This window comes from Cloeon dipterum, chromosome 1, assembly GCF_949628265.1.
Source record: "Cloeon dipterum chromosome 1, ieCloDipt1.1, whole genome shotgun sequence".
Lineage (NCBI taxonomy): Eukaryota > Metazoa > Arthropoda > Insecta > Ephemeroptera > Baetidae > Cloeon > Cloeon dipterum.
In genome coordinates, this window is record NC_088786.1 from 16,841,736 (window position 1) to 16,967,898 (window position 126,163).

The 126,163-nt window shown below is 38.0% G+C and overlaps 11 protein-coding genes across 21 annotated transcripts in view; 8 read left to right on the plus strand and 3 right to left on the minus strand.

The window, feature by feature from the left end:
• Positions 1–6,017, plus strand: part of LOC135947911 (protein yellow-like) — an 11,040-nt gene extending 5,023 nt beyond the window's left edge. For both annotated transcript variants that reach the window (XM_065496894.1, XM_065496896.1), the window contains exons 2-5: positions 2,362–2,853; positions 4,245–4,525; positions 4,576–4,824; positions 5,171–6,017. In XM_065496894.1, coding sequence (XP_065352966.1) covers positions 2,368–2,853; positions 4,245–4,525; positions 4,576–4,824; positions 5,171–5,465 — 1,311 coding nt within the window. In that variant the 5' untranslated portion in view covers positions 2,362–2,367 and the 3' untranslated portion in view covers positions 5,466–6,017. The remainder of the gene's footprint in view (positions 1–2,361; positions 2,854–4,244; positions 4,526–4,575; positions 4,825–5,170) is intronic.
• Positions 6,018–12,540: 6,523 nt separating this feature from the next.
• Positions 12,541–34,906, plus strand: LOC135940368 (uncharacterized). Its single transcript, XM_065485220.1, has 6 exons — positions 12,541–12,850; positions 30,093–30,173; positions 31,488–31,575; positions 31,891–31,964; positions 32,051–32,204; positions 33,117–34,906. The coding sequence occupies exons 2-6, from the start codon at positions 30,099–30,101 to the stop codon at positions 33,209–33,211; spliced, it is 486 nt and encodes a 161-aa protein (XP_065341292.1). The 5' UTR covers positions 12,541–12,850; positions 30,093–30,098; the 3' UTR covers positions 33,212–34,906.
• A 287-nt stretch (positions 34,907–35,193) lies between these two features.
• On the minus strand, positions 35,194–46,603 carry LOC135940361 (UPF0764 protein C16orf89 homolog). Its single transcript, XM_065485208.1, has 7 exons — positions 46,522–46,603; positions 44,213–44,338; positions 41,902–42,030; positions 40,353–40,484; positions 39,041–39,291; positions 36,333–36,568; positions 35,194–35,413 (listed from the first exon to the last, which is right to left on the minus strand). Exons 1-7 carry the CDS (start codon positions 46,580–46,582, stop codon positions 35,287–35,289), a joined length of 1,062 nt encoding a protein of 353 aa, XP_065341280.1. The 5' UTR covers positions 46,583–46,603; the 3' UTR covers positions 35,194–35,286.
• Positions 46,604–54,111: 7,508 nt separating this feature from the next.
• Positions 54,112–56,410, minus strand: LOC135947930 (uncharacterized). The gene is made up of 4 exons (XM_065496970.1): positions 55,979–56,410; positions 55,597–55,604; positions 55,341–55,451; positions 54,112–54,429 (listed from the first exon to the last, which is right to left on the minus strand). Exons 1-4 carry the CDS (start codon positions 56,130–56,132, stop codon positions 54,307–54,309), a joined length of 396 nt encoding a protein of 131 aa, XP_065353042.1. The 5' UTR covers positions 56,133–56,410; the 3' UTR covers positions 54,112–54,306.
• Positions 56,411–57,581: 1,171 nt separating this feature from the next.
• LOC135948013 (kelch-like protein 18) lies at positions 57,582–68,618 on the plus strand. Its single transcript, XM_065497090.1, has 2 exons — positions 57,582–57,737; positions 68,045–68,618. Exons 1-2 carry the CDS (start codon positions 57,592–57,594, stop codon positions 68,616–68,618), a joined length of 720 nt encoding a protein of 239 aa, XP_065353162.1. The 5' UTR covers positions 57,582–57,591.
• Positions 68,619–68,925: 307 nt separating this feature from the next.
• On the plus strand, positions 68,926–71,013 carry LOC135947449 (kelch-like protein diablo). Of its 2 annotated transcripts, none has more exons than XM_065496331.1 (4): positions 68,926–69,098; positions 69,844–70,019; positions 70,080–70,452; positions 70,696–71,013. In XM_065496331.1, the coding sequence occupies exons 1-4, from the start codon at positions 69,085–69,087 to the stop codon at positions 70,961–70,963; spliced, it is 831 nt and encodes a 276-aa protein (XP_065352403.1). In that variant the 5' UTR covers positions 68,926–69,084; the 3' UTR covers positions 70,964–71,013. The 2 variants fall into 2 exon arrangements, with proteins under 2 accessions (XP_065352403.1, XP_065352412.1); XM_065496340.1 differs by having other exon boundaries at positions 70,731–70,875.
• A 541-nt stretch (positions 71,014–71,554) lies between these two features.
• Positions 71,555–75,445, plus strand: lic (dual specificity mitogen-activated protein kinase kinase lic). Its single transcript, XM_065496837.1, has 7 exons — positions 71,555–71,750; positions 71,924–71,975; positions 72,030–72,195; positions 72,862–73,098; positions 73,223–73,402; positions 74,042–74,259; positions 74,720–75,445. The coding sequence occupies exons 1-7, from the start codon at positions 71,744–71,746 to the stop codon at positions 74,847–74,849; spliced, it is 990 nt and encodes a 329-aa protein (XP_065352909.1). The 5' UTR covers positions 71,555–71,743; the 3' UTR covers positions 74,850–75,445.
• Positions 75,446–76,057: 612 nt separating this feature from the next.
• LOC135947924 (cationic amino acid transporter 4-like) lies at positions 76,058–92,083 on the minus strand. 2 transcript variants are annotated; one of them, XM_065496922.1, is made up of 9 exons: positions 91,841–92,083; positions 81,863–82,167; positions 81,475–81,609; positions 81,217–81,416; positions 80,690–81,078; positions 80,220–80,375; positions 79,361–79,623; positions 78,948–79,179; positions 76,058–78,453 (listed from the first exon to the last, which is right to left on the minus strand). In XM_065496922.1, the coding sequence occupies exons 1-9, from the start codon at positions 92,013–92,015 to the stop codon at positions 78,254–78,256; spliced, it is 2,055 nt and encodes a 684-aa protein (XP_065352994.1). In that variant the 5' UTR covers positions 92,016–92,083; the 3' UTR covers positions 76,058–78,253. The 2 variants fall into 2 exon arrangements, with proteins under 2 accessions (XP_065352994.1, XP_065352993.1); XM_065496921.1 differs by lacking the exon at positions 91,841–92,083 and adding an exon at positions 88,081–88,240.
• Positions 92,084–97,423: 5,340 nt separating this feature from the next.
• Positions 97,424–101,297, plus strand: LOC135944753 (tumor protein p63-regulated gene 1-like protein). 2 transcript variants are annotated; one of them, XM_065491927.1, is made up of 7 exons: positions 97,424–97,692; positions 98,308–98,497; positions 99,272–99,448; positions 99,532–99,690; positions 100,259–100,392; positions 100,684–100,787; positions 100,852–101,297. In XM_065491927.1, exons 1-7 carry the CDS (start codon positions 97,584–97,586, stop codon positions 100,957–100,959), a joined length of 981 nt encoding a protein of 326 aa, XP_065347999.1. In that variant the 5' UTR covers positions 97,424–97,583; the 3' UTR covers positions 100,960–101,297. The 2 variants fall into 2 exon arrangements, with proteins under 2 accessions (XP_065347999.1, XP_065348007.1); XM_065491935.1 differs by lacking the exon at positions 99,532–99,690 and having other exon boundaries at positions 97,425–97,692.
• A 648-nt stretch (positions 101,298–101,945) lies between these two features.
• On the plus strand, positions 101,946–109,750 carry Keap1. Of its 5 annotated transcripts, none has more exons than XM_065491889.1 (9): positions 101,946–102,190; positions 103,495–103,679; positions 106,404–106,682; positions 106,738–106,887; positions 107,484–107,762; positions 107,819–108,010; positions 108,403–108,820; positions 109,070–109,246; positions 109,308–109,750. In XM_065491889.1, exons 2-9 carry the CDS (start codon positions 103,518–103,520, stop codon positions 109,475–109,477), a joined length of 1,827 nt encoding a protein of 608 aa, XP_065347961.1. In that variant the 5' UTR covers positions 101,946–102,190; positions 103,495–103,517; the 3' UTR covers positions 109,478–109,750. The 5 variants fall into 5 exon arrangements, with proteins under 5 accessions (XP_065347961.1, XP_065347968.1, XP_065347977.1 ...); XM_065491896.1 differs by having other exon boundaries at positions 103,498–103,679; XM_065491905.1 differs by having other exon boundaries at positions 101,946–102,175.
• Positions 109,751–110,248: 498 nt separating this feature from the next.
• On the plus strand, positions 110,249–115,754 carry RanBP3 (ran-binding protein 3). 3 transcript variants are annotated; one of them, XM_065496768.1, is made up of 13 exons: positions 110,249–110,497; positions 110,775–110,821; positions 110,873–110,942; positions 111,001–111,084; positions 111,138–111,434; positions 112,245–112,389; positions 112,459–112,525; positions 112,580–112,621; positions 112,677–112,790; positions 112,845–113,066; positions 113,706–113,867; positions 114,556–114,828; positions 115,430–115,754. In XM_065496768.1, exons 1-12 carry the CDS (start codon positions 110,479–110,481, stop codon positions 114,814–114,816), a joined length of 1,530 nt encoding a protein of 509 aa, XP_065352840.1. In that variant the 5' UTR covers positions 110,249–110,478; the 3' UTR covers positions 114,817–114,828; positions 115,430–115,754. The 3 variants fall into 3 exon arrangements, with proteins under 3 accessions (XP_065352840.1, XP_065352838.1, XP_065352839.1); XM_065496767.1 differs by having other exon boundaries at positions 110,250–110,497; positions 111,135–111,434; XM_065496766.1 differs by having other exon boundaries at positions 111,135–111,434; positions 112,459–112,621.
• Positions 115,755–126,163: the final 10,409 nt, after the last annotated feature.

Consider the following 126,163-nt stretch of genomic DNA (forward strand, 5'->3'; position numbering starts at 1 on the left):
CTGGCTTAACTTGTTTGGAGGGTTCTTTGCGCTTCTCTGTGCGAGCAGTCTCGAATGAGAAACACGGAATGTCATGTTCATGCCGCTTGTATTAAGCAAACACGCAGCGTCTCTTGGTCCGACTCAACGGCGTGGAAACAAAGCCAAATTAATATCACTTAAGCCACCGAGCAAAAACGTTGACACAATGAGATGCAGCTAGGGGAGGACAAAAGCGAAAGATTTGCTGCTGAGAAGACATCTCGCGGCGGCAAAAAGTTGCCGAGGAAGGAAAAACGCGCAGCCGGCGGACATTCAAGTTCAGAGTTGAGTTTAACTCTCGTTATTCAGCACTGATTTTCGTCTGGCGCAGAATTTCCTCTAGCCGCGGTCGGGTCACACTTGTTTGCATTTAATCAGTTGCGCCAGTGTTTGCAGTAATAGCACTGGGAACGAACGAAATTGCTGTTTCCCTAGGTTGCTATGTTCCGTTTTAAGGAAATTTAACTCTCCCAAAAGTTCAGGAAGGTAAAATTCTAGAATGATAACAGCGCGTTCTCAAACTTTTCGTATATTAAATAATAATCATTACAACATTAAAGATTTCATGCAATTTTCCCCTAAAATCAATGTCAAATTAAAAAAAGTGCAGGTCTAAACCTGACAATAAGATATGTACAGATATTTTACCAACTTATTTTAATTGAAATTCTAAACATGAAAATGACCAATTTTGGCCATTAAAAAATTAAAGATTTTATTTTAGGGTGAGACTTTTTAAAGTAACTTCAACCTCCTTTGCTGCTAAAATTGTGGACAAAATAACTTTTTACATCTGAAAACGCCATGCCCCAATGTTGATGAATCCAGTGCAAAATATTAAAAAATAAGCATTTAGTTTCTAAATTGTTATTTTGAAATTAATGAAAATCCAAGTACCTGAAACGAGAGCTTCTTTGGTAAATATTCAAAATTAATCAGGGCACAAGTGTTTTTACCTTTACCTCGAGATTATCATTCACACTCTGTTAATCTTGCCGCTTGGATGAAAGTGCTGTCGACACGAAGGTCTGATTGTTTTGTCCGCGACGGGAAATTCGACGCACAGATGCATCTCACTCACGATGCAAGGGCGTCCCGCAGTTTTTATCGCACTCGAGAAAGTCTTAATACTTTGCATCACACCTAGAACCAACTCCATACGAAACTCGAATCAAAGAGATAAACACGTTCGTGAAAGGATGGTTGCGATCTCAGGTCACGACCTGGCGAGAGCAGAGATGAACTCACCTTTACCGGTTCACTTTCCTTCTCTCGTTAGCGGTGGTTTGTGTTAAAATCAATTCGATGCGAGCACGATCTTTGAGAGCTCGTAAAAGGCAAAGGTTGGTTTGCTCTGCGAATTTTGTAATTGAAATCGACGCTAATAGTTGCAATTCACGCAGCCATCACGTTCGTAATGATCACTTCATTTGCTGAAATTCCGACGGGAAAATTGGTTTCGAGACTACATAAATTATAGTGTGCAATAAAAGTTAAAAAAAGAGAAGCTATGAATTTTACAGGACTCGATAGTTAGAGCAAAAAATTATTCAAGTTAGGGAAATGTAAAAACTGCTGTCTGAGCAAAATTAAAAGCAAAAATGGCTGAATTTATTATAATTAAAATGTATTTGAATACATTTTCAAAGACTTTTTAGCAGATTTGTAGTATAGGATGAATTAATAATATGGGTAAATTTGTTTGTGGTAAACTCAATGGAGGAATGCGGCTTCAGTGAAGACACACTGGCAACCACATGCTCTTTCCTGTTTTTAACTTCAACTGTGTTGAACGTGTTTAATAGCTGGTTTTTCTTAATAGAACTTTTGAAGAACTCTGAGCCTATTACCATGCGGGTTAATGAACGGGATGAAACCAAGAAATCAACCAAACTATGAACAAGCAGACAATTTCTTCCTCTTTAACGAGTGTATCTCAAATTACGCCAATTTTGCAATGTGCAAATATGCAAATATGCGCCACTCTTTTTACCAGTAGAAATTTGAACCCCAAAAAGGTCATATTTTGCTCCAAACAATGAAAGAGAGTATAAAAAAACCAACTTAATTTCAATACATCAATTTTTTTGTGAAATGTACCAAAGTAACAGCATTTTTTCTGAAATTTCATCAAATGGAAATTTAAACTGTCTTAACAGGTCTAAATATTTTTTTAACCAAAGTAAGGACAGTACTCTCACATTGCGAAAAACTCTGTTGACTGAAAAACTGCGATCAAAACTATTTTTGCAATAAGGGGCTAAAAATTCCTCAAAAATGAAACCGTGAGAAAAATATCCACTTTCAATTAACTATTTAAATTCTTTTTATTTATTACAGACTAAAATGCAACAAAGGCTCTTATTACTGGTGGTGGTGACCCTGCTGCCGTGCACCCTTTCTGCCCTGACGCGGCTGAAGGAACATTACTCATGGAAGCAGGTGGACTTCACGTGGCCGACGAAGGCGCTGAAGGAGCGGGCCATCCAGTCGGGCATGTTCCAGCCTGAGAACGTCCTTCCTCTTGGCTTGGAGGCCGGCACCGACCGCCTCGTGATCACCCTGCCCAGGTGGAAGCCCGGCCTACCCGCCACCCTGGCCACCGTGCCCAGGAACAGCAATGAAAGGGCGCCACTGCTCAGGCCTTACCCCAACTGGATCTGGCACCACCCCGGCAACTGCGACGGACTCATTTCCGTCTTCAGGGTCAACCTGGACACGTGCAATCGCCTCTGGGTATTGGACTCTGGGGCCGTCGACGCCGGCATTGGCGTCAAGCAGCAGTGTCCTCCTAAACTCTTGGTCTTTGACTTCAACACCGACAATTTGCTGGTGAGATAACAAACTGTTTTTCAATTTTTGGACAGAATTCTTGAAATGATTTTAAGTTTCTAAATTAAAAACTCTCATTTTCAGTGATTGTTTGAGGTGAATGATTCATTAATTTTTTTTAAAAACATTTTTGGAGTGTTGAAAATTATTTTATAAATAAAAAAAATTATATGAAGTTTTACCACCAGCATATTGCACCCTTAAATTAAATTTTCCGGAACATCTGTAACTGTGGTATATATTTTCTCCTCTAAAATTTAGGAAACCCTTTAAGAATAATTCCCTTACCTGGTACACACAAGTCTGGAAATTAATTTTCGCTGTAGAGAACTGTCTGTTAAGTGCGTTGGTGATTTGGAGCAAGCCTTGAAAGAGCGAGTTTTCATCTGTCGTCGAAAATTCCATTACATAACCATTCACTCGATGATTTTTATCAATACAAGCCGGAGGAATATTAATATTCAATTTAATTTTAAAGCATATATTCTGCATAGCAATAAAGTTCCAATCTGTAGTTTGTTTATTTTTTATTGGTTTTCCGATGCATTAATATGTATGAAACGTGAAAAAATCTGCATTTAAAAAATATGTGAATGGTGATTCACTTATTCAGAGAAATGAATAGTTCTTCATAGAGTTTCTAATCCAGTCGTGCTGAAAACAATCTAGATCTATGGCTGTATCGCATTTAATATTCATTGTCTATGAGACTCGTGCGCTCGGGTGGATTCCGTGAAATTGTTTTCTCCCCCGAGCGTGCGTCGTAAGCTGCTCTATCTAACAAAAGTGAGCAGCCAACTTAAGCCTGCGAGATTATGCAACGCGCTAAACTCCAGTGCGAAACGAGTTGCGACTACACAGCTCGACTTCGCCAAACAAAGGTCATAATATAGAAGAAAGAAAGGAACGAGAGCTTTATTTATTTCTTGTGGAACGCGCACTCATTTACCATCTGAGAATTGTAAAGTTTAACTTTTTGGTTGTTAAAAAGTTCATATCCTTCTCAAAGAAATACATCATGGAGCAGTTTTAACAAGCTCCAAGCCGGGTTTTCTTGAGGAAAGGAACACTCGTCTTATTCACTAATGATAATAATTAATGCCTATATTTAAACTAAGACGTTTCGACAATCGATCAACCAGGGCTGAACTGGGTTCAAAATTTTCAGCGGGCGCTTAGATAGGGGCCGGCGGGCTCCTGAGGGGCGCACCTTTATAGAGAGTAGATTTTTGGGGGGAGTTTAGGAGTGTAAATATTTTGGACGGAAAAATTTAAATTTCACCTTTAACTCGTAAGAGGTTCAATTTGTGCTTCTTGATTCACTATAATTTATTTTTTATTATTTTGATGATTTCCCATCAAAAGGTGAAAATTAAATCGTGTTTCCACAGGTGAAGTACGTGCTGCCAGACGACCAGGTGAAAGATGGCTCTTTTTTCACAAACATCGTCGTCGACCTGGTCAACAACGACTGCGGCCTGGATGCCTACGCCTACATGTCGGACGTGTGGCGCTTCGGCTTGGTGATTTACGACCTGAAAACCAACACCTCGCGCAGAATCGAGCATGAGTATTTCTACCCTGACCCCATGGCCACCAAGTTCAACGTCAACGGCCTGCAGTTCCGCTGGCCCGATGGCATCTTTGGACTTGCCCTCTCTCCCGCAAGCAGGTAAAAACTTTTTTTGGTTTTAGAATTCTAAATTTAATGCCTGCCGCCAGGTTCACCAACGAAAAGACCCTTTACTTCCACCCGATGGCAAGTTTCCGCGAGTTCGCCGTCTCCACGGAGGTTCTGAGGAATTCTTCCGCCAATGGAGACGAAATCGCCGACATGTTCCACGCGTTCGACCCTCGCGGAACGGCGAACGAACACAGCTCAGCCGAGGCGATGTCCGCAAACGGGGTGTTGTTCTACAACCTGGTCAGTCGCAACGCCGTTGGCTGCTGGAACTCCCGCCTCCCATACAAGTGAGTGAAAATAACGACAAAATTGTAGTGTTTTTTATAGTTTTTGATTCAAGTCAATAATTTGTCGAAGGAAAGTTTCACTAGATCCACGAATCCGTAATTTAAAAATAAAATTTTTAATAAATTTAAGTTGCCATTTTTTCTTGAAAATGTGTATTGATTTCAACAATTTATTTTTAAAATGTACTTTGAGAAAAACGACTTGTAGTATTTGAGTTTTAATTTTTCTGAGATAATTATTATAAAATCAATCTTTTATTGTGGGAATTTAAAAATTGTTTGCGGGTTGCATAGCCTGCAAGTGAATTTTTAAATATGGATTTACCGGGAAATTGGGACATTTCAGGCCTGAGTATCAGGGTATCGTGGACAGCGACAACGAAGCGCTCGTCTTCCCCAACGACATGCGAATTGACAAGAGCCAAAACCTGTGGGTGCTTAGCAACCGATTACCTCAGTTTATATACCAAGGACTCAACACCAGCGACGTCAATTTCCGGGTGCTCACCGGCTCTGTGATGGACCTGGTCAGAGACGGCGTGTGCGATCCGCGCACCATGCCGGAGGTCAAGAAAAATAAGGTCAGCCTGCTCAGGGGACTCTTCGCCGCGCAGTTCGGTTGCAACCTCATCGGCAGCTAGAAGAAAGAATTTTTTCCGCCAGTGTATATATGTTAATAATTTAAAAAGAGTGCCAATGCACTCAGATCAACTTTTTTAAGAGCATGACTAAGGTTCTGCGTTTTAGTTTTTTTAAATAGTTTTTTTATGATTATTGAGGGAAAAAATTGTAACAATATTGCAATACAATTAATTATTAAAAGTAAAGATGTTCTTCAAAATAATTTATCTAATTTTTGTTTGTTACTTGGATAAGATCAGTAAAAAAGACAAAAAAATGTTTTACAATCAATACAGGGGTATTATGGTAATATTAATTGAAATATCCATTCAAGAAAAAAATGTTTTTTACTAAAATAGTTTATTTAGGCATGTGCTTAAATTGCTTAAAAGCCCACATTTTGTGCTCATTTAATGCTAATTACGTTGTAACGTGTAACAATAATTGTACAAAAAAATCAAACGCGCAGCCCTACTCATGATAAATTCATCTCTTCATAATCAAAAGTAGCATCCCATGTAGAGTAATTTTTGATAAAGCTGAAAAATAAAAAGTGTATTTTCGGAACAATATTATATAGTGTTCTTTTCATCAGGATGGTGGAGCACAAAATAGGTTTGTGTGCCACGTGACAGGAGAAGTTCCTATATTTTCTTTCCTTTTAGTATCATGTCATCCGGAAATTGAAATGCCAGGAAGAGACAACAGCAGAAAGTGCGAATCTTCAAAACACACACGCATCTCGGCATCGATCGGGGCCAATCTCTCCTTGCTCGTAATAACTCATTCGCTCGCACAAAAGAGAGGTAAATGCACGTCAGCAACGAGCCGATCAAGATTTATTTCGCACACGAAAACGGCCGGCAGGCAAGACGACGCAATCATCGCATTCATCATCCCTCGCGCCTGATGCTCAGGGGTTGCGTGTTCGAGCTGTCCGCCCAATAACTGCGGCCGAGTGTTTGATGAGCAGTCGCGCCGCCGACATGACAAACGACCCGAGATATCTCTTGCTGTGTCCTAGATTAGCACAAAAGTAGCCTCCGACCCTGCTCTATCTTCTTACATTAAGGCATAAATTCGATAAACCCACCCCTTGGGGGGCAAGTTGCTAGGAGAATCAATCTGGGTCAAATGTGAAATGGATACATAGCACAAACTATGATTCGCGTTGCAATAGTAAGACATAAATTTTTAAAAATATTTTATGGTTTCCGAGAATTGCGAATGAAAAATAATAAAAACAAATGACTCGTGAATTGGGATGTGCAAAAATGATAGAATTTTGCTCAAAATAGTCAATTATTTTAATCCATTTTATTGTTATTTGCATTTTAATTTGTTATTCTATCGATTTTTAGGAGAATAAATTTGTAAAAAGTTGGTTTGCAACCGTTCCGCAGATATTTATTTATGTTGTAGATTGCCTAAGTGACATAGCTGCTTGATTCCTTTCCAATTAAAACGATAAATAAACGATTCCCAAGCTGGAAAAATTACTAAACTTTGGAAAATTTAGCAATTCTTGATGTCTGAAAAGGATTCTCTATGAACAATGACCCTGGAAGAAAGTGTATAACTCGAGGGAATTTAGAAATGGGGTGTTCTTTTATGGAAAATTATGAAGAAGGCGTAGTAGGTGTAGCAAGCGAGGGAAAATCGTAAATATTCACATTTTCATGTGATAATCGGATAAAATTTTGTGCTATTGTTAATAATATAGAATTATTTCCTCTAAAATAAAACCTATTATGGCAAAGCCTATATAGATTCGGATATATGAAGAGGAGATGCTGTGCAAATAAACCAGTTTTAAGGGACCCTCTGATCCACACAAAATACATCGCCAAACACATATCCTTTTGCCTTTAATCTTGCGCTCCGTAGGGGCAAATTTAAAGGTCCTCCACTCCGCTTCCTTGGATACACAAATGTGTGGGCTTGCTCTGTGCGTTGTGAGTGCCTGCGGTCGGATTAAAATGGGGTAGCAAGCGAGCGGGATCACATATCTTTTGCCCACGCGCGGATAACGAGCAAACATGTAAGTTCCTCAAACGCAAGCAAAATTCGTATCTTATTATTTGCTCTTCATTCTGCAGAAGCAGCGGGAAGGAAACCGCAAACTTTTCTTCCCCATATAGCTCTCTTCTAAATAAAAAAAACTTGCTTTGGAAGTTGTATGGGTAATTTCTTGAAGTATAAAATGTGAAAAGCGCTAGCGGTGAAAAGATCGATTGAAAATAGAAATATTGAGAGGGCTTTGTGATGCATACAAAACCACTGCGTGCATGGCAATCTTTTCACAGAAGTGGCTAAATTAGAACTTGTATCATTCTTCATATGTTGTGGCAAATAAAAGAACAGAGTGTAAAGACGTGCTAGCATAAATTCATAATTAAAAAAATACTTTTCTGCATTTTAAGGTTGGACAAGTGGTCCATTAAATTTATTTTTTGTGGAATTGAGCAAAAATCAAGCTTAGAAATGTGCAAAAATTAAATCATGCAGGACCATGTAACAGTTTAGTATCGGAATTTGTCAAATTTATCGAAATATGGAACGGTATTATTTCAATAATTTTTTCGTTCCTCTCGGCACGATCTATCCAACTGTGTGCTGCGAATTATGAGTTAAATTACCCTTCTTGCGAAAGAAATCAAAATGGAGACTGCTCGCCGCTTGATTAGCATGTAAAATTTGCAGTCTATTTTCTCGGAAATTTAAATGGCAACCTCGGTAAATTTTAGATTATAAATTGAATGATCAGCAGGGTAATGCTACCTCACACATCCCCACATCCAAAAGATACAAAGACATATAAAAAATAGTAGCTCTTTTCCAATTTTAGAGAATCTTTTAGCAAAGATTGCAATATAATTTACAGTTCCCTGAACGTCATTTTTAATTTTAGATATAAAAATTTGTGGCAAATTTTCGACCTGGAGTTGCTAGTAATAAAATTTATTGTATGCTTATGAAAGCAACAACAATGTGCTGGAACGACGGCGTACAAAAAAAACGGCTCAAAATTCAGCCAAAAAAGTGGCCGTCCTTAACTCAAGCCAAATGTACGAACTCCATGTTGCCAGTGCTCGCTTGCAAAACACGTTTACAAGCAGCAAAAGAGAAGTTGCTTTGTTCAATCAACACAATGGTTAAAAGGATTTCCCCTATGAAGAGAAACTTTTTTAATTCGAATTTTTTCATATCTCAGCGTGTCTGGCTTGTGATGGGATGAATTCCCGAAAAAAAACCCGTGAAAGTTACAACTCGGGTCAGTTCAGAAGCGAAAAAGTCCCACACAGAGCTGCGGCAGTGGGATTATTTAATGATCCGATCAAATTTTCCCGTCTCGCCCGTCGCGCCGCAGGACATTTTTCGCTGCGTGCTCTACATACGCGTGATTAAACGTTGCGGAAAATTTGCCGGGGGCGAAATTGCCGTTGGGAGAGGCAGTGTTGATTTGGCACGGAGAGATAGGAATATTACGTACGGTGTGCTTGGATTCGATGGCGCATCGCGCTCATTGCTGAAGAATTCCGCTGGTCGACGGCATCGGCGCGGAAAATTGGCCGAATTGCTGACGACTGCGATGCTCCCGGGCGTCGTCAATTTTTACGGCGGCTATTATTACCACCACAGAGAAACAATTCATTTTCCTCGAATGCGTGCTCCTTTGTCCGATGCCAGCTCATCAGTTATTCAATTGCGTTTTAATCCCATCTTCACTCGGAAAATTCCGCAGTCGAATTAGGGCAAGGATCGTGGCAATCAGCAGTCTCATATTGAGAATGGCCTCAATAGAGGAACAGAAAACGAGAAATGCTACGCGCTGAATAAATTTAGATATCCTGGTTTTAAGCTGAAGATATTTGTTTTCATATTTAAAGCAAGATGTTTGTTAGAATGTGATCACCAGAAGTGCAGAAGTACAATTTTGTGTGGATTCAGTTAGTAATAATATATTATGTTTTAAGGTTTCCCCCTAAAATTGGTTAAAAAATAAATAATAAACTGACATAAACTATTTAAGCTTGATCAAAAATTAATTTCATGAAATTGCGAAAATTTAACTATAATAATAAAGATATTCAGTAATTTTAGCAAAGTTGCGTGGTGGAAATCGATTATTTATCGTTTTAAGTGGAAAATAAAAAAGCGGCTATTTCACTAATGGCATTTTGCAGATTACATTTATTGATGAACTTTTAGAAACCGATCAAATATAATTACCGGGGATTTTCCTCAGAATCAATTATGCAGATGCCGATTAAAAAAATCGACTATTTTGAGCAAAAAAATAAATTAATTCAAAGATTTTTATTTGTTATAGAAAAATTAACATTTCAAAATGGTCTAGTCATATTTATAGATAAAATTAAAATAATGCAAGAAACGGCAAACATAAAGCAAGCAAAATATTGAAAACACAATCAATTACATTAAATAATCTCACACCACACTGAGCCGAAATCGCAAAAATGATTAAAATATCTCTTCAAAATCTAGCAAAAATAAACATACTTTGAATAAACTGGTAAACAACATTTGAAACTTAATTGGTTCCTGGAAAATGTAATTAGTTTTGTTGATTTTTTTAACGAGCTTAAATTCCAAAAATCACACATTTTAACTTCCATTTGTTCATAGCACACATACATACCTGAAAAATGGTAGAAAAACAAACCCGACACCTTATTTTTCAAAAGCCCCATATTTATTTTGACTAAAATTAAATTAGTTTCCCGATTTATAATGTTGCTATATTTGGAAGATAAATGCAGTTTTTTAATCCTTTTCTCAACTAAATCAATGCTCACAGGCTACATAAAACTGTGCAAAATCTGCATTGAAAACCTACCCGCAGCAGCGCATTAATTTAATTAAATTCCAAACTGCTGCAAGCAAAGAGAATTCATGTAGTTTTGCCTGTGCTAAGTATCATAAAATAAACGAAGAGCGACTCAGCAGAATTAATGCGCTCGTCACTCTCAAGAGCTTGTCAGTTGAAAGGAAAAAAAGCCCGAGACCTTGGTTAAAATTCACTGTTGGAGAAAAAGTGGATGCACTCGGCAGCAAGTCGGCGTTTTTCTCTGAAATAAACATGAGCAGCTCTCAACCCACGAGCCGCCAGGTCCTGGCCAAGGTCGCTCCAAAGGTGGCTTACAATATGTGCGCGCACGGCGGCCGTGAATCGAAAGGCATTCTTATTAGTGGACGCCTTTTACGGCCGCTTTATGTGCCAGTGTGCCATTTGACGACGCGGCCTTGAACTACAAAAGACAATACCGAGCTAAGCCAGCCCGGCCGCCGGCGAAAAGGGCTGCAATTTTCCGCTCGGACGAACCCTTGAGATATTACGTGTCTTGCCGGGAAATTTTTGATCCGAAAATTGGGCCTCCTGCGTGGGCGGGGCAATTTGTTAAATCGACAGGCACAAAGGAATTTATTATTTTATTCTGTCCCGGCTCTCAATCTTTCGCCGCCCCCACAAAAAGGATCGCCGTGTAAGAGTATGAAACCTCCTCCGCCAAGCGATATAGCTTATAGCCCTCGCAGGGACGTGAGAAATGGCAAAAATCAATTTTCCTATAAAGTCTAATCGTATTTTTCGGCTCCACTCGAGCTTTTAAAGGAACTATGAGAGAAAATTAAATTGGACATATTCCGAAATTGGCTTCAAAGATGACGTGACGAGCGCTGGATTCTTTTCCTTCTTGGCGCACACCAAAACTTTATTTAATTAGCAATCTTTTCCGCAGGAGCTTTCAGCTGCGGAACTTTATTGCGCAACGTAATTAATTTTTGGCGGAGTGCGGATCTCTCATCAAACGGTGGTTGGGCGATGCGAAATTTGTTCGCTGCTTGGCCGTACTGTGCAAATAAAATCTGCTTTTTGGATCAAAGTTTCATGCATCATGCACGCGCCTTATCAAGCAAGTGAAAATTTCATTTAATGCCAAAGTAATTATTATGAGAATATAGTGGAAAAACCGAAAATTGTACGAGCTGCGGTAACGTGGAAAGAAAAAAGTGAGAGGCAAAGAGGAAGATAAAGCCTCGGCTGAGAAATTTTATATCCCTTCCCCACGCTGACGAAGCCTAAAAGGTTTATGTTTTATAGCAGGGATTTTCGAAAAGTGAGAAAATAATAGTTAAAACTGGCACAACCAGAAAAAAGCAAAAGTAAAGCCTTGTGGGACGATGTGCTCGATTTTTTTTTATCATAGTGACTCTGAACCAAATGTTTTATAATATTTAGTGTCTAAACAAACGTTCAACGTTTTGTTTATTTATCCTACTTCATCAGTGAAATTGCCACTTGCTAATTGCCCAACATAAAACGATAATTAATCGATTTTTGCACAAGTTAAATATTGGTACAGTGACTCATTTTTTACTATGAGATTTTCATATCGAAAAACATGGTCACTCTGGTTTTCTCTGTTAACATTTGCAGAGATCACTAAATTAGGAAATTTTGAAACGGGGCCCTGGAACATTAAAAAAGGCGTGGCACTTATCACAAAGCGCGGTTTTTTTTACTTAAAATTTCAACTATAAACCTTAATGAATTATCAATTTACTGTTTTTTCAGAAGTAATCGATCATAAAATTGCTTCAAAACACATGTTTCAAGCGCTGATATGATGGCCACAGAAAAAAATTAATAATCGATTTTGCACATTCATAAATTTCCCTTTGAAAGTATAGAGCAACAAATTGTTTTTAAATTTATTTGCTGTTCTTTCAAATCAGGCAAAAATATTTACACAGTATGAAGTTCAATAATTCGTGTACCGCACTGTTACTAAAAACACCAGCAAAATGATTTAACTTGACTGTAGAGACATCATAAATAAATAAAAATTTGCGTCCGGTTTGGTGCGGAACTGTTTTTCTTCATGCTCCGTTTTCGCATCTGAAATTAGAACGCGCTTCTCTAGACTTCGGTTTGCGTGTCCGCTAAAAATAGTGTTCATACGACGTGACATTGAACCTGTCCTCTGTTAGACTGTAGCAAGAGCCGCAGCCAATGAGGTGCATCTCAGTATGTTATTGTGTTTGTGATGCTGCAGCCGCGAAGGCAGGCGGCCAGCGATGACGCGATAGCGGCAGGTACGCCAGGTATGGATATGGCCGGTCCGTTTGGGCGGCAGGCGGGCGGGAGGAGCGTTACGTCAGTGACCCAGATCGGGACGCACTCTGGCGGTCCGAGCCTCTTTCGTCCGCCGCACCTCACCACCACCACCAGCACCAGCCAAGCCGAAGCGAAGCCAGTCTGTCAGTACTAAGTGCTCCTAACAGGCGGCCCCTCTACTGCCGCGGCATACCTGATTGTGAGCTACCTGGACGCAGGGCGAATCAACCAACCCCTTTTTCTCGTGGATTTCCATTACAACAGGTAGGGTTTTTTGGTGCCGTTTGCGCAGGTCTGTTGAGGTTGAATTTGATGCCCAGCGTTTTTTTTCATTTCCTGGAAAAGTTTATTAAATGTTGGCATGGCTCGAATATCAGCGAATAAAAAAGACACATGTAGAGCCTTTGGCGTATTCGAATCTAATAGGTATTCAATACCAGCCTCACTTTGTCGTTCTTCTACAACGTTCCCGAAGCAGGAATTTCGTCTCGTAAAACGCTGTCATTATTGTGCACGATGTTATTTTGAGTTGCGCAAACGCTTTTCTGCTTTGCGCGCAATTTCGCTGCCTGCGAACAAGAGCCGCCACTTGTTGTTTTGCCAGCTCTGCGCGAGTAATTGCGCGTCTCCCTCTGCTCCTGCACAAAACAAAAGCGCGCTCCGCATCCGATGATGTGACTCTGTAATTGTCGCTTTTTGCATTCGAAATGCTGAAATTGGAAAGCAGGCAAAAAGCCTGTTTGTGCGTTGCCTACGTTTCACATCAAAATCCTGGTCCTTTTGCCAGTCGGCGTACACACAACGCACACACACCGGCAAGACGCGGATAATTAATCACATATTCGCTTTGATCTTTGGTGATTGAAGTTATATCTAATCATTTCACTTCGTAAAGAAAATTTTAATAATAAATGGATATTCAGTAATTAATCAATTGAGCGGCAATGTCCAAAATTTCAGTATATTGATGATATTTGGCAGAGCAAAATAGAACAAGTATCAACACAATCTACAGTAAAAATATTGTTTGAACTTTGTAGCTTGTATAACATAACAAATTATTGGTTAGTTTACAAACATAAAATATCACATAATGTCACGATCTAGGAGAACTAAACTTGGATAAGGATAGTAGAGATAGAGACCAATTTTTGGGTTTCTTGTTGGTTTTCCTCTTGTACTTATTGCTACTCTTGGAAATGTGTAAGTCGCCCCAAATGTGGAGAGGAAAAAGGTAGAAGAAGACGAAATGTCGTTTCTCTTCTTTCTTTAAACTTGAACATACCCCGTACGCCGTTTAAAGGGGAAATTTAAATGAAATAAATAACAGTCGAATTTAAGATTTGGCCAAATTGTTTTTTGCTTATTTTCGATTCCTCAAGCAGGAGTCGAATTCAACGGTGAGTGAATTATGAAACTTAAATTTCCCTCCTAAATCCTAATTTTCAATAAGGAGACTTAGCTCGCCGCTTGATTAACAAATGAGCTTTTGAGCCGATATCATTAGAAATTTAAACAAATGGGAATTTGTTTTTAGCTCTTTCCAAATTTCTAAGAAGTTATTTTATTTTTAGAATTTAGCAGTGCTTATATCTACTTTAATTAAAACAGAGAGCCTTTGTTTATACTGTTTCCAGAATAAAATAAAATAAACCCAAAATAATTCGCAATCTTTTAATTAAATTCAGTGTTCTAAATTAAACAAAGAGCCAAGGAAGAATTTTTAATTAACTAGGCAGAAAATTAAGCAGAAGCTGTACATCTGCAAAGGGAGAGCAACTCGTCTTTATTACATGCTTTGTTTTTCTGCTCAGCTAGCTTAACAGAATTTGCCAGAAGCAGCGAGGTGGGCTGGGCGCGGTCATTTAGCCAGGATCTTTTCTGCTCTCGGCACTAATTGAATTACCTGCGTCCGCACAGCCAAGCGACGAAGAAAAAAGCGCGTCAGACGACCTGAGCGGCTGCGGTCCAGGTGCATTCGGTCAGGCACAAAGCGGAACGGCCCACAAATCAAATGCCTAATACGGACACGCTAACTGTGTTGTGTATTTGTGCGGCGGCTGGCAGGCGGAGCACAAAGGAATAATGCGTGCGTTTCCACCTTGATCCGTGCAGCAACAGCGAGAGAGCCATAAAGCCCGCGCCATTGTTGCCGCTGGAAATCTCTCTGCATGCGTCCTGGCTCAATCCGTGCACAACAATGCCCAGGTGCGGGTAAAGCAGCTTTTAAAGTGGATCTGCACTGTAAATTCAGAAATTTTTTTGTTTTACCTTTTAAATATTCTCTGAAAATACGGAAAGAGCTATTATTATTTTTCCAGGTTGCTGTCTAAATTTCTGAAAATATTGGCTTTATATATAGCTTACATACTGATCAAGTGGCAAGAACTGTGATTTATTTCGCCAGAGGGGAAATTTACCTCATAATTTGAACACCATTGGATAGATCGCGATAAGAAGAATCGAAATCAAGCAAATAATCGTTGACAAAAACCATTTAAATTATCAAGTAATCATTTGGCAAAATCTGAAATTTAACTGTTACTCGATCTTGAACTTATGTATATTGTATAAAGATGAATTGTTACTAAAATCCTCATACAATAGGCTCATGGAGCAATTAAACAACGCAAAATTAATACTTGTTGGCCTATAAACATCTACTTTAATGCATTTGCGTTGTGCACGGGAAAAACACTGATTTTTCAAAGAATCCTGTTTTAATCTCACGCGGTTGCGTTTTCCAGTTGCGGGGATTTGTTGGTTTTTATTTCTTCTCATGCATAACGCAATGCATATTTTCGCCGCCTTGTTTAAAATCAGCATGGTGGAAGTGAAAATAATAGCGTCTCTCGTTTCTCACCTGTTTGGATTTTACGCGGATTGTACGTGAAATATGAGAGGAAACAGCCTGGAAAATTGCTTGCTGGAGGCGAGAAATGCGAAAGCTCGCGCCCACCTGCTGACACCAAGCTTGGATCAATTTCCCGCTGCCTTCGCAGCCAAGAATTTTTGCTTTGTTGTGCTGCTGCATGTCGGCGGACATGATGAAATTTATGCTTTGCTGCAAGGTGAGTCGGCAGTTAAGTATACACCAGCGGCTTTCAAGAAAAGCAGATTTTGTATTATTCCCTTAATTATACTCTTTGTTGACTCTGAATTCAAACTCGCTTCTCTTCTTTGAGCCTTGTTTATTGCGATTCAAATACTGTTGGTGCCAAGTACTCAGTGAGCGAGAATATTCTTTCTTGAATCCGACTAATTATTGTTGATATCCTTTCATCCAAGGCTTATTTAAATGCAATCATCTCATCTGTAGGGTTGAGAATTTAAGACAGATTGACTATTTTCCATGTGTTCCATTTTCTTTTAGGCATTTAATAAAATAATTTAACAAATTTATTGCGGGTTGCATAACTTGCTGGTCAATTTTTCAAACGGTTTGTCCGGGAAATTTGGTAGTGGACATTTTTCTATAGTACGTACAAAATTTCAAATTTCATAAACTTCCCGAAATTGCCCAGATTTGTACTCTAGCGCTCGTAGCATCCTTTAGCTAATTCAACTTTTAATCTATCTAGGCTGGTAGTAAGAAAAAAAATAACAATTCTCGCTCTTCTTGTAAAAGACAATTTCAACACCAACAAGTCATCTTTTTCGTCTTAAAATCCCTGCCCTTCTCATCTCGCATTGAAATGTATTCCGCCACATTCAAAGGAAGCTGGTGAGATTTATCGATCATAATTCCCAGCATTTCCGCTCCACCGACACAAAAAATAATCCATTCGACCCGACAAGCTGTCAAACTGCAGAAAGCCGATATTGATATTAATGTTTTGCAGCACAACTTGTGTTCGCTTCGTCCCATTCTGCTTCGTTTGTCGGCTGCGAAAATCAATTTGTCCTCAACTTGCAAACGGCGTCGGAGATAATTTCGCTCTCATCTCTGCTGCGACCCACGAGTCGCGCACACGTCACTTGAAATTTTGGTCTGGACCGGCTCCTCCGCCGCGTACGTCGAGTGGGCGCTTTACGTGCTCATGCATATACGTGCGGCACCTACGCGTTTTGCTCTCAAGAGGCGTGCTGGATGACGCGAAAATGTACCGTTTCGCTGCTGCTCGGCGGCACAACCCAAGGGTGCGTTAGCTCTTTCCCTCCACGCGGTTTATCTCGTTTCAATATCAAAATGCTCTCCATCTGAAAACGTGCGCTCTGTAGACCGGTAAAGTTATCAAAGAAGAGAGGTCACTGACTTTCACCAAGGTAAATTCGTTTAATTTTTAAAAAACAAATGTCAACTTTGAACATTAAACGACCAACAAAAAAAGTGGTAATGAAACTACCCCAAAAATTAATGTTTTAATATTAAATATTAACTGTCGACAAATTGCCGAGGTACTAGTTTGGCTTTTCAATTCAGCGGCAATGAGTGTTAGCGCAAAAATCCTGGCAAGTTCGGAATGAAGGATGCAATTTGTAATGTTGAACTTACTTTAGTTCAATTTCTCTCCTCCCATTTCCCGGAAAATCCGTTTTAAAAACTAGCTCATATTAACCAGCAAGTTATATGCAACCCGCCAAGAATTGAATTATCCAAAATAAAGCTGGATTTCATGAAAAATGTAATCTGAAAAATTAGAACTTTATTTCAAGCCGTTAAATTTCTGCACGTGATTTTCCCAGGACACGTTTCTGTTGAAACATTTCGAAAAGGTCACGTTCCCGAAATTTTAAAAATTCAAAATCGCGCGGCAAATTAATCGATTCAAGAAATATAAACTGTATTGAAAATGTGACCACTTCCCAGTTTGAGAATTATTTTACTTTTATTGCGAAAATTAATGGACAGTAGCTGTGTCTGCCTCTCTGGACAAATCAGAAGTTCTTTAAAAGCCTGCAAAATTAAATTTTAGACCACATTCTCTGGTCTCACAGAGCCTATTAAATACAACGATTGATTAAATCCAAAGTTTTCGGAGTTCTAAGCTCACCTTGAAAATACGTTACATAAATTTTATTGCTGTAAAAATGCGGCTCCAATATATTGAATCACCAATTTAAAAATAATTTCAACACAATGAGGCGCAAATTCAAATCAATGTGCTGGCTCCTCTTTTCACTTGTAATTTAGCTGAAATTGTATTATTTATTTTTCCTCTATTGAAAATACGATAAATACGAACCGACCACTCCTGGGAGCAGATACTAATCACTTTGATTGCAACGGGAAATGCGTTAATGCCTCGCAATCGCAAAAAACACCCGAGTTTACATTCAGCGCAGAGCAAAACGAGGATAATTATCCTGTGTGCGAATGAATTTTTGATACTCGTGTTCATATACGTGCTCAAAATAAATTGAGCTTGGAATCAATGCTATGAAATTATCGAAGTGGCCGATAGCAACTGGCGGAGTGCTTGAATATATGTAGCAATTAAAATCCAAATTTTTTCATCGGTCGCTTTTATCTGTGGTAAATAAAATTTACTGTTCTAATTTGTATCTTTATCTTTCCGAAGGTTTATGTCATAAATTTTGTTCTATCTAACGATATGATGGCTATTGGATACACATTAATTTTGTAGAATAGTGTGCTAAATGTGGCACTGGAACTGGCTAACGTTCACGTTATTCTCGAAAAGATTTATTATCAGTGATATTTATTCAGTGACAAAATCACTAAATCTAAATCATTTTTCTAGAGGTTGAAAATTTAATTCTGTCTATCTTTTTTCCTGTGCTAGTGAATGAACACGAATTTACAAAAAAAAAGATTCTCGCTAGAGCTACATTTGAAAAAACTCAAGTTTTCTATACATTTTTTTTATCACAATTTGCACATTTTCAATGGAAATGAACCGTATATTTAAATGAATAAACTTATATAATATCACAATTTAGAGACTTTTCTGATTTGGGATTGGCCGATTAGTAGAAATGTACTCTCATATTCGTGAGACATAAAATATGCCTCTTGCACTGCCAAAGAGGGTACAGATCGACGAGATTAAACGTTTGTCCTATAAGCTGACATTTTATAATAATTGTAAAAATAGGCGTATTAATTATAATGTCTTAAATTAAATGTCTCAAATTAAAAACTAGCAAATAATGCTAGTTTTTAATTCGTGTCTTCGGAATGCAGTACGTAATTTTTAGAAATCACTGCAGCTGTAATTCAAGAGGGGAAAGAAATGTTTGCCACGAATGCAGCGATCCCCTTTCAGCCACTACCACAGATTCTTCCCATTTTCTGCCAGCTGTCGGCCTGCTTTAAGGCGAAACAGGTTATTGTGCTCTCTTTCTCTTGCGACGCGATTGCTGCAGCTGGAGAAATGAAAAACCAACAAAACCGTTTTTCTGTTGCGCCCAACACACCCGCCGCAATTTTTCTTCCCGTGCGGTCTCGTGTGTGCCGGCTGCGCGGGAGGCAAAAAGCCTTTTTCTTTCTGCTTGTTCTCATTACTATGCCGCGCCGCGAATCGAGTTTATCTTGCCACATCGCAGGCCGACTCAGCTCTTTGAATGTGCCGCGTGCAATTAAAAAAGAGACCCTTTGCTGAAACCCGAGAAGCTGCACTCTTCTCAACCAAAGAGGCACGCGTCGTTCAAAACTTGCTGCTCAAAAAGTTCCTCTTGTTTTCGTTCGCTCTTTCTCTTTCAAAGCAGATAAAAAATTTAGCTAGGCTGCCCTCGTCAAGTGCTCGAGCGTGCGTGAATCCGAGAAAATTGCATTCGGTCAGGAGACAAGATAAACAAAGGTTTTTGCCAAACGCCGATGGAAAAACGGCCGACACCAGGGAACCGTGCCAAATTCAACTTGTAACGCGCGGTGCAATAAACACGAGCGTAAATGATATTTTACTTTTGCGCTATGTGATCAATAAAATAACAAGAATTATTGCCAGAACACTTATAAAAGAATAAGAACTTCCGGAATTTATTTTCAATGCTGCTTAAAGTACGTTACGCTCTAACATGTAATTTTTTGCCTCAAACATGTAGACTTTCATGCGAAAATGATCAATACAAATTTGAATGATAATTATAAGGGAATTTTCATCCAATCATGATTAAGTTTGGTTTGCTCTCTCCTTGATGAGACAAATCGTTTGATACGTATTTTTAAATTATTGACTAAATCCTGATTTTTTATTTCCTTAAATCATCACGATTGAACAAAAATTGTATTTTAAATATGGTTTTAAAGTTTTTCCTAAAATATTTGTCAAGTCCCCAACTCGAAAACAATGCTAGATTGAAAACTTGTTCTGGTGGTCCATGTAAACATCACAAAAGTAAACAAATTCGAGGAAATAAATTTTCATTTAAGAGTGAAAAACTTGTTAATGTATTCAAATTCCCATTAACTTTTTTTTATCCTTAAAAAAATAATATCAATGGTATAGGAATTTTTAGATGGCTTTTAGTCTGTTTTGGAGCAAGTTTAGACGGTTTCTCACCCATCTTTCAGAAAAGTTTTTTCTCACCAAAAAAATCACGTTATTATTAATGTATATAACTATCAAGTAATGACTTTTTATAACAAATTCAGGTAGTTTTCTCAATGAAATTTGGGAAATGTTTGTAAAAAAATGCTTTCAAACGATACACTGTAAGACATAAAACTAAAAAATTCACAGTCCTCTAGAATTACATTTAATCATTTTTCTCCTTTTGTATCAGGTATCAGGGATTAATTTATGAATAAACTCTATTCCATTGCTAAAAACTGTTAGCTTGGGGGCGAAAATACGTATTCTAAAAATAAGTATCCATAACTTTTTTCATATCTGGCTCATGCCAATGCAAACATTGACTGCCCAAAGTGGAGCAATGTCGGTCGGGAGGGACAAATTTTATCCTAGGTCTGTCATAAAAGCTGGACGGTGTGGATTGGTGGGCCATAAAGCAAAGTTTTAGGATACTTCACACGCGTTTTGGATTTACGAGGCCGGCCACTCGTAAAATGAATCTGGGCCGCTGACGCGGCGGTGCACTCTCGATTTGGAAAGAGCGTTCGCCGTTCGCCAGATCCACACACTCTAGAACGAGTTGCGCAAATTGGGACGCGAGATGCACCCGCGTTGCCTCTTCTCGAGATTATTTTTAGGCCGCCCGCCGCACCACAGAAGCTCTGGAAGCTGCGAGTTGACGCGGGCGAAAAATTTCTTAAAAGGCATATTGCGCAAAGTTGAGCGAGAAATACATCCTCGCTCGCGTCTAATTTACGGCCGGCGCGCGTTAAATTTCAAATCCGTGCCTCATGTTGATGGAGATTTTATTTCCACGCGCGCGTTTGCCCGTCGGCGAAATGTGTTGCGCGAGCGATTTATGTTGGCATCCATTACACATTAAACAGAGGGTGCATGACGCATTTTTACGCTCCGTGAGCACGAGCAGAGTTTCAAAGAACTCTTTTCTTAAACAACAAAAAATTACTACGAAAAAATAGGAGATGACATGATTGTTCTAAGGGTTTCAAATAGGCTGATTTTTGTTAAAACTATATGTTCCTAAAATCAACAATTAAGTTAAATGATTGGAATTTTTGACTCACGGAAGGCATTTCTGATGATGGAGAAATAATCAGACTTGTCCTTGTTGATTGAAGTTATAAGCGATGTTTATTTTTTTCAACATGTTTCGGCTCCAGTTGGCACCCTCAGTTGAAGGTTTAAAATATGGCTTAAAGTTTAAAAATGCTTTAATCGTGTTCATTTGGTGTCTGAAAATTAATCAGACGCTAACAAATTCAACCGTCTAAAAATCCCAGCTCTTGACAAATATTTACTACTCTGAATTTTTTACTCATCCACGAGAAAAAGCATTTGTGCACAGCGAGCTCAAGTGAGTTTTCACGTTATTCCTCTTTCTTTAGCTAGAACGAATATTCTCGACAAACAGGCATGTATATAAAGCTAGATAAAAAGTGTGCGCTCACACCCTGATCAGACTCGAGCTCACAATCAGGCTGTGTGCCAGAACGCCTCACAATCAGCTGCGCACTTCTTTCTCGCGGCCACCCACACGTTTCACGCTCTGAAAACTCTCCTTGGGTGCAATGGTTTGCCAACTAAAGGTTGAGGTGTGACCTTTCATCGTTATATTGTCAGTCGCAAAAACTATTCTACTTCTAGCAAATAACAGGAAATTAGGATGAAAATTATCATTTCAACAGGAGCTTCTAATCAGAAAATTACGGCGTAAAGTATCAAAGTTTCAGCTTTTTTCCTAGATTGTTTTCATAAAATAAAGTATTATGTTTCAGCTAATTCAAAGTTTTTACAGGTTGCCTAACTTGCTGGAAAATACTAGTCATTTTTAAATAATTGGGATTTCCGGAAATAATAACTAAAACATTGAATATGAATTAACATGTTGCTGCTATTTTTTTTTGTAACTTTGGGAATTTGACAGATTTTCAAACATAAAAAAATACCTTTTGGCCATTTCCATTTTGAATTTCAATAATAACCTCTATTGACGTTCTTTTAGAGAAATAAACCGAATTGAATTGATTATCGCAGAGAGGTCTGCGGTTGATCTCTTTCTTCTCTTTTTAGAAGAATGAAATCCAATTTTCTGAGTCTCTTTTGGAATGAGGAAACAATTGGAGCGATCACAAGCAGCTTTCTTTCGCTGCAGATGCAGACCAATAATTCCCCACAAGTATGTCCTCGCACTCGCAATCCGTTAGCGATGAGATAAGAAAAAAATCGAGGGATTTTCGGGCCGTGCTGTGCGAAAAATATCTCTTCTGGCGGGGGCAGAGAGGCGCCGTTCAAAATTCTGCACGCGTAACTCGATTAGCAAGCTATTTTCGACCGACAAGCAACAAAGCTGCAGCGCTGCTAGTCCGACGAAAACGCGGACTCGTCATTTTGTCACCGATTAGTTCACGGCCGAGCGGCTAGTGTGTCATTCAAAGGACGGGGAAGTGAACATGCGGTGTCCAATAACAGACGAGATAAAAGTGCTTTAAAAGGCTGTCCAGCTGGGATTTTCACAATGATGAGTTTCGTTTGAAAATTATTCCCTGTTGAAATCAAAGCGTTGTATCGATCTTTCAAGGAACTCTTTAGGGATGCTACTACGTTTCAGTTTTTGGTGATGTTATTAAATTCGTGCAGCCTTTCATGATGTTAATTTGGTGGAATTTTGTCGATTTGACAATTTTATCGAGGTTATCGAGGAAATAACCATACATTTCAGAACCAATTTAAAAATACATTTTTGCTCAATTTGGATGAAATTAAGTTCAAAGACCAGCCACCCAAAATCAACGATTGCTCCATGACCGACTTTCCCTTCCCTCCCTTTGCAAAAAGCACTCATGGCAAATTTACAGTGATTACAGTGATTTTAATTGTTTGTGATTCCGGCTCATTGCGGCGAGAGATTATTCAATATTTTGCTTGCTATATTGCAATCTCTTGCATTATTTCCATTTAATTTTAAATTCAAGTGAAAGAATAAACAAGTAAAAATTTAAGTTGATAAAATTTCCTGTTTTTTCTTGTAGACAATAACCTTGTTGTATTTCTTAATGCTTTCGAAAAAAATCAATTATTATCATGATTTGTTAATCTTGTATGGAGCTCCTATATTAAAATTTGCATCCCTAACGTTTCATTATTAATTTTTTGATGAACTTGTTTATAAAATGATCGCATTTTTGTGTGTCACATTTGCAGTGACAGATTTTGTGTTCAACCACACAAACATCACAACTGCCGGGTGACTGGATGCAGTAAAATGAACAATTATCGTGAGTCGAACAGGGTGCTGCGGTTCGAGTTTCATTATTTACACAGTTTTGAAGCTGAAGTGGTTGAATGATTGATCGAATTGAAACGAGAAAATTGTCGAGTATATAGAGTTGGCAAATTGTATTTACGCCACTGAGTTCGGCTCAGTTTGTAGAGTGGCACTTGAGAAACTTAACTTGCCACAAAGCTCAACATTCCGACGCTGACATAATGGATTAAATTTTGATTCAAGCCACCGCCTCTTTTCATCCATGTTTAACACGGAATTTTCATTAAATCCTGTTGAGTGTTGATCTATACAATGTCCGGGTGATAATATAAAACACAAACACGGCAGGTTCAAATTATTCATTATTTACAAAAAGATTATACGTCACAGCAGAAAATCATTACATCAGCCATCCTCAAAGGAACAAATATTAAAACCACTCAGGTGAAACAAACCCTATATTAAAATGGAATGAACTTTTAATATTTTGGAAGTCGTGGGGAATGAAGGTGACTTAAATATTTCTGAAAGCCCCCCATCTGCTGTAATTGACAAGAAGGCCCAATTCATTTTTAGATTAATTTTCAATAAATTTTTGAATAAATAATATATTTAACTGGAAAGTTTATATTAAAGTAAAAACAAAAGGGCGATAACAATTTGATACCGGCGGCTTCACTGTAAGTTAAAAAATTAAATTCTATCACAATTTTATCAATGTGAAAATGCGATAGGTAAATCACGATTGATTCAAATCTGCCATTTGTCACAGTTGTTTTCTATAAATTTAAAATTGGAATCCTTGGCAGGCAAGCCCTGTAAAATACATTTCTGTTTGTGACAAAGGTCAACTTCCAGTTCCAGTTCTTCTCAACCGCTGCAGGGGAGACAAAGAAATCGAAATCTATATTGTATATTTTAAAAGGCTGCTTCTGAAAGAATTTTTCATTTATCACTGATAGTGAGCAAGAGAGAAAATTTAGTGCAAAGCACATCCAGAAAAAAGCTCGAGTCAGCTAGCTTGTATGACAGTAGCCTGTAGATGGGATTTTTTTTAACAAATTGGTATAAGTTAATAAAATACAAAGGAAACAAATATTGCAACTTGAGTAAAATGGTTTGAAAATTTCTTCCAATTCCAATTTAATGGATATTAATAAGAAGCGTTGTAAAAATGATTGTTTAAATGTGACAAAAATGTGTGAACGGTGAGATGCATTGGTCAAACTAGTATATTTTCTTGTTGGTATTTTCTTGAAAGGATAGTTGATTTTAACATGGGCTTACATAGTTTGAAAATCCATGATTTATGTTAGTTTAGTTTCAAACGTTTATTTTGTTTGTGTTCATTTCAAGTCTCGTAATAATATGAGTCCTAGAAAAATAGCTTATAAAACGTATAAAACAAACTATTAAACAAGCTGAAAGCCTTATTAATTCGTGTTCATTTGAGAGGAATTCCATGGCATTATCGACAAGGGAAACCAATAACTTTTTGCAAAGCCTGTCGGAGGTAGCAAAAATCAGTAATTTTGCGTCCATGTCAATTTTCTTTCCAAGTCGATTCAAGCAGATAATTTTTCCTGGGCGCAGAGCCGTCTGTCGCGAAATGAAAACGCAACCTGCTTTTTTTCCCTTCACCGAGAAGCTCGACGAAAATTTCTGCACTTGGCTGCCTCTGCTCAAAGTGAGACAGCAGATTGCTCAGCCAGCGAAAAATGAAATTCCGTCTGCGAGCTCCTTACACGCGAAAATCAATCAGCCCTGCAGGGCGTTGAACGTGCGGCGGAAAAAAGTCGCGCGGCATTGGCTGCAAACGAAATGGTAATCCTTAACTTTCGGCCCGCAGCGTTGTTTACCAAACAATTCTCGGGGTCGATGAGCCGATCACTCTAAGACGAGCAAATGAAAGCACGCAGGAGGAGGATTTAAAGTGGATTGATACAGGGGAAAAGTTGAAATAAATTTGAATTTTTGGCTGTAAAAAAATCACATTCGTATACAAAATTAAATAATAATAATAAAAATCCCCTGAAATCAAGACCGAGAATAATTATTGTTAAATTTTAGATTTTGTTAAATTTCCTGAAAATTGTAACTTTCCAATGATATTTTGCTTGATTTATATTCTTCTTGTCGTGATTTATCCCTCGGTGTGCGAGTTATGGGGAATATATCTCCTCTGGTGAAATAAATCATGATTTTATAGAAGACAGTGCTCGCGGTGCTTGATTATTACGCAAACTATCGATCAAATTTTCTCGGAAATTTAAACAGCAAGAACCTCGAACATCAAAAACTCTGATCCAATTTTTACGGAATATTAAAAGCATCAGAATAGGTAAAAATCATTTTTCAGTATTTGGCAGCACATATCCACTTTATAAAGCCCCAGGGCGCACGCATTAATTTGAATTTACTCGCACGATGAAAGCGTTCAGCGTGCGCCACCTTATTATTAAAATGCAGCAAGCAGTTTGTTTGTTTACATAATATGTACACAAAAAGAGCTGCGCTCCCCTTTCTTATTCTCTAGGCGCCGCATCAAAAGCAAACATAATAAAAGACCGCGTGCTCTATTTTCGTGCATAATCAAGCGAACGGGCGCACCAGCCAAGAAGCGCCGCAAAGAGCCGATCCTGTTCTCAAAGCAATTTGCTTGAACTCCACTTTGGAACCTATCACTCCTCCTCCAATCATTCCTGAATTTTTTTCCAATGTATAAACGCCAAAGGGTTTTTGGCACGTAAAAATCAGCTATTTCACCTATTATTTAGCTGAATTTTAAAAGTAACAAGATGAAGGTAAAATTTAGAACTCAAAAGATTAAATAAAAAATCCTAAAATTAAAAATCTTCAAATTTGTATTTAATTTGATAAATGGTTCCTATTTTAATCAGGTCTGAAAAATATCAAACGTTTTCGTCAAATAATACTGTTAAATTATTTTAGGACCAATTTTCCCATCCTAAATAGAAAAGGTATGTGATGCAAAAAAACTATAGTCTATAATAATGATAATAATAATGTATGTCTGCGAAAGTTAATTTATTTTGAGCAAAATAGTTTATTTTGACGTGGGCTTAAATTTCTCAATAGTCCGAGATTGCTGTAAGGAACAAATAAAACGCGCAGACCTATTCATCGCCAATGGACCCGAGCTGAAAAATTAGTTTGGCCTAAGCCTAACTAAGCGCACTCACATATTAGCTAGGAGTTTGTTTAGCGTTTATCCCTGTCTTTCGATCAGGGAAGGCGGACCACCACTAACAAACTTTGCTGACTAAGTCCCAATAACACCTTAGAGTGGATAAAATGGGTGCAGCCCAGCCAACCGAGGGGTCATTTGTATCCGCTCCGGAAATTTTTAACGAGACGACCTCCGTGGTCTCCAGCCGAGATCCCAGATAGCCTTTCTGAACTTTTATTCTCGAAGTGAATGAAAACAAGAGGATTTCATATGATGAAGACTGCGTGATGTGCTGAAAGAAGAGTCCTCAATTTTACTAGCGAAATAATCAATTTTTTAATATCCCTCATCCTGCTTACTGAAATAATTTAGTTTGTATATGGGGAGCACACCTTTCAATCTGAAAATTAAGGTGTTTTTCGCTACCATTCGAAAGTGTTTGATAAGAGATCACAGTTTGACAAAGAATATATCTAGTTCCTGAATCTATGGATGGCTACATCCACGCATCCGTTATTCAAAGAATGTCTTGAATGTTACAAATGCACTCTCATTGTCCGCAATATTGAAAATTTAAGAATCAAAACTGACTTATGACTTGAGGGTTAAATTAACTTATCAGAGTTTAATCAATAGACTGTGGATTTTTCCTAACAACGAGCTTTATTTGAGAATTTTGCCTGGTGACTTGAAATATATTGAGCCAACTCACTGATTTTAAAATTGTAAGCATTTAACAAAATAAATGTTGTCAAAATTGAACCATTAGCAAAATCCAATAAACCCAACTCAAACATGCCGCGTGATTTCGAACATTCGCTCCAAAATCCCATTATGTTTTTGCGAGCCATAAAACGGAGCTAAAACTCAAATTATAATCCATGTTATTTCGAGCCCTTCTGGTTTGCTGATGGAAATTGCGAAATCACCAAATCAGAGGCCCGGGAAGGAGCTGCGTTTTTGGCGTTTTTGCGATCAGCCAGCAATCCCAGTAGGTTGGAACTGCAAAATCTGGCAGCATCCTAGAATTCCCGTAGTGGTGGTAAAGGAGTGCCGTGCAAACAAGGCGGTGTGTGGATGTTTTGTGTGCAAATAATAGGGCAGGAAGCGGCGGCAAGGTGTGTCAGGCATCCAGCCGGCTTGTTGGCTCTCAGCGCCGCAAATTAATCCCTTCATAATGCATCAGATGCGCGTGCAAAGCGACGAGAGAGAGGCCATTATTACAGCACACATGCACAACAACCTGCTAACAATGCACCAAGGGCAATAAAGCACTCTTCACGCCCTCGACGCGGCTGTGAGAGAAGGCCGTGCATTCAGCAGGTGCTGAACAGACGCACTCTCTCCCAAACCGACGTCTCCAGCTTGCCGCAAACACACCACACGATCCGCGTGAATCTGGACCAGCCTGTCGTCGGCGTTTTGCATGTGGATATAAGCACCTCTCGGTTGGGGATTTTGCATTTCAAATGCGTCGAATGCTTTCAAGAAAGGAAAACAAATGTTACGCTACTCAGATTTATACAGGTTTTTGCACACAGTTAGAAGCACAAGGTTTTTTGTTTGAGCCCACCTTCAAAGCTCTTTTTTTATTCAAGTTTTTGTCCTCACTTTAGCAATGACGAGAGTTTCTTTTAACTGGTTTGAACGTGGATTTGTACTCGAAAATACTAAAAAAATAACTAGGTTACCATCAAAATTTCTGAGAAAATCGGCTGCAAGGGGTTATTTTAGTGGATCGAGAGTGACATTTTTAATAAATGAAATTTGTTTATTTATTTATTTAGTTTTTAACATCTTTGAGGCTTTTAAAATTGTAAAAATGTATTATTTTAATACAAAATTTCCTAAATTAAAACAAGCTAAAAAGTTTAGCGCTTAGCGATATACCCAGTTTTCGGTTTTCCACGCATTCGAATATAAAAGGTTGAGCAAAAAGATCTTGTATGTGTCAATAGCGCAAATGGATTGAGCTGAGCAGATACGCCGCGGCGGAGAAAAAAGTACTTCACTCGGTAAAACGAGACTCACGTGCGCGTCTGGCCGCATTAAATTGCGAGCAATCAGACAAAGTGCGAAACGCGACTGCTGTTGCGTTTTATTTATTTTGCATTGTTGGCCCAGCCGGCAGTTTTAAAAGCGCGCGAAATGAAATTATACGCACGTCGGTGGCAGCATGATTTGGCCATTTTCGTAATGGGCGGCACAGACGCCGGCGTCTGAGCACCTAATGAGAATTACTGCCGCCTCGCTGCCTCTCGAAAGAGCAAAGGTGGTGGAAAGAGAGCCTGCTTGAAAAGGTCGCATCACCACCTTTGCCGTGCTTTGCATCGCTGAGTGCGGAAGCTGCTTTGGTGAATAAGAGCATTGATTGCCCTCAAACTCAACGTAACGCACGTAGTGGCTTTAGACGCTCTTTTCGCGCTTGCCGCAACCCTCTTTCAGCAAAGAGCCGCTTCCAGAAAGTGCTCGTGATGGAAGTAAAGAAATTTCACCTGGTTAGGAGCACTCTCGGATCGTTGTTGGTGATGTTGACTCAGTCAAATTGACAGATAATTGTGTTTGTGAGTTGTTTGAATAATACATAGCAAATCTGTTCTGTTTCAATTGCACACAGCGGATTGGTATGACATGCAGTATATTGCTAATTGAATTTTTGATCACATTGGATATTGTGCTCCACGTTTAATTTTTTTCTGTACGTGTTGCGGAGTAATGGATATAGTTATGTGCTAAACCTATTATTTCTTCTGTGGCTGCCATGATGTTTAGGCCATCAAATTAATTTTTTTTTTTAAGTTTATGAACATTTTTTAATTTATCTCCGCAAAACCAGTAAATCGTCAGTTTAGTCACCTTTTTTTAAAAAAAAATACAGGTGAGCCACGCCTCCTTTTCAAAATTACGCGAGTTACGCCCTCTTCCAGTGGTCTCTGTTTCCAAAAATCAGGAAGATTATGTGATTTTATATTTACAATTTGCAAAGCTTTCAAAAATCCGTCATTTTACAAAATTTCCCTTGTGGAAATCGATTATTATCGTTACAAGAGGAAAATTAACAAGCGGCAATACCACCGAGGGCTCTGTTGATAAAATAAATAAATATAAATTTGAACGTTTATTCGAAACCAATTTTTTGTCAATCACTCTCTTCAAAATCGTCTAAAAAGATTCTTTAGAGTTTCAGATGCCATTTGAAATAATAAAAAAAAGGAATGGAAACTTCGCACTCTATAAAAATAATTCATATTTTTACCTCAATATACGCAGCCCTAAGAATTATTAAATGTATTAAAGTTGTTGTAACTTCATTGATAGTATGATTTTGCCTTGGCTCTTCTATATTACATTAATTCCAAGAGATCGAGGCTATTTAACTTTGGGAAAGTATACCTTCAGACATTTCCCAATTTCGTAACACGACAGTCGTTACGTATCTGGGCCAATTTAAATTCCCGGGCGAGTGAACATACTAAAATAGCTCACTTGAATGTTCTAGTTAATCTTTCTGAATGAAACCAATTAAAATATTCCTGTTTTGATTGTTGGCAGGCAAAGATGACTTGGCTGGACTCGTGCTGCTGCTGCTTCTCGCTACGCTCTGGTACCATATTGAGCGGCATCCTCGGCATGGTAAGCAGGAAAAAGGGAGGCCAATTAAGTACTATCGCCATCAATTAATTAGCCGGCGATATCTTGGTGCCGCGCGTAACCCTTTCCCGCCGCGCAGTCTGCTCCGCAAATGGACGGCTGCGGATTAAATGACAGTCGGCCGGCCACTTCACTGCAGCCAAGGGAAAAGGAATGACCACTCGTCGCTAATTAATTGATAGCTTGCAACGCTCTGTTTGCAACAACCGAGGGGCTTTGCCATTTCATCCGCCATTATTCGAGTTCGTTCCCAAGCGAAATCGGTTTTATATGCTTCAGGTTTGATGTTTATTGCAATGCAATCTGTAATTGGATACGACGTCGCACTTAACGCTCTCGATCGATAAAAAATATTTTATTTCTCATTCGCGACAGCCGTCGGAGCTTCATTTCTAATAAATGAATAAAACTTGAAATTGTTGATGAACAAAAAGATCGAGAAAATGATTTTGGAATGCTCGGCAACTGAGATTTACACTTTAATTTGACTTTGATTATCAGTATAATGCCATTTTATATTTTTATCTCATCTTCAATGCAATATGTAAGCAAAAAAATGCTTGGCATTTATAGAATATGTTTTTCACCGTATATTTTCCTTCTATCTAGCACTGGACTTTCATTTTTGAGTGTGTCAATCGATTCCTAAAGGATAGAATCAGTCTAATCTAATTTTTTAAACAGTTCGTCCAGTCAAAACTTTTAAGGAGACACATTTAATTTCTGGTTTCAAACTCTCAAGACTTGAAAGCTCCTATTCTCGTGTCGATCTCAGAACGGTCGCATGAGCGTCTCTCACCAGCAGAGACTCTTGACATTGTCGTTTTTGTGCACAAGCTGTAAATTATTGATGTTCATTGTTGGTGACCAGCCTCTCCAATTAACCTCAAGTGCATATGACGTAATTGGGTCGGCAGGTTGTTAGCATAGGCAAATGTGCTTGTGTCTCGATCGCTGCACTGCTTTGTGCACCAGCTCGCTTAACCCGACAGCTCGAGGTGCGCAGCAGCGTGCAAAGAGGAAATTAATTTCTCGCAGCTGCTCGTCAGGAAAGTTAAACTCCGCTTCAATAGCTTATGAATCTCGACATTCAGTGATAATGGCTTCTTCGTGAATTGCAGAGGCGAGCGAGAACGCCGCGTGACTCTCAAGTTTTATCGTTTTTACTTGAGAAAGTTAGATCTAGAAACAAATTTAAAAGAGCAATTGCAGCTTTGCAGATGCAATAAATTTTTATTGAAATGATAAAAAGAGAACTTCGTTTTTAAGTTAAAATTTTGTGCGGCTGTTTTGCAGATTGTTGGATTCATTTCGATGGTCATGGTGTTGCTGACCGAGGTGAAAATGCAGACCATAATCATCGATACCCTCTCTCCTGAAATTGGTGAGTAAATAAATATCTTGGATTTCTGAGTTTTAATGCTGTAAAGACATAAATAAACGTTTTGACGGCAACGGACCATCATAAAAAAGAGACTAAATAATGAACCAGTAAATGGACGAAAGGCTTTAAGTGAATATAATAAACTGAGGAAGAAACGAAGTGAACACATGAATAAATAAGCAACGGTTGAACAAACTTTCAGATCAATTATCATAGCTTTACGAAGATAATTAATTTTTTTGTTCAAATCGAAAAGCAGAAGTCAAAGAATCTTGAGAAAAATGCGACGTCTTCATAATTATTTATCTGTTCCAGTGCGCATCATTCTGGCCATAAACCTCGCAATGACGATCTTGATCTCGTTGGTGCTCATCCTCGGCGCCATCTGGGTATGCAAATTTCGTGCAAACAATACGCGCTAAATTGCCAAGGCACGCGTTAACCTCAATTTTCCCTCTCGTGTGTGTGCCTACAGCAAAACAAGTACCTGCTGCTGCCGTGGGTGGTGCTCGGCCTCATGCTGGTCATCGGCTTGGTCATCTCCATTATCTACACGGCCATCCGCTTCTACATCTGGGGCGACGCCATCACCGGCACCATTTACCTGGTGGCGGGGCTCATCGGCAACGGTAATGCTCCCGCAATTATCTGCTCGCTGCAACCCTTTCCGTTCCAACCCCCCTGTCCAGCATAGCTCGGAAGGCGGGATTATTGAGTCCCAATTGTGCCGATCGGTGGATTAATTAATGATGCCCGACGGCTGACGGACGCAAAAAGAGATTAATTGCCGCGGCAGCGTTGGTTTAGCGCGATGAGCATACACAAAATCGACCGGCTGCTTGCAAGCGGCACGCAAGAAAAAATGTTATTCCCGCAACTGGCAAAATGCCCGTCGATTCTCTCGCGTGAGATTGTCAGACCAGATTGTGTCCGTAAATTTATATACAGTCCACCCAAGTTTTTCAGGCTGCAGGCGCTGACAGTCATTTTATTACAGTTTTTTTTTCTGTGCGTGCCGGGTGGAAAGTTTGTAATTAATTTCTTCATGCTGCGACTATTCTTCAAGCTGTTAGCGTAAATTTGTTCGGTCGGTAACTAATTTTGAAACTCCAAAGTAAGAAAAATGCGGTCGGTGCGGAAGCAAGAACTTGGCAAGATTTATTAAATGGGCGTTTCCACGTGAGTTTTTACACTTTTTTAAATTTTCATTTGAGCACTATCCTTGTTTTTAAAAACACGTCTACACCATCCTAAAAACATTCCAAAAATATCAAATCATATGAACAATAATTGCAGACGATATAAAACTCTCGTGGTAACCTGGGAACGGCCAGAAATAGAAGTAGACAACCGGGCCGACTGGCTGGTCGGTCAGGTTGCATAACTTGCGACTTAAAAATTCCATCTCTCCGTGCAGCGCGTGGGCAAAAGTTTTGCGTTCAAATTAAGAGCCTTTTGAGTCGAAGGGCAAACTTGGTTAGTCGCTCGTAAATCTCTCGGTCCGAAAGTGAAAGCATTTTTGGTCCTTTGTGTGGTTGCAGGCATCTTCTTCTACTTGTGGCTCGTCGTCTTCAGTTACTACCAACTGCTGAAGGAGGAGGGTGGCCACGGATTCTACGCCAAGACGCGCTACTGATTGCGAGGCCCGCCCGAGGGGAGACTCCAGCCAGCCGCAAATCAAAATGTGCCTTTGTCGTCGGATTAATTAATATTCGCAGCAGCCATATACCGTCACTTATACTTAATTAATTACGGGATTTCGTCGCCGGGGACAAAGCGGGTGGATGAGATAAATGTATGTATGTATGCTCGGCTCTCTCTCACGCAACAATAGTGCGTGCAACTTTGCACGAGATGTAATCCATTATATGACGAGAGGGAGAGAGTCTCCTTCTGTGCGCAACTCTTTCTCACGCATTTTCACTCAAAAGACGAGTTCTGCACTTCAGACGTTATAACAAATGAGGGTCATTTATTCGCTCGAATGTTTCATTTCGCGCGCTCTCTGCGGCTTCCAGCCTGCGTCCGTACTTTCTGGCAAACGAAATGCGTGAGCCGCTCTTTGCGGTTGCCAGCGCAAAAGCACATAGTTTTGAGAGCTAGGCGCTTGCAGAAATGCGCGCACAGTGACAGCCTTTTTGTCTTCAAGTAAATGGCCCCTTTGGAATGTACCACGTTCACTTGCCAATGCCACGATTAAGTGTTTTGTATCAATTTAACATCAATGAAATTAATCATTTTCTAGAAATTTCACCCAAATTTTCTGGACAGTGCGTGAATTTTTCAAATCTAACAAAATGTAAAAATATTTCCTTAAATTCCAAAACAAATCCATTTTTTCAATAAGTTCTTTTCTTAACTCTCAGTACGAATTTTGGCGGTTTTTATATTTTTTTGTGGATTTAGTTATTTTTATCGCGGCCCTATTTATTAATTCATATCCCACTTTTTAAAAGCTGCGATTCTGCCCATCACTATCAATGCAGGTTACTGTCATTTCCGCACGAATGAACGCGCAAAAAATTCAACGCGCAGATAAATTATTTTCCTCTAAAAATCACTAAATCGATAAGAGAGAGAGAGAGCGTGATGCAGCGTTCAATTCCCCGTTGAATTATGGATATATTCATGAATATTTTCTAGCCCCGCGCGGTAATAAGCCCCGATTCCGAATATATATGTTTGCAATTAATGCATCTTTCATGTTCGGGGCGAGCGGAAAGTGACACCGTTTGGTCCACTTAATTTGCAAATCCGCCCTCGTAGCGCGTTAGTTATTCGCAGCGAAATGCCGTGGGAGCTTTAAATTATTCTCGTCTCGTCCTGTGGAGCAGAATTTGCAAAGTGGCCCCAGGGACTCGGTGACGAAATCAGGAAACAAAAGCTGCGCGCGACAAACAGGACGCAATCTTTGGAATTCAAAACCCTTCTTGCGCTGGCAAATCCCATTTCAACTTTATTAATCAAGGACGTGAATAGGTACAAACAAACACAAAATACTGTAGCACTCGCTTTATTCTCTCTTGTCTGTCTCCGCGCGTTGGCTGGAAAGTCGAAGCAGGCTGAAAAAAACAGAGCGTATACTCTCTACTCTCTCTTTCCATCACGTTGTCTTTTTACTAACCAACTCCGAGCGGGCGTTTTATTATTTTTATTGAGCTATTTTTATTATTATTTTCACTGCTCTCATGCCATGAATTATGTTTTCAAAGTATGTATTTTTAGCTTGGCGTTTACAAAGGAGAGAGAAAAGAACACAGTGTATGGATGTTTACTTATATTAAGTACGCTGCCATGACTCACAAAATAAATATTTAACTTAAACCCTCAACAGTGCGTTTGTTTTATTTACAAACTGAAATAGCCCCAAATTCAGTTTAATGAAAAAAGCAAGAATTTTACAATTAAAAACTCGTTGTTCCTTTATTGTCTGTGAAATAAATTTAGCCAAATAAAATTTTGGAGAATACAAAAATTTGGTGTAAATTTTAAGCAACAAAAAGTGCCATTCCACAAATCAAATTTCTCATTTTCCACCAGGGACGAATAAAAAAGTGCCGCTTGATGGCGCCGCTCTGGGAAATATATGCGTTTTTCAGCAGATAAATAATGGACCCGTTTTGTTGAACAGCTTTTTATTTGTTTATGTAACAAAAATACAAGATGAGAGGGGTGGTAGGGACGACGAGATGAGAGGATGAGCGAGCGGATTCAGAAGGACGAGGCGAGCAGCGCCCGCAGGCCGGTGGCCAGCGCTGCCGCGGCCACCGAGGAAAAGTGCACGAGACAACCACTGGGAACCAGCTTCTCGTTCCGCTTCACTCGACGGCTGCTGAGCCTGAAAAGTTGACATCGAAATTTCATGTTAAACAAAAAATCCAGCCTGTGCTGGACATGACTCAATAATTAATCCAATCATCCATCAATAATAATTAATCCAATCATCCACGTGGACAGGGGATTGAGTGGCCGTGACAAATAATTAATTTGAGTTAAAAATGGACGCTAATGACCGAAAATTAATTTTAAACGATGTATTATTTAAGACGAAAAGATTAAATCATTTTTTAAAATTATATATTATGCACGATATTTTGATTTAATAATTTTTTTATTGCTGAACTTTGTATTTAGTTTTTAGCTCTGATATTCACAATTTGAGAAGTCTTGCTCTCACTGTCCATTGATCACTTAAAATTAATCCAATTTCAATTTCTTTAGTTAATTTTTAAACAATATGCTACATTTTATGTGTTATCATTTTCAGGAAATCGCCCTGACATCACTGGCATTACGCTAAATTAATGCTTTTATATATCAGTGCATATAGTCATTCCGAAAATTGTTTTCCTCTTCCAGGAGAGCTGTTTTAAAAATTGACTCGTATTTATCAGTTATAAAACTGCAAAAGAAGTAAAGTCAAACATGTATAGAACATTATTTTATGAAAATAATAATTTTTTTTAATCTGCTACGTATAAGACTTTATATTTCTGCACGGAAATTTCCCAGAACCAGTTTCTAAAAAAGTTAAAAAATTTAAAAATCACACATTAATTTGAAAATCCACACTGAACAGATTCCAAAAATGTAAAACTATATTATTGACTTGTAACCATTTTTCTAGAAATTATGTCAGCCTGAAATTTGTTAAAATTTATCTTTTATTATTATTATCATCAACTATTTAAAATATTTTTATTCGAATACTCTAATAAAATTTATGATTGTTTATAAAAAAAGAATTCTGAACTCACCCGTAGCAACCAGTGATGGGTTTTTGCCACCTGAGCGCCTCCTTGAGCCAGTCATGGCGCACAAATTCGGCGCTGGAGGAGCCCTCGATCCCGCAGAGGGCCAGCTGCTCGAGGAAAAGGTCTCGGCGTGGCTCCGGAAAATCGGCTTTGGCGATCTCGGTCGCTTCGACGAGAATTTTGTCGCACGCGTCAACGATTAGTGAGTCGAGGTCGCGGCCAGCCACTTTGCACTGCAGCTGTGGGATAAGAAAATGGAGTGGAAATGATTAATGCGCCGCCGTTGCGAGTGCGTTTAGTCTATACATCGGTTATTCGCACGTGAGCGGGCGTTTGGCACCACACTAGTGCAGTGTCAATTTCCTCCTGCTCTTTTGATGGATTGGTTCGAACAGATAGAATCATTTTCCTTTGAAAAATATGCTTCTAAAGTCAGCTCGCATTAAGAAATTTTTCTCACGGTCTTCATTTGGTTAAATTTTTATTTTTGTTGCCAATTTTTTAGTCTTAAAAGTTTCACGTCATTTTTTTAGAAAATATTGTTTATTTGTGCAGACCATTAAATTAATTTGAAAGTAAGGAAAGGTGTAACTCATCATGAGAGAAAGATGCAGGAACAAAAAGTAAAAAAGAGAAAAGCGAAACATATTGCCTTGCACAAAGCAAAATGTGGCAACAACAGCGTTCCTTTTCAAAGAGATAAATAACATTAGCTCTGCGCAGAGAATGCTCTCGGTGCTGAATGCTGAATGAAATTCATTCGGCTCTGCCTCACCGGGGTCGTTTTTCAAGCCATCCTTTTAATTTTTGCCTGCACCCGCACGCGCGCCCAGCCAAACGCAAACCGCATGGGAGTAGGCGCACATGCGGAAAATTTGTTTCCGTCGCTGACAGTAGCTCTTGCGCGGCATTCTACGCAGGATATTCGCGACACTGCAACGCGAGACGGGCCAGAGAGGGCAAATTTCGCGAGGTTTTTGGTAGAAAGAAATTATAGTTTGAGCAGCGAAACGACTATTTGACTAAATAAAAAGTTGGACCTTTTGACGAGATGTGCATTGCATTCTTCTGTAGTTTGTTAATCTCGAAACCAATCTAGATTCGAGCTCTGTTAAAGAGACCGGAGGAAAAGAGCATGCATATAAATTATTGGGAAACTTTTTCCCTTTTGTTTGTCCTGTTTTGTTGTGGCGTTTTTTGATAAAGAAGAGGATCGCGTCTGCCTAAACAAACACAGCGTTCGTATTTTCCAGGGAAAATATTAATTTTGAGGAGAGGAATACTTTCCACAGGGAGGATAAAAAAGTTCAAAGCGTTCTGCTAGCAAGAGTTATTCGGACTTAAAAGTTTTCTCTTTTTGTTTGTAAAGAAAAATAAAAGTAAATAAACAAACGCAGAGAAAGGAATATTGGACACGATTCTAACATTTTCTTTTCTTAAGCCAGACTATACTAGTTTTAGGCGTACATATTACACAAACCTTAATTCTCCAAGTAAAATATTGTTTTACACTAAATAAATAAATTTGTTTATTAATAATAATATGTAAATGAAAATCGGTGAATTACACTTGTTCGTAGAGCACAAAAAACTCAAATAATCACATATATTCTAATGCTAACTAAAACTTATTTCGGTTTGTTAATGCGCAGAAAAATATGATAAATTTAATTGATTTTAAAATTTTGAGGAACCTTTCCAAACGAAAAACTGGAGCAACATTGTCTATAAATTTCAGCTCAGAATAATAATTGGAGCCTAACGAGGTATTAGCTATTGTACCGACCAAAGTCTAAAAATTGGGATTTTCCTAGAGAGGCAATATTTTACTATCAATTTATTTACTATGAGTAAAAAAATATATTCTATGATTGAACAAAAATTGGCTATAAAATTTGATGAAAAGAGCTTTCCCAATGAAAATAATAAAATGATTTTTCATATGAAGTCAAGAGCTTGCTAAAAACGTCAAATTAAAATTTCTCCCTTTTTAACAACTCAACACAAATTAAATTAAGTGCATTATTGTCAAATAGTTCATCTAGGGTGAGATAAATAGACAAACAATTGACAAACAATAATCAGAATTTTTTAACAAACCATAATTTTCTAAAATTATTGTTTTTGAGACGTCTAAAATGGGAAAATTCACAAGGTAGCAATTGTCATTATGAAGATAATTTTCTTCAGAAACTGAAATCCCGTAGAAACGTAACCATTACAATTTAATTTGAGCATCCAGTGCCCGAAAATACCAACCAAATCACGCTCTAGTATTTTCTAAACTGAGTGTTTTTTTTAATGGCGTCCTCAGGTTAAGATTGGTTTTTAGAGCTTTCCATCCTTTCATTTTTTTGTTGCACATTAAAATTAATAATTTAAAGAGTGTCTGTTAACAATTCAATCATCAAACATTTTTCAATGGACTTAACTCTATTCATTTTTCATGTCTAGAAATGATATAAACAAATCATTTTGTGGTCCCCTCTAAGCTTTAGACCTGCACTTTTATGTCACGGATTTAAAATATAATTATGCAAATAACTTCTGTCTGGAAAACCAGACATTCTTGCCGTGGTTTTTATCGGGACCAACCGGACGTAAAATTGCGCAAACCCAGAGTTCGTCGGTATATAGGTCATTTCTTTGCCGCGTATGTCACAAAGAAAAACTTTTCACCCGCATTCCAAAGTCAATTTAAGGGTTCTAACCTTTTTTGCGAGGTGGTAGAAGAAGAGGTGGTGCGTGGTGCTGTAGGAAAAATGCTCGTTTGGCTCGATGAGCTGTTTTCGCCAGCAGTCGGCGCTGATGTGGCACGGCCTCTGGCCGGACAGCAACTGTCCGAGACACTCGTCCGGCGTCTCTTGACCTGCGAGAGCGTGTTGGGCAACCTGGTCGTCGATTTTGGGCACCGGTAGCTGGAAACTCATCCACATCTCGGGCTGCAACAGAATACGCATTCCTGCGGCAATAAAAGAGCCAACTAAGAAAAGCAGCAGCCGTGAAATTTTCAGCAGGTTGTTTGGTACACTCTACATATGGGTAATAAAAGTTGCGCGGTCGGTTTTCAAGTTCTGTAAGGGGTGGAAACTTTATTTGATGTGTGCACGCACGCGGCAACTGAACCCCAGCAATAAGGCTGTTTGAATTGAAATTTGGAGGTACGACGTATTTTCCATTTGGAATATTTTATATGTCTCTTCCAGGAAATCGATACTCCCCAGGGTACTATTTATGGACAAATAAACATGATGCGCATTTTGCAGAGCACGCAAGCAGCCGGGGAATGAAATTGGCAGTTTTCCGCCAAATCATATTTCAAAATGCGAAAGAGCAGCTGGTTTGGAGGGTTTTTTTTTAATTATGCTGTCAGTTGAAATTTGATATTTTTCATCAAGAAAAACGAGCTATCTGAGAGACAAAGACTCTCGTCTTAATTGGGAAAAGCATTGACAGTCCTTAAAGGGGAATATTGTAAAAATAAAAAGATTTAATAAATTTAATCAAAAGCAGAAACTTGTATCTAAATTTCCGTTTCTTTCACTTTCGAGTTCGAAGGTTGAAAAAACTTGGATATTCGAGCAACAATATATCAATTAATTTTCAAATTTTGTTTACGCTATGGACCTGCCAAGTTCCATTCAAATCCAACTGCCGTTTTCTTAAAATTGGAATTGGCCATCTATAATTGTCTGAACTGGCTGGAAATTTTTGCAGCTGTATAATTGTCAGGGGTTTACCTGACGAGAATGATAACTTTAATTATTTATCGTGGTAATAATACTGCTGTGTTTCCTAATACATGTTACATTGTACAAAAAAGAGAGGACTGACAGTGAGTCGCTGTCTGCAGTCATGTGTATAGCAAAAAACTAACATAAAAGAAATTGAAACGCGAGTACAGAACAATCAAAGCAGTTTTCTGCGGAAAGAAAAAAGGTCGGCTGAGCTGCAAAATCGCGTCGTTCCACGAGAGGAGGCAATCATGCTGGTCTACGAGTTTATATTTATTTTTTCACTCACCCGGGCCGATTTCAGGCACGCCATGCACGTCTGGGTCGAATCCGTCGAGGATTTGGCCACTTTTGAGGATGAGCTGGTCGACCAGCGGCGCCAAATGAGCCGGCACGAGCGGCACCGCCTCCTTCAGTTGGCCTGCGTCGGGCCCGGAAAAAGTACGTAAGAAGCCTTAATCCAACGGCCAAACTCTCTGGATTACTTATTCAGACGGCAATCAAGTCCGCCGAAAAAGAGAGAGGGAAACAGTAAATAACAGCTCAAGCCGTTCGGGGGCGGGCCAACGAGCCACGGCGTCAAGCTGATGGAATTTAAATATTCAGCACCGAATTTGTTCTCGTCTGAGCCTCTGCTGAATTTTTCATACAAAAGTGTTTCTGATTTCTTCGCACGTCAGATGAATTTTTCATGTGTTTTTTCTATTTTTTTTAAGAGCGTTGTTTAAAATGGAGATTTGTTTTTACGATTAGTGCGAAAAAATATTAATTGTTCTTATACTACCCCCCCCCCCACAGAGTTTAACTTGCTTTATTTGCGGTTTTCGAGTTATGTATATCGAATTTTGAAGACTTTCCACGGCAGTAAAAGCCTGACAATGAAAAGTGCTTCCAAGTCACGTGCTACCATCTGTAGCACAATCTGTTGCCAAATCTGTGCATGAACGATAACTTGGATTCAAACAAAGAGTCTGCTAAATATATTTCGCATTATATATAATATGTTTCCAAATGAAATTATTTTAAACTTTTGACATATTAATTTTGAAATTTCCAACATTAAGTGTACAACCCGCACAAAATTTTGAACTAGCGAACTAGCAAAATTAAAGCTTGATTTTATGAAATCTAACTTCTAGATAGATCTCTGCTAAATGCCGTTAAATTTATGCACGCGATTTTCCTAAAAAAACTTTTCTGTAGGAAACCTTATATTTATTTTTTGTTAAGTTGTAAAAAAAGTAGTTTTACGTTATTCCATGCCGCTAAAAATATTGTTCGCAATAAGTGCCTGATAAATATTTTAGTCCAATCTAAAAGAAATCTTTGTAAAAATAGGAAAATCGGATATCATTCAATTCGTCTCGCATTTAACGCTTATTGAAATGAGACCATTCTTTAAGAAATTTAATGGCAAGAAACGCTTTCAAATTTTTACTTTTTGCTTATGGAGACGTTAGTAACCACAAATAACGGCAACTATCCCTATGGCAAATTGTCGTATTTTATAAAACACTGTCAAATGGAAGCGAAAAGACACAACAAGAAACATGTATTGTGTGAAATAGTTTATAACGTAAAATATTCAAATTTTAACTAAACGCAAAATGTTAAATTAAATCATTGATTCATTTATTTCTTAAAAATCGACATTGTTTTTAGTTTTTTGATCCGCATTATTGTTCCAAAAATAGAATTGGAAGTCTTTCATCGGGGGAATGTAATTAAAAATCCCCACCATTCTCTTTGTGCCACAATGCGGGCAATATCACAATTTTCAGCAAAAAAAAACTCTTTTTGTTGCGAAGCCTTTCCATTACCAATTCTCTCTGGCCTACCTTGAGCAATGGCGATGCCTACGAAGCCATCAGCAATCAAGTGCTGCAGATTTTTGTGGAAAAAGTCGAAGAGCCGGTCGAGGGCGTCTATGATTTCTGCAATCAGCAGCTCCTCCCGCACCACCGAACCTGCAAACACAAACAAACATAAAACAAAACTTTGTAGTATAATTAGAGAAGCGCCGAACGACAAAAGGCACAAAGAGACTGCGGAATGAGTCCACTTTGCCGATTGGAATGCCATCGATCGGCGCCCCGCACCGCTCTGCGCGCCGAATGCAGCTTCCAAGGAATGCAATTTAAGTGATCGAATGAATTATTCACGTGTGGAAACGCGCGCGCACAAATTTGCATATAGAGTGGGTTGCTGCTGATTTATCGCAGGCGATTTGTTGCAACTTTGTTTTGGCTGACGAGAGACAAGAGACACTTTTGATCGCAAAAGTTTCACTTTATTACTACCACGCCAACAGCTGCATGTGTGGCGTGTTCGACTTTCAACGCCAACTTCTTCACGGATGATTGAAAGTGCAAACTTCTTGGCGGAAAGTTGCACTCGGAGTTTTGTTTCCTAACTGCATAAACTGACTGATATTTATGCAACGTTGACAATAAAGTTTAATAGCCGTGGATGGAATCAAAATTGCTTATTGTCTTTAAATTAATTAACAAATGCCCAAGTTTCCCAATAGCAGTGGGAAACTTTATTAATTGAAAAATTCTCGTGTTTTCGCTATTGTTCGATAAGTGTTAGATAAAAGATGACAAAATTTGCAGAAGGAATCTGCTTAGCGAGATGAATCGAAGCAATGTTTATACCTAAGCACATTTTCGTAATGTTTTTACATTTTCTAATAAAAAAAATGCTCTAGGAAAATCGCGAGCAGATAAGGGTTTGTAATAGAGTTTTAATTTTTCCGATATAGTTTATACAATCAAGTTGTGTTCTAGATATTAAATATTATTTGCGGGCTGCATAATAATAATTACGAGTACGTAAAATGGCTTTTTCCAAAAATAGGAAGTTTTTCCTAATTCACCAAGAATTTTGCTCTTGCACTCATTGCCGCTGAATTATAAAGCCAATTTCGTTCCTCTCATGTTGGTTCGTCTATTAATATATATATTTTTTTAAATCTCATCTCATAATTTGCATATCAAATAACAGACGTGAAAAAATTATGGGGAATTACTGCAGTGGTTGGGAATGATTTCTAAAAAAGTTTCGCCGGCACACCCTTCCTCAAACGCAGCTGATACGGATTCCATCTCTGCGCATTCACGTAAATATCATGGAATGCATAATTCGCCCCACTAAAAAACAAACTTAGCGCGCGCTCTTCCAGGCTGAACAAACGCGAGTGTTCTTTTTCTTCTCTCTGCCTCATTTGATATTAAAATGAGGCACGTTTGCAGGCCAAGTAGGTGAATTATCATATTTCGAGAGGCAAGCTGTTCGAGGGTAATAAGACGCGCTGCTTTTGACGAACTGCAGCCCGACTGACACGCCCGCCGAACAGGTTGCATAGCTGATGTCCACCGCGCGTGGTGAATTATGCATGATTCTGGCCCGATGCGGTGGCTGCATAATGCTCGAGACGGGAATTAGCATCGGAAATCGCTTTGTTTTTGCCTCCAGTTGCCAATCTTGTCGAGGAAAACGGTGAACTCCTCCAAGAAACGCGGAAAAGAGCCTTGTGGAGAAAACGAATCCTCTTTAGTCTCAATCATTGCCGAATTTGTGAAAGTAATCTGGTGCAATGTATAGACTTAAGCTTTTACCAAACTGCTCGTTTCACCACATCAAAGGTTGGCCCATCGAGTGTAGAAATTCCCGAAAGAGAAGCGAAACTGCCTGAAGCCGGTTAAGTTGCCGACTTTGGTGAACAAGGAAATCTAATCTTCTCTCTCTCTCTGCCGGAATTTCTAGCAAATTAAAGGCGGATTGCAATTCCTGGTATTTTAATTAAGTGTTCAATTCTCAAATCTTAACTAACAAATTTTTCAACATGCGTTAAAATGTTTTAAAACTCATGATTTGTGCACTGGCCACCGAAGCAATCGATAACAATTTTGCGCATACCAAGTTATTTAAGTACCGCAGCCATTTCTTTTCTAAAAATAAAATTTATTGCGTGTATTGATAACGCTCGTTGAAAGCTTATAGAAAAACAGGGAGATTGACAGCCCCGGTGGAAATCTATTTGTGGCACACAATTTCCAACAGGAAGCTTTGTTATAATTAAAATTATACTTAAGCCTCCCTTGGGGCCATTATTTAGAGTTCTGATTTGGAATCAAATTGACTCACCGTCAACATCGGGAACGTGCTGTCTGTCATGGCGCTTTTTGTGAGACGCACGACTGCTCGCGAAACTGTCGTCTCCATAGTCCTGCTCGTCAGTGTCGTTGCCAATTAGCGAGGCGCCCAAGACACCTGTAAACAGAGTTCGGGCCGGTTGGGAGATTACAGTTTCAACTATGCGAATCGTACAAAGTAGCTGAGTGAGACATATTATTACGCAGCGCTCGCCTTGTGTTTGTCTCGAGTTCTCCGTGGCAACAGCTGCGCCAATTTTCCGACTCGCGGATTCCATTAACCGCAAGTTGCAGTTCCCTTTTCCCAAGACTAATTACGAGCCGAACTTCTTTATTTCGCGACACGCAGAGCCAGTTTTGATTGAGACAAAGAAGCACTTTAAACGCGACAGCGGAAGGAAATAAATAACTATATTTTTTCCTCTGAGGTGCTATATTGACAAAATGTTGCTCTGTTGAAAGGCACGCAACCAGGAAAAATAGCCTTAGAAGTTAGAATTTTCCTGCTAAACGGTTGGCTTCCTAAACAAGAAACTTTTTAAAAAGAAAAATAAGAATTTATTGGATGAAAAGCAAAGTTAAAAATCAATGCAGAGTTTAATGATTTTAACCAGATCAACAAATTTATTAATTTAACTACTATTTTTTATAATACAAGCCGAGGATTCTATTTTTTTATGAATGGCATTTAAGACTAAATAAAAAATGTCCTTTTACCATGCACATCAAATTAGAAATAAGGAAGTATGACAGTATTTTACCCATGCACTAATCTCATAACACAATTTTTGATTAAGGTCAAAACAAAGTCAAGCTAGATCTCAAAACACGATTCTTTCTTAGCTTGCGTGTTCCCGACAAAATCTGACATAGGCGTCAGTCTGTCTTGATCTGATGTAATTTTCTGATGTAAACAAAAAATTGTATTTACGCACAAGAGAATTTCAAAAGGTGGACTAATAAAGGACAATAATGGAAAATGAAAAGATTTTTTGGCTAAAAAAGGAATTTAGTGAAATATTTGGTTTTAAGCCATTTGTTCTACAACGTGCAAAAATTAAAAGTGAACCTTAATAAAATTCAAATTTTCTCCATATTAATATTTACAATGTTTGATCATATTTCCTTGGCAGATTTTGATTACCCTCGTCGAAATCTATCCAACGGCATTTGTCCCTTTTTGAGAAAACCTCCTTGTTGTGTGAAATAAAATAGGATTAAAAGTAGGGAGACTGTCCTCGCCATTTTAAAAACATGTTATCTCTTTGTAAAATATATGAATTTTTCCTCGCGGCCATTGGCAACAATGGTTCATCGAGGCTCACAGCATCAGTCATCTTTAAATAAGTTCAAAATACCTAAAATTATCCAAATATTAGCTGACTGTTAAAAAATTATTGAATTTTGATTAATATATATTCCGGTTAACACGCAATTTGGTATTTTTTCATTCAAGATTAGCATCAATTTAAATTATTTTGCACACATTCTATAAATGATTGAACCTTAAATAAGCTAGAACAAATCACTTGAACAACTAAAACAAAATAAGTTCATTTTGAAGAGAAAAATGTAGCTCACAGAATGTGCAATAATCGATTTGATTCATTAGTTCTTTCAATTCGAAATCATTTAAAAAAATTATTATACTTGCATTAGAAATAATTACAACTGGATTTTGCTCAAAGAGAATATATTGCATTAAAAGGAATAATTGGATGGTGAACTCGCATGAACAGGCTAAACGACCTAGATTCTCTGGCTGGAAAAATAATTCGCATCGCGGAATGAACTTCTCTTTCAGCGCGGCACACACACCTTTGATAAAGCCGCGTTCGCCTGCAGCTTGCAAATGTATGCAACCGGTGCGGCACGCGAACGAATAGGGCTGCCGCGCCTCTCGCATTTGCATGCACCCGTTTGAAAGAGAGAGAACGCAAACTTTTAATTAGTTCCTCTTTGCCTCTCAATGTGTATTTTGTGATAATTTTATTGCTTAATGAACGTGACCAAACGGCGCTTTGGAAACTTTCCACCGCCGCCGCGCCGTCTCTTTGCCAAAGTTCCCGTTCGCTTCTATCTAACAAGACGCGATGAGGCCGTAAAAATGAGAGAGCGCTGCTTCTGGCTCGTATCGCTCATAAATTCGGATGAAGCGAAAAAAAATAAAGGACCAGCTCTCGGAAATAATTGCTCGGCAGAGAAAGCTCGTTAAAGGCTTGTTGCGTGCGGAAAGGGCTTCATTAGAGCGAATGCTAATGAGGCGAGTGCTGGGAAGAGGATTTGAATGAGAGATTGTACCTTTGCAGAGCAGCAAGGAGACGAGCGAGGCGAGCAGGACCACTTCGGTCCGCGGCCACATCCTGACTGCCGGCCCCACGCCGCCGCCTCCTCAGTCGCCGCTCGAGGCAACGCGCGCGGTGCGCGCGCTGCTCTTTAATCCGACAAGTCGGCGGCCGAATCCAATAAAGTGAAACGCTTCGTCCGCGTTTTAACGCACGGAATTCGAACGAAAAAAGGAAAAGGGAACAAAGGAAGACGTCACTCATCGCCGAGGCAAAATTGCGACCGTTGGAACCGGTAGAAAAGTTTGCAAGCTCTTCGACTGTTTGTATTCTCCTCCCCATTTGACAAGTGGATCGGCAAGCGCTAGGCCAGCCACTTGTTTTCCAGGTCAAACAAACGGATGCTTATAGTTTTCATTAGTTTGGTGGATAAACAAAATGGTATCTGAATAATTTATAACATTTAACTTCACTTGAAGCCAATTTTCTCATAAATTAACGATAATTACCTGGGAACATTTTAGCTCTTTAACCAAATATTTAAATAACATTTAAGGTAAAAATTTCAGAGCTCTGCAGTTTGCAGTATATAATATTATACTTTTAAATACGTCATACTGTGGTTTGCTAATAGCTATCCAGTCGACCTTGTGGTGATTAGATGACCAGACACTCGGTTACATCTTAAAACCGGCCAAGAAGTTCTTGTTTAAACATCTGTCGAGCAACTTGAATCCGCTCTCTTCGCTGCACTTCGCAAAAGGAAACTAATTTCAAATTCCCGGAACTGCGGCCTGTTCTTGGTAGTTACCGGACGAGTTGTTGCCTCACTGAGAGTAGGCAACCCTCTCCATTTGTGACCCGCCCGGCACAGACTAACGCTTCAACTGGTGACGGAGATTAAATCCCATTCCCAGAAGTGTCATTAAAGTGCACCACGCGTGTGGTGTTTCAATCAAAGTACTTGTTGTACTTTGATTGATTTGAGAAGCATCCCTTTTTGTGCCTGACAGCCATATAGGTTTTTAAAGAAATATTAATCATATTTATTTGAAATTTATTGAAAAAACCGCTCAAATTCTAAACAACGTTTATGTTTTTATTCAACTCGACAAGTTTAGAAAATGGTTTGCGTAATAGGTATTGCTCAAATTCATCGTATCTAATGAATAATAATGCTCCAGGAAAATCATGTGTAAAAATCTTAAAGCTGTTTTAGAGTGTTAATTTGTTATCAGTTAAGTATTCATGAAAAGTTTTATTTTGGCTATTTCTAATTTTTTGTAGCTTGCATAAAACTTACTGGTATAATACAAGTCAATTTTTAAAGCTGCTTTTCCGGGATATTTTTTCCAAAATAAGTTAAAAATTGCCAGTTTCTTCAGCTATCCGAATTTGCAAAGATTTTTGCTCGAATTATATAACCAAACTCGTACCCCTTACGAAACTACACGATAAATTTATTTTTGAATGAGGGAAATTATTCGATTTTATTTTATTCCTATTTTTAAACTCTGTAGTAAAGAAGTAAGATTTTTTCGGATTAATAGGTGCGCTCATCTTGTAAACTCTTGTAGCCCTAAAAGCAATAAGAATTTGTGTTTTTGTCACAAATTTTACTTAATGCTATCTTTCTACTGAATAAACAAGGTTTTCTTGCGCTCAGCACGCAGTAAAATCCCTTTTAAGTTGCCTTTTTTATCGCCATACGACATAATTTTGCGCTACATCACTGCCACAAGCAGAGAAGGAGAGAAGAGATTCGAATAGTGAGTATATATCCTTTCGCTCGATCTCCACAAAACAGCAGTTTGCCTCCCACGAATAAAGCCCACTTGGATTTTGGCACAGTCTGAAAAGAAGAGGTCGTACATCACGCATGGAATTTTTTCCTCGCTTGCTAAGTAAATCAATTCTCCTGTGATGCCACGGCAGAAGGCCAAAATGGACAATGGTGGCATATATTCCTTCACACAAAACCACACAAATAAGTCACGTGCGCAGCGTGGAAATCGCAATTCTGTCGACAGACAGACTGCCAGCCAGGCCGGAGCCAATCTTTTTTGCTCCACCGTATGTATGGTGTATGTACACAAAGAGGAATATACATATTTGAGGAATTCGCCAGTGCGCCATCGTGTGTGAGTGTGTTTGTGAATCCGAAATGAGGGTTCTGTTTGCTTTTGGCACCGAGTGATAAAGATGAAAACGCGACCAGAGCTGTACGCAGGTGGAGTGCAAGATTTGCTCGCTGAGCCTCGAATTTCCAATATCTCCCCTGAGCAGCTGGAAATAAAACTAGAACCGAGAGAGCGATCGAATTTTATCCATGTATATATTATGGGTACAAGTGCGCTTTATGCAACTTGGAGCGTATAAGAGCATTCCAAGAATCCATTTAAGCTCTTAAGAGAGAGAGAGAGAGAGAGAGAGAGAGAGAGAGAGAGAGAGAGAGAGAGAGAGAGAGAGAGAGAGAGAGAGAGAGAGAGAGAGAGAGAGAGAGAGAGAGAGAGAGAGAGAGAGAGAGAGAGCAAAATTCATACCCTGTTTATTATAATTGCAATCGATTTAATGCCTTATGAGCAAGATGGAAGTTTTCTACTGCTGTCGTTATAACTAGAAGCGAATAATAGTACAGCTTTCAAGGCATGTAATTAGCTCGTTCATTTGACGTTGAGAGTTTCAACCTCTTTTTGAAGCCGTTCTCGTATATTCCTCGTGATGATGAAAATGGTTGAGAATTGTAGACAGTTTGTTTGGCAAAAAATAAACAGTTTGAAACAATTTGACAGGCTTTGTTTGAACAGTTTAAAGCAAATGTAGTCTGTTTTTTCAAGCATTTATCTTAACAATACATATTTTTTTGGATATTTTTCGGGTGCTACAAGTATTTAACATCGTTTGAGGCTTTCAAAAAGAGCTTCGAGAGAAAATTCAAATGGTTTTACTCGCATTTCTATGATTTTGGTAAATGTGAGCCAAGATTGGTCGAGCGACACTTAAAAAGTCAGCTCAAATAGGTGCTTAGTCATCTACTCTAATTTAAAACCAATCTTCATAAAATTAAAAAATATTACAAAACTGATTTCATCTTATGTTCATTAAATTATCATTATCACTTTGAAAACTTGAAATGGGTACACTATTGTTAAGGAATAAAATGGTATTGAATTTCTCACTTTCAACTACGACAAGATCCTAAAAGGGATTTTTGTTTCAAATTAATTTAAATGTTTCATTGAAATAATTTTTGCAATATAATAATTCATGACATTGTTCTTGTGCTCCTTCTTGAGCAAAACCTTTTGTGGTAGCACTCCAAGCTGCAAAAAATGTACACCATTTTCTTTCACTTTAATCTATTTTTATCAAGTTTTTCGATCGATTTCGATGGGTTAGCAAAATTAGATGTTTAAGACTCCAGAGACTGTCAGATGGTTTACGATGTGTTTTTTTCCCTCAAAATATTTAAAACTGCATGATTCATGTTCATCTTGGGTTCAAAATTAAAGTTACAGGCCAGCAATGAAGAACATTCAGTGTTGTACACTCTTTGACTTACGAAAAACGGAGGAAACGGGCCGCGCTGCTTTGGATGCGGCCAGACGGGCCATAGAGTAAGAAACCATAGAGTAAGAAAAAGAAGTGGTTCATTCAGTCTATTGTTTGTGGGATTTATAGCAATAAATCTTTAATGTGCAATAATTGAACCTGGGATTGAGTAACTGTTAAGTTTCTGATTTTTCCAAATTTCTTGATGAAATTAAACGGTTTGTCAAATATTTTTTGCTAGATTTCGATTCTTCTCGTCGCGAACAATCCAACGGCGGTGTGCAAATTACAGGGTAAAATTTCGCTCTGGCGAAATAAATCGTGATTTTGAATGAACAAACAGTGATCGCTGTTTAACATGTAAACTTTAGAGCCGACTTTCACAGGAATTTAAATGTCGACATGGAAAAATTTGATGAAAAAATTATTTTTCTCAATTTTGAGTACATCCAGTTTGAATCGGACGCAGGGAAAATACATTAAATCGATTGCCTGAACTTCCCAACCCCACCGATGACTCACTCCATAACGTAACTAAGCATTTTTCCTCGAGCTAAGGGCACTTGCGCTACTTCCTGGCAACTTCGGAGCAATTATTGCGAGGGCGTTTTCTCGCACAATCAAAGAGGGCCGCGCGAGCACAAAGCTCATTTCGCGCGCGCCGTAAATTAAAGTTCGGTGCGTGGCCCTACCGCCCGACGGGGAATTCGCACGCCGCGCTTTTGACATCGCCGAGCAATTTCCACTCCAACTCCACTCTCCGTTCTTATTTTATTGCATGAACGGGCTTTGATAAACTTTTGCCTCGCGGAAGGCGCAACTTTGCTTCTGCGTTTCGGCGCCAGCGGCGCGCGAAAGGTGAACGGAAATTTGCAAAACCACTTGTGCTTCTTCTTTTATGCAACAGCTGATTTTGTGCGCAATCCGATTCTTCGCGCTCGCAAAAGGTTCTTAAATTTCTTTCGCTCGATGATCTCAAACAACTGTCAAGCAATTTTAAGTTCCTGTAAACACATAATTTGAAGTCTTTGTAGAGAGAAGAATTTCAGATTTTGCAATAATAACTTCATAAATGATAAAAAGGAGAATTAAATAAGTTGATTATTTGTGCCGTGTGATCTTTGTGCCGTTTGGGGTGTTTAAGCTAATTTCTAACTCTCAAGCAAGCATCCTAAACAGAGGTATATAATCCATCATGCGGGCGAAGCGGCGTACAGCCGTCTCAAGACTCGACCCAGACCCAATGATTAAATCTCGGCTGGTGCCGCCTTTGACTATACAAATCTGCCCTTATCGTCCTTATTCTGCTTCGTCGGACAGCTGCTTTAAATTGGAAATGAATGGCACAAGACTCCTTTGTCCACTTTTCCCAGACAAACTAGCTTACTACCCTCCAAGGACCCCTTGCTTGCTTGCTTTATTCGCCCTCGCTGGCCCTTTATTCAATGCGAGGCGCCAATCGATTTGGGAACGCTGCTTTTTTATCCACCTCCGAAATGACAGAGAGGGCCGTCATCATTATCATAAATTCGAACGATCGCAAGCTCCTCAGATGGGTTTATGGGACATTATAGCAATATTTCATTTTTCGTATTCATAACGGAGGACAGTAGAAGTCAGAAATAATTCTTTAGGCATGAGATTTTGAGAATCTACAGTTTTTAAGAATACAGAGGTTGAAAAAAATGCATTTTTTATAATTGAAATTCTGAAAATCAGTGAGTGGTGTTGGAATTTTGGTAATCAGCCTCCACGTCAAGAGCTGGACAAAGAGAGCATTATTGTCATCAGTGTCATTGCCACTTATGCTCAGTTGCGTTGATTGTTGCTCATTACAGATTGTTTGGTTTATAAAGCATAGGCAACTAGAGAAAATCCAACAATTGATTCAAACATTGATATATCCTGCCAACCTCAAGAGCGTCACAATATCGCAGATCTCTATTTCCATCGCTAGTTTGCTTACGTGGAAGCCGATTCCAAAAGTTTCAACAACGGCACTTAGATTTCAGAATTGTCATCATCACATAAAACTCTGGAATTTTTTTCTAAAAACATCAACAAGGAATGTCTGGTTTCCCTTATGATGAGAATATTTTTTCAAACTCAAACATGCATATTACCGAAAATTTGCAAGAGTGAAGTATGGAGATAGAGGAAAGAATGTACATTTTAATTATAATTTCAGGACGATAGAGAGGGTCTCATATTTTTCTATTAATATTTTAATTTGAACTCGATAAAATTGCGGTTATTTTCAGAAATTTCAAGGAAAATGTACTATATCAGTTAGTTTGTTAACCCCTGGATTTACTAAACACAAAACAATACGCATCATCTTTTGTTTCATTTGTGAAATGAAGTTTATTCTCCTGTTTTATCTCGTGCCGAGCGTCGCATTCATAATGCAGAAGCCATCATTTTGAGTTCTCTCCCTCCATGATTGCGCACGAAAGGGTTGAAGGGAGGAACATAAAAATTGCGGCCACAGTCCACGTGATGGTGCCAAATGAAAATCCGGGCAGAGTGCAGATACGACAAAATCACTTGCCGCTCGCTCTCTGTGTGCTCGCTAAACAATAAAATGGAAATGCGCGATGCGGAAAAGTGCGCGATAATGAATGTGGCCATTTGTGGATTTTGGCGGAGAGAGCGTCAGCGGAGGTCAGAGAATGGAATGTACATATACAGTTCTGCTCGTTGCTTAATGTGAATTCTAAATACAACGTACGAGTGTTTGTAAACAAAATTTCGTAAAACCATATTCGCCGGGTCCACAGCGCAGCAGCAGATTCGTAGAAATGAAGATCGTGCTCTAAATCCGAGGTTTTGCAAGCGCGAAAGCCCAAAAGAGGATTTGAAATCGTCGCCTTAATCAGCGCCTCCCACGCAAAAACCCGAGGGCAAGAGTTAAGCGGATCCCAGAACGACGCAACACACAAACAATCCCGTTGGGAGTGTTCACCGTTCGCTCGCCCGCCGCGAGAAGCAAAAAAAATCGAAACACGGACGCAGATTTAGTTTTTCGAGGCGGAGGAATTCCTAATTAAAATTTCAGGAAAATTCAATTTAATCGCAGCAGTTTTCGCGTTGTGTCAGGAGCATTGTGCAATTCGTTTGGAGCCGCAGTGAGAATTTATTGAGAGAACAGACGATGGAAGAGCGAGGGATTCAATTAGTTGGTGCGCGCAGAATTCTATTTCATTACTTTGGTGGAAGCGGCGGACGTGAGCACGCGTGTGCCGCGTTCAAGAGCACACTGCAGCCGTAGTTCCAAATTAAAGCGATGCTGAAAGGCAATCCAATTTGAATTTCTAGACAGCCCTTCTGGTATATAAAGCGAGTGAATGCAAATGCGCCTGCCACGAGCGAGAGTTTCAGCTGGTGTTCCAGATGTATCGGAAATAAACTCGGATGAAATCAAGTAGAAAGTAAAAAGTGTTTCAAGGAAAGCTCTCTTTGTGCTCATCCAGGATAGCTGTTTGCGTAACTACTATCCTCCAAGCATTTTCCTGCGAAGTGTTTTCGCTTAAACCAATATAACCCACTTTTTTGCAAATTGACAAGCCAATCGATAATATGTGAAGTTGAGTAGTGCCAAATTCGAAATTAAAAAATATATATTCACCTAATAGCTACCTTAAATATAATCTTTACGAAAATTGAGATAAAGCTAAAATTAGCCTCGTTAAATTTTTGAGAAAATTGGCTCCAAAGTTTCCATGCTAATCAAGCGGCGAGCAATGTCTCCTTACTGACACTCATGATTTATTACGGCATGACGCAAATCAACATATAAGTCGCACACCGATGGGTTGATTGCGACAAGAGGAATAAAAATCTAGCGAAAAAATCATTGGTAAAAACAATTTAATCCATCGAGAAGTTTGGCAAAACCTGAAATTATTTTCTCTCATTCAAAGTTCAAAGATTACAAAAAATACAAAGATCGTCAGCTTCACTTTACATTATTATAATTCAGATTCCTTAGATATCCATAAGCAGCAATTTTCAAACTAACCAAACAAAGAGAAGATTTGGCGGGAAATCTCTTTCTATAATATAGTGTGATGCATATAGTAAACAGAGGAAGTGAAAGTGAACTTGATCACCATATAAAGTTAAATGTGAAAACGATGATCAATGAGAGCTCTTATGGTGAATATTGACCGATAGTCATTTTATTGTTTCCTTTAAAATGACGGAAGTACTTATAGTTTCTTTAATCCTTTAAATCAAATCAAGTTCTCTATTCTCCAGTCGTCGCCCTGGTATGCGCGATGCAATCCTGGTGAAACGGGTAGATGAAAGCTCCAGCACTGCATGCATCAGTCTTGCCAGAGTCAATGCAGATGCCGTCTATTTGATGCACCTATGAGTCAATAAGAAAAATTCGTTTGAAATTCGGCTAAGATTCACTAGCGTTGAACTTAAATTAACTGTCAACTCAGACATGGAGTTGGTGGCATGAAAAGTGCGATATTGTTGAGCTCGCAAACTTGTTAGCCAGATCGTGAGTGATCGCGTGACAGCTGACACATCAGATTTTGTCATGCGGCAAATTGCATCCATTTACAAGTGCGAACTTCGTATCAGAGCGAGTTTGATTAACTGCCTCCACACAGGCAAAATGAAAATTGAGTTTGCAATCTTGTTGTGTGCTTTTTGAGCGTGGGTTAAACAAAGTTTCTATTTATCCACAATAATTGTCAAGGTGAAACTCAATTGCATTCTATTAACCAGGAAAAATGTAATGGATAAAAAATTTGTTAAATATCAACTGGCTATTTAAAAGAACTCTTTGTCATATACAAAAATGAAGTGAAACAGAAATTTAAAAAATCTCTTCGCTCCTTAGATTAATATTTCGTTTTTAAACAATTTTTCTTTTTTGTAAGACACAAGATTATTTTTGCTATGGCCCAGTAATTTCGCTGAATGATAAACTCAAACATTTCTTTTAAATAATTTCCACGAATAATTTTTCAATAATTACTCAATATTCCTAAAATTTTCCGACTAAACAAATATTTCCCGCTGGCAAAGTTTTCCAAGTCAAAGTACTGACAAAGTCCTAACAGATCTAATTAACTGAAAAGGGTTGCTACAACATCCCCCGTTAGAGTACTGCTCCTTTACGTGCCAAACAAAGCGGTGTGATGGGAGTAGCAGGTGTATTTTCTTAATTGAGTCGAGTGAAGTGATCAAAGAAATTAGCTTCCGCGTGCGCAGCACTAACTCGGTTGGAAAATTGTTCAAATTTCGTCTTATTTTTGGTCTCACCGTTTGCATCGTGATAGTGCACCTGCGGTGGTTCACTTCATTTGCATTCCAAGTGACGGGCAAATTGACAAAGTTCCTGCTGGCATCCATCTTTGACGCGTCTTCCTGGAACTGGGAGCATGATTCGAATTTGTCAAGAAGAACAAATACAGAAACTTCGTCGTTCTACTTAGGTGCAGAACGTTTCCAATCAATTTAGCGGCAAATTTCCACGGAAAAGATTGATCGCTCAGAGACGCAGCTAATAATTTCAAACTTTCCCCACTTAAGAAAATTATATTAAATTTGCTCATGGCATTATTGATTTTACTGTGAACTAACTTACTATTCACAAGTATGGAAAAGTAGTAGGAGGGAGTAGTGCACATTCAATCCGAAACTTATGGCGATTTTTCGGTACCATTCGAAAGATTTTGATAAAACACGACAAGGTACGAGTCCATTTTTAAAATGACTTCTCCGGGATTTCGGGAAAGAAAACCTTTATTTGCAAAACAAGTTCATTAATTATTTAATTAATAATAATCCTTAAAAGAAAGCTTTACTGGAACAATATAATTGATTTTTGTCCCCTTTTCAAGCGCAAATAATTAAATTCTCCGGTTGAAAACACGCAGCATTTTAATTAAAAGTTTGGCTTACGAGGTTGAAAGGCGCTGTTGCGAAGGGAAACTTGGAGGGGCTGAACTCGGCTTGCAGGGCGGCGGATGTCGCCGCTACCAGGATCCAGAGAAACATGTTTCTGCGGCAAAAGCAGATTACCATACATACGTTCAGGGATGCGAGCCTCATTATGCTTGCTCTCGGCGCACGTCTGCCGCAGGAATGAGCAAAGGACAGTCGTAATCAGCCAGTTTTATGTGCGGAGCCGAGCAAAAATGACGCCAAAATTCTGGGGCGCACGAATCAAAACAAGCTGCCGTGCGTGCCGTCGTCCGGGGGACGCTAGACCACCGACAGCGAGCTCTTGAATTGAACGCTGATTGCGCTGGATTCATGCAGCAATGAAAAATTGCGTTTCCTTCCTCAGTTTCATTGTGGAATGTGAACCGTTTGTCAAGCGGAATTCAAAAGAAAGCAAAGAAGTATTTTTCATCAAATCCAACACAATAACAACCAAGGCTGTGAATTAAAGTTCTTTGCTTTCGCAAAATATATTGTTTAATTTGATACAAAATTTTAGCCACATCCACACGTTTCTCGGTTGAAATGGCACTGAATCGATATTTACTACAAAGGAAATAAAAACTGAGATAATAGTCTAAAACCTGAGAAAAATAATTTCGAATTTCATCGGGCTATTTGATGATTTAGAGAGTTTTAAACTATTTTAATTTGCTTTTAAACATATATTCCTGTGTGTTTTTGGTCTAAAATTGCATGATTTGTGCTGACTTGATCGTCCCTTATATGATTGAAATATAGTTTAGCAAAAATTGTCAATTTTCTAAAAGTCACAGCCATGAAAATAACCTATTTACCGGTTTTCCCTCTCTCACTTTCTCTTTTTAAACCTGTTAATAGAGCTCGAAAAGCAGCTCTGAAAACCTCTTCCTCCGCCCGTTGCTGCACGATTCGTCTACAGCAAGTCGATTAGTAAATGATGCCCAACTTGGACCGTGAACGAGTTTTCGCTTCCACTCTTGCCATCTTCCTGTTCCAAACTTTTGCCCAACCTCTAGCGATCCAATTCACATTAGCGGAGTGAACCTGAAAGCCAATATTGCATTTTCTCTTAGGCTATATTCTTTATCAAATATAATAATTATATTCATGGTATAAATTTTGTTAAAGCGCCTGCAAATATGGAGGTTAGGCATCCCGCACTACCATTATGACATTGTCGGTCGCAGACAATCATTTTTATTTTATTCACAGTAGCTGAATTGAGTCCTTTTCGTTGTTTGCAAAAGCTGGATTCACTTCAGGCGGACTAATTAATGCTGACGAACAATGAATCTGTGTTCATTTTAACCATTTGCATTCATGCTTCATGTACCTCATCCAAAGCTTTTATTAAAAAATTGTGTAGTTTTTATTTTTTTTCAACACTTCGTACCAGCTAATTAACTGGTAGAAATTAATACTTCAAACAAGGATGAGTTGTCAATTTTTATTGTAATTTATGAATCTGTCAGCGAAAATTCAAGCTCTATTTATCAACAATAGAATTATGCATTATTAAAAAAATATTTTTTAGATTTAAAAGGAAGCAACAATTTAATTATTTGATAGAGTTGTTGGAAAGAAAATGGCCAGTACTCGCGCAACCATTTTCGCATCGCTCTTTGACCTATATCTGAACGGGACCAACTGCGACCTGGTGTTGCTCTCTTCAGATGACGTCAGGTTCCAGGTGCACTCAATCGTTGCAGCAGCCAGCTTTCCTACTGTCAGGTATGCCACTGTCAGGGTTTTACCTGACGATATTACGATCGCATTAATAATTGTTCCGCACCGATATGTATTTACGTTAACTTTCGGGCACCCACAAGGGAGAGCGGAGGGAGAGACTCAGGTATCAATAAAGGCAACGCAAGAACCTCCCCCTCACGAGCACACGACCCGCTCGCACCAACGGATTCTCTCTCCTGACGGCACACGAGCAAGAGGGTAACTCTCACGCTCCCCCGCTCGTCCCTCTGGGTAGCCACGCTGTGTACTGTCGCCGCTATAACTGCAATAAACTGGTATGGTATAGTAACTGGGCATTTTCCCTTCTTGTCCACCCTGCACCCTGTAAAGTCTACTTTGGCCACAGAAGAAAAGACTCTGACCTCGTGATAGGGAGAAGGCGCGCCGGCAGGGCCGACTGCGCCCATTCGGCGGCCCTGCCCCGCGTCGCTGACATGTGGAGGCACACCGGCGAGATTACCCGTAAAAAGTATTTGTCAGCCCTCACGAGCGAAGAGTTTTTTTTTCTGTTGCCAAAGTGCCCTCCCAAACCCAGCCCTCCAAATTTTTTTGGACCCGAAACCCCCCCAACAAGCGCGTAATTTCCTCCTAAAGGACATGTAAAATCGAACTTACGTACGCGTCATGCAAATTTTGTAAATATTGTATAATTTAAAATATGTCAGGTGCATATTAGGCGATCTAATTTTTTCTTTGCACGCTGAGACATACGTAAATTTAAAATGGACGGTAAATCTTTGAAAATCGGACGCCGGTTGCTCGATGAATTTTTCGGTGAAAGTACAGAGGACGTTGAATTATTCCTACAGGACTTACACGTAATTAGGAAACTCTCTGGAATGACAGAAGATGAAACGTTTAATGTTCTTGAAAGCAAATTACAAGGACACGCGAAAAACTGGCTTTTGCAGTGGGAATGTGACCCATTAAATGTAAATAAGGGACTTGATGAACTTTTGAACGATTTGAAAAATTGGCACAATGATTTCGCACACTCGTACTACGTTAAAACCCCGAGAAAACATAGCGAACCGCGAGATTCTTCCTCTTTCTCAGATAGCGATCAATCTACCGATAATTTTGAGACAGATTACACCTTTAGAGTCAGCCGAGACCGTAAGAAAAAAATCAAAAACACAAAAGGAGGAAAAAGATGAACTAATTTTACTCCTCCTCAAACAGTTGCAACAAAAAGAAGAGCAATTGCGCACTCTTCAAGTGGCACCTTGCACCGCACAAAACACATACGCGTTAACTTCACCTCATACTAATTATGTACTCATGAAAACCCCGCTACCTATACAACAACAGTTCGTGGAAATTCTTCCTCAGCCGCAACCACAGCATGTTTTCCCAATTTACCAATACCCAGCCGAGTACCCGTCGTACCAAATGCACCCACCACCAGATTTCGCACCTGCCTACCAAACGGCACCCCAGTCAGAACAACAGCAATTTTTCTCATACCGAGTCCCCAAAATTTGTTTCAAATGCAACCGCAGTGGACACATTAGAAAACAATGCAGATCACGCGTAGGAGATGCGCATCGCGGAAATAGGAGACAAAATTACTCTTCGCGCACGCACGGCCATATAACATCTCAGCTGGCAACGACATGCGGCAATCCACCAAACGCTATTTTTCCCCAGAACGCGCACTCGGCTCAAACGCGAAAGGTACTCCGTAACGTGCCGGTTTATGCACCCAAATCAGCAGCAAACCCAGAAAAGAAGAATCAAAAAGGTGTAACGTCTATCACGCAAAATCAAAGCCTCGCCAGGGAACGTGCTCATGTAAATATTGTAAATTCCATTTCCTCCAAAGAAGCCAAATCTTCAGTTCCCTCGGAAAAGGGTAATTCGCAACAACAAAAGCACGCGATTAACCAAATACCGTTCTCATCAGTGCCAAAATCAAGTTCAAGCGAGTATTTCGATTTGTCATATTTTCAAGACGAAAACCAAAAGCCAGTAGTGAATTTGCACGAACAAAAGAGAGAAGTTTCGCACACAACCGGATTTGTAGCTCAAAGTGAATTAATATCCGAAAAAAGAGCTCCAGAACATGCATGTACATTGGCGGAAACCAAAAATGCCGGAATAACTGGACAAGTAGAGTCATTCCAATCAGGTCAGGTGAAAAATGAGATTGGAAGATCTAACGTTAAGAAAAAGAAAACTCCAAAGAAGATCAATTCACAAGGGAAAATTGTACGTACAAAATTAGAAAATGCGCAAAAGGCTGAAATTCAAATTGCAAAAGACACTGCTATAGAAAATGGCGTAGTTGTAAATAAGTTCGAATCGCAGAAAAAAGCGTTAATCAGTACAGCAGAAAATAGCATCACATTACCAGGAAAATGTGTAGTAGCTACTGTAGCAGCAGTTAAGCAAGAAACTAATAACTTGAATGAGCGCGAAAATCACGTTGAAAACTGTGATAAGACTATTCCCAGTGACAGGATTAAGGAAAAACCTGAAATTCCTTTGAAACTAAAACCCATCATCAAGAACACAGTAGATTTTTTACGAAATCTTGGTAACTTTAGTAGCAAGTGGCGCAATAAGCGAAAGCACGAAGACAACACGAAAACCTTCGAAATGGTTAAAATACCGAAAAGCGAGGTATTGCCGAACAAGCCAGAGAACGGTTGAGAGTTGAAGTTGCATATGTAAAATGATTTGTAAAGTAATCGTAGCATTTCGATTTGTGAAATTTACATTCAGTAATTTGAACGTCAAACGCTTTTCTTCGAAAAATGTGCATGATTTTCCAAATAAATAAATTAGGTACGATTTCCCTTCAACAAAGGACATGAAACAAATTTGAGAAGACGGAATACTAATATTCTTAAAAGCAGTATTGATAAATTTTCCTCTATGCGCAATAAAAATATAAAGAAAAACGGAATGATCAGTTTATGATATCCAGATTGTCGCAAAGTTATTGAATTTTTAAGGTCCCGATCGCAGTTTTTTTTAATAGTAAATTAACGTCCACAAAAGAAAAAATCATAAAAAACGACGCTATATATTATTTTTCTTCTTCCTTCATACTGATTTCTTAAGGTCAGGTCTCTAGATCTCTCTACATGAATGTGTATTATATTAATCCAGGTCAATGAACCAAGTCAATGCCAAGTAACCCCCCGTCCCTTAACTTTTCACTCGCCAGCACAAAGAGTAATATAAAGCTTTAAACGTTAGCAAACAATAGCACACAGCATGAAAACCTTTACTTCACAAATTCTCATTACAGGCGGCGCAATTTTTATTCAAAAAATATTCTAAATAAAATCCTACTCCCCTAAAGGTCACCAAAATCCACCAATGTCAATCAATTTTCCTCAAATCCATTTCCCACGAACTCTCTGTATATCATCCAAGTTACATCATTAACAAGAAAGAGGTTTAGAACCTATATCACCAGGAGTTCCAACTTCCTTCCTCATACAAAAATAACTTTTCTTTAAAAAATATCCCCAACCTAGAGTTCATAAATAAATAAACCTTTGTCATCTTTCAAATTCAAAAGCCTCTAAAAAGTTCTCACAAAGTGGCAAGACATTAAATCTTGAAGTTCATACAGGTCAAGGAACCCTATTTTAAGAGGATCAAAGCAGCACAAGAGACATTGTATCGAAGTAATCTTTTGTCGTAAAAAAAGGACAAATTTTTCCCCCCCTTTAAAGAATTAGACCGACCGCCCACTAAAGAAAACCCCCCTATTTATCTCACGCTCGCCCTCTGACAAACGAAACACATCTGTTTTAGAAGGTCAAGCGAACAATTAACCATGAATACCTTTGTGCTTGGTTCTATACAAAAAAGGTTATTGTCAAGTTCTTACAAAGCTAAAAAATTCCTATCTTTTTATGAAGCATTGATACATTCTGCTCTTTCATCTATTATTACGATTTCTTTATGTATTTAATTTTTGTCACATTCTTATTTCTCTGTTTTAATATGAACACAATACTCAATACCCATACATTAAGTTTTAAGTAATGAATTAATATGGCAGGAACACGCAATTAGGTTTAATAATAAAGTGCAGAAAGCTTTCCCGTGATAGAGAACCAAGAAGGAGATAAATCCAATTGTTAGTTTTTACTCCTAGTGCAACACAAATATTAGTCGCGGTTTTATTTAATTTTTCATTACGCGACACACACTTGGTCAAGATTTGAGGTTACCATATCCAAAACTTCCAACGTGGGCAGAAAATTCCGGCCAATCGGGCAGTTGACTCAAATTCGATTTTTTTATCTTAATTTTAAGAGCGCGCAAATTTTTTTATATTAGTTTTAAAGAGGTCAACTGTTTCATTTCTTTAATAATTAGTGGTTGCAATTGACGGTTACAGGACAGAAGCGAGATAGTATGTCACAAAATTGAATTTTTTTATATCTTGGTTACATTTCGGAAACACACGGTTTTTGGATAATGATTGAAGAGAAATGACAAGTAAAGAATGAGTTATCACTGCGTTAAACCCTGCATAGGAAATTAAGAGTTATGGAAATTTCACAGAATTTCGTGAAAATAAAAAGAAAATAATGAGTATGTATGTTGCGATAAAAGCAGCGGCTTATTTGCACCATCAAGGTGAACATAATATGTGTTTCGAAACTCTAATTTTTTGGTATACTTTTCCAATATACCTCAACGGTACGTGTGAGCATGGTAGACACAAAACGAGACGAACTTCTAGATATTCACGATATTAAAGGAAAAAGGTTCAAAACAAAGTGGCGATAATTTATAAAAGTTATGAATATGATACTCAATGAGTAAAGATATTTCTCGAGTCTAGTTTTCTCAAAGCGATCAAAGGGACACTTTTGTAGAATGTAAAGTCAAAGTATTAAGCGCGACAAGGAGGAAAAAGAGAAATTGAGCGTAAAATATCCACCTCGAACCACCAGGAAACTCACCAATATAACAAGGCGTATACATACGTGACTAAACCTTAAGGTCTGAAGCAAAGAACTGTTTATTTTGTTGGAATAGAAAGAATACATGAAGCCAAAAAAAAAGGAGGCAATTCTAAAAGTATTTATCCCTCTGATAAATGGCGAATCCCATTAAATCGCTTCTCTGATGAGTTCTATTGATTTAGCATTAAAGACAAGGTACTTCAATTAAACATGGAATGTGTATATATATATTTTAGTTATTAATAGAGTATTGACATGACACCCTTCTCACTGCTCAAATCAAGAAATTATAATGAATATGCAATCAGATATTCATTTAATAGCAAAAAGAGAGTTAAACAAAAAACTAACCCCCCCCCCATTCCCGCGCGCCAGCCAGCCATAAGAAAATTTAATTTATTTTATTAAAATTCTCAACGAAACCCCAATGCTAACGTAACTTTTAATTCAAATCAATTCCGTGATTGGAAGCCTTTTAGCATAATTTAATAGAATCACTTCGATTTCAATAAACCATATCACTCAAATCAATTTTAAAATTCGAACAACTCACGATCCTTTATCTTTTTTTTCATTTAATAAATTAAAAGATATTAAATTTTCATAAAAAAAATATTAATTATTCAATCATTTTGCAATTTTCATAGTTTGATAAATTTTGGGAGACTGGACTTTATTAACGTTTGGAAGTCACTTGGCAAATCTAGTCCTGTGTTTTCGCATGGCCAGCAAAACACAGATCTTAGCCTGATGATTTCTGACTGCTAATATAGGCAGAAGGCAAACAAATATTACTAAAATCTCATGAGTATTTCAACTTACTGCAACGCGTGAGCAGCCAAGTTGGTAATAATTATGACTGATTGTTGGTCTTATTATTTAGCCGAGTTGAATAATAGTCCAGTGAACCCGCAGTTAAAGAAAAAAAAAGTTAATTTCATTGGAAACATAATTAGAGAAAAAGATAGTTATTAGCAAACCAGATTTTGTAATCTTGAGAGATTTTTGAGCATAGCATGACATAAGTGACAGAGACAGAGAAATAGAAACAGACACGTGGCGGCGGCGGCGGTAGCGTTGGTTTAACATAATAGATAATTACTCCCGGTTAGGCATGCAACAGCAATAATGTACGCAGAGGCAGAGTGTAGCAAACATAAAACATTTTTGTGACATTATACAAAAAATTCACCACACATTTCTAATACAATTTACGGTTACAATTTTTTTTTCAAAAAATAAAGGGTATCAACATTGTCAATGTCAATACTTGTAAATATAAACAATTAGTCTCGACGATTACTACAAAAAAAGGCGTGCATCTCCCCTCCGCCCTGTTCAGTTCTAATTATTTTTCTTTTCAGTTTAATTTCGTATTCTTTTCAGATTTTTGAAATGCTCATGTTAAAGCAATCAGGTAGAGAATTAATTTTGAATAGACTTGAGTTTAAAGAGTTTTGAGAGTTGAATTGATTTAAGAAATAAATTAAAAAGCTAGATTATTGTAAATAAGATAACAAGTTGAATTAATAATTTCGAAATACTGAGCATTTCCAACGATAATTTAAATTTTACCTAAGAGTATAACAATGGCACAGATATTAAAGTTATTTATCTTTTGAAAAAAAAATAGATGTTTAATATTTAAAATATAATATCAAATTGATTAATTTCCATTAATGAGTTATTTTTATTAATTACAAAATAGAAGATTTGATTAAATTTTGAGTAAATACCAGCAATGAAATTGAACAAAACTAATATACTTTGTAAAATTTACAGCAGCCCAACGATGTTTCCAGTAATTGTATATTGACTACATTAGACTTGTTTCCCATCAAGTAAAAATAAGATCACGGTTAACGGCAGCTTGTAATTCGAATTCAACAAATTTGTGTCTCTCGAACAAAAAATGCAGCCAATTATTTTTTTTTCTCCTTTCTAAGAATGCTATTGCAAAGTATATCCAAAAACAATTTAATTCAACAATTAGATTAGCGTAAAACAAAACCAATTCAGACTGTAAAAAATGGATTCTTAATTTTTTTGGCATAATTGAATATATTATCCCATATCATACTGATCAGACACAATCAAATTAAGTTGGCAACATTAAGTTTAATTGGAATGATTTCGTTTGCATTTTCATTATACCACATTTCAAGAATAGCATCATTTTTCACATTGTGCAATAAACCTATTGAATTCAGCCATAATAGCAATCCCGCCGGAACGACAAATAATAGACTCAACATAATAGAAACACTCAAAAAGAAGACATTTCCACAAACATCATACACCACAGTTTCTGCCAGAAACGTAAATACAACACACTGACACAAAAAAAAACCAACACGTGAGAAAACCGACAAATTAATATGAAATTAAATTCACACACACTTGAGCAATAATACATAAAATCAACACTAAAATCACAAATAAATTTCGTTCTTTTTTTTTTAATTTACGGAGGACAAAGAACTAACAACACCGCACCTTCATAATTAAATAAATTGCGTATCAACAAATTCTCACTTTATATCTTCTAACAAAACCAAATATTACGGCAATTTTAAATAATCTTAGAAAAAAATATTTTTTCACGAGCCCACCAATCACATGATACACTGTTAAATTGGACGGAATGATCATTTCAAAACAAAACACACACACTTTCATGGCTTAAACTCTATGCCACATTTTTCCCCTAATTCAGCAACTCTACTCTAGAACACATTAAAACACCCTTGTTTACACAAAATGACTAATTTTGCCAAAAAGCAGCAAAACAAGAAATAACAGAAAAGAAATGGAATTGATGGATTTAGCAGTAAATTAATGTATTTTTCAACATTTTCAAGAATATTCATATATGCTATATAGCTGCTCAAATTAAGTTACAAAGTTTATGGATATAAAGAATATAAACGCTTAGAAAAAAGAGTATATCGTTGAGCTTTATAAAATAATAATTCATATTCAAGACAAATTATTTAATTTGGATACAACAGTAAAATTTGATAGACATTGATTTTGCACTATAATCATTTTATGCAAGCATTTAATTTTTTTTCCTTTTGTTTTATTTTCCGATTTGTTTATAATATAATTTTTCATCTTATTCTCACGATGGAATTGAAATTTTGAATTTTAAGGCACCAGCAGTAAGAAGTTTTTTTTTTAAGTTCACAGACAAACAAAGTAACGTACATTTAGTGCCATTTCCTGTAAATACTTTCCACTGTACCTATATATTCCACTTATGGGCACATAACCCGAAGAAGCAGTCACAGAGAGTAACTCCTAAACGAAACTCTGGAATTGACCATAAGGATGTGGCACACGAAAAAGCAGACCCCTGGAAAATCAAAGAAGCCACAACTTTAACAAGCGCGCCCGGTCCGTTTTGAAGTGGTACCTGAAACAGATGACCCCTGGAAAATCAAGGAACCTTCCAGCCAAAGACTATTGTGACTCTGCCATTCCACAACAAATGGACCCAGACAGTACGACATTTTCGAAAAGATGACAAACAAGTGTTGTGCAGTGCTATAACCAAAACAATGACATTTACTCATAGTGCAACGGACGCGAGTGTTATATTATTATGTTCGGTATATTTCTTTAATTTAACGACGAAGAATTGTATTCATTTTCATTCTATCTCAGCAAACGGTTGTCCAAATTAGATATAAGCAATTTTTTTTCACTTTCCAAGGTAACAAAACGGACAGCCTTTCACACGGGTTCAAGAAGTTTTCTTTGTTTTGTTCAGATTAGGCAATCAAGGGACACAACGCGAATATCGTTTCCTTATTAATTTTACTTAAATTTAAGATAGATATTCATTTGCCAGATCTTAGCATACTTTAATTTATTAAGTTACATTATATCACATTAAGCGTTAAATTTATTCCACATTAACATTTTGCTATCGGAGTATTTTCTTTTCTTCTTTATTTCAAATCGCGATTCATTAACAAGAAAAAAAGAAACCATCCAACCAATTCATTACTTTAAACATTTATAGTGGTAATTTGATTTGTGAAGAATTGCTCTCTATTTGACTCAGAACGAGGAAGTTTGATAAATCCTGGAAAAAACTTCGTCAACTGATTACAGCAGCGTGTGTGATTACACACATGGAACATCACACCAATCATCATTCAGTCCTCAGGGCTTGGAAGATCCGGCCGCCGTTATAATATATCACTCACGACCACAGAATCATCTAGCATCGCCCCAAGATTTGCTTGCAACCAACAACTATGCTCCTACATGCAGCTGTCTTAAACGTTCAAGACCGATAATTCCCACTTACCTCACTTGGTTGAGAGCAAATAATTTACCTGTCACTTTTCCTCTAGAATTTTTTCATCTTTTCATGCGCTCCACATTTTATTTAAATTGTTTTGTAAATTTCGAACTCTAATTTGCCAATTTTTTTCTTTGCTGGTTGGAGGTGTAGAAGGTGTTCTACCATTTAATTACAATTAACGTTTAATATAAATCTCCGAAAGTGAAAGTTAGACACCTAAGACACACACATACACACATCTACACATTGATACATACTTAGTTAAGATTTGAAAGAAAAAATTAGATTAAACTGAGGTAATTAGGGCACACAAACAACACAAACACATGAATACACAATTATGTCCGAAATTAAAATGTAAACACGGGATATAAATCAAATGTTAGAATTAAGAAAAAACAAGAAAACAAAAAACCAAACCCCAATGAGATGTCAGGGTTTTACCTGACGATATTACGATCGCATTAATAATTGTTCCGCACCGATATGTATTTACGTTAACTTTCGGGCACCCACAAGGGAGAGCGGAGGGAGAGACTCAGGTATCAATAAAGGCAACGCAAGAACCTCCCCCTCACGAGCACACGACCCGCTCGCACCAACGGATTCTCTCTCCTGACGGCACACGAGCAAGAGGGTAACTCTCACGCTCCCCCGCTCGTCCCTCTGGGTAGCCACGCTGTGTACTGTCGCCGCTATAACTGCAATAAACTGGTATGGTATAGTAACTGGGCATTTTCCCTTCTTGTCCACCCTGCACCCTGTAAAGTCTACTTTGGCCACAGAAGAAAAGACTCTGACCTCGTGATAGGGAGAAGGCGCGCCGGCAGGGCCGACTGCGCCCATTCGGCGGCCCTGCCCCGCGTCGCTGACAGCCACTCGCCCACAAATTTTCAAGAAAAAATAATTAAGCCATAATTATGAAGGATGCCATTTTTTTAAATTCGTTCAATTATTTGGTGGCGGCTTCCACAGACTTGCGGTAGAATATTTTATTCTCTTAACAATAGATGCATTTGTACATTGTACAGGCATGAGATCGAGCAAAAGAAGAGAACGGGCTTTCTTTCCTGCCTGAATGTGAAGAAGGGGCGCAAGAAGGAAACAATAGTCCTGAAGAAAATTCATTCGATTGAACTGAATCTACTGGTGCGCTTTGCCTACACAGGCGACTGTCAGCTTCACGCCATCGACAGCGAAGACCTCGTCGACTTGCTCAGGGCCTCCATCGAACTCAGGGTTGACGAATTAGCTGATCAAATTCGCAATCGTTTCCGCCAAAGATTAACCCCGAGTGCCGCCCTCAAACTGTTTCATCAAGGCAGGAAAAATGCTGGTTTTGAAGATGCGTTCCTCGTGGCCGAGGAGTACCTGTTACGACACCTGGTGCAATTTCATCCTGCGGACCTGCAGGACGTGGAAGTGGAGGACCTGATGACCTTCTTGAAGGATGACAGACTAAACGTGGAAAGCGAGGAAGATGTTTGGCGCATTGTTGAGGCTTGGGTGTCAAAGGATGAGGTCAAAAGAACGCCTGCTCAGGAACAACTGATCGCTTGCCTCAGGACTGGTCTTGTTTCAGTTCAATTAATTAATAAGGTTTAATAGTTCAGTTTTAAAATTATTTATTATAATTTTTACATGGTTGCAGGTCCTGAAAAACAATACTATCAGCAAGATTGTTCAAAATTCATTAGATAAAATTAGAGAAAAAGACAAGACAGGCGTATTTTACGAGGTGAGGGCCAGGATTCCTCATAAGGTGCTCGTCGTACTGGGAGGCATGACGCAAGAAGGAGAAGCAGGCGAGTGCGATCCTGTTTTGCCAATCGAGTTCTATAATAAAAACTCAAATTCGTGGGCGAAGGTAAAAATAATTGTAAATGTACTCTAAAATATTTTGAAAAAAAAATAGGTTGCGGAGCTTAAACTTGATTGGCCGCGGGGATACTTTGCGTATGAGAGGATCGGCAATGAGATATACTTATTTGGGGGATTTGGCAGTGATTTGGTTTCAAACAAATGCCATAAAGTGGACCTGCTGACGAACAAGTGGACAGAACTGCCACGCATGGCGCTGGACAGGTGAGAATCTTAAAATTAGCCCTGACCTATTCTCAGGGTTTGGCAGAAGCGGAAAATTTACAAAAATACTGTCCTATCTATTTTTCTGAAATAACCAGAATTTTTACAGCAGATTTTTCAATAATTAAAATCAGAAATCCCAACTCTCCCACGGTGTGAAAATCTATAGTTAATTTTATAATATTTTTTGCATTATTTATGAATTTAAATTATTTCACACGTCCGAGACACTAAAAACCAGCATTTAAAATCAAGCTGTTTGCCGTTTCTTTCATTATTTTAATTATATGTATAATATTTAATGACTTAAACTATGCAAGAATAAAAAAGTAAATAAAAAATAAATGGTGTGTCCAACTATTGTTTTTTTTATTTTTTATTCAAACAAAATTTTGCACAAGTGATTTTACATGCCTAACTACTTTTAAGTCAATTAGTGATACTTTTTAATTTCATGCTTTTTAAACTTGAAAAGCTTTTTGCTTCAATTTTTCACCTCTATACCTTTTTTATTTTGTGCTTCAAGAAATTAAAACTTATTTGATTAACTTTTGTGTTAAAAAATAATTCAATTAAAATCAATTTGTGGACCTTTTTAAAAATAACTTTAACCGTTTTTTATTTTCATATAGAATAATGAGGGTATTAATTGTAAATTCTAGAACTGTCCAATGTTTGGAAAATAGACTTTAGTTTTTATGTTGGAAAAAATCGACCATCAAATAAACGCAATCAGTGTGAGCAGGTGCTATGCCTCCGCCGTGGCAATGAATGGAAGCATTTACATCATCGGAGGACAACTCAAGCGAACGCAAGACAAAACAAGATCCGTTGAGAGATTCGACCCTGACGTTGGTGCTTGGAGTGTCGTACCTGAGTTGACGAGCGCCCGTTGCGACGCAGCCTTTGTCAACCTGAACGGTGATTTAAAAATAAAATTCAACAATGCACATACATATACAAATTAATGAAAAAAAATAGGCTGGCTTTACGTTTTGGGTGGCTTTGATGGTCTGATCGTGCACAGCAGCATCGAAAAACTGGGCCCTGATGGCAGGGTGTGGAATTTCGGGCCTAGAATGGTGCGTCAACGCAGCAGCCTTGGGGCCGTGGTGTTCGAAGGCCGAATCTTCGTGTTTGGTGGCTACGACGGTTTCCAGCAATTGGCGGACGGAGAAGCTCTGGACCCTGAGCTAGGTGCTTGGTCGCTGCTGGCACCCATGGTCACAGCCAGGAGCAACTTCGGTCTCGCCCGGTCTGAGAGACTTTTCTATGCGGTCGGAGGCTTTGGAGGGCCCAAGCCTGGTCACCCTTTGGCCGACGTGGAGGTGTATGATCCAGATCTCAATACATGGTATTTTCTATTAAGTATCATCCATTATTTTCACATGCAGGACGATATCTTCCTGAAAAATCCAGTTTTTCGGTAAAACAATAATACTAAAAAAATTGGTAAATACAAAAGATCAGGTACATTTGTTTTCTTAATTTAGTTTTTTTTTTCAAGACCAAAATCCTGGATTTTTATTAGTTATTTAAACAAATATTGTTTTCTTTATTTCGCTCCCTAAAATTCATACAATTGTTAAAAAACCAGGTATCAGATTGAAAGCATGTCTGGTCCTCGTGCAGGGTTGGCTGCCTTCATCGTTGACAGCCTGCCGCTCGCGTTAAAGGTCTGGGACAATGCAGAAGGACTGAGAGGCTGCCGCCCTTCAGAAATTGCTGCTTCAGAGAATGACGCATCATCACTCGAGGAGCCGATTTTAGAACCACTGCCGCAAGAATGGCTGCAAAAATACCAGCAGGATCAGAATGCAGCGTCTGCTCCTTCAACCCCACTTTTTGCTATTACAGAGGTGTAGTAAAAAGTGACGACCATTAAAAATAATTAAATATCAAAATTAAAATCAAATGAAAAAATTCTCAGAATTTGCCGTATTCCTCGAATAATTATAATGGATGATGGCGAAATAAACCCTGGAAAAATTTTAACTCTTTATTTTTCCGGTAAAAATGAAAAATTATATCTATTTTGATTGACTTTGACTGTGATACAATAACTTATATGCGGACCTAACTGTGCGACGATAAACAAACATATAAATTATAATAAAAGGAATATTTTGCATCATTAATCCACACCTTAAACATTATTGGAAATTATGTATTGTGCATGAGCTCAACAGTTGCCAAAATAAGTAAAGTGAGCATTGGTCGCGTCACGGATGTCGGCGTGACCTTTAAAGGCATGAATGGAATTCCGAGTGGCGTCACTCGAATGCTGGCACCTGTTCCTCCGTCATCACAATGACGTACAGGCCAGTGTGAGTCACGCACTCCTTTCTACCCGCTGCGAACAGAATGGAAAAGGGGCGTAGTCACGTGGCCGGGAGTGAGTCACCGTCGGCGGCGCTGCCGTCACTTCACTCTCTTCACGAGACACACATCCCAAGTGAGTGGAGCGAGTGAGTCGTGAGTCATTTTTTGCCGAATCAATCAGTCGGGTCGCATGTCCTGTGATTTCGTCGGCCTCTTGCACACCAATTACGGCCGCCGAACCGAATTCTAGGGGCGTTCGGGTCGAGCATGCTGAGTGGGCCAGCCCGCCAAGTTTGAAGAGTCGAGCGAAACAGCAAACAAACATGTCTGGTGAGGATTATTGCCTTTGTTTTGGTCCCCATTAAACTGATAATGAGGGTCCGATCGGCACGTTTGCGCACCTATTAATTTGAGAAGCTTATTGGGGCTAATCAGAAGCTTGCCAATTGCCCTTCCTATGAGCACTTTTGTGGTTTATCTGTGTTAAAGAACGTTTTTTCCAGGTCGCAAAGGGAAGTTAAAATTTGTCCTCACTCAGGAGCCGCTGCCCGTTGTGTAAGAGCGCTCAATTTAATTCCTGCGCTTTGTTTTAATTTATTTGAATTTTAGAACGCCACCACGGAATCTGGACCAAAAGACAAACATGATCCTCGGTGGACAGGAGTACACAGTGGACGCTGCAGACCTTGAGCGCATTTGCGAACTGGGCCGAGGAGCGTACGGCACGGTCGAGAAGCGCAGACACACTCAATCGGGCACTGTGTTAGCCGTCAAAGTAAGTCCGGCACAAGGCACAACTACATTTTTTAGCTAAAAATATAATTGAGGCTGAGAAATATTTTTAAATGGACTGTTTTAGTTAAGAGGTTAGAGGGGCCAATTTTATAATTATTGGAGCTACCGTTCTCTAACAAAAATATTAAAAAATATCTATAAATTAATAATTCAGTTTAACTACTTTGATTGTGTTTGTTAGCCAGAAAAATATATCAATTAAAAGACATTAGTGTAAACTAACCAGCAAAAAAATAATATTATTTTGGCATCTTAAATTTTTTTAAAGTAATGAAGGGCTGAACGTCATTGTCATGGTTTTTCTTATTTAGGAGAATTCAGAAAGTATTCAGACGGTGCAAAGCAAAATTTTGAGTTGATGGTTGACAAATCCGGACATTTTTCCAAGAATCTGGAAACGAAAATACTCCGCTCATGTTCTAAAATGAAACAATTTTACTTTTTCTTTTTTGAGGTTTATTTATTTTTTCAGTCGAACTTGTTCTCTTGAAAATTTGAAAAAATAGGAACGATTTTAAATTCTCTTGTCAAATTTAAAGGCTGTGATGGAACATATTTTTAAAATGAAAAACAACACATTAAACAAATATCTGGTCAAAATTTCTATTCGTTTTAAGGCCACAAAAACCATGATTAATTTTTTCAGTTGATCACAGCGACAGTGAACTCGCTGGAGCAGAAGCGGCTGATCATGGACCTGGATGTGTCGATGCGGGCCTCGGACTGTCCGTACACAGTGCAGTTTTTCGGCGCCCTCTTCCGCGAAGGTGACGTCTGGATCTGCATGGAGGTCATGGACACCAGTCTGGACAAGTTCTACGCCAAAGTGTACAAAAACGGCTACAGCATCCCAGAGGACATCCTCGGCAAGATTGCCGTTGCTGTGAGTCACATGATTATTAATTTGTTATCTGCCAACGACAATGGTGTTAATTGAAAACAAACAACTCACCAGCCACGCATTTAGTTGTTGAGAAGGCAACTTTACTGATAAGAGTGTTTTGCAGGTGTTGCAAGCATTGCACTACCTGCACTCGCAACTCAAAGTCATCCACAGGGATGTGAAGCCGTCCAACATTCTCATCAACCGCAGGGGCGACGTCAAAATCTGTGATTTTGGCATTTCTGGCTACCTCGTAGACTCAATCGCAAAGACTGTTGACGCTGGGTGTAAACCATACATGGCGGTAGGTGCATTGCTCTTGCAGTCTCTGAGAATTTTTATGTTATCTTATGAAGGGCTGTTGTTATATTTAGGATAAGAAAATTTATGTTTGAAAAACATCTAGGAAGGATTTTTTTGCATCAGCTTTTAGAAAATGATTTACTAGTGAACAATTACAAAGTAGTCCCATTGGTGAGCTATGAAGCCTAATCTTTGAAATTAATGTGGCGTTTCATTTGGATTTCTGTGTCAATTTCATTTGGAAAAAATGGGTAGTTTTTGTCCAATCTTGATTAAATTTGTAATGGAGACTCCACGACGAGAAAAAATTTATAATATCAATCATTTAGTAACACAAGTTAAATAATTGCAAATCTAATCACCTTCAAGAAAAACACTTGCTTCTATTTAATTTTTAATATTTTTATGCTGGAATTTACCTATTAGTTTTATGGACTGTCAAAAATTAACCCATGAATGGATTTTTCTCATCAAGGGTAATCTCAAATAGTAAAATTAATCTGCCGCAAATAATATAAAAGAATAAATCACACAAATAAAAAAAAAACACATTTTCAAGGCAATTCTTTTCAAGGCTAGTGGATTATCACTGTTTTTGCATTATTTAAATCGTTGACGTAACAAGAAATTTTCCTTGCAGCCAGAGAGGATTGACCCAAGCGGTAATCCGTCGCAGTATGACATCCGGTCAGACGTGTGGAGCCTTGGCATCTCCATGGTCGAGTTGTCCACGGGCAACTTCCCGTACAACTCGTGGGGCACGCCGTTCGACCAGCTCAAACAGGTTGTGCAGGACCCCGCGCCCAGACTGCCCCCCAACAGATTCAGTCCAGAGTTTGAGGACTTCATTACACAGTGGTAAAATATTTTGATTTTATTTTATTTTTCGGATAATGGACATAAATATTGTCCGCGCGTTAAATGTTTCAGATTTGAATTACTCTTTACCTTTAAAATAATTATTCCTAAATTTTTCAATGCCGTAAAGAAGTAATTTTAATATCCGCAGGAATTGAATAAATAAAAAATAGAAATTATTTTTTGCTCCCCTCTAAGCACTTTTGGTGATTTGTCATGGATAAAAAAAACTAGGTAAATATCAATTGTCATGAAAACCATACATTTTGGTCCCCCCACCCCCCGAGAAAGAAAATGAACATTCAATTTTGTGAACTATGAGTTCATCGGGAAAAATGCTATTTCTTTGCCACATTTAATTAGTGCAATTATTGCAAAAGCCTATTATTTTTTAAATAGGAATCCAACAAACAGAAACTCTACAAACCCCGATATTGACTGACCCCTTTCCTCATTTCAGCCTGCAGAAACAATACTCACAGCGACCGAACTACGAACAGCTGCTGCAGCATCTGTTCATCACAATGCACCAAAACAAAGACACGGACGTGGCCACCTTTGTGTCACAAGTCCTCAACCTGCCTGATTAACTAACCCAGTATTCTGCTACGGCCAAAAGTGTTTTCTAATGCTTGTTTCACACAGCACATGGTTTTGCTAGTCGAGTATGAAATTATTATACTGACCGATGAGACAGCCATTCTTATTGGTGTTCGAGTACAAGAAGCTGCGCAAATTCCAGTGAATGCCATATTATGTTTATCATCACGGTTCTTGCCCCAAATTGCGACGCTAGAGCCTGGAAAACGAGTGTTTGTGCTGGCACTGAAGACAGACTCGGAAATCGTGCTTAGTTTTCTTGTAAAAAGGTAGTTGATTAATTTAAACAGATTAACAGAATGTCCCAATCACACGCCCCAAGTAATTAACCAACCAAACGCATCTAATCTTGTGACGTGATGTGGAGGAATTTTTAGGCAAAGACTCTATGATACTTAAAATTTTGCTCACATATATCACATTAGTCGTAAGTTAACCCCAAACAGCTGTGTAGGCGCAATTAAAATGAATTATGTGTCTGGAAATTCAAACGAAAGTGCAGATTTTGCACTGAACCAGACAATGTGAGAATATTTAAGTGCTACTTGCAATAAAATTGCCTTGTAAAGATATTTACATGAGGAAATATTTGTATTTTTACTATGCATCAAAACCCAAAAACAAAAAGTCGAGTAGCCGCTACGGCATTTACTCATTCAGGAGTTTCAGGACATCAATTGAGCTCGAATCATGACTTTGCGAGCATTCTGACGCAATTTAATAATCGGTTTTATGCTAATATAGTAAATCAATATTTTGACTAGGATTGTACCCGAAAATTTCAGTAGAAACGTAAAATTTTACGATTTTCTCAAGCTTTGCGACATGTGTGCCACAACGTGTCTTCACTCCAGCGATTTACTAAAATGCAACCTAGAAAAAGTTGTAAAATTAAATTTTCCTGAAAATCAATACAAAATATCTAAAAGTTTTTTGCCCTTTTGATCAAATAATGTGATCGCAGAAACCTTTTCCCCCAGAAACCATGTCTAAACGACGGAAAACCCGAAGTTTTTTGTCGCGTTAAAATGCTGCCTGCTTTCCAATTAGACACCTTTTCTTTTCGGTTTGTAGCAGGTCAACAGTCATCCAGGGCCCCTTGATTCAAAAGGGCAGCAAGTGGTCGTCAACTTTTGGGACATCCTGTACGATGCGGCGTTATTTTACAGATTTAAAAAGAAGAAAAATAAAATGCAGGTACGTCATTAGTTGATCTTTATTCTTAACTTATTCAATTACATGGCCTTACACAAGATGATAATGAATTTCGACCAGCTGTACATCTTTGATTTTACACTTGCAATACAGCTTTTGCTTGTTAGCACGACACCATTTTATTGTTATATATTCTTATTAGTTTACACTTTATTTGTCACGGATTCCATTTTCTTCGAATAAAGCACTTTCAGCAGCATATGCTCCTTAACAGATAACTCACGTGTGGTATAATTATATTAGCTTATCTTTCATTTTTATATTCTCACCATATGCAACGGACGGTTAATTACACAATTAAAAATTCGATATATTTTAGCGCATTGGGACGCATTTTCCATGATATAAAATACACATATTATATATACCATATCGATCAACATTTAAAAACAATTAATTATAGAGATTTTACTGATTTGTCTCACAGTGAAATATACATTTGAATACATATTATACGCACGTAAACAACCAACGAAGCGGCAGGTTTATATATGTAAACACCATTTTTAATGCAAACGAGAAAACTACGACCGCTAAGTTAAAATAGGATTTTGAGAGATATTTCGTGAGCTCGTCGTATTTTCGCATTCGAGGACGGTTAATTACTCTGTCCTTACACAATAATTATTATACACTATAAAAGTGATTGTTCGCGTTCGGTTAACAACCAAAACAAAAAAAGCTATGAGGCAGCAAGAGTTTCTTCTACGCAGTGCAATGGAAGGAATTAAGTTGCAAGGGAATAAATCAGCACAATAATCTATTGAAAGTCTTCCTTGAAACCCTGATTGAGTTTTGCGGCTTATTTCACGTGTCGACGCGGTGCATTCAGGCATGATACATGAAAAGTTTAAAATCACTTAAGCCGCCCTGCTAAAATCAATGTTATTGCCACCACATCCAGCAAACATGCACTTACACTTATTGATCGTTTAAACGAATTATATATTTTGTATTTTATAGTAGATTTTGATTACACAGTCGAGAGCGACTTCGAGATCTTTAAATTTTCACTTCGCTCTCTTCTCTTTTTTTATTTTTAACAAACAGACACACACGTCGTGTGCAAATTTATTTATTATATTGATTCGTCCCAGTTTCCCAAGGTAAATATGTATTTTATTGATTTTCAATGCGGCGGCGAGATTCATTGACTCTGATAACCCTCTCATTTCGTATTATTATCAGTTCCGTTCGATCGCAGGCGATTCGATCCGCGCATGCTTAATTCTACAATATCCTTTTCCCCAGCAGTTGCGGAATTTCACTGGAGCCAGTTCCGTTCAGCAGGAAGACTTCTTCAATATTTTAAAATCCACAATTAAAATCCAACAACCTCTCATTATAACAGTAAAAACCAACTTACTAGGTTTTAATAAAATATGTTGTATAGTATTTATTAAAACCTTTTGTCGGTTGCCAAATTTTAAATCCAAACCTCCTCTCCCTAAAAAGTTTCCATTCCATCTGAAAATTTTTACTTTATACACACGTTCGCCAAAATCCGTCCAATGATTTAGCATATTATTACCGATTTACAGTAAAATCCCGCGTTCCTTCCGCATAATAGGAATTTCTTTAGCATCAAACGTGTTCACTTCTGTGATTTTTAAATGAAACACTATAGTCCAAAATTTTCAATCTAACAATGTTTTCAAGTTTGCCGGAATTATTTTGTTTTAATTGAAAAACTTGTCAATCAATTTAAAAATCGAAAATTTTAAAATAACAATTGATCGTCTCGTTCATCAAGATTAGTTTGTCTGCTTACTGAATTTCATCATAATTTGACCAATCTCGCCCGTTTTATTATTAGTTAACATGTGATTCTTACAAGACGTTATAATAAAATCACCTAGAGAGTACTAGATTGAAATTTTTCTTCTAGTTTCAACGTCTGATGCCAAAAAAATTGAGTTCCTTTTATTTTCATCGAATTTCCAAAATCTGCGTGCGTCTCATATTTTCTTCAGCTTCAATAAAATTATTTAAAATCGAGTGTGATATTTCTCTCTACGTGTTCTTTGGTGTTGCGAGTGTGCGCTCGGTTGGTGATTGATTAGTCGGTTACTCACGTAATTAGTTACACACTCCAATTAATTACACAGCATGCGTGGGTGTGTGTGTGTCAATTAAACTCTGTCGATTACACGTCGTTCGGATCGGGGCAGGCCGAGGGTCACCGACTGATGACGATCGTGTCTACCGTGGTGAAGCGGCGCTGCGAGTGCGGCGCCAGGCGCCGCTGACTGGGCACCAGGGTGGGCACCGTCGGGTGTGGCGGCGCCGCCTGCAAATGGATCCGCTCGCCGCGGCGCCGCGACGCCACTCCCAGCCGCTTGGCAATCCGCCACTCTCGGACGTAGATTGATAATCCACCTGAGAAATGGGAATTCGCAGATTTTTATTGCTTTTACATTTACTGAATTAAAAACTAAATTTTACGTACAATGGTGGTTTTGCAAAATTTCTGCAGAAATAGAAAAAAATAAAAAAATTTCAAGAAATCAGAAGGTTTTAAGAAAATAATTAAATATGAAATATTATTTGTATTTCTAAATTAACGTTTTAAGCTAGTGTGAAAATGGATAACTTAATCTCGAAAAATGAAAATGTTTGAATTATTTCATAGCTTTGAAAATATCTGTTTCATCTAAAAAATTTGTTTTTAACGTTCTTAGATCTGAAAAATGATGCTAGATTGGTCTAAATTTTATTCCATGTTGAATTAATTTTTTTTTCATTCAGATGCTGCTGAGACGATTGTTCTGGTAAAATCCTATTTTGGGTATGCAACCGTCTGAACCAATATGCTGCGCGTGTTGCATAGCTCAAATTCCGTCAGGTCGGGGTCCCATCCATTTTCAGCTTACCTGAGAAGGCGATGGCGAGAAAGGAGAGCCAAGCCGAGGCGAGCAGCTGCACCAGCAGTAGGACGTGCAGTAGCACCGAGAGGGCGGGCAACCATGGCCCCAAGGGCACCTCGAAGTTTCCGTCGGTGGAGCGAATTCTCGGCTGCCGGGCTACCAGCAGCAGCAGGCCCACAGTTACTACCATCGCCAAGCCCGAGAACACCAGGGTGCCTAACGAGTGTTTCTCGATGCCCTGCATGATAGAGGGACATTCAGGTACTGATTAATTGGTTGGAGAAGACGTTAATTTTGCAATGCGAAAAAATGGACCAAAAATAAATAAATAAGTTCTCCGTTTTTTTTTAATTTATGAAAAACATGTAAAATTGCGGATAAACCAACAAAATCGAACAAAAAAATTGGGATGCACTGACCACTAAAAAGGTGGAGCAGACGAGGACGACGGTGAGAAAGGCGGCGAGCAGTGCCAATCGCGCCCTCTTCGAGCTGGTCGAGTCTGGCTCAATGGACAATGGTACGTGGGCAGTCGAACCGCCACACGATGTTACGGTGGCCACTTGGAGCCGCTCTTTGAACTCGGCCACTGCGGCGTCGATGTCCGTGCTGGCGCTGCTGTCCGTCTCGTAGCCGGAAAGCTCCGAGCTTTCCGACTCTACAGCATCTGTGTTCACCTCGTCTAAAAGGAAAGTTTAAATTTATTTATTTTTCCTGCGCTGAATTAATGACTTTTTCTTTATTGTTCTTAAAAGGATCTGTATTACAGAAGTATGAAAAATGATTTTACCTTTTCAAAAATATTTTTTGAAAATTGGGTAAGCGCTAAAATTTTTGCAGGTGTAGCCGTTTGTATATTTGAGAAAATTGGCTCCAAAGTTTGCAGATTAATCAAGCAGCGAGTATTGTCTCCTTATTGAAAATCATGATAGTATGCACCAGAAAGCAAAATAAACTCATAATTTGTACACCATTGGATAGATCACGAAAAGAGGAATAATCACTGACAAATTCGAAAGATAATAAAATTTAACTTTTATTTGGTCCTGATTTAATTTTTCAGGGCCTAAACACGAATGGGAACGGCAAAAAATGATACTAAAATTATGAAAATGAATCCATTTGCATGCAACGTTTTAATATTCCACTGCAGCTATCTGATTAAGACTGTGGAATCATTGCCCCCGAAATCTAACGGGGTATGAACCATTAAAATTAGCATATGCAGAATAAATGAATACATTTGGGTGTATGAATCAGTGCTAAATAAATGCGTACCGTCAGCGCTGAGGGTCATGAGGGGCTGCGCTTCGTCGGTGTTGCGGCCGCCCCATCGGTGACCTTGGCCTGTCATTTGCACCACCACGGGCAGTGAACCCAGCTTGGCTTTAAAACTGCGCACTGTCAGCCCGCCGCTCAAAGTCGGTATTCCTCCTTTATTCAAATGGGGAAAAATTTTCACTCAAAAAGCAGTTTTAAGAAATTATTACAATAAACAAATATTTAAATGATATAACAATTTCAAAAATCAAAATTCAAAGTCAGTTTTTGTTCAATCATATAGGAATGTAAAAAATGACCCACCGGTAGATTTAAATGCCTCATCTAATATTGTTAATCAACCAAATTTTTTCAAAATTGAGTAATAAACTATTTTAAAATCGATTTTATAATTATTGGCCATTTTCTATAAAATAAAACCGTCAAAGCGAAATATTTCCAATAAATTCACAATTTGACGGACTCACCTAAAATTTGATCATTGGTGTTGCTGAGGCTGCGGTACCTGATCCAGAGACAGGCGGTCGACAGGGTCAAGTTGATGGTGAGCGCGGCCAGGGCGGCCAGCTGGAGGAGCAGCCTGAGCGGCGCCGCTAGCCCCAGCGCTGCTGTCAAGGCGCCGCAGGTCACGATGGCGGCTGCCGGGGTGCCGGTGATGGGCAGGTCACGCGCCAGGTGCCTGGGAAGGAGGCCGTCAGCTGCTAGGGCGCGCACCTGGCTATGCAGAGGGTGGGCAAGCTCGACCAGGGCGAAGGAAAGGCCCGAGATGCCCAGGACGGACATGACGAGACGCGCCCAGTCCACGTCGCGCACCTCGAACGCCTGCACCAAAGCTGGCGACTCTGGACCCAATGACCTTGGTGAAAACAAAATAATGTGAATTTTGTTTCATTGGTTTATTCTTGCAAAGTAAATAAATTGTTTCACTTACACATGTTCTTTAAATACATATCATATTTTAGCTTCGATTGAACAAGAGATTTTTATATTTTACCTGAAGTGGACCATCATGGTGAGGACGACGGTGACCGCGAGGAAAGTGGCGAGGCAGACAAAGATGCACGCGACGCACATAATCAGTTGAACAGTGAGCGAGGGGCCGCGGTCACCGCGGGCCCACGCGCGGGCCGCCTCAGCCCTCACCGAATTGACGCCAAGGAAGCCAACAGAACACATAGCCGCGCCGGTGAAAAGCTGAAACTCCGATCCGTGGAGGCATTGTTTAGAATTTTCCATTGCTCAGATGACTCACCCCTCTTGCGCCGGCCGGCAGGAAGACGTGAGAGCCCCAGGTCTCAGGTTCGCAGTGCGTGGTGCCAATCACCAGGAAGAAGAGCACCGCCAGAGCAACGCTCGCGTTTAGCAACAGGCGCAGGATTCGCGAACGCTGCAATTTTTCCAAAAATCGACAAATTTAAATTTACTAGATAAGTTTAAAATAAAAATTTACAAAAAATTTAGAATTAAAATTTCTTATCAAATATAATTACATTATCTAAAGGAAAAGCAACAATAAATTGTAATTGGAAATTTGAGACCAGAAGTGAAAAAATCCAAATTAACACAATTGTAAATAATCCTTATTTTATTTGAATTGGTTGGCAAGAGAATCAACAAATTCCAAATTATAATTTCCATACCTCAAGCCCGAGTACAAAGAGCAACGTGGTGAGGCAGGCGGCGCCAGCGGCCAGAGGGTCGGGTTCGATTCTATGGAGCATCGGGAAGACGCGCAGCATTGCGTGCTTGGTCAGTGCGCGGAAGTGGCCGCCTGATATGTAGTCGATTGTGGCGCCGAGACTACGAGCGCAGGCGGCCAGGGCGGCCACGCGCCACGCGGCAACCGCCCACCCGATTGCCAGGGCTGTCCGCACACCCAGCACCTGTCTTGCCGCCTCATAAAGGGACGCGTGTCGCTTCACAAACACCTCCGAGTGGCACAGCGCTGGCAACAGAAAAAAAGTCAATTTAATTTCATGGCCTCTTTGTTAGGGGTTTACTGCTTTGTTCATCACGTTTTTCCCTCAAGTGGATTATTCCGAAAAAATTAAAGTCGTTTCGAGCAAAAGAAAGTTTTGAAGAAAAATGTATGTATGTAACTTAAAAATTTGCACATTTAAAAATGTGATATTGCTTTAGCATTTAAAAAAAGAGAAAGGTTTTTCCTTAAAATTTAGTGAAAAGAAGGATATAGAAAATTGCTTCTAAAATAAATTAAAATAACTCGTGTGGAATATGTAAATTAATAAAATTTATATGTGATAAAAATAAACTAGGTTTAAATCCGTCACTGAACTCAAATTTTGCACCAGACCAAAAATGCATATTTTTAACACTCTGGAATATAATAATTAAAAAATAAAGCACGCGCTTGATTTCAAATCCTCTACATCAGCGATTTAAATTAATAAAATGATTTTTTTGCGTTTTAGATGGTAGTAAAATACACAAAGCTTATAAATTAAAGCAAACTAAAGTATAAAAAGATTTTCAGATTTTCCAACCATAGAAAAGGACTCCTAATATTTATAATTATATGCTCTTAAAAAGTTCGGTTACATATATGTGTATAAAAACCACTTCACATAGCCTCCTGGCAGTAAAAAAGAATTTTAAACATTATCGCTGACAGCATTTTTAAACAAATCTTTATATTCTGGCAATTTAATTCCATTTTTTGATTCAATTTTCTTTTGAATGATTTTAAATATTAATAAAACTCAATAAATTTGAGTCACACCCTCCCAATTTATCACATTTTCGAGATTATCATAATGGAAAATTCGCCAGCTTTGGTACTCTCTCCCCTTTTTCATTAAAAGATGTTTGCCGGAACGAACAGCGGACCTTTTTGCAGCTTAAGCAGAGATTTTGCATGAAACAAATTTTGCCCATTATCATTTCGTGTCCGCTGAGCAATTTTCTACTTTCACCGAGTGCTCTGCTCGAGAGTCACCCGCCGTGGCTAATTAAAAATTCCACCAAACAAAAAGCTCTGCGTAGGGAAGAGCGCCGAAAACAGAGTGCAAACGCGCCGAATTTAATTAAACGACCGAGAACCGTACTTTTTATGCAAATTGCTCTCCACCAGCTTTCTCTCCACCCCTCGCCACACCACTTCTTCCTCCACATTCCCAATCCGAATTTAATGCTGCTGGGAAAACAAGTAAAATCAATTTTTAATTTTACACATGGGATGTGGAGAGGAAACCTTCTTGATTTGATCAGTTTTAATTGAAAAATAACAACTTTTTTATATTCATGATTCCTACTATTTAATCAAAGTGATATTCCATTCATAAAAGCAGTGTTTCAATGGCTGTGGGAACGAGTTTTTAACAGATTTTTTTAACTTTTCTTTGCCTCCTTTTCGATACATGCCATCCTGTAAAAATTATTTACCCTGTATGGTTGTTGTTTCCACAAAATTGTAAAAATCAATTTAAATTAAGGTTGGGACTAAATTTTAAGATTAGTTTAATCGGTAAAATATTAATTCTTTACTGACCAATCGATTTTTTGGTTCTATATCAGGTCACTTATGCTGCTTAGGTTCTATTTGTCATTTACCAACCCTAAATATGTTTTTGTTTTAATTCAGGAATATCATTTTCAGCAATAAACAATCAAAATGAGATTTTTTTGAAAAAAAATTAACTCTGCCCTGATAGAAAAATTAGAAAAATATTGACACACAAATGACACAAAGAATGAGTTGTGTGTTAGTCTAGCTTTTTGTATCGAAAAAAAGTATTCTAGAATGCACAAAAAGTTTAAAAGTCCCAAAATATATCAGAGAGGGCCCAGAACATGAGTGATTTTTAACTTTTCAAACTTGGATACGATACTTATTTTGAGAATCCCTTTTATTTTCCTGATCATTTAGGTGTAAAAAATAAAATTGTTGCGGTTTTTTGTCTGTATGGAGACAAAAGTTTCAAATATGGTAAAATTAAAATCCATCTAAAAGTGATTTTAAAACCGTCTAAAAATCTCTTTCGGCGAAATGAAACGTCGATATAATTCAAATTAAATTATTATTAAAGCATATTAAAACATGATATATATGACTTCCCGGAACAGTAGGAAAAATTTTCATAACTAGCCCTTTTACGAGTCAAGCATTAATTTCGCGTGCCGAAATTGAGAAACCGTATACCAAGCGCATTCACGCTGCTAATTATTTTCCTGCTCTCGTTTCGGGTTTGCCAATTAGTCACGGATGATCGATTTTGCGAGACGGGAAAAAGACGAGGGCATGGCTGCAGGCTGCCACTCTTTCAAACTAACTCGCCTCTTTCCAATAAAAGAGCGCAGAAAAAATTAATAACGTGTATGTGTGTGTGTGCGAGGGAAAAAGCCCCGTGGCTGCTGCCGGCCCTTTTCTCCTGGTGCGACGCTCTCGTCTAATCCGGCGGCGCGCATCGTCTTTTTTCTCGCAACAAACTTACTTTATTTCAACTTGTGGAGTAAGAGGCGACCCACTCGGCCAGATCGATAGCATCTTTCGCCATAGTGGTGAGGCTGGCTCTCGCGAAAATAGAGAAGCGGAGGAAAATGGGAAAAGGAGCATGGCGTGCGCGCGTTTAACTATTGAGTGGCGTGTGCGGATGGAAAGGAAACAAGTTTGCTCTCTCGCCTATACCCGCCTGTCCGGCCGTGTTTCGGGTCAGATACACTGCCAAAAATGACAAGCCAAAGAATTTCTGCGCCAAAATACCCGAGACAGAAAACTAACTTTGCACGGTCTGAGCCTATCAACTTGCGCCAATTTGTACAGCGGCGAAAATGGTTTGCATACTTTTTTTTAGAAAAAATAGAATTATCAGAATATATTTAATTTAAAATAATTTATTAGCATTTGAAAAGATTTGCCAAAAGAATATCCCCCGCTACGTATAGTTCGCTAGATATACGCCTCCGCAATGTCAATGTTTATTTCCATAAATAAGGCGAAACAAATTCCTAAAGCCAATTAGTGCAAAAAAACGCCGTGTCAAAGCCAGTGATTTGTTTTCCTGGGGAACTGAAGGGCAGCGAAGGGAGCAGCTGCGAGTGAATCCCAAGCAGCGAGTGCAAATTTTAATAAAGTGCACGCTGCTAAATTATTGTGTGCGCTGTTCTGGGGGCGCGCAAACGAACTTTTTGCGCCAAACTCGGGTCGTTATAAACAAACTAAGACTCGTGCCAAAGACATTTTCCTTAATAGCAGCAGCAGCAGCAGCAGCGCACGTGCCTGGCCTGCGTGGCGTGGCGAGGGGCCGCCTTTTTTGCCAATCCGTTATTTATTCATTCGCCCAGGGTGCCGATGCTGATGGCGAGCACTATACGAGACGCTTTTCCAATAAAACGTGCCTTTCAATTGGAAAAATCCATCATCATCAAGCGAGCAAACGGCCTGAAAAATTGGCCAAGCGTTGAGAACGAAAGAGTCGCCTCTGAAATTTATATAAATGGAAGCAAAGTGCGTTAGGAATGCTCTATTGCAACATTCCCGACAGAATTTCACTTCAGAGACGCTGATCGATAACATCATGTTCCACTCAGAAAACCGTAGAATTCTGATTTACGGCCAGTAAGGAATTTTTCTTGTCGGAACAAAAATAACAGATTTTAATTCAAAAGGGGAGTTCAAGAGAGGGGTTTATGAGCATAAATTTGAGTTGAAAAGACACTCGATCCTGCAGTTCCTATATAGCCGCTTTTTATATTTATTAATTTAACAATTATCATTCATGGTATTTCATCTTAAATAAACGAAAGCTTTTAAAGTGAAAAATTCAATTCTCATGAAAGACCAAAGCTGGCTCCAACAAACAGAATATATAATATAGTTCATAAATCTCATAAATCTAATACATTTTAAACATATTTTAACTTTGGCATCTTTCTCATTACATTTACCTGTTGGGAGCGTGTGCCTAAGGACTACAAATTTAATAAAAATCACATTTAAGCTATATATTTTCAAAGAAAATCGACTAAATCCGTTGAAGCATATTTTGTACTTAGTGTTAAACACCGCCCGAGTTAAATTAATTAGAAGCTGCTTCATTTAAAATTTATTTGCACACACGTATTTGATCGTATCACAATAATGAGGGTTTCATAGAAATAGAGCTGCACCGCATAAGCCAGGCTGTAGCTTTCTGTGAATTGCGGTCGTCAACTAAATTCACTATAATATAGCCGAGAGAGCAAGCTTATCTGTTGCGTTTGTGTGTGCACCACGATCGATATAAACAATGCGAATTTCCCATTAAGCAGCTCCCGAGCACAGCGCTATGAAGCTATTGTGCGCAAAAGTTATCTCGAGTCACCTATCGTCGGCACCGGACTACTCGCCTGGCTCACTTGGACTCGTTGCTTGGCTTCGTGTGCGCGGTGTTTAGCAAGCAGAAAGAGCCTAGATAACATCGCGCCCTGCGAGACAAAGGATTTGGCTTATTTCCCCTGCCTCGGCTGGCTGGAGCATGTGCGTGTCACGAGCACAAAGACCCACCGCCCTTGTAAAATGCGATTTCAGCCAATTTTCTGCGCCACCGTGTCACCGTACCGTCACTGCCCACTGGGCACCGCGCTTGCTAGGCTTCACCTATGTCGGTTAAGGGTTTACGTAACTAACTACCACCGTCTCGAAATAGCTCTCAGCTATAATGTCTTTCATTTGCACACAAGGAATCGATGAAGCAGCCAAATTTCGACAGTAATTTTTCGCTGTTAGTTGATACATATGATGATATTCCAATTTACCCAAAACTGGTTTAAAAATTTACTTGTATTTTGATTGTAAATTATGCAACCTGCCAACATGAGTAGAAAGACGAAAATTGAATTTAGAAAAATTAAAACTTCTCTACAAGCCGTAATATTTAGGCACAAGATTTCTCCAGAACAATTATTAATGTTGGAAATTTTGGTAAAATGTTGAAATTTTGCTCAAGCATAAAAATTAAACGTCATTCAACTCTCGTCTAGCTAAGCAGATTCTTAAAATGTAAAGAAAATTGAAATCCAGGCACTTTTCAAGAAACCAGGAAAGTTTGAAATTTCTAATAATTTAAATTACAGGGGCGCTGATTTAGCGATAGAAATGGAAACTATTGTTGTTTCAATTTTTCTGACTGAAAAAATCGTTCCTGTTCTAGGCCAATTGAGAAAATTTTGATTGGTATGCATTCAATGGGGCATGTTTAGTTAATTGTTTTAAATTAAATATATCTCTTAATGATTTCGTCATGATAAATCGTATTTTCTACGATAATCTTTATCCTGCTAAAAATTAATTTTATACGGTTAATTTGCAACGCAAAAAAATATGTACATATTCCTTTAAAATGGTTGAGTTTTGTCTGATCTTAAATGTTTTCTCGGTCATAAACCACAGGTAAATTTTGCAAAAAAAATATTTTCCCTTTAACGAGTTTCGAAAATGTCATAAAGAATGCGAGCATCTGCTTTTTTCTGTTAATAATAACTTTTATGTCTGCGAATAAAAAAGGTAAAGAGAGAGACACACACAAAACCCAATCTTGCCATTGTGTACGTTGTACGAGCAGCTTTGCTCAATATTTTTTCCACCTAAATTTTTCATTTGCTGTAAAAAAGCACCTCTGCTTCTGCACACGCGAAATGGAAGTCTCTGTTTACTCATATATTTTTGTTCTCTCTCTGCAGAAATTTTCTCATTTGCACGAGCAACGGGGAGTAGGTCGCCACCGCCTCCGCCGCAAAATTAATTTCCCGCTGTTTTACACGGAGGCGGAGAGCGGCGGAGGGCTCGTGTGATCGGAATAAACAACGACTCCCTTTTCGCCTGCATGCATGATCGCAGCCGTTTTTTGCAAATCAGACTCACCACAATCACGCAGGTTTTTTTCAGCTTCGGTGGTGGAATTCGGAAAAATGACGAGAAGAGACGATCGTTCCCCGCAGATGGTGAACGTTTGGGGTCTGCGTTTGGGTGTGTCGCGCGCGAGAGCCAGAGTGATTTTTGTACACATGCCTGCGAGCGTGACCGGAATCGCTTCATATTTTTTAGTCCGCTGAATGTGTATTTCAAACATGAATCCTCTTGACGAAAAAAGCGGGGTTCATGTTATGCGAAATGAATTCTACTGCGTTTTATCAAATCATCAATGTTGAAAATAAATGCTGCTTTTTGGCCAGCTAAAAAAAATGAAAAGCAAGAAAGGGGTATTTCTTCAAATAGTGGAGTGTTGTTTCTGTGGACAAAATTTATAAATCTAAGTAATTAGAAAACACTGAAGTAAAAATTTTTGATAATTGTTTAAAATTTTTTTGCAAAGCTTTTACTGTGTATATGCACACAAGAATATTTTTGTTGATTGCAAATTAGCTGGATCGAATAAAAAATTTCAAAATCATAAATAAAAATAGCAAACAACTTAAAACATGAATTAGTATTAAGAGATAATAATTCGTTACCTTTTTAACATTTTAAATGCACATATTTTTAAATTTTGTTAATTGAATTGCCGAGCCGTAATAATCCTTAAAAATGCCAGAACAATTTCGTCGGATTTGAAATACAATACAGACGCAGGCGGAGGAGAAAAGGTAGTAAGATATCTGAGAGCGGTTTCCAAGCAAAGCAGCTTACAATTTTCGAGGGCACTTGGGTGAGAAGCTGAGGTTTTCTGGCGAGCCTTTTGTTTCGTTTCCCCAGGTGGCTTGAAAAACACATAGCTGCGTCAAAGACTAACCGTCTGAGTGTGATCCTTCAAGTGAGAGAAAAGAGTTTTCTTTCGAGGGGTGTATGAAAAATGCGTTGAAATAAAGGGTGGAAAGGGCTTGCTTTGATGATTATGATATCGCAGAAATATATTTCTGCTTTGTATACAAATCCTTCCATGAAAGGATGTATTTTTAAAATTTGTTTTCACAAAAAAGACCTATATATGAGAGTTGAGTTTCAAGCAAAAATGAATAACCTCCTTGTGCAAAAGGATTTTAACTGCCTGAACATACATACATATTTTAAAAACAATTGAGCCTTTCTACTTAAGAAACAAAAATAGTTCAAAATATGAGTGTTTCTACGAGAGATTTGATATGGTCTGCAATGTTTAAATTTTTGTTTGATCATCATCCTGATTTTTTGTTATTTTGCTACAGTTCTATAAGGCGTCGAAATAATAACCAAGTTTGCCGGAAAAAATTAATGCTGTTATTCCTGGAAATCGGGCTAAAATCTGGAGAGATGGGCCTTTCGGTTTTCACAAATATGAGAACTTTTCGAGTTTTAATGATTTTAGGACATTGAGCTTTGTGCCAGAGGAGAAAGCCAACTAAACAGCCTACAACTTTCAAGTTTAAATCCCTGATATTATTTAAATTTGAGTAATATGTGTTTATCAATGGCTCAAAAATGGATTTTTTTTCTTAAATAGGGACATAATGATGCCTCAAGTGTGTATTGCATTGTGTAGAAAATTTCAAGATGGTGCAATTTTTATTTTTTGAGATACAGAGGGTCAAAAGGTTGTAAAAAGCGATTTTTTTAGTTCAGGTGAATCGTGTATGTAATTCAACACTTTGGAAGTCATCAGGTCTCCTCGATCGTACGTCATAATAAAAAATCATGATTTGTGTTCATTTGATGGACTCAACATCAAAGCTACCACAGAAACACAATGGATTATTGGTTTTGCACAATCCTTACAAACAATAAAAAAATGGACAAAGCCAAGCAGTACGCGATAAATTTCCAGGTTTTTTTATCGTTTTAAATATTTTTTTACGGCGTGATAAAGAAGCAGTTAAACCATCCATTTGTTAAAATAATGTGATTCCTCCCCTCAAATATAGACCGACGAGCTTTTAGTGCTGTGAAAAATCGGCCAATCGACCTGCCCACTCAAGGTTGCGCGGCCCGGCATAAAATGAATCAAATTGCGCTGCAATAAATCACCGCGAATATGGCAGAAGGGCCAGTGGTGAGGAAGCCTTTCACGGCGCGCAACAAAAGACACAAAAATAGGACATTCCAGACCGGCGTTCGCGCTGCGCTGTGGCGCCGGAAGAAAAACTTTGCATATTATTCAATAACGCGCTTGATTTATGTGCAACGGAGGGACAAGTTTGGCGGCACCGAAATCTCACTTTCAGATGAATAGTGAAGTGCAGCTGCAGAAAAATCCACGGATGCTGTTGACGCGGTGTTATATCGTGCGCCTGCCAAGCCGAGCCAGCGCGGAGGCAACACAAAAGTGGCGGCAGCGGTTGCCTCTTGAGGCAATTTATGCGGCACTTTGAGTTGCTGCAGCCAACACGCCACGAGGCCTCAAACTCGTCCAACGTATGAAATGTGCCGTACATGTACAGCAGAATGGACGCCGCAAAACACAAAGGCCGACGAGTTTCATTGATTTATTAGTACACAGCACGATTTAATCAATGTTTATAAATAAAGCGTTGTGATGAATTTTTCACTACTTCTCGACTCTACGAGAAAAGGTGCAGCGAAGGCAAATTGATATTTGCCTGGTTTTTTAAGTATATATTTAAATTAAACTCGTGTAAAATCACTCCTAATTTGGCCTTAACTATTATTTACAAAATTTTAGAACGAGCTACCATTTAAATTTATATTTAACGAAATATTAAAAAAAAGGAGTTGTTCAATATGGAAGAATTTTGGTTTACAAATTGTTGTAAACAACGTTTCATGAGAAAAATCGATTAGCAGTCAGTGGTCTTTATGATATTTTGACAAAATTGTAACTTTCCCTTAACGGTTTGTTCCGGTCTTTACCCCAGGTACAAATCCCGGTGGATCTAGAAGGACTCCTTATTGCTGTGGATTCAATGTTAACTTTGTAAAACTTTGTTTTATGTATATAGGTAAAAAAAACACATCAATCTGGTCCAGTCGTCATGGTAGTTGCAGGAATTCTCATGATTTTTAACTGTGTTGAGTCCGATTATATTTGTTCAGCAAACAATGTGATGCGATTGTTGTGTATTTGTATGTATTGTGATTTGCATTGTTTGACAGAATGTAGGTATCCCTACAGTTATACATATGTAATATTCTAAAGAAAATTTCTATCATAGTTCCTCAGATCGGAAAATTGGATGCGAATATTTTCAGAGATTTTATTCTTCTGATTCATTTTGATAATTCGGTGTTGAAAACAAAATTGATTTAAAATGCTTCACATATCTGGGAAAGCAATAAAATTTTGATAGTTTAAAAACCTTCCTCTAGAGCTACAATTTGTTAAACAAATGAAACCGTTCATACAAACAACTAAAATGTTTTTTTCTAAAAATCATAAAAATACATTTTAAATCGTTCCTGATAAACGTTCTAAGCAAATCTACTTATGAAATCTAACCATTTTGAACCTGAAAATGATTATTTTCAAAGCAGAAAAAACCGAAAATTGTTTAAATACATTTTAATCCCTGCTTAAATATGATAAAGGGTTGTTTAGCTAAATCAGAGGGTAACAATGCGGAAAGCTGGTAAGATAAGGCTGGTCGTAAATTCGCTGGGCAAGCAGCAGCCGGATGGAATGCGGCCCAAGCGCAGTGGAATGCCGAGATTACTACACACAGACACTCACTATACGCGTACGCAAGCAACTCACCGGCGAGCAGTGCGGCGACGGCGGCCATGAGGAGGGCGGCCAGCGTGCAGGGGCCGCTGACGCCGCTGGCCACGTGGCCGACGACGACGAGCACGCCGAGGGCCCAGGGGGCGGCCAGGCCGGCCCCGAGGAGGCGCAGGGGCGGCGGACGCGGCCACCAGCTCGCGGGCGTCATCGCTGGCTGCTTGGCTGGCTTACACTCGCGCTCACCCCGCCGCCCGACTGCCGCAGCCGCGCAGCTCGCAGCCTGCAAGCGGGCCACCCCGGGCCGCCTGACGCCACGCCACGGAGGGGGTGCATAATCCACCCCCACCTACCAGCCACACACCCTCGACTAACACAGCTGCAGTCGCGCCTAATCACACCCCCGATTGCCAAATTGAATTTGCGCTCCATTGTCTCCAGAATGCATGATGGTACACATACACACACACACACACACACACACACACACACCGCATGTAAATTTCACTTTCTGACTTAATTTTCCTTATTAGTTTTTATTTTTTCTACTTAAATGTATGTCTTTTTGGTATTCCTACTGAATATTGAAAATATTTTCTACTGATATTTGAAAAAAGGCATTATTCTGATAATGTTTCATTTTATGAAAAAATATGTTTTTAAATAAATACCCTACTAGTGACAATTTATTTGACTCTACGATTTTTCTGAAAATTATAATTCTATCCACCGAATCAAAAGCTTTCTTCACGTCTAAAAACAGCGCAAACAATGTTTTTTTCCTATCATGTACTGTGACATTTATTTCTTCAATGAGCTGCGTAACTGCTTGCATTGTGGACTTCCCTTTAATAAATCCAAATTGATTTGCCGGAATAATATCTATGAAAATCGAGTATAATCTATTATGCATGATTTTATCAATTAAATTATACAATGTATGGTTCAAACTAATTCCTCTATGCGAATTTAAATCCTCAGAATTGCCTTTTCCTTTGTACAATATTTTCAACGTTGAAAAACGCCAAGATCTTAAAATGAAATATGATCTCCCTGAAACTGATAATTATAAGAAGTTTGTTAACATAAAGATTATAAATAGACGCTTGATTTGTGTTGCATTTTATGAAACTCAAACAATGATGCATGGGAATTGGAGGGTGCCGAATTTTGAAGATAGACATGTATTTACTCGATTTGCATGCCATGGATATCACTATTTGTTCTGTGCAACTCAGATGTACCATTATGAACCTCAGGAGATTTGTAAATGTAGATTTTGTGGAGAACAGTGTGAAAATATCATATTTTGAAATGTGTAGTAAAAAGAATTAGTTTAAGAACAGCAGCAAAGACTTGTAAGAATTGATTGTATAGGATTAGTGTCGCACGCATATATGCGTTTAATAATAAATTCATTCAAATAAATACCCTAGCTGGCTTTGGTATTTGGGCCTTTTTCATTAACTGAAAATATATAATTTGTTTGATGTCTCTTGACATTTTCACCAGAATTAGAATTAGAAAATTTCTGACGATACTTTAATTTAAAAATCCCCCAGAAAAAAATACTTTTGCAATATATTTAACGGTGTAAAATCATTTGGAAATTTTCGTTCTCATTCCCAAAATTTTCTAACAGAAAATGTTTTTGGAAAATCGCGTGCAGAAACAGCTTTGCAGTAGAGATTAATTTATTTTTGCTTTATTTTGATTATTTCAAAATTCTGTAGGGTTGCATAGCTTTGTTGGTAAATTGGAGTCATTTTTTAAATGACTTTCCGACTTAAAATGCGCATTAGATTTCTTGTTTAAAAAAACATAATTCAGGAATTACTTCCGTCCACATTGTCTCATAAAAGTCTTAGCGACGAGTGTCAACCAGCGGCGGCTTTCGTGTGAAACTGCAATTTTAACTTTTATATCCTCGATAAAACGCTCGTTAACCTTTTCTACACGGTACGTGTTTAACTTTTGGATGACTTTCTGATTAGATAAGAGCGGATGAAGACGACTAAAATCGTTTGTACAAACTGCAATATCGTGGATTTCTTTAACTTTATTCCCCACATATTTCATTATATTATGGAACAAATGTCATGATGTAGTGTGAAAAAAATTGACGCAAGTTTACACTTAGTAGTGAGAACGTAAAATTAATTTTTTAGTAGAATTTAACAGTTTTAATTAAGAGGATTAGGACACACGCTCATTTCTTTAGGTTTTTAAAACGCTGATCAAAACTAAACCCTCTCGTTTCATTCAAGAGTGTTATAAAAATGGAAGTAAATCAATTTTCTTATTATTTTAAAAACTCTAATGGCACTTGCCAAAGGATAGAAAGGAATGAAATTTGTCAATGGTAAAAACAGGACCAAATTAAAATATTCAAATTACAACAATTGTTCTGCTCATGCTAAAAGTAGCACATTTTCCATTTTTCTTTCCACCACAAGATTCCTGTTATAGTTACAATTTCGATTAATCTTTTGGTACTGATCCCTCTGCAGAGCAAACGAGGCCGCGTCGGCGTGAATCTTCATACTGTATCTGTCAAGGTGACTTTTTCGCCACTACGGTGGAAAAGCAGAGAAAATTAATCACTGGCGAGAATGCAGGGCATGGCAAAAGAAAAGAGGAAAAAAGAAGCCAAGCAGGAAAACAATCATCCTCGCTCTCTCTGGCCGGGTTGAAAACGAGGTAGAGTAAAGAAAGAAATAAAGAACGGAAGGAGAACGTGGAGGAGGAAAATTAATTATCCATCCTCTGTTGAAGAGAGACGGACGCCTCAAAAGTGCTCTCCATTCGCGGAAATGCGCCGCGGACCCATATAGTGTTTTCATTATTACTTCTCTCTCTCTCTCTCTCTCTCTCTCTCTCTCTCTCTCTCTCTCTCTCTTTCTCTCTTTCTCTCTGACGCAAGCCAAAATAAACGATCAATTAATTGTATTTGATTTTTTTAAATGTATGTTTCAAAATTATATTTTGATAGCAAATATCCAAAAATGCCGGATTTTAATTTAAAAAAATAATAACAGTAAGGCAAAAATCAAGTATATTCATATCTATATTGATTAGCATCCTAGTTGAAGTTTACCAGCCCAGAAAAATGTTTGGGCAAAAATAATATTTGCAGCGATACACATTTGAATTTAGTGAAACTTTTTGAACATTTTGCTTTATTCGAATATTAATAGTTCTTTCTTTTAATTTCTTTTTAGGAATACAAATCCATACCTTTTAAAATAAATAGAATGTACACAAAATCCAAAAAGCCTCTGACATGGTCTAAATGTTCAAAGATTTTAAATTTTTCAAAATGAGGAGGATGCCACAATGAAAATCCCCTTTCTCCAAAAGTGGCATATCTTTTGCAGCGGCGGCAGCGTGCGTGGCGAGCAGCGTGTGTCTTTGCAACCCTCTCGCTCTCGCACTGTTCCATTATTGATTAGGGGTTGCAAGTTAGGGCACCCACCCCCCTAGAGAGTGTGTATGTGCCAGTGTAATATCATTCCATAGGGGGCTGGCGGCGGCGGAATGCTGCCGGCGACACCTATTAGATATATATCAGTCAGCGGACGCCGTCGTTGCCACCGCCGCGAGACAAAGGCAAAAGTCAAAAGCAGTCACAAAAAAGGAAAAAGGTGTGGCAGCAAGAGTTTCGCACACAAAATTTTGAAAAAGAGAGTTTTAAATTGGTTTTCCATAGTCATTCTGTTCTGTTCATTTCATTAATTTTGAATTTGTCCCGTCTTTAGATTCAGTATAGACATTTTTATAATAATTCTGAATCTTTCCTTCTGGAAATAACTTTGGGGTATAAAAGTTTCCAAGAATTTTCTCTCATTCACGATTTTTAAGGCAAAGAAAATTAACCCAAGTAATATATAATACCTATTTTCATCATCATCAGATATTTTCAGCGCTATCCGAACTTACATAAAAAAGTAAAATGTGCGAAAATAACAAACAATCGGTGCAAGATATATGAAAAAATGAGTCCAGATTCTAAATTTTTATGGCAAAAAACAACGTTTAAAGGGAACAAAAACGTTGTTTTCGTAGCGATCAAATTGTTACATGTTATCCGTTCGCGGTGTTATTGAGACCCGGGTTTCAGCATTCGTGCTAGTGCAGTGCGCGCCCTTCCCGGTCCTCGGACAGGCATAAAAAGAGCAAAAAAATCTAAAAAGCCACCTCCAAAGCCTGGGATTTAAATCCCAAAGAACTCCAAAAATTATTTAATTTCAAATTTATCTAAAAACGAGAAAAGTAAGGCCATTATTTATATGAAAGACGCATTTTAGCATTTTGGATTTAAAAAATTTGTGTAAATAAGTATCTAGAGTTCTTTTGATACTTTTGACCTCATTTCATTAACCTTGACCTAGCCCTGACCAAGTTATTGAGCGTCTAAAATAAAGAATTTTGATCACCATAATTTCAATTTTTCTTACTCATAACAGAAGTTATATGCAGCCCATTAAATATGTTGACTTTGTTAAAAATCACGCTGAATTTAAAAATCATGTGCAAATTTTTAGTTCCTGTGAAACAGGCTATAGTTAGGACTTTACCTTATTGTTTCAGGGTTCAAGACAAGACCAAATTTCACCTAAATCAGAAGAGTAACGCCAAGAGGTGGTTGACATTGTTTAGGACATGTCCCGAGGATACAAAAAATAACTATTCTATAAATTTTATTTGTATTGAAAAACCCACTCATGTTCGAAAGTGACACAATATTTGTTGTTCACCAGAGATCTCAAAAAGGGATTTCCGTTGAAATATTGAACGTAAGCCGTTTCGTCTGGGGCATGATTTTATCCCAATCAAAATTAATTTTTAAGTTTTGTGTTATGTGTCGAGAATTAAAAGGTACAAAACGAAAATTCGGTCTAAAAAATAATAACTCGGTGAAGAAGTTAAAATTCTCTCATTTTGACTAAATCTAACATTGCCTGAAATTCCATGATTCTTTGCTTTGAAACACGCACCAGAAAAAGTATTAGAAAAACGTTTAAAGTAATTAATTCATAAATGAAAAATTACAACTAATTTTTTAGAATGATTTAAAATGAAGAAAAGCTCTTCTCTTCGATTGCTTTAGAGTTCATTGTTTCCTTTCGAACTGCTGTTTCCATCTTGGTTAGGTAAAATCGGCAAAATTAGATGCTGGATTGACATTAATTTCACAATATAAGAATCCGCTTGAAAATCAGGGCTCGTAAGTGCAATGAGGTTCAATGACCCGATTTAATGAAATTCATACAATTTGCTAATTATTAGTACAAGCACTTTAATGCAAGTAAAAATTTAGGAAGCGCCTGCAAATTCGTCAGTGTATGCAGTCCGCTTGGCAGTCATGTGCTGAGCGTTGCATAACCACCTTTGATTCTCTCTGCACAAGCACCACTTTGTAATCCAGAGCAAAAATGAAAAAACCGAAGAAACGATTTATTTCTATCAATTCTCTTCACACGTTTAACGTTTAAGATTTCCATTTCAACAATTAAACACCGCAATCTCAATTACATGATTCCACGAAGGCTTCCTTTGTGATAAGGACGAAACCGCTGCTTGATAAGACACCCTGCGAGTGCAGTTTTATCAGCACAACGCTCGCGGCGCTGCACTCCGGCCCTAGTCAATCGGCCCTAGAGCGCAGGCACCGTTTTTCCTCCAGTTTTTAGGCTGACATAAAGTGTACACACAACACACGGAGCCAGCTGGTGCGGGCGTTTAGCTAATAGAAAAGTGTCCGGCCGCCGATCGAGCGATGGATCGCGACGAGCACCACCTGCTAGAAGAAGGGCCCCTCGAGCGTTTCAAGGGAGCCACCTTGCAGATACAACCTGACCTCACCTCCAGGAGTCCCAGTGCTTGCGGTAGGGAATGTGTGCAGCCATCTTTCGGCTTCACTAAATTTTTGTGGGTCGTTGCAAAATTTTTCAAACTGCCAATTTCCCGTATTTTTGGCCTGTCAAGTTCAAAATTAAAATGGTATTTTAATTAGAACGAGAGGGGTTTCCCAAAGAATGAAACATCATGATTTTTGCTATTCTCAGATTGTCACAATTATTTTGAAAAACTGTTTTAATTCTTATATAATCATTAATAAACAGTCAAAATTGTTAAATTAAAAACTATAAAGATGAAGGAATATCAATTGAACTGATGGTAAAAATTTACTTCCATCGCAAATGATTTTTAAAAGGTTTCTCTAAATTATGCTCAGATATATGTCAAATCAGTTGCCTTTATATTTTGAAAATTATGGCTTAGCATTGCATTTCTTGTAGAGCTATAAAAATATCATATCTTTCAAAATAAATGTTATGATTGAAATAGATTTAAAATTCACATCAAATTATTTCATTAAAAAAATAATAAGTTGAGGAATTCTTTTTAATGCATATAGCTTTTCATCTCTAAGCTTTTTAATAGTTCCTTCGTAGGAGGGAAAACATGTTTCTAATATACAGTGAATTTTAACCTTGCAGGTGGTTTCACTCCTGACAACAAGCCGTCAAAGTTAGGAGCATTGTGTCCAGTATCAGTAAGCGATTTGGAGGCCAGGGAGTATTTTTCGTCGAGGGACAGCCTCGTCCACAGCGCAATCGACGAGTGCGTCAGACTGTTCATCAACACCAACACGGATGGCGAACTGCTTGGCGCTTGGCTGCTCACGGAGTAAATAATCAGACAATTCAAGGAGTGTATTCGGTTTCATGACGCGTGTGAAACGCGGATACTCTCGAAATCATAATAACAGTAGGGTCTGGGTATTCAAGACGATCAACGGTTTTTTCTCTGCGTTTCTGATTTGATTTTACTGAGGCAAAAATATTGCCAAGATGAAATTGGAAATTTTCAAATTGTATTCGTAAAATATTTTTTTAATCTACCAAATATTCCGATAAATCCATTTTCAAAATTATTTAGCTTGTTTATATTAGTCACAAAAAATGCATGGTAAAAATAAAGTTTCGTTTTATCAAAACTTACAGTATCTTACAAAAAATTATAGCTTTCTCTGGAATTAAGCCGTTAATTTTCTCCACGCGATTTTTCTAGAGCACTTTTCTGTTGGAAATTTTGGAAAAATGATTTTCTACACATGTGTGAAAATCACATCATTTCAGATTCCAAAAATTTTAATGTGGCTGAAAATGGGACCACTTTTCAACATAAATACTATTGAATGGTTGCCACTTTAAAACAATAATTTTCGGATTAAAAGGTTTGCTCCCCTGTTTATTGCTTGGAACTTAAAAATGCAGAAAATTTGGTCAATTGCGAATCATGTTTTCCTTCCACTCGTCCGAAACTGTCTAATAATATAAGTCTTTTTATTTGTAAAAATTAAAGTAAATATTATTTGTAAAAAAATAAAAGCACCCTTCTAATATTAAATTCTCAGCCCTAGATTTACCAGTGATGTTACGCATAAAATTTCATTGTCAGGATCAGTCTGTGGGACACGGAAAAGGAGCGGATCGTGTTGCTGACGACAAATTCAATGGTGACCATCAAATACGACTTCATCGCGACCAAGGCGCTGGAGCACCAGAAGGTGCCGCTGCCCGCCGTGGACACGGTGGTGGTCGGCGAACTCATCTACCCACCGGGCTCAATGGTGCCGTGAGTACACACACGCGTGTTATTCTTTCTGCCTTTGGTTGTCCTTTAGCTTTAGTGCGGTTCTTGTTTTGTTCACGACAAAGGCGGTTGAACGGCTTGGCCAATGGCGTCATGAGCGTGGTCAAAGGCTGTCTTTTGAAACCGCTGCAAGAGCGGTGGACAACTTCAGCTTCACATATGCCGCAAGACAATCTCAACCAACAACACACCTCGCCGTTCGATCACGTCAATTTTGAGCCTAGGTAATTGATTCCAGTCTGGCGTCCCAACAAAATTAAAGTCGGTAATATGTAATTTGAAACTATTTTTGCTAAAATCTTTCAACTTAAATTAAAGAACAATTGATTATCTCGAAAAATGTTGCAAAAAATTATGGAAATCAGAGTGACGTCTTTTTGCCAAACACTTTTTGTTTTAGCTCTAACGCGAAGACTGATTCCAAAAGTTCCAACGGCGCGCACTTTGACTTTCAGAACTTTTAAATTTCCTTAAAAAAGTTTGTCCTTTAGGATTTTTCCAAGAGAATAGTGTAGCGGTTCCCCCACATTTGGTGGGTCGTCGATAACCCTGACAATGTGTGTAATTTTCAACTAAAAAATTGCTGCCTCGGCATTTTTGTAATATGGCTCAAAATGGCTTGGAACATTTGAAGTTGTGGTGAATTTCACAAATATACAATTATTTCCTCTCCAATTCCAACGTCCTTTAACCATAATAGTGTGTTTATGCAGTGTTTCCGTGTGTGCGCAAATGTATAAATGTTTGCTCTTAGTCTCATTATTAACTTCAGCATGCGTGTTGATTTATCAGACCGCGAAACGTTAGAGGGGTGCGCGCTATGTGGAACAAGGGCGAACCTGTGCCATTCTCCAAGCGTTGGAACCCATTCACAAACGAGGTGCCACTCTGTACCTACACCTCACACCCTCTTCTTTGGCACAAAGGTAAATAAAGGAAATATTTATTTTCATTCATCAAATGATTAAAAAAACATTAAAGAATAATTGTCATGTATTTTTAACATCAAAATATCCAGAGTAATGTACATCAGAAAGCTTTCAATGGCAGAGTGTCTCAAAAAGATTAAATAAATTTCTTTTTATAAAAATCGGCACAACTCTTTTCCGTAAAAACAATGAAAGGTTTTTTAACTCATAAACTATAAAATTCGAGGTTACAGACTCATTTAAATTTTAATTTATTACAGTAAATGACCGTAAAATATGTAATTTTAGGAAGGGACGATGGAAACACCAGATTTGACGTGGAGAGCTTCGCGGAGCGACTGACCTTCGCACTCGATCATGCCTCCGCCAGTAACGGCAACCCGCCTTGCAAGGTATCTTTTAAAATAAAAAGATCAAGAAAGCTCTTTTCTTTCTAACTTGTTACTCTTCCAACAGATTGATTACCAGCCTATTGTACTGCAAAACTATGTTGGAATTGGTTCTATGATTCACAACAGAAATGCTCTTGGTTTCTTCAAAGTCAGAGGAAAATTCAGCTTCTAAACCAAGAGTGGCCAGGCATTTTTTCGCTTTGATGCTTATAATAAGGAAACTGTGCTTTTTTTAAATTTTTATCAACTAAAATAATTGATTTATTATTGTTATTTGCTGATGGTTGCAAAAATGATAGGCAGCGTAGTTTCTTTTTTTATTTTTTATTCATGTTATATTGCGCCTATATATGTACTTCCGTGCGACGAATCAAAATTCATGGCTTTTGCTGAATTTTTTTGAATGTGTTTTATGGCGATTGCATAAATTTTGTGATACATTTTCTTATAGTGAAAGATGAGTATTGCCTATATTGTAAGTTACAGCAAAAACAGCAACAACAACAACAACAGCAACAACAAAAACAAAAAGAAACAAAATGTACCTTTTTAAATCTCGCTCTTTGATGATATCAATTTTATTGCAAAGATTGTTCTCGTGTTATGTGGCCTGGTTATGCGGCTCTGTTTGCAAAACGGCAATGAACTATTTTGCGAATTTTAAAAGTATATATCCAGATATATGTTGAAAATATTAATAAAATATAAGTACGATTAAATTGATGGATGATTTTATTAAAAAAAAATGACATTTTTGAGGAAAAAAATGAAAACAAAATCAATATCGGAACAAATAATTATTATTCATTTAATCTATAATTAATTTCTTTTGTATCAGAAACGTCGCGTTTAGGTCGAAGGAATCACGTGTTAATGTTAATAAAATTCTTCATCTCTGTTCCTAGGCTTCGCGGGTAGCCAACAAGTCTTGGATTAATGCGTTTAGAGGTCATACAACAGATGGCGCAGTAGGCAAAAATCATATGGATTGTGCACAGAGGAGCACAAAAATAACAACGAATTATTCATTTCTGACAATCTAATTGTGCATGTTCGAAAAACCAATTATATTAAAAAAATTATGTTATTACTATACATCAAATTCAAATATCATTTTGACGTTAGAGTTCTGATAAAAATACTTTTCTCCTTAACTCCGCAGCAAACTCAGTCCGCATGGCTCAGCAGTCACCTGGAAAATGTTGAGTTCATTGTCAACAGCGAATTGATCTGCTCTCGTTTTCCCCTGCTATGATGGAGCGAGACCTGCGGATGAAAAGACCAGCCAGCATTTTCCGACTAGGAAATTGACGCCGAGGCCTCCAACAGTAAACCGTACATGGTAGCTGTCCCTGTCCCGCTCTCGCCACTTGGAAATTTCAACTGAGGTTTTCTCAATTTTGGTAAAACATATTTTTCTACGGTCGTTTTGACTAAAATATACACGAATTTTATGTTTTGGGCCCTTTATAACATTATTCTGAATTGCTAATTTAATTGTGATTGAAGATAATTGAGAACTGGGAATGTAAGATGGATGTTATTTATTTTTTTTGTCCTTCTGATTTTCATTATTTGTATAATACACAATATTATGCCTCAAATTAAGCATGATTTTATGCAATCTTTAAGACCCATAGGAACCGCAATTAAAACCGAATAAATCGTCCATTTACTCATTTAAAACCTTAAATTCGCTCAAAATCGTTCACTACTTTTGGTGCGACATTTTTTCCATTCAAAAGTCAAATTTTCCAGGTGATTTGTGATAATTTTTTAATATTACATCTTTTGGCCCTTGTAGGAAAATAAATGTCGGCTTAATATTGAACCACTCATAGTTCATTCAAGATATTTTTGCAATATACAAAATATCAACGTTCTAAGTAAGCTTCCAAGCAAATATAAAATCTCCGATAATTATTTTTTCCGCTAATTTTCGCTCATTTCCACGAACACCTTGACTATTTTACCCAAACATGACTTATTTCTTCCAAATACTTTGATCAAAAATCGACCTGATAGACTATTTAAATTGAGCTTTAATTCGGCTGTCGAAAATAAAACGTCTTATCATCCCAACCCTTATTCCTTTTTTTTGCTTGGTCAAAGTTATTTACACCAATATATACGCAATAAATTAATTTTTAATTTTATATTGCTGGGCGATGAATTGAACTTTGTTTTTCTTCATCCGTGAAAATTAAGTTAACATAAAAATCATAAAGAAGCATGAAAGTGGTTTAAATTTGGTCTGAGCTAGTTAAATTATTTTTTTCTGTCCAGATAAATCAATTAATATGTCAATTTTAATAGGTTTATAATCACAGGTTTTTCTAGACAGTGAATTGGTTAAAAATAGCAGCTGAATTATAAACAATGCTGGCGAACTGCCGAACTCTCACTGTTTACTCTAACGTGAGCTCCGGAGCATCATGACTTAGCATAAAATAAATATGAAAGAGATAATAAGGAGCAAAAGGCGCGGAGAGCTTCACTCACATCCAGACATTGCTGAGAAGAAGCGTGTCCGTGATATCTACGCAATCGTAATTCATTACTTTTATATTTCTCGTTGGATCAACAGTCGAGGCGAGATGTGTCCGAGCGCCTTGAAGAGAAAATTCCGCTCCTCTGCGTATTCCAGTTACATAACAGCGAGATAAGGCGAGTGTCGCACTCTCTGAGCGTGTCCGTTTGTTTTCAGCAGGATGGCCTGGTGACGTGAGCATGGAGAAGAGCAGACCCAAGTCTCCAGGGTCTGAGGAGGCGCGCCCTCCCAAGGTGCCCAAGGCGCTGCCGGTGCTGCAGCCCGCAGAGCTGGACACAGGGGTCTCCAGCTGCATCGAGACCAACTACTGCATCCCCTCCTACCTCTCAGAGGCCATGCAGGTTCGAATGCTCTCTTACTTTTCATCTTTGCTCCGTCACACCACTCATCTGTGATGTGTATAAAGCATAAAACATTACTTTTGACTTATTTTAATCCTTTAGACTTTGAATTTTAAAAACAATTTGAATTAAAGACGTTGCGACATTTAAAAATTTTAACGGTTTTAATCAGAGTTGCTTTTCATTCCCATCTGGTTTTAGCCGGTTGAGTTGAGCGCGAGAAACACAAGATTTATTTTTTAATTTCCCCAGCAAAAATCTTAAATTTGTGGTATATACGTGAAAAAATCTACTGCCTAATTGTTGAGTTATCATTTAAAACCTGTATTTCACCAGAATTTTATGTCGAAGTCTAGGGAAATAAAAAAAAGAATAATTAATTGTCCCAATGAGTTAACCGATTCTAAAATTGCTCAATATGCAAATTTTATTGTGATACAACGTCCACCAGATTTTCAGTGAACATTGAAAATCTTGAAAAAAGGATGTTTTCTTTCTTAATATTAAAGAGAAGGCGTGCAACGAGTAGCAAAATGCGGGAGAAACCGCGGGAATTTGGTGCTTCTCTGGAAAATAAGAAAAAGAAAGCGTGGCAGATGTAGCTTATAATAAGCGCGGGAAAATCGTAAAACTGTGAGGTTTCGTCTAAAATCCCCATTAAATTATAAATTTACAGATGTTACGAAAATAATCGATTAAAAATATCAATCTGCTTAAATACTTACAAAGTTTTTTTAATTGCCTAGAAACTAAAGAAAAAAATAAGTGACGGGCGTTTTGTACGTCTAACAAATAACCTGCAAATTATAAAAAAAACTGAAAACTGCCAGCCACAAATGAGTGAAAATAAAAATTTTTCATTGCTTTTTTTCATTTTAATTAGCATGTATCAAATAAGTTACAATGTAAAAAGAATTAGGATCAAGCAATTTACTGTGTTCATTTAAAAAACTTCCAGCTATTTCCTGGGCAAATTCAGATTAATGGAAGGACCTTCTAAATTTTTCTTAGTGAGATGTTAAAAAAAGAGAATGAAATTAAAATTTTTGGACTTTATACTTTTATACAAATCAAAACAATACTTAGAAATTTCTTATCGGCACCTTTGTCACTTTTTAAATATCCAAGTGACCAATTTTAATTATCAAACTGAAGAGTTGTTCAGAAAAAGGGGTCTTGAAAGAAGTTTTCACTAGATAAAATTTGCAATCTCTCTCCTGCGAAATTGACAAGCAGTGTGCCTGCAGCGCCTGGCGCGGTGTCTGTGCAGGGCAGCTGAAAATCCTGAGTCATGTGCTCATAGTGCAACTCATCCTTTTCGCGTGCACCAAACGACCACATATGGGGGGCCTACGTGCTTTTTTTGCAATGCATTTCGTTCAGCTGGTTTGATAAGATAAAACGCGCGTCGAGAGGCTGTAAAATTTTTTCCATCGTGTATTTTGGGTACACATACATCAATATTATGATGCGGCTGATAGTTTATCTGTGAGCGAGACGCGCGTTTTTTCTGCTCCGATCTTATGCTAGTCATGATGAGTGCATTCTCTACAAATGTTGAAAACTCATGCTGGCGTGTTGAATTCGGTCGCGTGACTGTGTGGGCTGTGTGGTAATTGCGAGCAGGCTGCGAACGCTACACTATTTCACTTTTATCGCCATTGTTATCAGAGCGCTGATTACAAACAGAAAGTTTGCTAGGAGGAGCATTTATTTATCTGTTTGTAATTATTATCGCGTAGAATGCAACTAGGAATTATTTGAATAAGAGATAGTGAGTTTTTACGGATATATCTTTCGTACTTAATTAAAATAATTTTTTGTTGCAACATGAGTACACCTTACAGGTGTATGAACCACCAGTCAAATTTTTTCTAGCTTCGGACTAGTCAAATTAGTTTAGGGAAATTTCAAAATTTGACCTTTATTGATTTTTTGTATTATTTATCCCCTTGACCATACGAATTAATTAATATTATCATTTTTAATTTCCAAAAACTACTTGATAATTTCATAGAGGTCAATTTCAATTTTAGGCCTTATGATATTACTCGATTTGTAGTATTAGCTTAAAAAAATTAACAACTTGTCAAATCGGCGAAACTTTTCCTTTTTTAAAATTGGTTGTAATTTAAATATTTTATTTTACTTGATGATTATTTAATAAATTAAAGAAATAAAAAAAACTACAGAAATTTAAAATATGACGAAATTTCAGGGGGTGGAGGACAATATTTTTAGCCCTGAGGAAGGACGTATGCAGTATGCTTAATGGACCTAGTGGTACATTTTTTCTATTAAAATTTCAGCAGGAAGTTTGAAAGAGGTAGGGGTGAGTACCCCCTAAACCCTTTAACTCGTCAGGAAAGGTCAATATGAATCCAACACTGGGTAGTTTTTGCATTTCTAATTTAGAACCCGAGATCTGGAGTTTGCTACGAAAAAGTTGTATTTTTGCTAGATTTTCAGTTGAATTTCTCGAATAGCAAAGTACAATTTTCACATCAGTTCGCACAATGTCATAGAACTACTTTTAGAGCCCATGATTGTTAGATTTTTCATCAAAATTTTCTTTAATAAATTCCTGACTACCCTTATAATTGAAATCAAATCATGTGTTAATTTGAGTTGATAAATAAAATAATTGTCTACACTCTTTTGTGTATAAACTAATTGCAGCGTTATTAAACTCCCTTGCTCAAACGATTCTGATTTTTTTGACAGATGATGCAAATGATGCGCTCGCACCGCATGCTGACAGACGTGGTGCTGGAGGTCGGGCAAGAGTTGATCCACTCGCACAAAGTGGTGCTGGCGGCCGCCAGCCCCTACTTCAAGGCCATGTTCACGGGTGGGCTGCGCGAAGCCGACATGGAACGGGTCAAGTTGCAGGGCGTGTGTCCGACGGCCATGGCCGCCCTAGTCCGCTTCATGTACACAGGCACCATCAACGTGTCTGAACTGACCGTCTGCCAGCTGTTGCCGGCCGCCACAATGTTCCAGGTTAGGGCTTTGATAGGAGCTGGTTGTTGTGCTAAGATTCTGTTTATTTTTCCAGATTAATTATGTGATTGACGCGTGTTGCTCCTTCCTTGAGAGGCAACTTGATCCGTCGAACGCAATCGGCATCGCGTCCTTCGCTCAGCAGCACAGCTGCGACGACTTGTTTTGGAAGTCGCAACATTTTATTGAGCGATATTTTACACAGGTGAGATTGCGTAATTTCGTGGATATAAATTACAGTAAAATTACAGCCATTTTGAATTGTTTAAACGATCAATTAGTTGCATAGGTTGCTCTCAACCTGCGAATAATGCATTTTCCTATTTATGATGGAGCGGAAAAGTGGTTGAAAGGGATAACAGCTATCTAGAGGAGATAATGAGGAGTCAAACGATGTTCAGTTTTTGCAATTCTGACGCTTAGAAACCTAGATTTGGTGAAAAACCTCTTCTCTCAGAGGTCTTTATAATCAAATAAGTTTTTCAGTGTCAACTAAATTTTGGGTTCTAAGAATCTATTTTTTTTTAATTACAATGATTTTACTCGTCATCATGATGCATTGAAGTGCCCAAAAACACAAAAATAGGAAATCTTATAAGTTTTTCATACGTTTTGCTGATTATGTTGAGTCAGGTTGTTGCAAAAAATAACCAGGCTTTGAATTCGCTGCTTTCAAGTGCAATCAAGCTGTCTTTTATTGCAGACAACCTGGGGAGTTTAATGAATAACTATTAAAAAGAATATTGAATCTAATTTCATAACTAGGCCATACCATATTTCTTTTATGAATATTGGTTTTAGGTGTGCCAAGAGGAAGAGTTCCTTCAATTATCACCAGCACAGCTGGTGAACCTAATAAAACGGGATGGACTGAACGTGCAAGAGGAGATGCAAGTGTACGAGGCGGTGATGAAGTGGGTGCGCTACGACGAGGAGACCAGATCTCCAAAGATGGAGAACATTTTGTCGTCAGTTCGGTGCCAGTTCCTCACGCCAACCTTCCTCAAGCAACAAATGAATAATTGTGATGTTTTGAGGCGGTTACCTGCATGCAGAGAATATCTGGCTAAAATATTTAAGGTTTGACGCACATGTATAATTATGATGGATCCTCAATTTCTTGGTTTATGTGGCAGGATTTGACTCTGCACAAGGCGCCTTGCGAAAGGGAGAGGAAACCAAATACCCCAAGGCTGATTTACATTGCTGGAGGCTACCTCAGGCATAGCTTGGATAAAATGGAGGCCTACAACGTCGACAACCAAACGTGGAGGGAGCTTGCAAAATTGCCTGTCCCTCGATCCGGTCTCAGTGGAGCTTTTCTCAAGGTTTACATAAACTCTAAAAAAATTTACTATAAAGGAACGTCAATTTTTCTTTTGTTTTTTAACTTACTTTTATATCGTAAAGAAATCAGTGTTTTTTTAAATGGTCTACATTTTAAGAGAGCGAAAATCGTTTTTATTGTGCCATTTTCACGATTTACAACATTATTGCATTTTAAAAAGTGTCAAATAACCCACTTTTTTGTTTTTTGATTATGTTAAATAATTTTACAGAGAACAAATAGCAATATTTTTATTAGATTAATAAATTGAATTAATTATTTCGATATTTATTGCTGAAAGTATTATTTCTGACTTTGAGAACAATGTGGTTTAGAAAATCCTTACAGAATTTTTTCTAAAAAATATTTATAATGATGATTGTATGATCTTAGGGCGTCTTCTATGCAGTGGGTGGACGCAATAATTCACCTGGCTCACATCAAGATTCAGACAGGGTGGACAAGTACTGTCCAGGACAAAACCAGTGGCAGCAGTGCGCGCCTTTGTCAGTGCCTAGAAATCGTGTGGGTGTGGCCGTGATGGACTGCATGGTGTACGCGGTCGGGGGCTCGGCAGGGTGCGACTACCACAATTCAGTGGAGCGGTACGACCCCGAGGAGGACAAGTGGAGCCAGGTTGCGCCGATGCACCAGCCCAGACTGGGAGTCGGCGTCGCAGTGGTCAACAGACTGCTCTATGCTATTGGTGGATATGATGGCAAGGACCGCCTCAACACGGCTGAAGTCTACCACCCAGAGAATAATGCATGGCACATGATCGCCCCTATGAGGACGAGGAGGAGTGGGGCTGGTGCGTGTCAAATTTTTATTTTGTCCTATTTCACAAATCAAAAATTAGGGCATCACGCTTAGTTTTTTTTTTTAATATTTTCCTGGTACATGTTATGAATTATGGAATTATGTCTTGCAATTCAAAATAAAATGTTTAGCTCAAAACCAAGTAACTTTTCTAGAAATGAATTAGAAGTAATTATTTTGGCCTATTCCCCGAAATAATAATACCTTTTCATGTACGATTTTTAGCTATTTCCATTTTCAGGTGTCGTAGCTCTCGGCAATAAAATTTACGTTGTTGGAGGTTATGATGGGAACAATCAACTGGAAACTGTGGAGTGCTATGACACGGAAACCAACACATGGGAGCAAGTTGCCTCAATGTCAGAACCAAGGAGTGCCTTGAGTGTGACAACTCTAGATGGAAAACTCTATGCAATGGGTAAATATTCGATGAAACAATTTTTCTGCCAGATACTGATTGTCATTTAATTTTCTACTAGGAGGCTATGGGGGCCAAGGACAGTCATTTTTATCGATAGTTGAAGTATACTACCCTGAATTGGATCAATGGCAACGGGGAACTGAACTAACGTGTGGAAGATCAGGCCACGCATCTGCGGTATCGTACCACCAGTGTCTAGTGCATAGGGACCAACAGAGCACAAAGTGAATAACTCATTGAATTTGAAGACAGAGTGGAGAGACAATGAATGTATTTATTAATAAACTGCGCACGCCTAGGGTGGAGCAAATTTTGTACGACTAGTCAGAAGTTTTACAAGAATATAATTTGTTTTGAGTTGATTTTTATACTAAAATCAATGCCTTCCTCAAGCCTGTGAAGTAATTTGTAAGTGTTTTGACTGCGTATAATTCTGCGTATTTTACTATGTGTCGATATCACAATGCATAATTATTATATATTTATATTCTGTAAAATACAGTAAAATAGTGCATTTTTAATTTCTTCCATATTTTTGCCCCAATAATTGATGTTATTTAATTTTGTTTTGAAACTGAAACATAAAAAGTCCCAGCGATGGCTTTTCGTTAATTTTCGGGGTAATTGCCGAAATGCCACAATGCGATTTATATTTTCACTTACCGCTGATGCTAAACACTAAATTGTGGTGTAATAAGATTTCCTACATTATTATTTCATTATTTGCGAGAAGGGCTGGAATAACAAAATCGCATCAGAAAAATGAAAAGAGACGCTATAATTTTTGTTTTTGTGGAGTTTTAGGTTGCTACCACCTTTATCTTACGCGCATTAGCGCATTAGTTCGAATTTACGTAATTTCGGGTATTCATACAATTTTATAATACATCATTCTCCCTCTCTTCATTTCCCGCGGTGCCCTCCATAATATTTAGGCCATTCGTTCGAAATCGAAAGCATAGGAGCACACTTCAAGGTCTTAGCATCACCTTGTAGATGGCGCCAAATTCAATTCTCGGATATAAATGAATGTTTCTATGTTCCCGGCAAGATTTTTCTGAAGCTTAACTTTATTCAGGTCGGTTGATTTGCAACCACGGATCTAATGAGCTCCATATGATACATTTATTTTGCAAAACATCGTTTTGGTTTATTCCCGAAGCACTTTCTGTTCAATCGGATTCGTTTTTAGCAGAGCGCAGAGCCCGTAAAAACAAAAACAATCAAAGATGGCGGACCATGAGAGTGGTAAGTCGTTGGGATTCACAATTTTTCGTTTAATGTAAGGTCAGTTTGATGGGCATCGCTTTTTGAACATCAATTATCAAAGGCAAAATTCCGTAATGCATGTGTGTGCTTGAAATTGATCTTGTATTTATTGGATAATGTGTTGAAAATGTAAACAACTTTGTTTGCTATGGGATGGCTTTAAATGCTCAATGGCAACCAAACACGACCTCAAGTTTTTGTAAACCTCGCACAGCATGGATTGCAAAATTATACAGAAATTTTACTCTTTTTACAGATAAATCGAACTCGCTGGATGGTACGAGCTGCGCTGATGGAGAAAACGTAAAGCATTTTAATTTTGGAAAATGTGGTGCTCATAATTCATTTTTTCAGGCTAGCTCTGATGCTGAGGAAAGCACAAAAATTGTGATCAGCCATGCATCTAGTAGTGATAAAGAGGACGGTAAGCATACAAATACAGTAAAATGTTTGTCGGAAAATATTCAAACCTAAAAATCCAGACCACAAGGACGAAGAATCTGACAGTAGGGGGATGTATACTGCTGCAACACGAGGATTTCCTCCGTCAAGATTAGCGCCAAGAGGTAAATTAACAGGGATGTGGAGCAATTTTGACACTTTCTCGTTCAAACAGCAGTTTTTGGAAGCTCGCAAGCGTTCGGTGGCAACCCCTTTGCAGCCAAGCCCTCTCTGAACCGTCCTTCGATGGAGGAGGGAAGTTCCTCTTGGCCAGGTCTTACTCCAAGCAAGTTGGGTGGCTCTTTTGGCTCTGCCATCCCAGCCCCTGTCGCCAGTAAATTTGTTTTAAAGCCTTCTGCCTTTGGCTCTGCGGCGTCCAACGCTGAAAGTTCTTCACCAGTCGTGGCAGCTGTCACTCCTAAAAGTAGCAATCCGCTCATACCTTCCAGACTAGGCAATCCTTTTGCCAATAAAGGTGAGACTTGCATGGAACAATTGATGCTGTGTTTTTAAATGCAAATACAAATGGTGAAAATTTTATTTCAATGGGTGCTTCCATGATAGATTAGACATCATTTTTTGCAGTTTTAAAAATGTGATAAACGTGTTTTTTAGTATCTTGTTTTGGGTGGCACAGAAGTTTTGAAAACAATTAAGTTTTCAGAAAATGTTCTTTAGTTCTGAATTTCTCAATATCGTAATAATTTATTTTCCCGGGTGTAAATGTCGCCCTTAGTGTTTTTGCTGGCTAGGTTTGATGCAGAGGAAAACACTAAAATTGTGATCAGACATGCATCTAGTAGTGATACACGCGTAGAAATGTTTAGAGTTGGGGGAAACTGTAGTTTTCAAGATGCAGAGTCTCAAAGGTTGATAAAAGGGATCAAAGGGTATTTACGAACACAGGTGAATTTTGAGTGAATCGAAATGGAACAAATGGTTGGTTTTAGTCTTCTGGAAAAGCTGGGGGGACATACACTCCTGAGGTTAAGGAAATACAATGAGATTAGGTAAGAATTTGAACCCTGACGTCAGGGTACCCTTTTAGTGATTGTCTTTATTTTTATTTTGTTAACATATGGTGTGCTCTGTATTGGTCCAATTTGCAAGATTTTAAACCGTTGGAACAACCAGGTCAAGAGCTTTCAGGATATGTGCAATATGACCCTTTGAGGACGCTCAGGGAACGCCCTGATGGCTATAATTAGCCATAATTGCATTTTTTGCATTAAAAATGTTTCTAATGTTTCTAAACTAAAATGAATTTTCGTTTGCATAAATTTAGCCTCTCAAGAGTTAAGTAAAGAGGAGCAGGAAGAACCTAAAAAGGAAGAGCCAATTGAGGAGGCTGAAAAGGCAAAGTCTCCTTCATCTGTTAAATTTGTTCCTCTAGGCACGCCAAGTAGCTCTTCTGCTAACTCAAGTGAAGGGTAAGTAAAATCCTTATTCCTCCTCATACTATAATTGCATTTTGGTAACGCAATCAATTTCTAATTTAGATCCGCCAATGTGATTTCTACCCCAAACAGCTTTGTCTTTGGTCAAAACCTTCGCGACAGAGTGGTGGTTAGTTTTTTAAAATTAATTAATCCATTTTATAAATTAAATTCTTGTGCACAGGCTGGAGAAGAGTGCAGTCAAGAGGCGCCAGCTCATGAAAATGTACTAAATAATATTTCCACCTCACGGGATAGCATTTGACCTAGCATATTTTTAGGGAACAAGTAGCAATGAAGCCACTGAATCTATAGCAACAACCAACGGAACCTCAACATCTGAAATGCTGTTTTCTGCTGTCATCAAAAAGGATACTCAAAGCGACTCGAATAGTGTAAGCGCTTTTAAAATGAATAAAGTCCTGATGCTAAGCTGAATTGCAAAATAGGAGAGCGAAGGCACACCAGCCAAAAGCTTGTCAGAAGCAGCTCGGGAGTATGAAGAGAGCCGAGCGGTGAAACGCAAATTCGACGAGGTTGAGGTGAAAACTGGAGAGGAAGAAGAAACTAATGTCCTGCAGATCTCATGCAAACTGCACATTTTTGACAATGTCAAAAGCAGCTGGGCTGAAAGGGGCAGAGGGCAGCTGCGTCTTAATGACAAAGTCGAGGTAGGATAATTTTTACTGATATCATTTTTTCTATTTATCAATTTGGAACTAGGAAGGATAAGTTTTGAAGAATATAGTTGGACAGTTTTTATAAGCGTCTAATTTACTTCAAAAGTAATCACGCAATTGTAAGACTGAAAATTGTCTAAATACACTATAAGCAATGTTTGACAAGATTATTTTTAAGTAAATTTAAATTTTAACCTGATGCAGTTGACTCTCAAAGAGTCTGACAAGGGTTTCGAATGAAGAAAAATTCAAAATTCCTGATTTGGATGCGCATTTTAATCTAAAATAAAAATGACCGGTTAATTTTCTAACAGCTCATGGCTTAAGATGATTGCTTCAAAAAATACTTTAAGTAATTGTAGCCGCATTTTTGTCATTCAGAGAGTTCAAAAGTTAATCAACTTCACGTTCAATTATTTTCTGTGCAAATTTTGATTATTGTTCGTAAAAATTTAAGTTTTCTAGCATGCGTGAATCTAAGGCTGAGTTTTCAAAATAAAGAAAATAATACTCTCAATCTTATCTCAGAATATATCAGTCAATTTAATTTTGAATAAATTATGTCACAATTATTTCATAATTAAGTTTCATGCTATCATTAATTTTTTAATGTGTGTATTTGAATTGCAGCAGCAACAGCTGCAGTCTAGAGTGATCATGCGCACCCACGGCAGCCTCAGGGTAGTACTCAACACGAAGGTTTGGCCTGAGATGGTGGTCGACCGCGCCAATGTCAAAAGTGTCCGTTTCACAGCCATGGACGAAGACCAAATCAAAGTCTTCCTCGTCACGGTTAGTCGGTCCACTTGCGTGTCATTCTGACAAGAGAACTCTTTTCATTTGACGTATTTAAGTTAAGTTAAGGTGGAATCATTGATATTGTGTTCTATTCAACAAGTTTTGATTCATCAATTGAGGAAAATTTCAATTTTACGATTGAGTTATCGAGTTTTGAAGATTAAAAATTATTTCAGGAAACAATTCAAACTTGCATCATAAGCCAGTTTTTGTTCAATTACGATGTTATAAAATGTGTGAACTTGATTTTAACCAAGTGTCTATTTTATTTATATACTTTTTTGGCCGAAAAAATCGCTAATAATTAATTGCTCATTAATACCTTGAGATAATATTTTCAAACTCTAGGAAATAATTATACAGAATATTTTCAGATTTTTTCCTATCCCGTAAACTTTTATAATATATACTTTCAGAGTCTTGAACAAACAATTAAAGGAAAATTTAAATATTTCTCGGAATGTCAAAAATGACTCACTGATCAATTTGTCTCATCAAACAATGGTTATGAGCCAACTTTCATCAAATTTAAGCTATATCAAATTTTAAGTCGATTTTGAAATTTTTAGTCATTTTCTTTAATCGCTAAAATCATTAAATCCACAGAGTTTTCTTTAAATGTTTTGTTTTTAAATATAGATGTAACTAACCATTTTTATCCCAAAATTTTTTGCTCGCACAGGGAGCGCCAAAAGACGCTGACAATTTGTACCTTGCCTTGGAGAGGCGGGTGACGTCGCAGCGTATTAAAGCGGCGTCGGCACCGTCAATAGACAACGACGTTCCCTCGCCGGACGCGGCTAACTCGGACATAGAGAAATCCAGAGCATGCATGGACGCCACGTCCTTGCCAGACGAGCAGCCATCTTTGAAAAAGGGTAGGAACAGCTTGAGCGAGGGTAGAGAAGATGAAGATGCAGCTGCAGACCAAGGCACCACGTAGACGACATATCTGGTAAGTTTGTTGAGTTTTTTACTTATTCGCTATTATTAGGGCTGTGAGCGTAAAATATTTTTAATGTCATTGTAAAATTGTTTGTTTTGATATGGTTTCAAGCCAGTTTTTGCGGCTTGAGGTTTTTTTTTAAATTATATATATTTATCCGGTTTCTTTAATGGAACTCTAGTTATAGTTTCTAAATTGATTTTAATAATGCAATTTTGGTGAAATTTTCATTGCTGGATTCTTTTCTAAATTAATTAATTTTCTAAAACATGTAATAAAATTGAATTTTCACTGCTGAAGACTTTAATTCAGACTAAAAACAGACCAAAACCTATCTCTTGGATTGGAAACTACTTTTAAGAACTTTAGAAAGCCGATTTAGATGGCAAAAAATTTAACCGTCTAAATGTCGCAGCCCTAGCGATTTTGATGCAAATGATGAATATTTTTTTACTAGAGACAGTCTTGTCTGAGAGCTTGTGTCATTTGGCATGAGTGCCGGACGAGACTGCGATGAATTATGTCTAATCTTCTCGCTGAACGTTGCAAATTTGGCTTGTTCATAGAGAAGCTTATGAATTGAAAAACTAATTGTTCGAAAATTTGTCAGGCTGCTGGACTTGGATGAGGCGAAGCAGTGTTTCGTTGTCAGAGATCACAAAATGATATGTATCGATTCTACTTATGCCATTCCAAGGTTACATGAATGTTTGGCTTTAAGTTTTGTATTTGAGTGCATGAGTACAAACACATTATTTGCAGATTTTTAATTTCTGTTTATAGCGGAGCGATAGTCTTGAATTGTCGGTATAAAATATGAAAATAACAGGCCCCGATTTCTATTTTACTAAAATGCTGCGATGAGTAAGAATTCATCTCCTGTTTAAAATCATGGTTGAATAAATCACTGAATACAAGAGATTTGTTTAAGAACACACACGGCTTTTTATTCAAACGAATCACATTATGAATTAATGAAATTGTTACACATAGAAATGAATTAGATTGAATTTAATTGTCATGAGCGGCAAACATTACTCAACCATATGTCCTGTTTTCTCTCCTCAAAATTCAATTATTGAACAAAAACTGCGCCAAGACCTATAATTTCGGTCCTAGACCACGAAAGAATGGCATTCATTTAATGGCTTTCCTGCAGCCAGAAAATCTGTGTCAGCACGCGCACAATTTTTTTGTTTGCTTGTGTTAGATCAATTATTTGACATTTCAGCCTTATAGTCAGATGATGATGGTGATTGATGGTAATTACAAAATAATTATTTATTTGAGGCCGCGGGGTTTGGCAAAAGGGAGGACAATTGACAAAAAGACTGTCCGTTTATATCCTTGTTATGATAAAACGGCCAAATTTTTAATTAATCCAAAACAAGACTTACAATATTACACGATTGGAAAATCTTTAATTTTTTTGTTTTGATTTAATGTATGAATTTTGTATTTCTTGAACGCATCTAACAAAGAAACTCTTAGGATTCGACTTCTCAGCTTTCGGCGAAAGTGTTGAAATCAGGCAAACTCAATGGTCTCGCCAGAAATTAATACTCCGAGTCTAAAGTTTGCATGGATGACGCTAAAAATTTAATCACCCCGATTTTTAGAATCTATAGAATCAAGTGTGGTGACTGTTTTGTTAGTTGTTATTTTCCAGTCACAAAGACACGAATTTTCTTATCTATGCACAATGTTCCGTCAGTGACGATCTCTTATCAAATCCGTAATTAAAATAGCAATTTTATTGAAGTATTTCTGTTAATTTCTTTTAATTTTCCGCCACCACTTTCTTTTTTATTTTTACTGCTTAAAATTATGTTGAAATAATTAATGTTATATTCCAATTATGCCCGTTCGCACGAGGGATATGGAATTTTGCCTTGACCGATTAAGCTGGAAAAGGTTTAAAATCATGTTTAAACTTTGAATAAGTCTTAAAAATAAACCGAAATCCTTTTTTTTACACTTTTTTCCTCGGAAAAAAACTCAGATGGACTGAAATCTGCACACAGTGTTAGTGGATCTTGTTCTAATTGTAAGTTACCTCAAATAGGCTCTGGCATTACTGCTTAAATACTTTAATTGAGATTAATTAGAAGTATTCAAATTATTTTTCCTCGGTAACAAAACTCTTTCTCTCATTCGTAACGATTTACTGTTGCTAAACATTTGGTTTCCAGTGTTGGACAGGTGCGAAGTATCATCACATATTGCTCTTTTTTATATGCATACTCTCCCAAGCATGTCTTCGGCTCTTACCTTTTCGCCTTTCCTTCGTGTATGACTAGATTTTGTGAGGCGTCAAGAAAAGAGAGAGCGAATTTTTGGTCACCGCCAACACGCTTTTACTTAGCATTCTTTTTGTGGACCTCCTTTCTCACCCGCTCGCGATATTCCGACTCGATTTAATAAAAGAGAACTGAGAGCGTTAAGAAAGATCTCTGCACGTGCGTGCTGCAACTCACATGAAATTGCGCACCGCACAGAGCTTGTTCTACTAGAAATCCACATGCACTAGGAACTCTGTTCTTGCAGTCATAAAATTAAATATGCATACTATCTAATGGCCTTCAAACGTGTCTTTATTTCTTACCAACAATTTGAGATTGCTTACTTAGGTGAGTTATTTTATTGAACTGATTAAAGTGGAAAATATGCTCTGCAAAGTTATGAAAAGTAACTTTTATTTTTTGCCTTTTAAATATTTTCTGAAAATTGGGAGAGGACTAAATTCTCTCGGGTTGACGTTTAAATTTCTGAGAAAATCGGCTTCAACGTGTTTTATCCTAATCACTGTCTCATCCGTATTAAAATTTCCTTTTTTCTATTTTATTAGTAGGGAACTTCAGCTCATATTTCGCCAACCCGTGGAAAGATCGCGACGAGGGAATATGAAATCAAACAAAAAACCCATTAAATTTGTCAAAATGTGAAATTGAACTGCTGATTTAGCTATATTTCGCATTGTAGAAACAAGTTATTTATATTAACAATATGATGCCATGTTGCTTAACTTAATTAATTGAAGTTGTTGCGCCTATCATCAATCCACGCTTTATTAAACAATAAAATATTTTTACCGCGGATCTCTATAGACTCGTTTTTTGATCAATTAAAATGATTGTGATGAGAGTTCACTCCTAATTAAATGACTTCTGATTTTGGTCAAAATCTCAATATTCATTGGCCAGTTGCATTTCTGTTCGCCGTTTAAAAAATTGAGTGCCACTGTCAAAGTAGAGAGAGTTGATTTCAGCACGGTAAACAATGACGAAAACCAAACATGGACAAGCTCAAGCAAATCTAGCAATGACAGTTGTTTGACCTGATAAAAACCTATAAGCAACGCCTATGCGGCAATGTCTCTCATTTTGCGTTCAATATGATAAATCTATTTTCAAACTTAAGTATCAACATCTGGATGTTGCAAAAATCGTTTTTTCTTTATAAGGATAATGCAACAAAATTTGTAGTGCTGTGAGCATTGATCTTATAATTTTGAGCAAATCTTTCTTATAATTTGATTTCTAGTTTATTACAACGCAACACGCAATACCATCCAGAAAATCATGATTTTGAATTATAAATATTATTTTCAGAACGTCGCAAATTTAATTATAGTTATTATTATGATTTTTTTTTTTTTTTTTTTTAGAAAATAAACTACGTATAATTTTGGTACCTATTTAGACATCCTTCAGTGAAACCTATACGCCTGAGCTCAATTGACTGTTACATGAGATCCACTCAACCAAAATATGCACCTTGTAAGAGTTTTCACTATTTGAACACACTTCTTATAAAATAGACAAAAAATTCGTTCTTGGGTGTGGGTGCGAGCGAGCGAGTGTGCTCACAATTTAGCGCTTCTCAAGAGTGTTGATCAAAGAATTTCTCCACTCTTGTACGTCAGTTTTCTCGCAAGCAAATAACAGAAGCTGGCTGGTTTCGCACACGATTGAATTTCGTAGAGTTAAATAATCAGTATACAGAACACAATAATTGTTTTTCTTTCCGGCGGCCTTCCAGACATAGAGGCGACCGTGACGATGGCCAGGTCGATAAATGAAATTAATGTCACTTGAGAGTTGGATCACGCGTCTGCTGGCAACAATACGAAAATTAATAACTCTCGTCGGGTGACAGATAGGCTACGAAGGTGCATCTCATTGTTCGCGGTCAATTGTGTGCGAAAGTGTTCTCGCGCGTGCATTTCCTTGGACGTGCGCCCACGTACAAGGCTTGTACTGCCATACCACGTACCGCGTGGCAGATTTTTGGGCTTCCTTCTCACTCGTGGAAATTTTCATCACATTCTTAAATTAATTGGTGTAGGTTTGTTATAAAACTCAAAATTGTAAGGGTAAATATATTTATTTCTAATATTTTTAAAAATAAATTTGAATGACATTGTTGGTTTTGAAGTGAAAAGATCATGATTGTTGGCCGGAATTTTTACACTAAAAAACATTTTGATCAAACTTGAGCCAACTTCAAATGGTTTTAATATTTTAAACTCATTAGCAGAGGAAATTTAAAGCTTTCACAATCAGTTTCACAATTCTATAATTTTAACATTTTAGTGTCAGTTAAGAATGTAAATTCAGTCAATTACACCAAAAGTCCTAAGTTCTTAGGAAATGAAAATTGTTCATTTTTAATTTCCATTTCATTGGACAAAAATCTCCTTTATTTTTATTTATTTCTAATCAACGTTACAGGTCTAAAATAATATATTTATTTCGTTGGTAAAACTTGCCTCTCGTCGCTTCACTAATAATTAAGTTAAGGATAAAATTATCCGCTCAAAATTAATTTTAAAATTGAGTTGCTGTGCACAAACAGAAGGTATAAATAATAAATAAACACGTAAAATTGAGTAAATAATTAGAATTATAAATTTTGTTTAAAAAAGGCTATAAAATAATTAATTTTAGACGACTTTGCACAGCTTTATTAATTGGATTTTGACCAGGAGGCTGACTTTTACAACAATAGTCTGACTTTTACAATAAAAGTCTTTCCTTTCACTCAATTCGAAATATCTCAATATGTTGTTTTAAATCCATAGTAACTCTGCTTGAATGTTGAAATCTTCCGTTACAAAATGTCTGACCGCGGTGGTAAATAAAAGCTTCATTGTGGCCGAGACGAAATGATCTTTTAAGCCGTCGTTTATAAATTTCGAGATCATTAAGCACGCTTGTTCATTTCCTGAGTGACACACAGTATAGTTTTCTGCTGGGTGGTGCAATCCAAGACGTCAATTAGACAATCGGTTTGTTCCATCTGATCTTTTGTTGCGTCTTGAGTGCATTTATTTTATTAAAAATTAACGCATATAAATATGATTCGATATTATGTCATTAAAAGCAACACGCAAAATTCCATATTGGGGAGAGGAAAACACGCCTTGTTAATTGAGATATTCAATTTCGGTTTCGCCTTGAAATGCTAGAAATTCCTTTACCAATCTGCACTCTGCATTCCGATTCATTTTACGGAGTTCCTTGATTCACAAAAAAGCACGTCTATCTAGTATCTATATCTAAGCTATTTTATACTTATTATTATTTTTAACGGACAGAGTATACGAAAAGTTTTAGTAAAAGTAGTAAATTAAAAAAGCTTCTAATTGATTATTCACCCTCCTTTAAGATATTTATTCTCTCTTAATTTAATCCTGTAATGATTTTGCTCCAAGTTAAATTAAAGTAAAAATCAGTTTATTTGTGGACTTGCATTGTTCACGAATAAACATTTTCTTAAAAAGCAAAAATAAATATTAAAAAATTGTTGTTTCTATTTTCTTTTTATATATTAAAAAAAAAACACAAAATGTAAGGAGTTTGAAGGTAAAATTAACCCGTCGATGAGCATGCCGTCTGCGTGATATTGGAGCCCTGTATATTAATAAATAAAAGGTTGAAAAAATAATCAACACAAACAGAAAAACAAGAATCTTGGCTCTCCATCTTTACAACTGCGTGTCCTAAATTTGTTCGTGTGCCGGCTGCTTCGATTGGCATTGAAGCATAACTCAAAAATAAAGTTTTTCCTTTAAACGCGTCTGCTATGCGGTGTCCGATAATTGTAAACCACCGCGGCGATCTGCGTCCGCGCATTACAAAACCACAGCGCGCGCCGCGGCGGAGAATTTCACACGAGAGCGAGAGTCGCGCCGTGCCGCGCCGGTCTCTGTCTTACTCTTGGTGGGTGATTTCTAGCTCAATGTCACGGGCGTCGAGAGTGCAAGTGAAACGAAGGAACGCTCTCCGCGTCCACCAGCTTGCATCAAATGCATGCACCGCGTGCGCCGCGCCGCGCCGCGCAAGAAAGAAAGAAATGTGCCTGGGCTTGCGCAACCCGCGCTGCACGTTCGCCGCGCTGCTTGTTTATACAATCTCGCGTGTATTCAGGCTAATTGAACACCCTACTTTTGCTTTCACGTGGAAAAACAACAGTGGCCTGACCAAAGGGCGAACACATCATTTGACAGCGGCAAAAACGCGTCACTTCTGCGCTTTTCATCTTCAGGATTGCAGTTTAGTCACACCGGTTTTTTCGTGGTTGGATTTTTCCAAAAAATAAAAAAACAATTCTACATTCCATTTTACCGAAAAACTGCAATTTACATAAATTTTCTCTTAGCGTCATGAAAATTTGCAGGACCTATTTATAAAAAGATTATAGTTGTTAGTGATTAAAAGCCAAAATGAAAAAGCTCGAAGATATTTGAAAGCCGAAGGGAAAGGTAAAACATCTAGTAAAAAACTGAATGAAAATTGATTTTAATTAATGAAATGAAAACGTCACTGACACAAAATGTATTAATCCAAAAATGAGTTGTCTCTGTGACAGGTCCAAAGTGGAAAAAAACAATTAAAAAGTGACCACTCGATAATTTTAAATGCGATCTAAATTTTACATTGGTTTTAGGTTCTAGAATTATGCAAAAAAAAACACCGCTTTTATCTATAAATAACAGAATGAAATAATAATTAATGAGATCCTTTATATTTATTTATTCCAAAAAATATATTTAAGTATTTCAAAGTTATTTCAAAAAATAAGATCTGTCTTTTTTGTCAACTGGTCCAGTCTTTTGCCGAACTTTAATTGACGTTTTAATCGCTATAACTATCGACTGTCGTCACGACTCAAGGATTGGCCGATTTTGTTCAGGTCCTAATACGAGACGCAAGGCTGCACTCACTGAATTTGGTCGCGCCGAGAGGAAAAGTTAACGACCTCTCAAGATCCAGTCACGGTGACCTATAAGTTTTGCTTCTGTGCATGCCCGGTCAACAAGTTCATCATTATTCCCATTGCAAGGACGAATATTTTCGCGTTTAAATTATTATCTTGACTTTTTTCAAAACAAATTTAAGCTAATTTTTTTCCTGAAGGGTACGTGGCGTGAACCTTCAGTGTGATTATTGCATCGCTGCTAATGATTGGTCTCATTACATTTCCACGAGACAGAGCCCGGGAAAAATCCCAGTCCATTGAAGGGTCACCTTTAGAAGGATCTGCTTGATGAGAGCGATCAAAATAGTGCAAATTGAAAAATAACATTTCAAGCGGTGTTTTGGGCATCTCATATTTTTAAGATCTTATTTTTTCACCAATTTAAAGTAGTTTTTTCCTTTGTAATTAGAAAAAATATTTAATTGAAAATAAAACTTCTAAAACACGCCTTTATTTTTGCGCTTCAGCTCAAATTTTGAGCTGATTATGGACGGTTTTAAGGAAACATATTTGACGGATTTTATGCTAAACATGGCATGATTCGTGCAATGTTTGATGGTGGCGATTTGAAGCTCAGAAAAAATCAACTGTCTGTCTAAAATTCACAGCACATGTCAAACTGTGGTAAATTACATAATAATCCCTAACTTGAAATTTTACGAAAACATTTTCCTCAAAAATGTTCTAATAAACGATTAGGTGACGCGGTGCAGAAGCGCAATTAGTGTTTCTCAGAACGCCTGACTTCAGGTTCGTTCGAGATTTTCGAACGAACGTACATATTTGTGAGAAATCCCTTCTCCTTACTGGTGCGGCGAAACCTGAAAAGTAAACAAACCTTAAAAGAATAATGTCAAAGGCTTATTCGGCCAAAAACGGCGATAAAAAGAGGCATAGTTGTTGCAGCTGTTTGAGCTGCTCACCTTCGCATCCGGAGAGCCGAAACCGCGCGACGACGGCGGCGGGCGTCATGCTCGACCTTTCTTTCCTCCGCGCACGCACTCACGCACTTGCTGTTTTGGCTGTTTTGGCGCCGTCGCACACGGCAACCAAGGTCACGATTTAATGATCCATAATCACGATCGCGTTCAATCTCTCTTGTGCAGGTGGCACGCGCGTTTTCGTTTCGCCGGCTCTGTTGCGTAACGTGGACGAGATTCGCGCGTTCAAATCCCCAGCGAAATTCACGACAGTAATCGGTGCTTTCGCAAAAAATAGTCGAATTTGATGACAATAGTCGGTTACTATACGTGTAGCATTTTATTTATTTTCTATTTTGCCACGTCCCATCAAGAATAATATCCGCGTTGTTTATTTTGCACTTAAAACGACAAATAATCACCGTTGGAGAATTAATGAACTTCATTTGAAAATTTTGCATATTTTTATCGGGAAACTCTTCCACCAGATTTTCTGTGATCATCAACCACTGCAAGATGAATTTTGAAATGGGAGCGTGGTTCCCCAGTCTGCAACGTGATGAAACATTTGCAACCTAGGTCAGGTCTATGGACAATTGCGGAATGATTGGCGAAATTGCGATGAAATGAGCCTCATCGTCTTTGAATAAGGTGTTGAGAAACACGTCGAGTTGCCGTTTTTTGTGGGTGGGCTTTCCTTCCAATGGAAAGTGCATCTCTCTTTTGAGACCGCAGGAACAATGAGACACGGTAAGGTAATTACGAGAAGCAAAGTATATTCCGAAGCACTTGGACCGTTTGCAATAATATTGCATACAGGCGTCGCAAGCTAGTCTAGCTCTAGCTGCAACGTGATGGATTAAAGCAAGCAAGCTAATTGATCTAGTTAATGGCATGCGGTTGCTTCAGAAAGGTCACTTATGAAGTCACTCACATATTAATTTGGCAGATTGATTAGGACTAATTTATACCGTGTCTTTTTTGTGTCATTAATGCACTTTTTGTATTACTTAAGAAGAATGAATTGGAGCAGTCTCACATCTGTGCTCACAATGCGGCGTTTGCGAAATGTTTCCGCAACCGCATATCTTTCTTTAGTCGCGCGGCGGCTGTGTGTATTGCCTGTCGCTGCCCCAAATGCCAGACGATCATATTGTGCATTATCACACCTATTTCCAAAGCTTGATTAATATCCAGTATGAATGCACGTGAAATTAGACTTTATTCTATATGCTGATTGTTGACCGGAGTGGTTTAGGCTGGTTTTGGCGCTAATCTCGCCAAAAGTAGACTACACAAAAGGCCAACTAGATTGCAGCAAGCGGTGCCAAGGTTTCGCCGGTTCTGCAGGAGGATATGTTACACGAAAATTCCACTTGAAGCAGTTGGTGAATGTCTAGATTTATTGAAAAGCTGTAAAATCGATGACTATATGAGGGCCAGTTAAATCATACTAAAAATAAAAATAAAACTAACTACTTGTGGAATTTTTATAGCTATGGCAAAATGCATGAATTTAGTTTTGTAGAAATTAAAAGTGGACTTTAAACTCTGAAAAAATTGGTCCATTGAATTAATTTTTTGTGGCACTAAGCATAAACTTGTCAGTATACTATAGATTGTGCATATATAAAATTAAGAGCAATTGGAGCAAAGTAACAATTAAATTTGGCAATTTTCTCGAAAAAATTAGATGGTATATTATGATAATGCTTGATTTTGATTCCTCTCGTCACTATATGTATCCATCGGTATTCAAATTATGAGTTAAATTTCCTTTCTTGTGAAATAAATCCTGATTTTCAATACGGAGACAGTGCTCACCGCTTAATTTTAATGAACACTTTGGAACCGACTTTCTCTTAAATTTAAACGGCAACTTGGAAAAATTTGTGCTCTTTCCCAATTTTCAGAGGACATTTTAAACAAAGATATAAATGCTTTTCATAATTCTATATTATAGATGAACGCTAAATTTTAAATATCCTCAAGGGTTCAATTAATAAAGAATTTCACAATAATCCATTTGCATGAAAGCTGGAATAAATTTATGTTACAGAGAGGGCCAGCTGCCAAAAAATTATGTAAAATATATTACATAACAAAGTAAAAATGTTTAAAATATAAACATCGACAGTTTAATTTCATCCTGGTCCCGGTAAAATTGCGCAACGTTCAACAAACGCCCAAATTTTCATTGTCGAATTGATTGTTGACCTTTTCTTGCAACAAGGAAATTCGCGTTTGGTTGTTGAAAGTTGCGCAATTTTACCGGGACCAGGATGATTTCATGGTTTTAATAATTAACAAACTGATTGCTATTAATTGTGGAATATTTTTTAAAAATTTTATTATAAATAAATAATGCTATCTTGATTTGAATCTCCAAGGATTCGAGCAGTAGTGAAGAGCACAAAATTCATCTCCTTCGGCGAAGTGGACCGGCAAGCGCACTGTGTGCAAAAAAATTAACTGACCCATTTTTCACGAGAGCCACGCTTGCTTGCATAGCTGCAGCGACTGTTTGCGAATTGAGAAAGTGCTGGCGAAGAGTGGCTTGAAAGTAAAACACGAAGAAGAAGAAGAAGAGTGTGAATCAACTCTTTGCCGAGGTAGAGGCAGGTGCCCCTTGGTTCGGTCGGAAGTCAGGGAAGAAGCCACGCTGAAAGTCAAGGTGACGCGAGGCTGGGCGGACGACCTTCCCACATCGGCGGCTGCGCTGTAACATGACTGCCAGGAACTTCATTGGAATGTTTTTGAAACAATCGATTTTCGATTTGTCATTTACAAATTACTCAGAGTCTGCTCAAAACTGTTTTTTTTTTAATAAATATTAACCATTGATCATCAAGGTTTAAAGGATTGCTCTGGCATAAAAGTTAATGTTGATGCTCCAAAATGGCAAGGTATAATTTAGAAATGAAACTAAGAGGGTTTGAAGATATTTTATTTAATTTAACATTTGTAAAATAAAAATAATTTTTTACTCGCCCATTTTCCGGAAAAGCCATTTGATACGTAATTTCAGCAATTTAAGCATCCCGCAAAAAAATTTGAAATTATTAAATTTTGCTAAAAAGGTTGATTTTATGGAAACAAAATCTTAGAAAAAATTAAAACTGATACTACAAGCCATTTAATTACTGCACGTGATTTTCCCA

Excerpts from the sequence above, each read along its gene's own strand:
- LOC135940368 (XM_065485220.1), top strand. The coding sequence starts at position 30,099 with ATGACTTGGCTGGACTCGTGCTGCTGCTGCTTCTCGCTACGCTCTGGT. Across the intron at positions 30,174-31,487 it reads TGAGCGGCATCCTCGGCATG|ATTGTTGGATTCATTTCGAT; the intron begins GTAAGCAGGAAA and ends GCTGTTTTGCAG. Across the intron at positions 31,965-32,050 it reads TCATCCTCGGCGCCATCTGG|CAAAACAAGTACCTGCTGCT; the intron begins GTATGCAAATTT and ends GTGTGCCTACAG.
- LOC135940361 (XM_065485208.1), bottom strand. The coding sequence starts at position 46,582 with ATGTGGCCGCGGACCGAAGTGGTCCTGCTCGCCTCGCTCGTCTCCTTG. Across the intron at positions 44,339-46,521 it reads CTCCTTGCTGCTCTGCAAAG|GTGTCTTGGGCGCCTCGCTA; the intron begins GTACAATCTCTC and ends CTCTGTTTACAG. Across the intron at positions 35,414-36,332 it reads CCCATCACTGGTTGCTACGG|GCTCAGCAGCCGTCGAGTGA; the intron begins GTGAGTTCAGAA and ends TCAACTTTTCAG.
- LOC135947930 (XM_065496970.1), bottom strand. The coding sequence starts at position 56,132 with ATGAGGCTCGCATCCCTGAACGTATGTATGGTAATCTGCTTTTGCCGC. Across the intron at positions 54,430-55,340 it reads GCACTATCACGATGCAAACG|GTGCATCAAATAGACGGCAT; the intron begins GTGAGACCAAAA and ends ATTGACTCATAG.
- LOC135948013 (XM_065497090.1), top strand. The coding sequence starts at position 57,592 with ATGGCCAGTACTCGCGCAACCATTTTCGCATCGCTCTTTGACCTATAT. Across the intron at positions 57,738-68,044 it reads GCCAGCTTTCCTACTGTCAG|GCATGAGATCGAGCAAAAGA; the intron begins GTATGCCACTGT and ends TACATTGTACAG.
- LOC135947449 (XM_065496331.1), top strand. Across the intron at positions 70,020-70,079 it reads AGCCTTTGTCAACCTGAACG|GCTGGCTTTACGTTTTGGGT; the intron begins GTGATTTAAAAA and ends GAAAAAAAATAG. Across the intron at positions 70,453-70,695 it reads GATCCAGATCTCAATACATG|GTATCAGATTGAAAGCATGT; the intron begins GTATTTTCTATT and ends TTAAAAAACCAG.
- lic (XM_065496837.1), top strand. Across the intron at positions 73,403-74,041 it reads GGTGTAAACCATACATGGCG|CCAGAGAGGATTGACCCAAG; the intron begins GTAGGTGCATTG and ends TTTTCCTTGCAG. Across the intron at positions 74,260-74,719 it reads GAGGACTTCATTACACAGTG|CCTGCAGAAACAATACTCAC; the intron begins GTAAAATATTTT and ends TCCTCATTTCAG.
- LOC135947924 (XM_065496922.1), bottom strand. The coding sequence starts at position 92,015 with ATGACGCCCGCGAGCTGGTGGCCGCGTCCGCCGCCCCTGCGCCTCCTC. Across the intron at positions 82,168-91,840 it reads CGTCGCCGCACTGCTCGCCG|CGCTGTGCCACTCGGAGGTG; the intron begins GTGAGTTGCTTG and ends TTCTGTTGCCAG. Across the intron at positions 81,610-81,862 it reads TCTTTGTACTCGGGCTTGAG|CGTTCGCGAATCCTGCGCCT; the intron begins GTATGGAAATTA and ends GAAAAATTGCAG.
- LOC135944753 (XM_065491927.1), top strand. The coding sequence starts at position 97,584 with ATGGATCGCGACGAGCACCACCTGCTAGAAGAAGGGCCCCTCGAGCGT. Across the intron at positions 98,498-99,271 it reads GGCGCTTGGCTGCTCACGGA|GATCAGTCTGTGGGACACGG; the intron begins GTAAATAATCAG and ends TTTCATTGTCAG. Across the intron at positions 100,393-100,683 it reads CCCTCTTCTTTGGCACAAAG|GAAGGGACGATGGAAACACC; the intron begins GTAAATAAAGGA and ends ATGTAATTTTAG.
- Keap1 (XM_065491880.1), top strand. The coding sequence starts at position 103,385 with ATGTGTCCGAGCGCCTTGAAGAGAAAATTCCGCTCCTCTGCGTATTCC. Across the intron at positions 103,434-103,497 it reads CCGCTCCTCTGCGTATTCCA|GATGGCCTGGTGACGTGAGC; the intron begins GTTACATAACAG and ends TGTTTTCAGCAG. Across the intron at positions 109,247-109,307 it reads TGGAAAACTCTATGCAATGG|GAGGCTATGGGGGCCAAGGA; the intron begins GTAAATATTCGA and ends ATTTTCTACTAG.
- RanBP3 (XM_065496766.1), top strand. Across the intron at positions 112,390-112,458 it reads TCTGCTAACTCAAGTGAAGG|ATCCGCCAATGTGATTTCTA; the intron begins GTAAGTAAAATC and ends TTTCTAATTTAG. Across the intron at positions 112,622-112,676 it reads AGGCGCCAGCTCATGAAAAT|GGAACAAGTAGCAATGAAGC; the intron begins GTACTAAATAAT and ends GCATATTTTTAG.